The sequence below is a fragment of the Cnephaeus nilssonii genome, assembly GCF_951640355.1.
Source record: "Cnephaeus nilssonii genome assembly, chromosome: 20".
NCBI classification, from domain to species: domain Eukaryota; kingdom Metazoa; phylum Chordata; class Mammalia; order Chiroptera; family Vespertilionidae; genus Cnephaeus; species Cnephaeus nilssonii.
In genome coordinates, this window is record NC_137091.1 from 39,087,404 (window position 1) to 39,189,511 (window position 102,108).

At 57.5% G+C, this 102,108-nt stretch overlaps 6 protein-coding genes across 17 annotated transcripts; 2 read left to right on the top strand and 4 right to left on the bottom strand.

Annotated features, from left to right (window-relative positions):
• The first annotated feature begins 5,525 nt into the window (after positions 1 to 5,525).
• CNFN (cornifelin) lies at positions 5,526 to 7,719 on the top strand. The gene is made up of 5 exons (XM_079759995.1): positions 5,526 to 5,693; positions 6,303 to 6,410; positions 6,855 to 6,965; positions 7,317 to 7,453; positions 7,545 to 7,719. The coding sequence occupies exons 2-5, from the start codon at positions 6,374 to 6,376 to the stop codon at positions 7,632 to 7,634; spliced, it is 375 nt and encodes a 124-aa protein (XP_079616121.1). The 5' UTR covers positions 5,526 to 5,693; positions 6,303 to 6,373; the 3' UTR covers positions 7,635 to 7,719.
• Positions 7,720 to 11,339: 3,620 nt separating this feature from the next.
• Positions 11,340 to 53,139, bottom strand: MEGF8 (multiple EGF like domains 8). Its single transcript, XM_079800007.1, has 41 exons — positions 52,215 to 53,139; positions 46,303 to 46,466; positions 45,865 to 46,071; positions 44,884 to 45,064; positions 44,713 to 44,801; positions 43,805 to 44,220; positions 43,243 to 43,388; positions 42,999 to 43,121; positions 40,865 to 41,019; positions 40,436 to 40,555; positions 39,917 to 40,061; positions 39,680 to 39,843; positions 38,406 to 38,606; positions 37,826 to 38,026; positions 37,167 to 37,403; positions 36,282 to 36,400; positions 36,062 to 36,193; positions 35,855 to 35,968; positions 35,128 to 35,376; positions 34,427 to 34,626; positions 33,879 to 34,089; positions 33,539 to 33,788; positions 32,901 to 33,033; positions 31,177 to 31,424; positions 30,986 to 31,096; positions 30,718 to 30,836; positions 30,210 to 30,417; positions 29,616 to 29,796; positions 28,930 to 29,093; positions 27,920 to 28,064; positions 26,975 to 27,206; positions 25,760 to 25,883; positions 25,414 to 25,627; positions 25,053 to 25,267; positions 19,183 to 19,390; positions 18,865 to 19,024; positions 18,350 to 18,542; positions 17,718 to 17,888; positions 17,501 to 17,631; positions 16,959 to 17,091; positions 11,340 to 14,309 (listed from the first exon to the last, which is right to left on the bottom strand). Exons 1-41 carry the CDS (start codon positions 52,399 to 52,401, stop codon positions 13,041 to 13,043), a joined length of 8,370 nt encoding a protein of 2,789 aa, XP_079656133.1. The 5' UTR covers positions 52,402 to 53,139; the 3' UTR covers positions 11,340 to 13,040.
• A 607-nt stretch (positions 53,140 to 53,746) lies between these two features.
• Positions 53,747 to 61,929, bottom strand: TMEM145 (transmembrane protein 145). 4 transcript variants are annotated; one of them, XR_013812873.1, is made up of 16 exons: positions 61,617 to 61,929; positions 60,874 to 60,948; positions 60,682 to 60,759; positions 60,517 to 60,603; positions 60,323 to 60,424; positions 60,139 to 60,223; positions 59,956 to 60,027; positions 59,784 to 59,852; positions 59,290 to 59,370; positions 59,131 to 59,209; positions 58,884 to 58,977; positions 57,992 to 58,164; positions 57,388 to 57,508; positions 55,061 to 55,267; positions 54,179 to 54,556; positions 53,747 to 54,087 (listed from the first exon to the last, which is right to left on the bottom strand). XR_013812873.1 is itself a non-coding variant. In XM_079760036.1 (15 exons), the coding sequence occupies exons 1-15, from the start codon at positions 61,731 to 61,733 to the stop codon at positions 54,007 to 54,009; spliced, it is 1,521 nt and encodes a 506-aa protein (XP_079616162.1). In that variant the 5' UTR covers positions 61,734 to 61,929; the 3' UTR covers positions 53,747 to 54,006. The 4 variants fall into 4 exon arrangements, 3 of the variants coding, with proteins under 3 accessions (XP_079616162.1, XP_079616164.1, XP_079616163.1); XM_079760036.1 differs by lacking the exon at positions 54,179 to 54,556; XM_079760038.1 differs by having other exon boundaries at positions 53,747 to 54,556.
• Positions 61,930 to 63,772: 1,843 nt separating this feature from the next.
• Positions 63,773 to 65,186, bottom strand: PRR19 (proline rich 19; the record flags this gene model as incomplete). The annotated part of the gene is made up of 2 exons (XM_079799333.1): positions 64,318 to 65,186; positions 63,773 to 64,227 (listed from the first exon to the last, which is right to left on the bottom strand). Exons 1-2 carry the CDS (start codon positions 64,934 to 64,936, stop codon positions 63,773 to 63,775), a joined length of 1,074 nt encoding a protein of 357 aa, XP_079655459.1. The 5' UTR covers positions 64,937 to 65,186.
• Positions 65,187 to 67,792: 2,606 nt separating this feature from the next.
• Positions 67,793 to 70,545, top strand: PAFAH1B3 (platelet activating factor acetylhydrolase 1b catalytic subunit 3). The gene is made up of 5 exons (XM_079760104.1): positions 67,793 to 68,232; positions 68,408 to 68,497; positions 69,125 to 69,241; positions 69,318 to 69,440; positions 70,221 to 70,545. Exons 1-5 carry the CDS (start codon positions 68,155 to 68,157, stop codon positions 70,506 to 70,508), a joined length of 696 nt encoding a protein of 231 aa, XP_079616230.1. The 5' UTR covers positions 67,793 to 68,154; the 3' UTR covers positions 70,509 to 70,545.
• An 807-nt stretch (positions 70,546 to 71,352) lies between these two features.
• On the bottom strand, positions 71,353 to 98,328 carry CIC (capicua transcriptional repressor). 9 transcript variants are annotated; one of them, XM_079760103.1, is made up of 21 exons: positions 97,442 to 97,587; positions 92,168 to 94,954; positions 80,451 to 80,600; positions 80,133 to 80,367; positions 79,924 to 80,053; positions 79,646 to 79,828; positions 79,401 to 79,566; positions 78,208 to 78,410; positions 77,887 to 78,112; positions 77,416 to 77,519; positions 75,991 to 77,212; positions 75,721 to 75,908; positions 75,147 to 75,268; positions 74,653 to 74,819; positions 74,234 to 74,536; positions 73,818 to 74,137; positions 73,292 to 73,566; positions 73,038 to 73,189; positions 72,830 to 72,961; positions 72,438 to 72,569; positions 71,353 to 72,356 (listed from the first exon to the last, which is right to left on the bottom strand). In XM_079760103.1, the coding sequence occupies exons 2-21, from the start codon at positions 94,941 to 94,943 to the stop codon at positions 71,989 to 71,991; spliced, it is 7,554 nt and encodes a 2,517-aa protein (XP_079616229.1). In that variant the 5' UTR covers positions 94,944 to 94,954; positions 97,442 to 97,587; the 3' UTR covers positions 71,353 to 71,988. The 9 variants fall into 9 exon arrangements, with proteins under 9 accessions (XP_079616229.1, XP_079616224.1, XP_079616225.1 ...); XM_079760098.1 differs by having other exon boundaries at positions 73,038 to 73,192; positions 73,815 to 74,137; XM_079760099.1 differs by having other exon boundaries at positions 73,815 to 74,140.
• Positions 98,329 to 102,108: the final 3,780 nt, after the last annotated feature.

A 102,108-nucleotide genomic window follows, 5' to 3' on the forward strand; every position in this document is an offset into this window, starting at 1 on the left:
TGGAAACTCACGTGGAGACAAAAAGAAAAGCATAGAAAGCAATGGAGAGATTAAGATATTGAAATTAATGATAGAGCTCTTGTGTGGAGTTTGCTGTGGCCCAGGTTCTGTGCTAAGCATTTTACACAATTATCTCATATCTTCCTCATAACAGATCTAAGAGATTGGATTATAATTATTATTATAATCCCCATTTTACAAGTGAGGAAATTGACACCCAGGGAGAGAGAATCAAGATGTAAAGAGACAGGAGAGACACAAACACAGATGGTGGTAAACAAACAGATAAATACAGACCCAGGCAGAGAAGAAAAGATAAACAAGGTGGGGAAGGAGAGGGGCTGAGAGCCAGGACACTGCCGGGGCGTTGAGGGGCCAAGACTCCTGGGTCCTGGAGGAGGAAAGACCAAGATGGGGACTCTCGGGGATTTCCGACCCTGACTCCCACATGCCATGCTGTCCAGTCCTTCCTGCTCTGGGCATTGGGCCTGGTTGGGGTCAAAAATAGTGATTACAGGGAGCAGATGTGTCATTATCCTACTAGGAGGTGATAAGAAAATGATTCATGGGGGTGCCCTGGGCCTGGGAGGAGTCTTTCCCCCACAGCCTCTTTGATCTGGACAGATCAGACCTCAGAGAGGACTGGGGAGGGGCAGGGCCCTCTCTGTCCCTCTCCTTCTCTAAGTCTCCATCACCCAGAACTATTGCCAAGTCCCTCGTGGAAACAGATGAGGCACCCTGGAGCGGCAACAACTTTGCTGGTGGGTCTTCACTCTCTGGGTCTCTCTCTTTCCCCCAGACCTTGAACCAACGCCCACCAGAGGTCCTGGCTCCTTGCAGGGGCTCAGCCAATGCTGATGGAGTGGATGGACAACATCCACATCGTCCTATGCATCTCTTCTTCTGGCCCCATCCTGCCATCTCTCGTGTCCCCATCATGCTTCATTTCTCAGCCGCGCTCTGGTCTCCCTCACCTCCTCCCACCTTCCCTTTCACCTGATGTTTCTCCCAAAGCCATTGGACCCACCATCCCCAGGAGGGGGAAACTGGGGCTCACTGTGGAAGGTGCCAACCTCGCAGGGCCCAGATAAGACACATTACTAGCACCTCAGAGTCAGAAAAGCAAGAGCACGCAAAACACGTGCCCTTACAACACGTGCTTGAGGTAATCTTGCATTTACACCCACACAATCAGAGAATCACACACACACAGCACACGCAATCACCTCCAAACACAAACATAGGCACACAATCACAGAATCACTGCAGACAACACATCCAGAAATATCCTATCCCACATGCAACACAGACACCCCCACTATGCAGTTACATGCCAGCCACTGAAAGACATCCAGCCAGTTCCTACGAGGACCGTGAACTAAGACTTGGTTTCATTGACTATTGTATCCCCAGCAGCTCGAACAGATCATCATCATCATCATCATCATCATCATCATCATCACCATGAACACAAAGTATTTCCTCTGTGCCAGGCACAAGTCTAGGCACTTTACATGAATTAACTCATTTAATCCTCTCAAAAACTCTGTTTTTGTGTTTTTTTTTTAATTTTTTTAATATATTTTATTGATTTTTTACAGAGAGGAAGGGAGAGGGACAGAGAGTTGGAAACATCGATGAGAGAGAAGCATGGATCAGCTGCCTCCTGCACACCCTCCTACTGGGGATGTGCCTGCAACCAAGGTACATGCCCCTGACCGGAATCGAACCCGGGACCCTTCAGTCCCCAGGCTGACGCTCTATCCACTGAGCCAAACCAGCCAGGGCAAAAAAACTCTATTTGCGACAACCCATTTTGCAGATGGAAAATTGGAGGTCCAGGACAGGTTAGTTCTTTGCTCAACGTTTCACAACCAGTAAGAGGCGATCAGGATTTAAACTCGGGTTTTTAGTCCATTGCACAAGGCTACCACTCAATAAATAATGCCAGCTTTAACCCAGTCAGAATTACAGAACCTTGACAGCTGAGACCACACCCAAACTCCGGCGCACAGTGGGTAGTAGAATCACAGACGCCAAGAGAGACACACAAATCGGAAAAACCCCATTCACACCCCAGAACACAGGGACACACACAAAGTGACACATACAGAGACAATCCCCACACTGACACACACCACATCCGTGGTCGGCAAACTGCGGCTCGCGAGCCCCATGCGGCTCTTTGGCCCCTTGAGTGTGGCTCTTCCACAAAATACCACGGCCTGGGCGAGTCTATTTTGAAGAAGTGGCGTTAGGAGAAGTTTTAAGTTTAAAAAATGTGGCTCTCAAAAGAAATTTCAATCGTTGTCCTGTTGCTATTTGGCTCTGTTGACTAACTAGTGAGTTTGCCGACCACAGCACCACACCAAAACCTAGACACTGGGACCCACCCAGAGCCCCCTGTTCCTGCGCCGGCCCTCGAGGAAGCCGCAGGCTTAGGAAGGAAAGAGGGGCCACCTCACTTGTCCGCTCAGCCTGACTGGTTCCACCAGGCCACGGATGGCACCACCCGCCTTATGAAACCCTTGTTGGGCAACTGGACCCAGACCTGGCCTGGCCGTCTAGATTCTGGGGAGAAGGGGCTGGTGTCCCATTCATGGATCCTAAGGGCGGAGAGGAGAGGGATTGGGACCTGGGCTCTCGGGTCCTGAGGAGGGAGGGCTGGGGGCCAGAATCCTGGGTGCTGGGAAAAGAGGGGGCCGGGTACTAGGATTCCTCTGCCTTTGAAGGTAGGGTTCCACGTTTAGCGAATACAAATTCAGGATGCACAGTTAAATTTGTCAAAGGCAAAAGAGTTATGTGACCTGAAGAGAAACCAAGAGTATATATATATAGGATGACCAGTTAAATTTGAATTTCAGATTAACAACAAATATTTTGTTAGTATAAGTATATAACAAATATTGTGTGGGACATGCTTATACTAAAAACAGCATTTGCGCCGAAACCGGTTTGGCTCAGTGGATGGAGCGTCGGCCTGCGGACTGAAAGGTCCCAGGTTCGATTCCGGTCAAGGGCATGTACCTTGGTTGTGGGCACATCCCCAGTGGGGGGTGTGCAAGAGGCAGCTGATCGATGTTTCTGACTCTCTATCCCTCTCTCTTCCTTTCTGTAAAAAATCAATAAAATATATTTAAAAATTAAAAAAAAAAACAAACAAACAAAAAAAACAGCATTTGCTGTTTCTCTGAAATGCCAATTTAACTGGGCATCCTGTATTTTATCAGGCGACCCTATTTGAGGGGGAGGAGGCCAGATGCTAGAGACCTGCCTGGTCCACTCCTCAGCCCCCAGGCCTCTCCTCTTCCTGCCCCTCCCCCCACCCTCCTCCTCCCCCCCAAGCAGGCCACCTCACAACTTCCCCAGTCCCTATTTCCTCATCCACATGAGTTGCTGTATCTAATTGCTGCCCCCAGGCGGTGTAAGAGTGGGGAGAGGAAACTGGAGGACAGCTCTGGCTGTCATACTGGGGAGCCCCAGGTCCTCAGAGATGACTGACCCTGAGTCACCTGCACCCCTTGGTCTGACGGCTGGGGGAGGGGAGGGGCTTGTGCCTCCACAGAGCAGGCCTGGAGAGGGGGCGATGCTGAGATAGGAGGCCAAGCACACAGAAGGGCAAGAGACGTGGAGCTTGGAGGAGAGAGACTCCGAGGTGGGGAGACAGAGAACCAGAGAAATCTGGAAACATTGGCAGAGATGAGAAAAGAAAGAGAAGAGATTCAGAGCTGGAGACGAAGATGCAGGGATGGGGGGCCAGGGACCTAAGACAGAGGTAGAGAGATGCTCCACAGACGTTCGGATGCCCGGACTGAGTGACGGGCACACACAGGCAAGATACCGAGTCCAGAGCAAAGACGGCAAGCCACCGTGTGGTGCCGCGGACCAAGGCTTGGGACCTGCTGGGTTGAACCAGGGGTTTGGGGAAAGCTGAGATGCCCGGCGAACAGGATGCTCCACCTGCCATCACCCCATGCCCAGTGGGGTGACGACACCACCTTCTCTGCAGGTGACACCCCAATTTTCCAGTGCCTCCTACATTTTTGGGGTGACACCCGTCCTGGGAACCCCACCCGGCTCTACTGCTGCTTCCCTCACTGAGTCACCTCCAACCCCGCCAGGCTTGTTGGAGGGGAGACTCTGGTGACTCAGGTGTCCAGGCCCCCAGCTCTTTCACCCTCAGGACCCTGCCCCACTCAGGGGTGCAGCCGGCCGAACCCAAGAATCTGGACCCCAGCCCTGTCCTCCCTCAGACCCAGGAGTCCCGGCCCCCAGTCCTCTGCTCTGTTAGGACCAGGAGGCCCGGGCCACAGCCACCTCCTTGCTTCTCGGTTCCCAGCCTCCTCCCTTCCCAATTTGGAGGTGGGGTGAGGCGTGTTTATTTACTTTGGTTCCAACATGAATCGCAGCCAAAACACACTGCCCCCCCCCCTCCACGTGCCCCAGGCCCTGAATGGGAGGACAATGCCCCCTCTCCCAGGGAAATGGGGACCTCACTAAGGATGATGGGAGAGGCCTCAAAGGGAGCCCTCGCTGCACTCCCTCCCGCACTGCACGCCTTTCTTCTCTCCCCCCCCCTCCCTTCCGCCCGAGTCCAGTGGTTCCCATTGCCTCCACCTACCTGCCCCTCCACCTGCCCCTCTCTCTTCTCTGAATGGGTCTCCCCTCCTTTCGTTTCTCCCCAGATCTTTGTGCCTCTCTGTCTAGGCATCTATTTCTCCATCCCTCTGTCTTCTCACCTCCCTCCATATATCTAAAACTCCTCTCTCATCCTGACCGGTTTAGCTCAGTGGATAGAGCATTGGCCTGCGGACTGAAGGGTCCCAGGTTCGATTCCGGTCAAGGGCATGTACCTTGGTTGTGGGCACATCCCCAGTAGGAGGTGTGCAGGAGGCAGCTGATCGATGTTTCTTTCTCATCGATGTTTCTAACTCTCTGTCCCTCTCCCTTCCTCTCTGTAAAAAATCAATAAAATATATTTAAAAAAATAAAACTCCTCTCTCTCTGACCTTGTCCTCCCTTCTGTCTCTGTGTCCCCCTCCTTCGCCATCTCTGTCTCTCCCTCTCTTTTGGTCTCTGTCCTTTGACCCAGCTGTGCCCCTGGCGCCTTGGCTCCGCCTTCCCTTCCCAGCACTCGGCCCACTCCCCTTTCTTCTTCTTTTTTTTTTTTTTAAATACATTTTATTGATTTTTTACAGAGAGGAAGGAAGAGAGATAGAGAGTTAGAAACATCGATCAGCTGCCTCCTGCACACCCCCTACTGGGGATGTGCCCGCAACCAAGGTACATGCCCTTGACCGGAATCCAACCTGGGACCCTTCAGTCCGCAGGCCGACGCTCTATCCACTGAGCCAAACCGGTTTCATCGGCCCACTCCCCTTTCTCTCCCCACTCCCAGCTTCCCATCCCTGGACCCTCCCCCACAATTTCCCGGTCTTCTGAAGTACTGGAGGAGGGGAGGTGGAGGAGGGGAGGGGGAGGGTAGGGGGAGGAGGGGCAGTTCCGGTGGGGGTGGGGGGAGAGGTTCAGCCTGACCGGCTGGGCTCCCTGGGCACCTCTGTCAGAGCCCCGCCCAGGCCCTGTGGCCGCCCCAATATAAGCAGCTCCGGGCCTGACACGGAGAACTCAGTGCCCGTGTCACCCACACCTGTCTCCATCACCGCCATCGCCATCGCATCGCCGCCCTCCTGCAGGTAGGCACCTCCCGCCCCCCAGCCCTCTGCTCTGAGGTGAGGCCTCTGCTCTGCTCTCCCCCACACCACTCCGCTCACATCTCTCTGTCTGCTTGCAGATCCCTCTCTCCGGACACCCCTGTCTTTCTCAGTGCAGCCTGTGCCCTCTCAGCCTGAGCACCGCTGGGTTGAGTTTGGAAGTCCCAAGGCCTAGCACCCCCTCCACTGACCCCCTTGGCATTGGAGGTGGGACATTAATCTTCACCTTTCTCAGCCTCAGTATTCCATCTGGGAAAGGGGCTTGCGGAGGAGTGAGTGCTGGGCAGCATGAGCGTTGCTGGTGGCATCTCTGTGGGCACCGGGCGCTGATCTCTTCCTCCCCGTATCTCTGACTCAGCCTGTCTCTGTCTCTTGGTCTCTCTCTCCAGCTCTGCCTCTGGGAGGAGGGTCCTCTGGGGTCTGTCGGGCAGCTCTACAGAGATGGGCGAGTTTCTCGCCCCCACCCCATACACCCCTGTCCCCAGCCTCTTCTAGCCAGCAGGCTGAGGTGGCCTGTTTCTCCCCAGCACCTTCCCCTGAGAACCCAGTGCCCCTGCCCTTGCCCCACCCCTCAGTATCCAGTGTCCCTAGGACAGACTCCGCTGCTGTCGCCGCTGCCACTCCGCCGTCCCCAACGCCGCCGCCTCCTCAGGGCCCGCAAGATGCAGTTCGAGATGCACGACAACGTGAAAGGCAAAGGTGGGATCCCTGGATGGACCGGCAGCCCCTCCAGCCCCTGGAACCTGGCTGCTTCCCTCCCCTGGGCACCCTGGCCCCGAAGACAGACGGCGCCTGCCTGCTTGCACCCCAGAGGCCCCCGAAATGCAGGAACCCAGCACCCCTGGCCCAGACGCGGAGAAGGCGGCAGCGCGTCTCAGCCCCGCCCGCACGGGGCGCGCACCCTTTCCCCGACGTGCAGGAGCCCCACCCCCGGCTCGACCAGACGTGCAGGAGGCAGCGGCTCGGGACAGGCTGGGGAGTCGATGCCCAGATGTGGCAGAGGGAAGGGAGCGCAGGGGTGTCCCCTCCGTGGGCGGCCTGCTGGCCGCGCCCAGACTGCCCGGCAGAGGGAGGGGCGGCAGGGGGCGGGGACCCAGGAGGGCCGCGAGGCTGCCCGCTGACCCCTGACCCCCACCTCCACAGCCATGTCCTACCCAGTGACCAGCCAGCCCCAGTGTGCCAGCACCTGCTACCAGACCCAGATCAGTGACTGGCACACCGGGCTCACGGACTGCTGCAACGACATGCCCCTCTGTGAGTGCCCACCGCCCCCCCACCCCTTCCAACACCCCCCCCCCTGCGCCCTCCTCCCTCCGCTCCCCCCCGCCCTTGGACCCTGAACTCCCACTCTCCAACCCTCACGCCTTCCTCGGACCCCCAAAACTTCCCGGGATCCTGACCTCACCCCTCCAGCTTCCCCTCCTACCCTCAACCTCCCCCACCACCTTCATACCCTATTTCTCAACCACTAATCCTCCACCCCCAGCTGCCCGGACCTTCACTTCCCCGACACTCAATTCCCTCTGGGGCCTTCAACGTGGCTCCGGGGGCGGAGGGAGGCCGGGGGAACCCGGGGAGGCTCCCTGACCGCCCGCTGCCCCGCAGGTCTGTGCGGCACCTTCGCCCCCCTGTGCCTCGCCTGCCGCATCTCGGACGACTTCGGCGAGTGCTGCTGCGCGCCCTACCTGCCCGGAGGTCTGCACTCGCTGCGCACCGGCATGCGCGAGCGCTACCGCATCCAGGTGCCAGGGGGCGGCGCCAGGGGGCCAGGGGCTGGGGGCTGGTCTCCGGGACCCCGGGCAGCGCTCCTAACCGCTCTCTCCCACCCTCTAGGGCTCCATCGGGCACGACTGGGCGGCCCTCACCTTCTGTTTGCCCTGCAGCCTCTGCCAGATGGCGAGGGAACTGAAGATCCGAGAGTAAAGAAGTGCCCCCCACCCTTCCCCTCTGGTATGCTGGCCTCTGCCCCCTCCTGGGAGGGCCTGCCCCTCCGCCCCATCCTGACACCAGAAATACACCCACAATAAAAACCTGAAAACCAACTCCGCCTACATCTTTTGTCCCAGGGAAGGAATCTGGGTGGAGAAGGAGGTTTGGTGAGAAAGGTGGAGACTCGGGGAGGATGCCTAGGTGTGCAAGTTCGGGAGTCAGATCTTTGACACACACGCCTCCCTCCCACACCGGCTGTGGATGACACCAGCAAGTCTCTTCCCTCTCTAGGCCAGGGTGTCCCCAAGGACAAACTGAAACCTCTCACCCCTTAGCTGCCTGTCTGAAGCTCTGTCCAGATTGTGAAAATAAGCAAACCCAGAAGGCCATCTTGGTAGAGTCCAGGCACTCAAGTTCAAAGAGAAGTTTTAGGAGAGCCCCCTGCTCACTTACTACCTACAGGTTCTTAGCCTACACACAACTAACTGGTCAGGGACCTTTGTTTCCAAATAGAGAACTGCAGGTCTAGGGCTTTCCGGAGCAGGAAGGAGTCCAATTCGGTCCCCTCTATCACAAAAGCAACTACAGATGAGAAAACATTCTGGTCTCGAAATTGGACAGACCTGGGAGCCGATCTTGACTCTTGCCACGTGCTGTGTCCTCAGTGAACTGATAACCTTCCTGAGCCTCCTCTGAGGGCAATCCCTAATAGGCTACTGGAGGGCAAGAGATGGAACAGGTGGAAAGACCAAGAGTGAAAATAAATGATCGTTGCCCTAACCGGTTTGGCTCGGTGGATAGAGCATCGGCCTGCGAACTGAAGGGTCCCAGGTTCGATTCCGGTCAGGGGCATGTACCTTGGTTGTGGGCACATCCCCAATGGGGGGTGTGCAGGAGGCAGCTGATCGATGTTTCTGACTCTCTATCCCTCTCCCTTCCTCTCTGTGGAAAATCAATAAAACATATTTTTTAAAAAAAGAAAATAAACGATCGTTGGTAGTTGTTAATATTATTTTATGTAGAGCACAAGGTAACTATTCTAAGGTTATATGTCATTTGTTGTAATTATTCTCTATCTGTGGACCCAACCAGAGTGACACCTTCACCTGGAATACCCAATAGGCATCTCACATTTAACTCGGTTTCCCTCCCAAACCTGCTCCTCCACAGTCAGGGAACCAGCAAGCCCCAACCTTCCAGGTGCTCAGTCACTCTCTCTCTGGCCCAGCATCCAATCTGTAAGCAAATCCTGCCTCTTCTTTAAAAATAGATCCAGAATCTCACTTCTCCTCACTCCAGTGCCCCCACATTGTTCCAGCCACCCTCCTCTGCAGCCTGAATTAATGCCGGGCTCCCTGGCCCCCCGCTTCAGTCTCTTCCCCACAGAGGAGTCCTGTGAACATCTGAGTCAGATCACATCCCTCCTGCGCCCAGAACCCTCTCATGTCTCCTCCCACACAGAGTGAAAGCGAGTCCTCGCCGGGCCAGGGACCTGCTCCATCCACCTCTTGTTCCCTCTGGGACCCTGTCTTCTCCTTATTCTCGCCACTCCGACCACAGTCTCTGTTGTTTCTCTGAAATGCTAGGCATGCTTCCACCTGGGCCCTTTGCACTGGCTGTTCCTTCAACTTGGAATTCTTTTCCCTCAGACGTCCCTTCACTCCTTCACTTCTGCTCACATGTCATCTTCTGAGAGAGGCCTTCCCTTCCCACCTCACAGTGAGTGACAAGTATGAGCCTTCCCCCCCCCCCCCCCACACCCGCCTCCTTCACTGCCTTGTTTTCCTGGTCATCTCCCAACCCCATCATTTACTTAATGATCGGGCTCCCCACTGGGTTGTCAGCTCTGAGGGCAGGGACCGTTCATTTGTGTCCCCAGCACCTTGGACAGTGTGTGGGGATAAGGGGGAGTCGGCGATTTAACAAAGGGAAGTGATTTTAGAGGTGATGGGGAGTGGCAGGGGAAACTCTGATGTCAGAATCCGCGCTGGCCTGTTAATTAGCCCTGAGGTCTTAGGCCAGGGACTCGGCTTCTGCGCCCCCAAGATGAGGAAACGAGCCTTCATCTCCCAGCAGGGATGCTGGGAAGACGAGGAGTCATGCCAGGCACCAGGCACAGGGCCTGGAGTGCCCCCTTTTCCTGAGCGTTACCAATCCTCAGGGCACTGGTGGCCACACACAGGCTGGAATCAGGCCTCTGCCCTCCCACACCCGGGTCTTCTCACACCCAGAAGCCTCGGGCATTCAGGAGCGCGGCCACCAGGGAGCGGTGGCAGCTGAGGGTCTGACACGGAGGGGGGAGGGCATTTGCACAGACATCTGCAGGGCAGTGACAAGGGTTGGAGAAACGGTGGTTCTGCATCCAGAGAAAGTTCCAAGCACCGTGCAAATGCTCCCCGTGGGAAGGCAGTCCCAGGTGACAGCTAGGAAGAGGCCTTGCCGAAGGGTTCAAGCATGACCCAGATCTTAAACCTTAGCTCCCACCCAGTCATGCAGTGACCTCTCCACGGGCCCAGTTCCTGGTGAGGGCACATCCCCAGGTTGTGGATTCGATCCCTGTTCAGGACACACACGGGAGGCAATCAATCTATGTTTCTCTCTCTCTCCCCCTTCCTCTCTCTGGAATTAATAAGAAAATACAGAAGAGCCTGGTGGTCAGCCACCTGGATTTGAGAGTCAGAAGGTCTGGGTTCCGATGACAGCTATCACTCAACAGCTAAACAAAATGTTTTCTCATCTGCAGGGAGGGGATACATGGCACCTACCTCATACAGCTGTTGGAAAGATCAAATGAAACCGTAGCAGTTAACAAGCCAAGCAAACTGTCTAGCATTGGGACTCAGTAAACACAAGTTCACAGTCACATCTTGGAGGTGAGGTACTACCATCCGCTCATAAAGGCAGAGAAATCCCTGACAATCACATAAACCTCGAGAAAGTCTGAAAATACTTTCACGGGCCACACTGGGGATATGAACATTAAGTAAACAATGGGGTTGGAAGATGACCAGGAAAACAAGGCAATGAAGGAGGGGTAAGGGAGGCTCATACTTGCTACTTAATGTAAGTTGGGAAGGAAAGGCCTCTCTCATATTCACGGGCCACACTGGGAACCCGTAACGCTCCTAGGCCCCAAACACCAGCATGTCCGTGGCTGATGTCGATGCAGCAGCCTGCTTGGGGCCGCTAGGCTGATTGCCCAGAAAGGTACATACTTTAATGCCCGCAGTGAGGCTGCTGTGATGGAGGCCACCGAGGGGCCAGAGGGCCCGGCTCCCACCTCCCCAAGCCCCAGCGCTCTTGCTTGCCACGGGACTGGCAGGTAAAGCTCCCAGGATGCTTTAGGTTTGGGCTGAGAGAGTCTACTTGGATTAGAGAAAGCTGGGGCCTCATTTCAGTCTCCACGCCTGAATTCTCCTACGTCAGGGGCGAGAATTACACCTGGTCCTGGGACAAAGGCGTTGGTTTTCCCTCCTAAAACAGAGGTCTCCCTGCGACAGAGACCTGGGGAAGAGTCCGAGGCCTCACTGCCCTCATGTCCCCTTGGCTTGTCCCTTCTGGGAACCAGAGCTTCTATGGTGGCACCACTCAGACGCTTGCCCAGGAGGGCCACGGAGGAGCCGGGCCATGGGGCTCAGAGGAGGCAGCAAGGGTCCGGGTCGGAGAGCCCAGGCCGTCTCCTGCATGCAGAGCGTGGACACCGGTCTTCCCACACTCTTTATTTGTTGACCCGATCATTCCCCATTCTCTCAGCCGGCCCCTGGCAGAGGGGAAGATGCAGGGCCCAGCTCTCCAAGGTCCAAAACAGCAGCTGACGGATGAAGTCTTGGGAAAGGAGTCTCAACCTCAAGGTGGCTAGGATTGGAGGTGGGTGTCTTCAAGGGGTAGAGGCGCTCCGAAGTCCAAGGTGATGGCTGAGGGGGGAACAGCCCCTGGGAGAACCCCAAAGTCTTCAAGGCAGCACTGTCTGGTGTGTTGAGGTCTCCACCAGTCTTACCTCCAGCCTTGGTGTCCACCCCGACTCCCTCACCCCCATGCCTGGGGCATCTCAGCCAGTGGCTTGGTCTCCTAGCGCTCCCTCTGAGCCTGTGACCCTAGTCCTGGGGTCAGGCAGCACCGCCAGAGGTCTGTCCCTCCGGCCAAGGGGCAGCAGCAGCAGCTTCCTGTCCCGGGGCTGCCTCACTGTCCCGCCTCTGACTCTTCTCAGCCTTGTCCTCCACCAGCCCAGCCATCCCTGCATTCAATTCCTTCTGCTGAGACACTGAGTGGCTTCTGTTCCCATTTGGACCTGACTTGCGATGTCCAAAGGGCATCTTAGGCCCCAAACTAGGCTCCTGCTCTGCCCCCACAAGCCCCAGTCTGCCCATGTTAATAAACAACCCAGCCCTGCCTGGTGTGGCTCAGTGGTTAGAGCGTTGGCCTGTGCACCAAAGTGTCTTGGGTTCAATTCCCGGTCAAGGGCACGTACCTGGGTTGCAGGTTTCCTCCCCGCCCCTGGTTGGGGGGTGCAGGAGGCAACCAATCATTGTGTTTCTCTCTCTCCCTCCCTTCCACTCTCTCTGAAAAGCAATGGAAAAAATATCCTCAGGTGAGGATTAACAAAAATAATAATAATAAACGACTCCATCATCCATGGGCCACGAAGTTAGGGTCCTTCTGGCTCCCTCCCTCCCTCCCTCACGCTGACACTCACACTACCCATACACCCTTCTACCCACATCCTGCTCTGTCCCTGACTCCCCCTCCCACGGCCACCACCCTGATTTGCCCATCACCCTCTCTTGTCCCCCTGCTCTGTCTCTCTCAGCCCTTCCAATCCATTCTCCCTGCCACAGATGAGCGACCTCTTAAATAGGTACATCGGATCCTGTCATCCCCCTCATAAAACTGTCCAACAGCTTCCGATTGCCCTGAGAACAAAACCCCAAACCCTATCTGGGGCCCACAGGCCCTGGGTGACCCAGCCCCAGGGGCCTAACCCTGGCCCTATCCCCTCTTCACACTCAGCTGGGGTCACACTGGCCAGCTTTATGCTCTTTCCATTAAAACAGCTGGTTTACACATCAGGAACCTGTTCCCTCTGCCTGGAACACACTCCCCCAGCCTTTCCTTCTGTTTCTATCTAGCTTCTCGGATGCCCAGTTGACTTTCCACATCAGTCCCAGGAGACTAGGGACACTTCTCTGTCTCGGTTCCTCTCTGCCCGGTCCAGTGCCTTCAACAGTGCCTGGCACACAGTAGGAACTCAATAAATAATTGTTGAATGCACAACAAAGGAGGCCTTGCGTGGGGACCCCCAGGGGAAGGAAACCAGAGTCCGCTGAGGACAGTGTCCAGGGGCCCCCGTGTGGAGGGGCCCCATCAGGGCACTTGGCTGCTGTGGCTGAGGGACCCGGCCTGTCAGAGGGACATGCTGGTGAGATTGTCCTGGCTCAACAGTCCCTTCCGACCTACACCTGCGCCGTGGCCACTGCCCCCAGCACCCCCGCCGCCCCCACAGTATTCATGCAGCCTGTGCCTCAGTGTGACCAGGGCCGAGCCCAGGCAGGCACCGTTGGGCGCGTGGGGCCCGCCAGGCAGCTGGAGCAGCAGGGTGGCCACACCTGCCATGCCATCTTCCGTGGGCTCCAGGGTGATGGGCCCGGCTCGCAGGCCGGCAGTGGTGGTGGGGATGGCTGGGGGGCAGCAGCCCCCTCCCACGGGTCCCCAGGGCCCGCCAGCCCCCGTCAGCAGCAGGGGTGCCAAGAAGGGCTCAGAGCGGCGGAAGGTGGGTGGCGGGAGTCCGGCCGGCTTCCAGGCAGGAACTGGGGCAGCTGGGTCGGGCGGGAAGCAGACGGTGACCTTGGCAAAGGGGCGGCTGGCCATCTTGGTCATCTCCTGCAGGTGCCGGCGCTGCTCCTGCCGCTGGTCCAGGGCCTGCTTGGCCTTCCAGAGCAGCACACAGAGGGAGAGGAAGAGGAAGAAGCAGGAGAAGAAGACGGAGAAGAAGACAAACAGGTCAATGTGGGCCTGGTCCTGCCGGAAGAAGAGCAGGCCCTGCGAGTCCGCCGAACCGTTGGCGCCCGGCCCGCTGGGGTCTCCCACGCCCAGCAGGAGCAGGTAGAAGCGGCTGGACTTGAGGGCGTGGTGCTCGTGGGGGTAGGTGATGACCAGTCTGTCCCGCACGCTATGAACCACCAGCACGGCTGACGGCTCCGTCACGGTCACATAGGTGATCAGCCCCCGTGGCCACACCTCCCGCACCCGTGGCTCCACTGGGGTGCCTGACCCACTCCCGGCCCCTGGTCCCCCCAGATCCCCGGCCCCACGGGGCCCGCCTTCCGCAGGGGGTGGGGGCGGCGGTGGGGGCGGGGGCGGCTGGATATGCACTGTGTGGACACCCGTGTCGGGGGCCACGCGGACCACAAAGGTGTCGTAGGAGGTGGAGACGTAGAGGTCCACGGCCCCGAAGGTCACATCCAGCGTCAGGCGGATGTCCACGTTGGTGAACTTGGGCTGCACACCGAAGAGGACCGTGCGGCCCGGGCCCAGGGCCCGGCGCTTGGGCTCGTGAAAGCAGTTGGTCTGGGACGTGGGGTCCAGGCAGCACTCCTGCTCCACAGAGATGAGGCGGTAGCACTGCTGGCCGCCCAGCGGGCTCCCGTGGAATGACTCCCGGCACTTGGCGCACTGTGGGTGGGTGGAGGCAGCCATCAGGGCTCAGCTCAGTGCCCAGCACTCCTCCAAGCAAACTGGCACCCTGTTCCTATTGGTAGGTAGCAAGGCCCAGTCCCCCCAGTGGCCCAGCTACTTTCTGTGGTCCCCCTGGACCCCCTGGCACAGAGTGGGTTCCTCTCTGTGGTCCCCCTGAACCCCCTGCCAGGACCCTAAACTCCAGCACTGCTATCCCTGGTGTCACCGGGTGACCACAGAGTCCTGATGCTGAGGCCTCTGGAATTCTGAGGCACAGGATGAGGAACTCTGTTGAATCCTGGCTCCACCTCCTCACTAGCTGTGCGGCCTTGAACTAGTGATAGAACCTCACTAAACTTGAGGCTCTTCCTCTGTACGTAGGTAGTAAACATGGCTGGCTCCCAGGGTTGCTGAAATCAGTACAGGGTGGGCCCGTCTCGCTGTTCCTGGACTGGGTTGATAGGTCCTACCTCAGGGCCTTTGCGCTGGCTGATCCTCTACCTGGGTCACTCTCCACCTGCCTTGCCTTTTCGCCCATGTCTGTGTGTCTGGCATCCCGACTCCCATCAGGTTTTTACTCAAGTGTCACCGTCTCACTGAGGCCTTCCTTGGCCTCAATATCTGCCATTTTCGCTTCCCAACACTTCTCGCTCCCCTTGCTGTTTAATTCCCTCCTTACTGCTCATCACTACCACACCGGGCATCTGTCTGACTTGTTCAGGTGTTTGTGGCTGGACGCCCGTGAGAATGTAAATCCCTTGAGAACAGATCACTGTGCCCGTTTCCGTTCCGTACTGTGCCCCAGTGCCTTGCAGTGCCTGCCATCTAGTAGGTGCTCAGTCGTGTGAATGAGTGGATGGATCACAGCTATTTTGTCCAGTGGAAACCACTCAGGCTCTAGGATCGGACCAGGATCAGTCCAGGCTGCACACCCAACTGGCTGACCTGCAGCAGGACATGGCACGTCTCTGAGCCTCGTTTTCCGCTTATATCTCCACCCTGCCAAGGCCCCGCACCGCCCTGAAGAGCCTTCCGCTTCTGTGCGGTCTCCACTGTCTCCACAGCACAGCACCCCTCGGTGACGGGACTCCCCACATCCATCCTCCCTACGCCTGTCGTTACTAGAAGCTAAAGAACCGCTGCTTCATAGCTGCCCACGGAGCTGCTGGAGGAGGGCTGAATTAATCCCTGCGACTTCTTTTTGTGTGTTTTAAGGCCAATAAGCTTTGATTATGTATCAAGAAAGCAAACATTCTGGTCCAGGATGGAAATGTCAAGCGTCAGTAAAGCCTGTGAAGTTCAGTTAGCATTTTTTTTTTTGAAGATTTTTTTTTTTTAAATCCTCACCTGAAGACATTTTTCCATTGAGTTTTAGGGAGAGTGGAAGAGAGAGGGAAAGACAGAGAGAAAAATAGATGTGAGAGAAATGCATTGATTGGTTGCCTCCTGCACGTGCCCTGACCAGGGCCTGGGCCAGGGAGGAGCCTGCAACCAAGGTGCATGCCCTTGACCGGAATTGAACCTAGGACCCTTTGGTCCACAGGCTGACACTCTATCCACTGAACCAAACCAACCAGGGCTCAGTTGGCATTTTGGGTGGAGTTGCATCTTTGTAGATATGATGTTTCTGTAGATGGGTGCTGGTGACTGAGGCAAACAGGGATTTTTTTCTCCCCTCTAAACTAGAGAGAGAACCCTAGCCAGTTTGGCTCAGTGGATAGAGCGTCGGCCTGCGGACTCAAGGGTCCCGGGTTCGATTCCGGTCAAGGGCATGTACCTTGGTTGCGGGCACATCCCCAGTGGGGAGTGTGCAGGAGGCAGCTGGTCGATGTTTCTCTCCCATCGATGTTTCTAACTCTCTATCCCTCTCCCTTCCTCTCTGTAAAAAAAATCAATAAAATATATTTTTTTAAAAAATAAATAAATAAACTAGAGAGAGAAGTCAGTGGGGGGTGGGGAGAGCTGTACTCCAAGGAGGGAACATGGAATATCCATTCTGTGGGAGCGAGCTTGCAACATGGCAGCCAATCTGGTGGCTAATGCAGGGAGCCCCCCGGGCCAAAGAAAGAAAACGGACTCAAGGAATTTGAATATGGGTATCAGTAACGATATGAAGATCCCCTATCAGCTCAAGGTCATTATGTAGGAGCTGCCACTTGGAGGAAAACCTGCCTGAGAATGAAGCCAACACAGAGGAAAGCAGAGTCAATATTCAGGGAAAGGGATATTCCTGATGGCGTTGTGTGAGCACCTGGATCCAACCATTCCTGAAGGCAGACTCCAGACCTCAGTTTTGAGAGCCAATACTATTTCTTTTTTGCTTAAGCTACTACAAGATGGGTTTTCTGGCATTTGCAACATTTAAGTCATGACTATCTACAGTGGAGTCTGTCTCCTCACCAGCCCGAGTGATCTCCCTCCCCCCGCCTGCCTTCCCAAGAGGCTCATTTCTGGATTGTCCAGCATGACTGCCCGGGGCCTGAAACTGACTGGGGCTCAGAAACAGTCTGTCATGCTGACCTTGACCTCATGACCACAGAGTTCAAAACCACAATGTCGGTCCTGCCCGGGCCAGGCTGCCTCCTCCCAGCTCTGATCCCCTGGGGCTGCGGGGCCGTGGCCCGTGACTCATTTCTCCAGCCGCACCTGGTACTTGTAGCAGTCTCGGCGGTCACTGGGGGAGCTCCCCTGGCAGGTGCCCGTTTCTGTGTTGTTCTGACACGGGCAGCCTGTCCCGTCCTGCTCGTTACAGGTATCCGCATGGCCATTACACTGGCACCTGAGGGGGAGGAAGACTGGGGTCAGCGTGCTACACGACCTGCAGGGGCCCTGCTGGACGCTGCGTACGGGAGCTCTAACGCAGGCCAGAGGAGAAAACAGGCTCCCAGAGGCCCAGCCCTTCACCAAGACCACAGAGCTGGTAAGTGCAGCGTGAGGACCAGAACCCAGCTTGCACGGACCACTCAGAAGGAAGGGGTGGGCCGGGGAAGGTAAGCAGCCCTCTCTGCCCACTCGTCTCCATCAGCGCTGCCTCTGAGACTGAGGGTCTCCCATCTGAATCCAGCTCCTCCCTCACACCTGGCCTGGGGGCTCCCGGGGATTTCATCTTCTCCTGAGGACTGGGGCGGGGCCTGCCCCCCAGAGCTCGGCCCAGTGAACAGGGCAAAGGCCCCAGGCCTGCCACGTACTTGGTGCACTTCCCATCCAGGAGGAAGTAGCCGTGGAGGCAGCTCTCACACTTGTCCCCGTAGCTGTTATTCTGGCAGTTTACACACACAGCCTCGTCTTCGCTGGGGCCCTCCGGCACCCAGTTTTCAATCTGGCCCAGGAAGGACAGTATAATCACGAAAAGGCATGGCCCAGCCCCCCTCAGACCCAGGAGTTCGCCACCCCAGGCCCTTTCACCTCCTCGGGATCCAGGGAGTACTTCTCCGGCTCCCTCCTAGCCATTTCAAGCTCCTTCCTGGAGACACAGACGTGGCTGTTGCCACGACAGAAGGTGTGGCAGGGCCGGCAGGTCCCGCCCCCCACGGCAGAACCCACGAACAGCGGGAGGCACTGCTCACAGTGGCTGCCCTGGAAACCAGGGACAAGGTGGTCAGCAGGGTTGGAGAGTCGTGGGGGGCACGGCAGTGGGGAGGCCCTAGGTTCTGAGATTCCCACAGAGGGGCAGCAGGCTCGGCACTTGGCGTGGGCAATCCCAGCCTGTCTGGGTTTCACCCTGCCGCCTTCGCTCACACACCCCTCGTGGCAGGGGGTCCAGTCCTTACAACCCAGGGTGCCGAGCTCAGAAAGCCCCTTCCCTAAATTATTCCAAACCCTCCTCCCCGTACCCACCCTCCCTGGCCCAGCACCAACTCTGTCCCCTATCCCAGGGCAGCCCCTCTGTGAACCCAACCCGGGCGGTGTCCCCAAAGCCTTCCCCCACCTCTCTGGGACAGGGTCATGCCATCCCCAACCCCGTGTGAGGCTCAAGATGCGGGAACGTGGGCTGAGGGCCAGGAAGGCGGGGTCAGGGGCCAGGGCGGGGCGCCCACCTTGGTGTGGTTGCGGCAGAGCAGGCAGTGGTCGCGGGCCCCCACGCCGGCGCACTCGCTGTGGCGGTTGCAGCGACACTCCGTGGAGCAGTTGCGTCCGACAAAGCCAAAGTGGCAGCGGCAGTGGTCAGGCTCCACGCACGAGCCATTCACGCAGCCCTGGGCGCACACTGGGCGGCACAGCCCCGTGACGCTGCGGGGGCAGGGCGGGGTCAGGGCAGGGCCGCGGCCGAGCCCACCCTCACCATGCCCACCCCTGCTGTTCCATCTCTCCCCTCTGCAGGAGCCTGCCCACAGCCCCTCTTCCTGGGGTACCCCATCAAATTCATAACCTTGCCCTCCACGACCTAGTCCCCCTGGATCAATCCTACCATCATCACGCCTTGGACGGCTTGCTTTCACCCTGCTGTGGTCCATGCTCCATCCCTTACTGCTCCTGACACCCTCCTCCTCCAGGCTGTCCGGACCCTCTCCCCTGGAGCCCAGCCCAGGCCCCAGTCCGGCCGCAGCCTCACTTGTCCATGAGGTAGCCTGTCTTGCAGCTGCACTCATAACCGTGGGGCTGGTCATGGCAGTTCTGGGTCTCATTGCAGTCATGGTGCCCGTTTGCACACTCGTCCTCCGGGGGGCAGGACAGGAAGGCCCAGGAGGCCCCAGGACGCCCACACGTCAGCCCTAGCACAAGACACAGGGCGTCACTGGGGCCCCCGTATCTCCCACCAGCCACCCAGGCCCTTGCTCCTACTTCCCCTGAGCCCCACCTCTGAGACAGCCCCCAGCACCCCTCCATGCTCCGCGCCAGCCCCTCTCACCCCACCCCGAGCCCCTCTCACCATCACGGGGGCCGCTGAGTCCACCCTCCAGGCAGCGGCCACCCCCATCCTGGCCCCCCCAGGCACACCAGCCGCAGTGGGGGCGCCGCAGGCACAGGGCGCACTGGGTTGCCTGAGCACAGCCCAGGGAGCAGCTCTCGGGCCCTCGGAGCAGCCGCCCACAGCCTCCGGCCATACATCGCAGGGGCAGGTACGAGGGGCTCAGACACTGTCCAGAGGAGGAGAAATGCAGATCCACTGGGTCAGATAAACACCTCCTGGGTATCTTCCCAGCTACACCCTCTGCTCGGAGAGCTCACCCTCCCCGGCCACCCTGGGTGGACCAAAGTGGACACCACCTGGTCATCATGGCATTCTCCCTCTCAAGCATCCGTTACCGAGTCAGACTGGGGACTTCCTGGAAACTGGAAGATTATGTAACCCGGGGCTGCAGGGCCGTTTGAATGAGCAAATGACCGCAATGAAGAGGAGAGGAAGAAGCAGGGAAGAAAGCGAAGATGAACACCACACCCCCAAACACCGATGGAGCGGCAGCTTTCCAGCTCCGGCTCCCGTCCCCGGGGCACCTGGCTGCGCTCTGCACCAGGCTTCTGTGTTGGTGTAGTGAGTCCTCTCTACCCCCTGGGCTCAGGGCTCAGCTGCTTCTTACAACCATCCCAGGTGGAGAGAGAAACTAGTGTCAGGAGGACCTGGCTGCGGGGCAGCGGCTCCCATCCTAGCCTGGGAAGCTGAGAAGTCCACCAGAGATGGCAGCAGCTCACTGCCATCACTTAGCACATCCTGAGACCCAGACACGGTGCGTAATGAGGGTCAGGCCCCTGGGAACGGACCTCCGCGTATAAGACCATTTCATTTACTGCTCGGGCCTTAAGTAAAGTAGAAGAGGAAAGAGAGTCGTCTGGGCTGGTGGGCTGGCAGCACTTAGGAAAAACCAAAGCCAGCATGCAATCCTGAGACAGAAAACCCCGACTGCTGTGGCCAAAGCTTTGAGCCCACTGAGGGTTATGGCCAGCGATGAGCTGAGGGTTATGGCCAGCGATGAGCTGAGGGTTATGGCCAGCGATGAGCTTAGGGTTATGGCCAGCGATGAGCTGAGGGTTATGGCCAGCGATGAGCTGAGCCTTGCTCAACTGCCAAATTCTCTACCAGGCTAGGTCTCTGATCTAAATTTAGTGCACCCAGCGGCAGACAGCAGAGCAATCTGCAAGTTGGTGGAGAGAAGCCTGAGGCTCCAGTCTGCACAGCGCCTTCTGCTATGACCTCCCTAATGGACAAATGCGATGCCGCCCAACACCATAGCTGCATTGCCTGTAACACCATAGCTGCATTGCCTGTAACATCATAGCTGCATTGCCTGTAACACCATAGCTGCATTGCCTGTAACATCATAGCTGCATTGCCTGTAACACCATAACTGCATTGCCTGTAACACCATAGCTGCATTGCCTGTAACACCATAGCTGCATTGCCTGTAACACCATAGCTGCATTGCCTGTAACACCATAACTGCATTGCCTGTAACACCATAGCTGCATTGCCTGTAACACCATGACTGCATTGCCTGTAACACCATGACTGCATTGCCTGTAACACCATAGCTGCATTGCCTGTAACACCATAACTGCATTGCCTGTAACACCATAGCTGCATTGCCTGTAACACCATAGCTGCATTGCCTGTAACACCATGACTGCATTGCCTGTAACACCATAGCTGCATTGCCTGTAACACCATAACTGCATTGCCTGTAACACCATAGCTGCATTGCCTGTAACACCATAACTGCATTGCCTGTAACACCATAGCTGCATTGCCTGTAACACCATAACTGCATTGCCTGTAACACCATAACTGCATTGCCTGTAACACCATAACTGCATTGCCTGTAACACCATAGCTGCATTGCCTGTAACACCATGACTGCATTGCCTGTAACACCATAGCTGCATTGCCTGTAACACCATGACTGCATTGCCTGTAACACCATAGCTGCATTGCCTGTAACACCATGACTGCATTGCCTGTAACACCATAGCTGCATTGCCTGTAACACCATGACTGCATTGCCTGTAACACCATGACTGCATTGCCTGTAACACCATGACTGCATTGCCTGTAACACCATGACTGCATTACCTGTGCTCCTGGCAGAGACATATGAACGTAAGTTCCGAAAGCAGGATCCAAGCTCATCTACTGACGTGCCCACAGCCTAGCAAAGTGCCTGGGCACAAGGAAGGTGCTCAATAAAGAATTTGGTGGCCCTAGCGGGTTTGCTCAGTGGATAAAGCATTGGCCTGCAGACTGAAGGGTCCTGGGCTCAATTCCAGTCAAGGGCATGCACCTCGGTTACAGGCTCCCGGTCCATGAGGGAGGCAACCAATCAATGTGTCTCTCTCACATCGGTGTTTCTCTCTGTCTCTCCCTCTCCCTTCCACTCTAAAAATCAATGAAAAAAATGTCCTCAGGTGACAATTAAAAATAAAAATAAAAGAAACTGGTTAAAGGGGTGGGGGGAAGGGAGACATCTGTAATACTGTCAACAATAATGTATATATATTATTACTGGTGAAGGGAGAAAGGGAAGGAGGAAAGAAGTCAGCCAGCCAGGGAGGAGAGCATTATCTTGCCTGTGCCAGGCTCTGAGGCCAAAGTTATAAAGAACAATGGTGGATGGCTGAAATACAGCTGCCCGAGCCAGATCCTAACAGCCCTGGCCTGCACGCCGCTTATGCTTGGTCTGTGCTGTGGTGGTTTTTAAAAACCTGAGCCAACCCTTTAACCAGAAGATCTGGCGGAGTCCTCCCACATTCGCAGGCAGAATCAGCTTTGTGCTCTCCATCACCTGCGCCTGCCTCAGGCCTGGAGCTGCCCTGGAGCAGGCGCACAGGGGCCGGGAGCAGCACGTGCTCTTTCTGGTCCCTGGCGCACCCACAAAGACAAATGATGGCAATCTCAATATCTGGGAGGAGTTCCATCACCAGACAGACCCAGGCTGGGGGCGGAGAGGCCTCCGCTTGCTAAGGACCGACACTGCAGGGTCACACCGAGCCCCCACGGGGACATCCACTCCCCCGCCACGCAGGGATCCTCCAGGTGTGTCCCAGAAAGTGGAGATTGGGCATCTCCCCGTGGGTGGAACCTGGGGCGTTGCTGAGTTTTTACTTAATGGCAGGCTCTGCTCCATGTTCTATCAATACATCCTCCCATTTAATTTGTACAGCCTGCCTATGGGATGGTGTGGTGCAACACAAAAAATAATTTGGGTGTTTTTTTTTAATATATTTTATTGATTTTTTACAGAGAGGAAGGGAGAGGGATAGAGAGCTAGAAACATCGATGAGAGAGAAACATCGATCAGCTGCCTCCTGAACGCCTCCCACTGAGGATGTGCTCGCAACCAAGGTACATGCCCCTGACCAGAATCGAACCTGGGACCCTTCAGTCTGCAGGCCGACGCTCTATCCACTGAGCCAAAACAGTTAGGACTAATTTGGGTTTTGTCCAATTCCTGGCACAAAGCTACAATTTGCCAGGAGCCCCTTTCTCCCATGAGTTTATGAGGTAACTTAGGGAGGGTCACCAGAAAGATCAAATGATTAGAGGGGTATAACTTTTAGCCCCACCCACTGACCCGGTGATTGAGCTCTATAAAAACTCTTGAGAAAAACAAGGCTCAGAGTTGGTATACACACCCACTGGGAGGCTAGTGTGCCCAGAGAGGGCATGGAAACTCCATACACCCGCCTCATCTGGCCCTATTAACCTCCTCACGTGGCTCTTCCTAAATCACATCCTTTATAATTGTAAGGAAATGCTTCTCTGAGTTCTGTGAGCTGTTCTAGCAAATCAGCAAACCTGCAGAAGGGTTGGTGGGAACTGGATCTATGGCTGGTGGGCCAGAAGTGCAGGAGGCCTGGACTTGTGACTGACGTCTGGAGCGGGGGCAGCCTTCTGAGCTCTTTAACTTGTGGGACCTGACACTGCTCCAGGTGGAGAGTGTCAGAAGTTGGATTCCAGGTTGTATCTGGAGAACTGGTGAATTGGTCACTGGTGTTGAAACCCTCAGATGGGGCCCAGCCAGTTTGGCTCAGTGGTTGAGCGTCTACCTATGAACCAGGAGGTCACGGTTCGATTCCTGGCCAGGGCACATGCCCGGTTGTGGGCTCAATCCCCCGTGGGGGCATGCAGGAGGCAGCCGATCAATGGTTCTCTCTCATCATTGATGTTTCTCTCTCTCCCTATCCCTTCCTCTCTGAAATCAATAAAAAAAATTTTTTTTTAAAAGAAACCTTAGCCGAAACCGGTTTGGCTCAGTGGATAGAGCGTCGGTCTGCGGACTGGGGGGTCCCGGGTTCGATTCCGGTGTAGGGCATGTACATTGGTTGCGGGCACATCCCCGGTGGGGGGTGTGCAGGAGGCAGCTGGTCCATGTTTCTCTCTCATCGATGTTTCTAGATCTCTGTCCCTCTCCTTTCCTCTCTGTAAAAAATCAATAAAATATATTAAAAAAAAAAAAAAGAAAGAAACCTTAGATGGGGTCTGTTGATATCAGTCCTATTTTACCAAGGATTCGTGTAGACTCATGGGTTGAGATGGTGAGTCACACCTCGATTGGGTCTTACAACTAAAGATATGAACGGGCATGGACATCGGTGGGAACTGGAGACTCGGAACTCTGGCCCAGTGACACTGCTTCCAGATATGACAGCAGGAGGTGAATCGTGTCTCCCGCTGGGGAAGGATGGGAGGATAAATGCTTTCTATGTCTGTCACTGGGACAGCTAAAGCATGCTGGGCAGAGGCACCTTAAGAATGGGCTTTATGCCCTGGCCGGGTGGCTCAGTTGGTTGGAGCGTCATCCCATACACCAAAAGGGAGTTCAACCCCTGGTCAGAGCACACACCCAGGTTGCAGGTTTAATCCCATCGGGGCATGTGCGAGAGGCAACCAATCGATGTTTTTCCCTCCCTCTCTCCCTCCCTCCCTCTCTTATTCTCTCCCTCCCTTTACAAAATCAATAAAATTTAAAAAAAGAAAAGAAAAAAAGAATGGGCTTTATGAGAGAGCATGTTCTGGGCAGTCAAGGGGCAGACTGTCACTGGCATATAGAGTGCCTCCCCAGACCTTCCAGAATGATCTCTCCAGCCCACAGCCACAGATGAGGGACAGGTCTGAACTCTAAGTGAGAACCATGTGCTCCTGCCCCTCCCCGGCTGTCCCCTTGGACCAAGGCTGGACACCTAACTCCTAAGCTGAGCTGAAGTCCCTTTGAGAATGTCAGCGAACCAATGAACAGAGATGACTGTGGTCTCTAGAATTAGAACGTCACCTAGACTGAGGGTCAGGGCTGCCATTTGAGGCCATGTGTGTTATCACCGAGCCCAGAAACCGGAGGATGGAGACATGCAGAGAACAGCTGAGAAGCGAGACCACGTGGCCCAAGAACCACAGAGCAGCAGTATTTCCTGTCTACATTCCATCAAATACCCCCAGTTCCTTATAATAAAACTAGCTCAAGTGGGTTTCTGTTTCTTAAAAGCAAAAGTTTCAAACGCAGAGAGAGAAAAAGAAGGAGGAGGAAGCGGACGGGTTTGGTAGGAAGAGGGATGATTAAGACATGGAAGGATGGCGGGAGAGCTGAGTGCGTGAGAAAGAGCTGAGGGCGTGGGGCAAGAAGACACACCAGGGAGACTCATGAGGCAAGGAGGGAAGAAAGAGACGCTGGGAGGAGAGAAGGGAATGGGGTTAAGGGGAAGTGTGGTGAGACCAGAGCGAGGAGGTGGAGAGGAAGTAGGACAGAGAAGGAGGCAGCGGAGAGTCAGTGCCGGGCAGAGGGAAGAGCCCGGCGCCCTGGCAGAGGGCAGTACCTGTTGGAGGCTGCTGCTCCAGACACAGTGCTGCCAGCCCCCGTCCGCACCCTTCGAGTCCAGACAGGAGGTGCAGTTGGGCAGGAGGTGACAGGGCGTGGGGCAGGGCAGTGGGGGCGATGATTCCACCGGCATTGGGGACACGTTCAGCAGAGAGTGGCTGAAGCATGTCCAGTCGTAGGTGGGCTGCACGGAGAGGATGCGGCGGGTCTCCCCTAGTGTTGGGGGCATAGTGATTAGAACTGGGATGCTGGGAGCCCTCCTCCCTCAGACCAGGAGTCCAGGCTCCCAGCCCTCCTCCCTCAGACTAGGAGTCCAGGCCCCCAGCCTCTCCTTTCAGGGACCCAGCCTCGGTGTTCACCTGTCCTCTTGAACTGCCGTGTCCACATGCACTTGCCCTCCCTGGTACACTGCTCGCAGTCGGCAGCTCCACACGCAGCCTCCGAGCAGTTCCCTGCCCAGAAGACCTCTCGCTGATTGATCCGACAGTCATTCTCTGAGGTGCAGGACCCGTTGCGCCCGATGCAGGCACCCTCGGGACAATTGGTGCACCACTTACAGCGGGGGACAGATGCCTGGTGGGGGAAGACAGACTCTGTGAGGTCCTCGGGGTCCCCAGCATCCCTCCTGACCCAGCTCCTCCACCCAATCACAGCTGAAGAGGATGCTGGTTCCTGAGCCCCTCCACCTTCCCTCACGCCACTCACCTCTCCATCTCCAGGCTGCAGGGTCCGGGGATGGCGGGCAAGGCACTCACTGCAGGTCCGGAGACGTCGGCATTCCTCAGGGGAATGAGGCATTGGGGAGCAAGCGGGTGCCCCACAGCCCAGCCTGGGGAGACACAAGGCCTTGGCTCCTCACACCCAGCCAGGCTCCGCCCCTCCTCCTCCATCCCCGCCTCCAGGCCCTCTTTATGCCAAACTGCACTCAGCACAAGACTCAGTCCTGCTCCTTCCCCATCCCACCTGCTAATGGTCCCGTGTCCACCGGTCACCCAGGCCAGTGACACTGAACAACACGTCACACCCTCCTGCCCCTCCAGCACCAAGGCTTTCAGCCTCTTGGGTTTCTCTGACCGTCCCCTCCTGCCCACCTCTGCAGCCCTTTGCTCGGTTAGGCCTCTTCCCCTTGCCCTGGCCTCCTGTCTAGTTTCTACCTGCAGCCTTCCCTTGGCACTCCCTCCCTCACAACAGCCCCAGGCTCTCTTTCTGCCCAGGGCTGCCCCTGCCACCTCCTACACAAACCTTTGTGGCTCCCTGTCATTCACAGTGGAGGTCCATAATCCTTTACCCCAAATCTTTGAAAGCCCAGTGCTTCAGAACTCTCCAGATTTCAGAAAAGCAGTGGATGTACGCATTCTTACATAACACCCAATGAGTCAAACCCTCTAATGTTTCTGTAGTAAAGATGGTGGCACATTTAACGGGACAAGTGGAGCCCAATGAGTTGGTGCTAAACCTATGACAGTGAGCTCAGCTTCCCGGCGTGTTCAGCCTCCCAAACTGCAGGTGAGGGGGTCTGTGGACTGGACGGAGCCAGTGCCTCGGCCAAGCTCTGGGGAAGTGCTTTCTGAGCCCACCCCACCCCACTTTCCAGTCTCATGTTCTCCAAACTCAGGTGGTCTTTCCAATATGCCAATCACAGCCCCACCTCTGAAACTGCTGGTGCCAAGTCTCCTGGTCATTTAGGGCCCAGTTCAGACCCAGCTCCTTCAGGTGGTTCCTGAGCCCGTTTCAGGAAGCACTTTTGGATAACGCTCCAGCCCACAAGCAGGACTGCCCCTCGGAGCCCCCCAGCCCGCCCTGCCTGCGATGAGCTGCCCATATTCCCTTGTGAGCTGGCATCCAGCCTGGCCTAGCACAGAACCCCCTTCGGGGAGCACCAGCACCACCCTCCCCTGAGCTGCCAGTCAGCACCATTACCTGTGGGCCTGGTCCCCAGACAAGCAGACCCCGTGGCACCAGCTGCAGGCCCCAGACTGGTTACAAACTTCAGGTGAGGGCAGCAGGCGACAGGGGTCGGGGGGCATGGTCAAGGCCAGCAGGCGGCCCAGGGCCACTCCCCCAAAGCCTCCTGAGATGTACAGGCGGCCCCCCACTGCCGCTACAGCATGGGCCACAGACTCCTCCATCGGGGGCCCCACGGAGGCCTGGCCTGGGGAAAGAGAGAGAACAGGCAGGAGACTCCGGGAAGAGGCCCACACAAAGATACCAGTCAGAGAGGGACACCGAGCAAGCAGTGAGAGAGGCCAAGGAGAGGAAAGACAGTCGGGGCAGGACAGGGAAAGACAGAAAAGGCCAGACAGGGCCAGGGAATCAGACACAGACAGCAAAACACAGCGAGGGAGAGAGACACGGAGAGACAAAAAGGAGCAGCGAGTGGAATTAGGAGCGGAGACGAGTGCTGCAGTTCAGCCCTGACAGTTGTTGTTTTCTTTGTGTAATGCAAGTGCCTGACACTCTGACTGCCAGGCCTCCCTTCCCAAGAGGCCCCTGCTCCCAGGAAGGCTATCTGGAGTCACGCATGGCCGCCCAGGACCAGGTCGATAGAGCCAGATCTGTTTTAGAGAACTTGGCTGACTTCAAATCTGACTGTGTGAGCTACTTGTTTGTTTTCTGCTCTTAGGTTTTAAATTCACCAATAATGAGTGAGCCAGTAGAAATCCTAGGCCCCCACCACAGACCCCAATAAAAGCAGCAAAATGAACTTTTCTAAGAAAAAAAAAAAAAGGAAGGAGGGCATCCCCTTGGGTCTTTAGATACCATGGAGGCGACAGGAGCTTTGCCTGAGAGTCTGGAGGGACCCATGTGACTCCTAATGAGCAGGGGTCCCAGGCCGGGGGCTCGCAGGGACAGCAATGGACTTACGGGTGAGGTCAGGCAGCAGCCAAGAGTTGCAGTTGACCTGGTAGAGCAGCACATCGCTGCTGAACTCATCAGGGTCCGAGCGTCCCCCCAGGACCACCATGGTGTCCCCTAGCAGCGCTGAGGCGTGGAAAAGTCGGGGGCGGGGCTGTAGGGGAGACAGGTGGCCTGTCAGAGCCCACAGTCCTCTGCTCCCTCTCTCAGCCCACCGGCCACCCTGATTCTCCCTACACCCCAGCCCACCCAGTGAACCTGCCTCAGATCTCACCTCCTTCCTCAGGAAACCTCCCTCCCTCCTCAGCAGGCCCCAGAGCCACCTCCTTTTCCTGCTCCCACATCCTGTGCTCTGTGAGCTGGCAGCCCAGCCTGGCCGAGCACAGAGCCCCTTCGGAGAGAACCAGCACCGCCCTCCCCTGAGCTGTCAGTCAGTCAGCTCCGTTACCCGTGGGCCTGGCCCCTGGACAAGCAGCCCCCGGCACCAAGTGCAGGCCCCAGACTGGTTACAAGCTACTCCCCAGGAGCTAGCCCAGACTGCTGGAAGCGGGCGTCCCCTTTTCATGTAACCTCACCAGCTGGGCTGGGGGCATCTGTGAAGGACTTGGGAGTATGTGGGGTGGATGGAAAACGCAATTGTCTCTACCAGCACATCTGAGGTTGCAAGTTCTCCCACACCCCTCTCTTTGGGCCTTGAAGGCAGGAGGTGCAAGGAGCTTCAGAGCCCCAGTTCCAGATGGGGAGGCCAGGGAGGGGGAGGGGCCTGCCAGGGCTGCACCAAGAGTGGGGAGGAGCAGAACCCAGGCCTCGGAACTCCTGGTCTAGGATTCTTTCTTCCAAGCCAGGGAGGGAGCAGGGGAGACTTGGGATGCCACAGCTCAGTTCAGGGGACTGTGAAGAAGGGGGAGTAGGAGTCCAGGGGTGAACTAGTCCTGGATCATTGGGATAGGGAGGACCCCTCCGGGAGGGCCCCTCCCTGCCACCCACTACATCCATCTGTCTAGACCACCTTTTCTGACCTTTGCCCCCTGAGAAGGGGCCAGCAGGCTCCAGGTTCGGTCAGGACAGTGCAGGGAGTAGAGCTCGGGGGATGGGGCCGCCAGCTCCACGTGGAAGCGAAAACCCCCAAACACGTAGAGAGAGTCAGTGGCCTCGTGGTACACAGCAGAATGACCATAGAGACCTGGGGGGCGGCGGGGGGGCGGATAGAGTGAGAACAGAGGCTGGGGACGGCCTGGGGATCAGGAAGGCCCCCACCTTCCTGGGCTCCCCTTCTCATGACCACACCTTCCCAGGCCCTGAGGCCACCGACTCAGGAGCCCTTCCCAACCCCTCTCTCTCCCTTGAGTTCAAAGGATAACCATCAGAGGCTCTGGGGAAGGGAAGAGGGGGACCGGGGTGGCCAGAATGTCCTGGGGACAGTGACCAAAGAACAGAAGGAGAGGAGGAGAAAGGAGATTATCTGAGGGACAGTGATCTGGGGAGAGGAGATGGTGACCTGCGTTACTGGACAGGAAGAGGGCAGCTTTTCATGGAGTCAAGGGGAGGGTGTTAGAGACACTGAGCGTCTCATTCTCAAGAGATGGTACCTGAGAACCCGGGCAGGGGGCAGGGGACAACAGGGAGATAACAAGGTATGAGGGCAGTGGCCATGGAGTATGGGAGTGGATGAGAGCCTGCTGTGCTCTCCTGTCCCTAGCCCCACCTGTGGGGGGTGTCCCACTCTGAGCTCCGGATACCCAGGTGCCAGTCGCCAGCTGGTACTCGAGCAGCTGCTGGTTGAAGCCATTCTCAGGAGAGTAACCGCCCACCAGGAGCAGAGACAGGCCTCTGCGCGCAGTGAGGGTATGACCAGCGACAGCTGGAAGTTCCACAGTCTGAGGGGCCTGAGAGACAGAGGGCAGAGGTCATGGGAGCCCAGAGGTCAGGGGTCATCTTGAGGGTAGAAGTGAGACTCAAAACTCCCCCACACTCCGCTTGAACTCGCTAAGGAGATAGTGAGCTGCTGGGGCTGGTCATACCATAGGCCCTCCGACCGGCCCTGGGCCCAGCAGGAGTGCAGCAGGCCTGTTCCCACGCCGGCCTCTCACTCCATAGGCTGGCCCACCAGGGCATCAAACCCCTTGACCAGACCAGCTGGGGAACACAATGTGACCCAGACGGCCAATGAAACTCAATGCTGGGACCTGTGCTGGGGCCCAGGGAGGAAGCCGTGTCCTCTGGGGAAGAAGCCGGCAGGAGCTCCCTGGTCTCTTAGCAGAGCCCGGTTTTAGGGCTTGGGGGTGGGAGACATGCTCACCTTCTCCTGCCGCCACTGTAGGGTGGTGAGGTTGAGGACCCAGAAGTCTCGGGCGATGCCCCCAGCCGTGAGCCCCCCCATCAAGTACATGGCACCACGGCCAGCGGGCACATAGGCAGCTGCATGGAAGGAACGGGGTGAGGGGCCTGGGCCCCCGTCCTCAGCTCCTGCCAGCATCTGTGTCCACCTCCACTCACTCACTGAGTACCTGGAGCCGACACAAAAAGGCAGCCTCACTGTCCAGTCATCCCAGCACCCCTGGGTGACCCCACACTTGGCAGATATCCCAGCATCCCCTGGGGTGACCCTCCTATGACAGTCACCAGGGTAACACCACCCAAGTAAGTATCCATCCCTGAGGTGAACTTGCTGTGACAAGTGTCACAGTGTCCTTTGGAGTGTCCTTTTCTGCATCCCCCTGAGGGACTCTTATGTGACAGATATCTCAGCATCGCTGAGGTGACCTCTCTCTCATTTAGGTATCCCACCTCCCCAGGGCAGTTCTCACCTGTACAGGTTTCCCAGCAGCCCCTGGGGGAGGCCCAGGCCCCCAAACATCCACAAGGTGGCATCAGGTCCCTCCACCATGGTGTGCCCCAGGCGGTGCAGGAAGCGGCTAGCAGTGTCCTGAGGGGGGGGGGGGGGGCATGAGGGGTGGGGCTAAGGTCATGACAGTATCAGGCTGAATATCGGGTCTGGGGAGTGGTCCAGGAGCGGAGGAGGGAGAATGATCCAGGCTGTGTGGAACCTCCCCAGAAACAGCTGCCACCACTCACGGCTGAGAGGCGGCTGTCCATGAGGGTCTCCCAGACCAGCTGTCCGCCGTCCAGCTTCGTGGCGCAGTCGGGGCCCCCGAAGCCCTCGGCACAGATGCACACGCCCAGACTCTGGGGGACAGAAGAAGGAAGCTCGGCGGGAGCCCTGAGCACCACCCTGTCCCACCTAACTCACCCCATCCCACCTGTACCTGGTTACAGGTCCCTGCCCCGTTGTGGGCATTGCAGTTTTCAGGACACAGAGCCATGCGACAGTGTGGGCCAGCCCAGCCCTGGGGACAGCGGCAGAGGCCAGCACCTGCGGCCCCATCCTGGGGCACACACTCCTGGGGAACAGGGCAGCTCCCAGGGCCCCCCGACCCACAGCGGGCAGAGCCCACTGAAGCGTTGAAGCCCCAGGACGAGGAGCCGTTGGCCTCCCAGTGCAACACGAGCAGCCCTGTTGGGAGAGAGGCCAGAGGCATGGAGCAAGGCCAAGGTCCAGGCGCGGCTCCATCCCCAGGTTTTGAGAAAAACCCATGTAATTGGGCAGGGAAGCCAGCCACCCGATCATCTATAGTCACTGCACCCCTCTCCCTAGTCCAGCCCATCAAGTTCCATTGGTTTTAAAACCTAAATTTCTCTCCTGTTCACCCACTGCTTACCACTTCCTCAGTTGTCTGGCCTGGCCACCAGCACCACCCCCAACTAGCCTTCAACTCTGCCCTTCAGTCATCCCACGTGATCCTTACAAAACATGAATCTGAACCTGTCACTCGCAAGCTCCAAACCTTCCGCAACTCCCTATTGTTCTTTCATAAAACCAAGTCTCCTTAAAAAGATGTGGGGGGCGGAGGAGGAGGAAGGGGGCGGGGGACGCAGGAATTAATGATATGTAAAAAATGAGTCAAAGTTATATTGGGGAAAAAAAAAAAAAAAGGCCCTGCAAGCCCTCTGACGTCATCGCCTTCCCCTGGCCCTCTGGCTCCAGCTCCAGGCCCTGCTCCCACTCCTCAGGGCCTAGGCACCTGCTAATCCTCCCCTGAGGAGCCCTCCTTCCCCACACCGCCCCCTTCAGGCCTCAAATGAGACTTCACCTCTGCACAGAAACTCTCCAAAGACTCCCCAGACAGGCCAGGCACTCTTCCACTTCCGTCCGTCCCTCCCTATTCTGAGTGAACTTTGATGTCCTCCCCTCACACACACACACACACAGTGAACCAGGAAGGCAGCCCTGTGCCTTGTTCACTGCTGCAACCTTAACCTCTAGCTCAGGCCTGGCTCACGGCAGGTGCTCCGTAAATACTTGGTGAGTGAAACGAAATGAGGGGCCCTCAGTCCTTCGCTCACTGTGAGGGGTCTGGGTTGCCAGTACAGCTCTGCCTCTCTCTCCCAGCCTTGGAGGCCCTCTGATTTGCAGTATGAAAGGAAGCATTTCCAGACTTGGGCCCTTAACTGCCAGGGGTAACAAATTATTCCTAGTGCATTTCCATCAGCCTGAGCTGGGCTTCCCTCAGCCCTGCTGGTGAGGCCTGGCTGTGGGGCTGTCCTGTGCATTGTAGGATAGAGCAGCACCTCTGGCCTCTACCCATGAGATGCCAGTAGCACCCCCACACGTGACCACCAGCTACATGCCCCGAGGACATAATCAGCCCTGGCAGAGAATCGAGGCTGAGGAGATGCTCAGGGCCCTCACACCGCCCTTCTGTGTGCCCAAAGACACATCCGCTTGGCCCTCTCTCCAGAGGCAGCCCAGCAATACTCCATTTGCCTCTCAGCTGAAGACACGGAGACCCACAGGTGGCAAGGGGTTGCCTCATCCAGCAAGTCAGTGGCAGAGTGGGGCTGGGTCTTAAGTCCACCTTGGTCAGCAAGATGCAGGGGAGCAAGGGATACACAGCCCAGGACAGAGGCACCCCCTCCCTAGTCCCCATACCAGATAGGGCCTGTACAGTGAGGGGCCTGTCCCGCCGCTGGCCGCAGAAGGCAGCAATGAGGCTACGGTCCGACTGCACAACACCGGTGTCCAGGAAGCGTGGGAAGCCATCAAAGGCCAGCACGTAGCTCAGCTGGAGGGGTGCAGAGCCGAGGATTAGGGGATGATGAGGATGAGAAAGAGGGATGCTTGGGGTCTGGGAGGAGGAGAGGACAATCTGAGACAGGGAAGTGGGCTGTTTGAACATACTGGGCAGACTGTCAAACTGTGGCATGGAGACCACCATTCCCCCTCCTGTGTTGACAGCAGACATGGCTAATCAATCAGACACTCTCACCTGGTGCCGCTTTCTCAATACACGGCTCCTGGTGGCCACTACCAGCTGGTGAGAGCTAGCATACACCGCACATTTACCAGGCTGTACTGAGGAAGGCAGTTTGAGGATCTGGGGGTTGGAGACTTGGAGTCCAGGAAACAAGAGGTGATCTGGTAAATGGGAAGGTCTTTGGGCTGGGGGTTGAGGGACTAGAGTTTGGGGTTTGAAGGATAAAAACTGGGATGATGGGGGTCAGGGTCTGTCGAAGGAGTCCCACTGGGTGGGGAAGACAGAGGTCTGAACCCTAGAACCCTGAGCTCACCGTGCAGGGGGTGCTGCTGTCGGGGGAGAAGGTGAGGGTGAGTGGGGGACAGAGGGTCCCAGGAGCACAGGGCTGTAGCACCTCAGTGGCCGAAACAACCCACACACAATATGAAAGGCCTGGCCCGGCTCTCACTGCCCCACCACCTGGAGGCAGCAGCCCCCCAACCCGGCGTGAGCCCAGTGCCACCGAGGACACGTTGGTGAGGAGGGCGCGGCCCCCACACTCCCGGAAGCAGGAGCCACCGGCCCTGGGGAGATGGAGAAGAGCCAGTGTCAGACCAGTCCTGCCTCCCCCACAGGCCCCTCACCCTACCCCACCTGTCCGGCCCCTGGCTCACCGGGGGTCCCCATAGTAGCCGGGGATGCAGAGCTGGCAGTGAGCACCTTCGGTGTGGTCCTGGCAGAAGCAGAGCCCGCTGAGGTTGTCGCAGTGGCCACGGCGTGGGTCCCCATGCCCATTGCACTGGCACGGCCGGCAGCCGCCTGAGCCCGTGGCGTTGCCAAAGCTGCCGGGCCGGCACCGTTCGCAGTGCTCCCCCCAGGTCCAGTCTGCAGAGACCCCAGCAGGCAGGACAGAGAGTCAGGGACAAGGGTGGAAGGAGCCTGCCCAACGGGCTCACCTGACCCCTGACCTCACCACGCTGCTTCAAAGGAGGGTAACCAAGGCCCGGACTTGGGGGAATAGCAAGTCCTAAGAGTGGGGACTAAGCCCCACCAATGAGATGAGTGCCACTGAGCAGGTCAGGGGTCAGGAGCAGGTCAGGAGTCAGGAGGACCCCGAGCTGGAAGAGGGGACACTGAAGCCCACGCAGAGAAAAGAAAACTGGAACCCCGAGGAGGCTCCCTTGAGGCCAGTCCGGGGGTGTCTGGGAGGAGGGCAGCTCACCCTGGCACTCATCGCAGAAGCCAGGCCCCCGCTTTCGGCAATGGCTGTGAAAGTTGCAGCCACAGTCTCTGGAGCAGCGGGGGCCGGGGGGTCCCGGGGCAGGCGTGGGCGGGGGCAGATCCGACGTCCAGCCCAGGTCACACACGCAGGTGAAGTCAGGGGGTCCACTGCACACACCATGGCCGCAGTCCTCCAGGCACCTGAGGGGCCGTGGCAGGGGTGGGGGAAGGGCTGGGCAGGCCCAGAGTGCCCGAGGCATCCCCTGCCATCCCATTCCACCCCATCATCTCCAGAGCAACACCATCACAAGCTACTGCCCGTTCCACTGGTCCTAGACCACGTGGATGGCCTTGTCTCCAAGGTAACCCCATCACACGTGGGAACTCCTGTCTCTATAGTAACCACACATCACTACTCGTGATCTGTTCTCTATGAAAACCCCTTTTCAACTTGGTTCTCCTCCATCTCCATGGCAACTCTGAAGACTACTAGTACATGGGTGACCTGCCTCCACAGTAAGTAGTGTCACACTGGGGACCCTGCCACTCCAATGAGGACCTAGTCTGCAAGGTAAAAACCTGAGGCTCACTGGGATGCTGGTTCCACAGGAGGGATTCCGGCACCACGATCACTTCCTCCTCCCATCTCCACATGCCCCAGCCCTGGGGCAGCATCTCCATGGAAACCCATGCCCCACTCACGTGCGATTGCAGTATGTGATGCCATCACCCTGGTAACCTCGCTGGCAGTGACACTCGTAGCTGAGGGGCGTGTTCAGGCAGGTCGCCCGCAGGTGGCACCGTGCCAGGCCCAGGCGACACTCATCCACATCAGGACAGCGGGCATACGCCCAGCGGGCAGGGAGCGCCACGGACAGCCCCAGGCCCTCGCCCACCCACAGGGAGCAGTTACCCCCACCCAGGGGCCCGGAGAAGTCCCCCTGGAGGCACCTGGAGGGTGGGAGATTGAAGAAGGTGGTGGAGCGGGAGGAGATGATAAAGAAACAAGAGATGGAAACAGTTACAAGGAGAGAGAAAGCCAATCAGAGAGAGAGAGAGAAATATAAATATGGAGAGAGAGAAAGGAGAAATGGACGCAACAGAGGGAAAGCAAGAGTAGTCAAACAAAAACGATGGTGAAAGGCAGAAGCGAGACAGAGACCGGGACACAGTGAAAGGAGAGACGGAAACAGAAGGTCAAGAAGAAGGAAGGAAGGACAATGAGAGAAAACAAGTCCCAGAAGCAGGGACAGAGTGGAGAGGGAGAAGAGAGAAAAACTAAGAGAAGTGGGGAGGGAGAGAAACAGAGATGATGGTAAGGAAAAGGCAGAGAGGCAGAGAAACAGGGCAGCCGTTAGAATTAGGGCCTGGAGAGCTGCCCACCCCATCCTGCCCATCCTCCTGCCCCCCCCCCCCCGCCCAGGCTCACCGCCCCAGCGTGGGGTTGTCCTCGTTGCCGCACCAGCCACACTCGTGGCTCTGCAGACACTCGTGGCAGGTCTGGAAGCGGTCACAGCTCCGGCACCGGGGCTCTGAGTGCACGCTGCCGGGCGGCAGGGGTGGAGGGTGTCAGAGCCCAGCCACCCCCGCCTCTCCACCCTCCCCTCCAGGAGCCCACTACCCACCCTGACCGCACCTGTCATCCCAGCCTCGGCAGCCCCCGTATGGGTACCGGGCCAGGTAGGCCGCAAACAGAAAGCAGGTGTGGGTGGACTGGCACCAGGCGCACTGGCTTGAGTTGGCCAGGCAGTCGTCACAGGTCAGGCGCCTGGGGGTGAGGAGTGAGGACTGGGTCACGCCATGGCTGGTCTGTACACACACGCCCACACCTGCTCCCTGGGCCCAGTGGGGCTCACTGGCTGCAGAGCGGGGGACACTCCTCGGGGCTCTTCAGGGCACCCTGACCCCGGCCTCGCCGGCTGCATGCTGCGTCCCCTTTGCGGTTGGTGCTCTGATGCCACTCACAGAAGGGGTCCTGGGGGTTGGAGAAGTAAGAGCCCAGCTTAGCCCTCTGCTTCCCTCACCTACCCAGCCCCTAAGACCACCCCTCCAAGCCCCCTACCCTCTCCCACTGCCTGCCTCTCCAGACTTTCCCCTTCAGCCAGCAACATCCATGGCTTCTGCCTGCCCAGCACCCTCTCGTGTTTTGGGCACAAGAATCCCTTTGAATGGTCGAGTGGGGGGCGAACGCAATCCTTGGGACCCAGAGGTAGGCAAAGGGCCACCCCCACCCCTGGCCTCACTGACTGATCCTAGAGCTGGCACAAGACCCAACCAGAGGCAGTAAAATGCACTTCGGGGACCCCTGTTGACCTGGGGGTGACAGTGGGTGGGGACAGAAAGGCACTCTTTCCACTTGGCTGAGCGAGGAATGCAAGACTGGAGCCCTGGGGCTCCCTTGCCATGCCCCAGGAATGACCCTCCAGGGAAACCATGGCCTGAAGGCCTACCCTTGGACTCTGCCGCCCAAGCCGATAAATGCCCTTCTGGTGAAGAGGTGACCCGTGGGGTTTTCTGGCCCCTAAAGTCCTGACTGCCAGGAGCCCCCTCTCCAGTCCCTCTCCTCTGCTCCCCACCTGGCTCTTGTCTACAGATCAAAGACAACGGCCCCAGCTACGTCCCCATACTGCCACCGTAGGGACCCTTGGCTGCCCATGTCAGCCCTGGGGGCGCCTCTTCCCCAGTCCCCAGCTTTGGTTGCCTCCAACTGGAAACTGTCCCCTCAGTGGCCTGGCAGGAACCTGGGTGCAGGCGTGGCAGTCACGATGCTCCTCACAGAGCGGGCAGAGGGCAGGCACCAGCACCAGCAAGGACCCGCGGGCCGCACTGTCCATGCAGTGAGCCCCACTCTGGCGCAGGTGGCAGGTGGAGCTGGCCAGGCACCAGCCGCAGCCCTGGTCGGCCAGGCAGCCCAGGCAGGAGGAGTAGGAGGCGCAGGCCGTGGAGCGGTAGGGTTCCAGGAAGAAGAAGGAGATCTCCTGGGGGAGGAGGCAGAGGAAGTCAGGGGCCCATGCTCCAACCTGAGGGTCAGGAGTCAAGGTTTGAAGTAGGGATCAGAGTTTGGAGCTAAAGACTTAAGTGTGTAGAGACAATATTGAGAAGTGAGGCATGTACAAAGTCAGAATTTAGGCCACTAGCAGACAAAAGGGGATCAGTATTTGAAACATTCTAGAGATTAGAGGTCAAAGTATGAAGGGCAGAGTCAGGGGCAGTGGGGTCAGGGAAGGAAGAGGTACAGAGGTGGGCAGGGGTCAGAATATCAGGTGAGGTCAGGTCAGAGTCTGGGGGTCAGGGAGCGGAGTCTGGAGGGTGCAAGGTGAGTCCAGAGTTCAGAAGCCAAGGTTTGTGGCCTGGGGTTCAGAAATCCCAGAGGATCCGACGCCTGGGTCTGGGTACTCACACTGCCACCTGGCACTCCAGTCCGGTCCCACAGCAGCGTGAGCTCGCTGTGCCCAGGGCCCGCCGAGCCATTGAGCTGGCCCCGGATCTCCACCGCGTACTTGTGGCCCCGGCCAGGCAGTGGGAAGAGACGAGCAGATCCTGGGCGCTGTAGCCGCCTCGTCTCTTTCTCCTGCTGCGCCACCCAGCGCCCCACTTCCTCCTGCAGTAGGGAGAGGACAGACAGGGGTGAGGACAGACGGGCCTCAGGACTTGCCACAGCCCCATCTCTGAGAGCTTCAAACCCACCTCGCAGCCACCTCCTCCTGGGAAGAGGAGGGGCGCCTCAGGGCTCCTTAGATTCCGAGAACCTCCAAGTGCCTCCAAATGCACCAGGGACCCTCCTCCTCCTCAGGGGAATCTGACGTGGTAAGACACACCTTCCCCACCCTCTTCAAAATTTCCCAAACTGTGTTCACAAGTGAACACTCCATGGCCCTCCCTCCACTAAGGATACATCTCCTCCCCAGTCTTCCCTGCACCACACATCCCCTCCCCCGTATGGACCATGAACAACCCTCTGATGTCCCCGGCACCCTCACCATGTTCTCTGGGTCAGGGCCACGGGCCATCCGGGCCAGGACGTGTAGGCGCTGGGCCCGGGCCCACACAGCCACGTCCTCAGCCCCTGGCCCGCCGGGCCCTCCCGGAAGCAGTGGGTGGATGAAGCCACGATAGACTAGTGACACGTCGGTCTCTGGGCTGGGTGTCAGGGTGATGGTTGTGCTGCGGACAATCAAGACCTGTGCCAGTGGGGAAGGGTATGAATGAGTGCCTCTGTGCATGGCCCACAGTCCCCACACCCCTCAGGCCACATCAGAGCTAGAAAAGATCAGGCAATGCCCTAACCAGTTTGGCTCAGTGGATAGAGCGTTGGCCTGCGGACTCAAGGGTCCCAGGTTCGATTCTGGTCAGGGGCGTGTACCTTGGTTGCGGGCACATCCCCAGTGGGGGGTGTGCGGGAGGCAGCTGATCGATGTTTCTCTCTCATCGATGTTTGTAACTCTCTATCTCTCTCTCTTCCTCTCTGTAAAAAATCAATAAAAGCCAAAACTGGTTTGGCTCGGTGGATAGAGCGTCGGTCTGCGGACTGAAAGGTCCCAGGTTCGATTCCGGTCAAGGGCATGTACCTTGGTTGCGGGCACATCCCCGGTAGGGGGTGCGCAGGAGGCAGCTGGTCGATGTTTCTCTCTCATCGATGTTTCTAGCTCTCTATCCCTCTCCCTTCCTCTCTGTAAAAAATCAATAAAATATATTAAAGAAAAAAAAAGAAAGCAAAAAATCTACCATTGAAAAAAAAATCAATAAAAAATATATTAAGAAAAAAAGGATGTGGTAGTATAGTGTGGATAATATACTACTTTTTGTGCAAGACAGAAAAATGATTAAAAGTCACACTTATGCCCTAGCTGGAATCAAACCATGACCTCCTGGTTCATAGGTCAATGCTCTACCACTGAGCCACACTAGCTGGGCTTTTTAAAATATGTTTTTATTGATTTTAGAGAGGAAGAGAGAGGGAAAAAAACATCAATGTGAGAGTGAAACATTGATCAGCTGTCTGCCGCACCTACTCTGATGGGGATGGAGCCCACAACCTGGACCTGTTGGTGCATGGGACAATGCTCAGCCCACTGAGCCACAGGGGCCAGGGCTACCACAATTTTAAAAACATTTTTAAAATGTTTTTAACTCAGTAAGGAAAATCAGACCCTTGAAAGTAGAGACTTACAGGGTAAACACATAAGTGGTAAAGATCTATGGAAAACAAACACCCCAGGACCAGCCCTTCAACACTCCATCCCCAGCTCCCCACCTTGTCAGGCTGGGAGGCGTTGGGTGGCTGTTGGAAGGTGAGGAGGTGCAGGCCAGGCAGGAAGCTCTGGGTGACGCAGGCCTCCAGGGATGTGACGAAGACAGGTGCAGGCCCCCACCAGCCCACGGTGCCTGAGATCTGCTCTCCTCGGCAGTGGGCCTGCTCTGTAAGGACAGGAGGGGGGGGGTCAGTGTGGGGTGTAGCACTGCCCCTCCCACACTTCCACTGGTCACTCACCAGGCCGAGGGAGGCAGCTCTCATTGTGCACGCACCAGCCCAGGGCACCAGGTCCCCGGGGAGGAGCTGCAGGGCTGCTGAAGGCCAGGCAGGCCTGGCAGTCACCCAGGAGGCGCCCCAGGCCCAGGCAGCTGGCAGCCAGACACTGCAGGAAAGGAAGGGGACAGGAGTCCTTGTTCACCGGGGTTTATGAGATCTGGAAAGGGCTACGGATTGAGGAGTTTTGGAGTAGAACGGATCAGGAAATTGGAGAAGGGAACTGAAAGCCAATTAGAATGGAGAAAGTTGAAGAGGACAGGGCCTGGGGATATGGGTACAGGTAAGTTCAAAAGGATTGGGGGAAGGGTCAAAGTTTAGGGGTCAGCAATCAGGAATCAGGGATGCTGATCTTAGATGGGAAACAAGTCTCCCGTGTGTGAGTGTGTGTGTGGGGGGGGTCCTTCTTCACATGGTTTCAGCAGAGGGAGACACTGAGGGCTGGTCTCTGTGCGAGGCGGGAGTGTGAGGACAGCTACTCACAGCCCCCGAGGGGGTCCCAGGAGGCAGTGCAGCTTGGCAGGACCCTTGACACCAACTGCATTCGGGGTCTCGAGAGCAGACACTGTGGTCCGTGTACATGGAACAATAGTCCAAATGGTACTGTGGAGAGATGGGGGTGGAGGGTGGGGCGCCTCAGACAGGCCTGTTCCTATATTCCCACTCATTTTGATTATCCCAGGGAACCCCGACTGCTCAGCACCTTGAGGATCCCGATCCAATCCTCTTCCAGTGCCAGGAACCACCGCCCCTCTGCCTCCATTCCTCCTCCCCGGAACCTGGGAACCAACATCCCTCCTCTTATGGACCTAGGGACTCCCCTACTTATCCCAAGGACTCCCAACTTTCTCATCTGTGGGAACCATGCCACCTCCTCCCCAGCCACCCTCTCCCTATCACCCCAATACTCACGTCTGGGGCAGGCGCCTGGAACACAAAGGGGGGCACCTTGTAGGCCATCAAATCCCCACGGGGCCGGCCACTGTACCCACCAGCCACCAACAGGACACTGCCACCAAGCACAGCTGCCACATGTGAATACCGACCACTGGGAGGCGCTGCTCGGCCTAGAAGAATACAGACCCCCACCAAGGACATGGGATCCCCAAACCCCCTCCCTCCTGCATAGCTCCCCTGCCCAGAGGACGACACCTGGCTCTCCTTTCTCTCCTCTGGCCTCCCGTATCCTACACGAGCCACCTTTCAGACAGAGTATGATCTCTAGGGTCAGAAAACTTGGGTTCGCCCTGGCTGGTTTGGCTCAGTGGATAGAGCGTCAGCCTGCGGACTGAAGGGTCTCAGTTCAATTCCAATCAAGGGCACATGCCTGGGTTGCGGGCTTGATCCCCAGTAGGGGGCATGCAGGAGGCAGCCGACCAATGATTATCTCTCATCATTGATGTTTCTATCTTTCTCTTCCTCTCTGAAATCAATAAAAATATATTTTAAAAAAAGTAAAAGAAAACTTGGGTTCAAATCCTGGGTCTAACATTTACTTGGGTTTAAATCATGGATCAACTACTGACTAGCAGGGTAGCCTTGGGCAAGAAACTCGATGTCTCTCAGATTCTGTGTTCTCTGCCCTTAGGGAGCTGCCTGGCTCTCACCTGCTTTTTGTCTGCCTGGCAATGGCCTCCCTTGTGGTGACAGCCTCTGATTTTCCCCCAGAAAACAACCTTCTCCCTCTTCCAGTCCACAAGGTTCAAGTCAAGCCATACCTGCTTCGGGCAAAAGTGGGGCTTTAGCCCAGGCTTATCAGTGTCAGTGATTAGTTCAGGATGGAACTCAATTCCTACAATTCTTGCAGGGGAAACACTCTCTTCCCTCTGGGAATTTTTTTAAAATATGCTTTTATTAATTTTAGGAAGGAACAAGAGAGAAATATGGTTGAGAAAGATATATCGATCGGCTGCCTCCTGCATGCCCCCTACTGGGGATCTAGCCTGCAACCTGGGCATGTGCCCTGACTGGGAATCAAACCTCCACCTCTCGGCGCATGGGACAACGCTCAACAAACTTAGCCACACCGGCAGGGCCCCTCTGAGCATTTTAAAGGGGTAAAATATCATCCAAGAGCTGCTGGTGACCATCTACAAAAGGAAAGCTGGCTGGAGACTGAAGTGAACTCAGCCAAGAACTGGAGAGAGAAATGGCTAATGCCATTATGTGAGCACCTGGATCCAGCCCAACCTGAAGCTGGCCAGAGTTTTCACTCAAGTTAGCCAAGAAATTCTCCCTTTTGCTTAAGCTGGTTGGGTTAGATTTCTGTCACAACCCAGAGTCCTGATCGAAGGTAAGTGGTTAGTGATTGGTGACTCCCCCACCCTCTTACTGAACCTGAATGCTCTGTAAGCACCTGGGTCTTGGTCCAGGAAATCCCAAACTACAGAAGAGGAAGAGACTTGCAAACACCTCCCATTCTCGCCTGCCCAGTAAAGGAGCCTAAAAGAGGGAGAGGGGCAGGCAGAGGAGTCCTGGGTGGGAGATCTCAATGTCAGGCCCAGGCTTTATCCCTGATGGCTACACAAAGCTCCTTGGGGACCTTTCCCCAGTGCCCACCCTTCCTCTGTCCTTGCTCTTCTGTTCAGCGGAGTGGGGAGAACAGACAGGCCTCTGGGAAGTCTGTAGTCCCCTAAATGATATGCCCCTTTGTGAGGAAGGGACCTGATCTAATGCGTTCGAAAGGTTCCCCACACCCCCTTTAATTATGGCTTCTGTACAGGTAGTTCCTTGGGGCCAGCCATCCTGGTTTTGCCCTTGCCCACTGTGTGACCCTGGAAAAGTTACCCCTTCATGGGCATTTCCCTCTGGAAACTGGCCAACCTGAACTGGAACCTCGGTCTGATGCAGCTGTAACTGCCGCCCATCTCCATGACAACAATGCCCTGGTCCTGTCTGCAGTTGCAGGCTTGCCCCGAGCAGGCTCAAATAGCATGTCTGGCTCACCCCGACAAGGACCAAGGTGGCTCTTGCCCAAAGCCCAGACTCACTGTGGGGGGAAGTGTGACCTTCAGGAGCCCCTCAGGAAAACAGAGGCGTCACTCACCCTCAGGCGTTCCTGGCGGGGCAAGCTCAGCCCCTGACACCCACTGATGGCAGCCCAGGTGGTAGAAGAAGATGCCATCTTCATAGCACTTTTCCTCCTGGTAATGGGTGTGCACGTTGCCTCCTGGGAAAGAAGGACAGGGGCACAGCTGGCGAGGCTGGGGGAGGTGGGGCACCCGCGCAAGGAGCCGCAGCTCAGGGCTGCTTTGGACCCCGGCAGGCAGGCAGGCGGGAAGCCTCCTCACCATAGACCACCATGTAGTTGCCCAGGACACTGGCCGTGTGGAAGGCTCGCTCCCGTGGGCCCTGCAGCCCATCCCGGCCCTTCAGGGTTGTCCACACGCGCCGATCCACATGGAAGAGCTCCGTGGCGTTCACCCGCACAGAGAAGCTGTGGGGGCGGCAGAGGGAGGGCTCAGGGCAGGAGAGGCCTCTGTCCCGCCTCTGGGCTGTTAACGGTACGTCATCACTCAGGGTTGAGACCGGCGGAAACTGGGTTTATGTCCCCTCAGAACTAGAAGCTCCTATGGGCAGGACCCAGGTTGGACTTATATCTGGGTCCTGCATAATCTAGCCAGAGCTGGACACCAAGCAGGGGCTGGTGGGTTGGATGGACAGTGGGGAGTGTGTGGGGAAGCGAGTGACCAAGAGATTGAGTGGGTGCATGAATGAGTGAATAAATGAAGGAAGGAGTGACTGAATGCCTACAGGACTCCATCGGTAGGCAAAGCCCACTAAAGACGAAAGGCCCAGGTATGGGGCCAGGCCCGGCCCTGCAGAGCAGAGGTTGTGGGGCAGGTTACTCACCGGGCAGTGGAGGGCCGGTGTCCACCATGAACCAGCAGGGCTCGAGATGGGGCGTGAAACACCATGGAGTGGCCGGTGGCGGCGGGGGGCCGCCCACCTGCCGGAATCACCTGCTCCCAATAGCCCCCGCTGGTGCTGTCAAGGCGGAAACGGAAGAGGCCGGAGGAGAAGAGGTCGTGCTGGGTGCGGCCACCAGACACGTAGAGCCAGATGTTGTCCACTAAGGCAGCTGCGTGACCTGCCAGGCCTGGCGGCCCCGCGGAACTAGAAGCAGGTGGTGCCAGTTGCTCCCAGTGGCCCCCGCCCAGTGGGCTAAAGGCCCACACGTCGCTAGTGAGGGAGCCATCGGCCAGCTCACCGCCCATCAACACCAGGGAGCCGGCCCAGGCCACAGCCACATGGGAGTGACGGGCAGCCTGTGAGGAAGAGACGAGGAGACAGAGATGGAGAGGAAAACAGATGGTGACACACAGAATGACAGACACAGACACAGAGATGCAGAGACAAAGATAGACACAGAGAGAAAGACAGGTGGTGAGACAAAGAGAATGCAATGATAGAAGAGAGACAGATCCATAAAGATAGACACGTGTGAATACAAGCAGAGGAGAAACAGAGAAACACAATAAGGAAGGCAGAGCCAGGGAGACAGAAATAGGAGGAGAAATGACAGAGAAGTAGAGATACAGTCCAGAGAGAAGGAGACACAAGTCAGAGAGATGGGCCAGGAGAGAGACAAGACACACGGAAAAAAATCTGAGATAGGAAGCCGAAACAAAGGAGTAGGTGTTCCCCTATCAAGCTGCAGGCTGGGGGGACTATAGGGTGAAGAGGTGGCTCTGGGAGGCCCTTGCTGGGACTGACAGAGGGGCAGGCGCCTCCAGGCAGGGCAGAGGTGGGGTCCGTACCGGGGCAGGACTCAGGTCCCAGCGCTCCCAGGTGTTGGCAGAGAAGTTATACAGCACGAGGTCACCCAGGGCGCTGTTGAGGTCCTGGCCTATGAAAGATGGATGGTCTCAAGCCCTGGCCACAGGCCGCCAGGCCTCCAGACCCCAGACACCCCCCCCCCATTTACTCACCTCCAAAAACGGCCAACAGCCCTGGTGGGGACAGGAAGGCACCAGCTGCCCCGACACGGGCAGGGAAGGCAGGGTCCCCGGCACTCACATTGTGCCACCAGCCAGCCCCCTGGTTCTCCCACAGGTGCAGGTCACAGGCACGTCCCAGGAAGCCGGGCTCACAGCGGCACGGTCCCAGGGGCTATGGGGAAGGAGACACAAAGGCAGGGGATAGAGAGAGAGACAGGGAGACAGGGGGAAGAGAGCCAGAGCCAGAGTGAGACGTGGAGCAGAAAGGGAGAAGGAGAGAGGTGAACAGGAAAGGAGAGAATGGGGTAAAATAAAGAGTCAGGTAAGCGAAGGGAGAGAGACAGAGACAGGAAGGAGACAAATCAACAGACAGTGGGAAAAAGTGACAGAGATACCAGAGGAGGCAGAGAGGTGGAGAAAAGCAGACAGACCAAGAGAAAAAGAGAAAGACCCAGAGGGAAAAATGAGAACAGACAAAAAGAAAACAGACGGGCGAACAAAGACGGGGAGGTCAATGTCTGAGCTAGAAGAGCTCAGATCTGGGGAAGTCAAAATATGTAGGGCTCAAGGCGTGATCCAGTCCCAAAGATGGATATGCAAGTCTTGGGCCAAAGTCAGTGGTTGAAAGTCAAAGTCATGGCTGGGGGAACAAAGCCAGGTTGAGTGGCTGGGTGGGTGGATGGAGTCAGGCCTGGCAAGAGGAAGCAAAGTGAGAGGTGAGTTGTAGATGAGAACAGCAGTGGGCTTGGGCAGACGAGGGGCCCCAGGTGAAGGTGGGGTGGGGTTGGAGTAGCAGGGAGGGTGAAATCCGGAATGAGAGGACAGTACTGTGGATGAGAGCAGGGTCGCTGGTGTGGGGTCAGGGTCACGGCAGAGGGTGGAGGGGCAATGGGAGTCAGACAAGGGCAGTCGGATCAGGAGAGGGGAGCAGCAGGTATGGTCACAGGTCAGGGCCCGGGGGGGCAGGCTCACCGAGGCACAGGTGCCATGGCTGCCACAGTAGGCTGAACACTCCTGCAGGCCACAGTCAGGGCCCCCCCAACCTGGCTCGCAGGCACACATCCCCGGGGACCGGCACTGCCCATGGCTGCGGCAGCCCCCAGGGCAAAGGGAGAAGCGGAAGGAGGCATTGAAGCCCAGCAGGTTGTAGTTGGCATCGCTGAAGAGGTGCAGCAGCATCTGTAGGCACAAGGGGGCAGGGTTCAGGGACCTGACTGGGAGGTGGTCCACTCCTGCCCCCTGGAGGTCCCCACCTCCTTTCTTTGTCTCTCTGCACCTTTCTCTGTCCCTCTGTCCTTCGGCCTGATGCCCCTTCCGCCGTCTCTCTGTCCCTCCCGGTGTGCCTCTACCCACTTGCCCCACACTGCACTGAGATCCTCCAGCCACAGCCCACGGCCCAGCCCCACCAACCTTGCCAGAGGAAGCCTCGATGGGTGGGGGTCGGGTGCTCCCACTCAGACTGGCAAGCAGGGGCCCTCGGGGGGAGTCACCGTCATACACGAACAGGTAGTCATACGTGCACTCCGTGTCAAGGAAAAGGAAGTCCAGCAGGATCCGGTGCTGGGGACTCGGTGCTGGGCGGTGAAACAGAGGGGCCGGGCTCAGATGTGAACCCTCTCCCCACACCTCCCTGCAGACCACCCACAAACACCAAACCCTGCTCTGCATAATGAGATGACCCAAAGATGAGTCTGATCTGGGCTCTGTCTTTGAGGGGCTCCTGGTCTCATAGCCCAGGGAGGTCAGAGCTCAGATAAGGAACTGCAGTATCAGCCCTGGAAAGGACTCCTGAGGTGGGGCTGACCACCCTCACTGTTCAGATGGGCAATGGACCTGCTGAGAGAGGGAGCCCATTTACTCTTCTTTTTTTTTAATATATATTTCAGACAGGAAGTGCAGAGGGAAAGAGAGAGAGAGACATCAACGATGAGAGAGAATCATTGATCAGCTGCCTCCTGCACACCCTACACAGGGGATGGAACCCACAACCCGGGCATGTTCCCTGACCGGGAATCAAACTGTGACCTCTGGTTCATAGGTCGACACTCTACCACTGAGCCATGCCGGCGGGGCTTTTATAGATGTTTTTATTGATTTTAGAGAGGAAGGGTGAGAGAGAAAAACGTCAATGTGAGAGTGAAACATTGATCGGCTGCCTCCCACACCCACTCTGATGGGGACGGAGCCCGCAACCCAGGCATGTGCCCGGACCGGGAATCGAACTGTGATCTGGTTCATAGGTCTCGATGCCTAACCACTGAGCCATGCAGGCTGGGCTCCTTTTTTTTTTAACTTGTTGAAAGTGTTACATATGTCCTCTTTTCCCCGCCACTGATCCCTTCTAGCCTGTCCCAACCCCTGACCCCAGGCCTTCACCACCCTATTGTCTGTGTCCATGGGCTATGCATAAATGCATAAAAGTTCTTTGGTTGCTCTCTTCCTACCCACCCACACTCCCCACCTTCCCTCTGAGATCCCGCAGTCTGTTTATGCTTCTATTTCTCTGGATCAGTTTATTTTGTTCATTAGATTCCACACTCATTTACTCTTGAACGTTGGACACCCCCCCCCCCCCCGCCTGGGGGATGGGGCCCAGGCCCAAGCAGAGAGGCACACTCCCAGATGGAAAGGGACCTCTGTGAACGTCCCAGTTCCAAGCCGAATAGAGTTCCTAGGGAAGAGGCTGATTCCTTCCCCTTGGACACAGGCTGAACCTTAGACACCACAGCTCTTCTCCGCCCCACCCAGGGTCTCGCCTCTCTGTTACTGTGGTACCTGAGGGCACAGACTCGAACCAGATTGCCGGGACTCAAATCTTGGCTCTGCCACTTATGAGTTACTAGCTATGTGACCTTGAGCACGCCACCGAACCTCTCTGGATAGGTTTCTTCATCTGTAAAGTGAGGACATAACGGTACTGTGGTGGATTCACGCCTCCTGGCCACTCCTCCCATGGAGAGGTGAAGGCGAGGTCTGCCCTTTCTATCTGGGGAGAGCCTCAGAGACGAGTTTGACCAACAAAGCAGCAAAAGTGGCATTCTGGGGCTTCCGAGGCTAGAGCAGAGGAAACTCTGCAGCTTCTGCCTGAGCAGTATGGAATGCTCCTGCTCAGAACAGAGCTGTCACACTTTAAAAAGCCAAAGCCAGCCGAGACCGGTTTGGCTCAGTGGATAGAGCGTCGGCCTGCGGACTGAAAGGTCCCAGGTTCGATTCCGGTCAAGGGCATGTACCTTGGTTGCGGGCACATCCCCAGTAGGGGGTGTGCAAGAGGCAGCTCGTCGATGTTTCTCTCTCATCGATGTTTCTAACTCTCTATCCCTCCTCTCTCTTCCTCACTGTAATAAATCAATAAAATATATATTAAAAAAAAATTAAAAAGCAAAAGCCACATGAAGCGGCCACCTGTAGGCATCCCAGCTGACTTTCAGCTGACAGCCAGCATCAACTCTCAGCCCTGAGCCGGATTCCTGGATGCCCAGCCCAGGTGAGTGAGTGCTCAGATGACCGCAGCCCCAGCTGACACATGGCTGTGCCTGCGTGAGGGGCGATAATGCACAGAAAGGGCTCAATGGGGCCTAGCGCTCCTCAGTGCTGCTGCTTCTAGTACTGCCAAGATTCTTGCTCTGCCAGGTCCTGGTTCCAGAAGGCTCTCATCCCACCTCTCACACTAAGAGCTCATGGAAGTCTTCTGAGCTAGGGAAACTAGACTTGGGTTCCAGCTCTGTGCCTGACCTGCTGGAAGACCCTGGCCAGCCCCTTCCACCATGCCTGCGGGAAGAGCCAGCTGCATACTGGAGATGTTCACAGAGTACTCACTGGCTGTGTGATCTTGGGCCAGTGCCATGGGCTCTCTGAGCCTCAGTTTCCTGCATGTAAAATGGGGATGTTTCCCCACCCACTAAGGCCAGAGTGGAGATTCGAAATGGTGACTCTAATGTGCCAGCCCAGGGCTTGTGCTCTCACCGGAACCACTGATCAGTCTCCTTCCTAGCCTCTCAGCCTTCCATCTTGCCCTGACATGGATCTCTGAGTGATCTTCCCAACTCAACATCTGGCCCTGGCCCTTCCCTGCTCAAAAGCACTCCATGGCTCCCACCATTCTCAGGAGAAAATCCAGCTCTCTAACCTGACATCTGAAGTCTCACCTGGCCTCACATCACCCCACCGCTTGCAGCTCCACCAGGTGTTGGGCCTTTGCACATGCTTCTCCCTCTGTCTGAAGCACATTCTCCCTGCCTGCCTGCAGTCTCCCCATCTCCTCCAGAAAGCCTTCCCTGATACCCCCTGGCTGGATTAGGTACCCCTCTTAAGGGTTCTCACTTCCCATTATAACCTTCATTCTCCTGGGCCAGGACCATCTGTAGCTAGGTCTGTCTCCCCTGCAGCCGAGGAGGCCCACAGGGCAGGGCCTGGATCTAACTCATCTTGGGTTCCCTCCCTGACAGTGCCCAGCACAGAGCAAGGGCTTGGGAAATGCTGGATGAAAGAATGAGGAAATGCACAAAAGACAAAATAATGACGTTGGCAGCTCTCCTCAGGCTATGACCAGAGCCCCGGACAACATCACAACAGACCCCGAGCCATGGTCTGGGAACGCAGACCGTTCAGCCAGACCAGACAAGAACTCCCAGTCTTACCAGCCTCAACCAAACTATAAAGCTCAAAACAAGTACATCTTTGTTAAGTGCCTGCCAGGGGCAGGCTCACCATCTGCCTTCCCCAAGTTCCTCCCTAAGTTCAAGGTCTCCTGTTTCCACCCAACATGGGCCCAACACCCATGCCATCTAGAAGAGACCCAACCACAAAACCCCCTGCTTTTCAAAAGCAAAAGCCTCTTATTCATGAGGACGGCACAATAAAATGTGGCTTATTTCTTTAACAGCTAGGAGGTTTCAGAGGTGATAGGCCTTGGGAAGAATGGGAGATCAAAGGGGATCTGGAAGTCTCCCAGACTCCTCCCTACCCCAACATCCAGCCAGTTGGTCCCCAAGTCTCATTGGTGAAACTTCACAAACATCTCTCAGTGCTCTCCTCACTTCTCCACCTCCTTAGTTTCCTACCCAAGTCAGAACTCATCCTCTCCTGCAAGACTAGCACACCAGGTTCCCAGTTTGCCCCCACCTGGCTTGAGAGCCAAGTCCCACTCCTACTCAAAATCCTTCTATAGCTCCCCTGCCATCCCAAGAGCAAAGCCAAGCTGGTCTGAGTGCCACTCAGGGCCCTTCTTCCCCTGCTTCTGGTGCCCTCCTCACCTTTCAGCTAACAGGCCAGCCAGACCAGAAACACCTACATGTGGCTCCTAAGACACCAGCCTCTTCTTTGTCTTCATAGAGGCTGCTCCCTTTTCTTATCCAGTAAACTCCTATGCATGCTTCAGAACCCTGCTCCAGTGGCTTCTCCTCTCTGATCCCCAGCAGTGTCCTCTCACTCCCTTACAGGCTCCTCTACCCAACCCTGTACCTCCTTCTGTCTCGGATCTGGGCTCACCGTGTCCCCAAACAGGCTGGGGCTCTTCAAGGCCAGAGGTTGTCATATACCCCCAAAACATACACACACTTCCCATTCTGTTCTCATACACACACACACACACACCCCCGAGACAGAAATAGCCCCCAAAGCTAGGGACAGACACACATGCCCAAGAAACATGCTTCATCCATACCCCACACAGCAGCCATAGATAAATAACATATCAAACATAAATTAGATCATGTCCTTCCCCTGTTGAAAACCACTGCATGGACCTAGCAGGTTTGGCTCAGTGGATAGGCGTAGGCTATAGACTAAAGAGTCCCAGGTTCCATTCCGGTCAAGGGCACATGCCCAGGTTGTAAGCTCGATCCCCAGTAGTGGACGTGCAGAAGGCAGCCTATAAATGATTCTCTCTCATCATTGATATTTCTCTCTCCCTCTCCCTTCCTCTCTGAAATCAATATATATTTTTTTAAAAAGAAAAGAAAACCCCTCCATGGCTCCCCAGTGCTTCAGGGTAAAGACCAAGCTCCACAGCCCACAAACAGAGGCCCTACACGACCCAGGCCCTGTTGCACCTCTGGCCTTCCCCAGGACCTCCTCTGGGGGATCCCCACCTCTCCTGGGAGGCCAGCTCCTACATCCACGCCAAGGTAAGCCTCCCTGGACTTCTCTTCCACCTCCCTACTGCCCTAAGGACACAGTTCAAAATCACAAGGTCCTATACCCTCTGCCTCCCCTCAATCCTCAGCTTCTGGCTCATGGTTTGTCTTGTATTCTGCATTCTACACACTGCATTTCTACCTCCTCAAAAGCAGCATAGCCTCCTGCATCCAGGCCTTTGTATGGGCTGTTCTCCTTGCCGGGAATGCCCTTATGCTTCCCTCCTACACATGCCTCTGGTCTCAGCTATTGCCCAAACTAAGTCAGACATTTTCTCTGGGCTTCTCTCTCCTTGAGGGTAAGTTTGTTTCCCCCACTGGACTGGAAGCCCATGAGGATAGGGCTGGGGCCCTTGCGCAGGCTGTTCCCTCTTCCTCCTCCTCCTGATTCCTGTTGGTCCTTTAGTTCTCAGCTCAGACACCTCCTCTAGGAAGCCCTCTGTTCTCCCTGGTCCCCAGGCCAGGCACCTCCTCTAGGACCCCCCATACCTGTGGGGTTCCTCCATCACAGTACCAACTGCTCTGGACTGACTAGTAATGTGTCTGTCTCCCCCCTCCCCCGCCCCCCCCCCTGAATCCCAAGCCTCAAGTCATCAGGGACTTCTGGGACTGCCTTGGTCTCTGCTATGTCTCAGTAGCAAATATCATATCTGGCACATGAATGATTGAAAGAAATGCTTTTTACTGATGCTTTAAAAATGACAACAGTAATAAATCCTAGTATCACGTACTGAGCATTTACTCCTTGCCAGGCATGTTAAAAACCTGTTCTCATTTCATTCCAACAACCCTATGAGGGAGCGGAGCAGCACGAAGCACTATTATTATCCCCACTTGGGGGAGGGGACGCTGAATCTCAGAAAAAGAAACAACCTTCCCAAATTTACAAAACTCGTTACCAGTGGAACCCAAATTTGAAGCAAGATGGTTGGGCTCAGAGCCTGGGTTTCTAACAATTACTCAGAATACCCATATTGATGCCCCTAGCTTGTAACTGTCCATCTGAGTCTGGGTACAGCTCCCCCGCCAGATTCAAGGCCTTGCAGGGCCGGGCACAGGTGGGCTGCTTTTCAGAGCAAAGGACCTGGCACAGCAAAGGACTCTCGGGATGTGGTGAATGGATGAATGAGTTCGCAAATGAATGAATTAGCAAATGACTGGGTGTGTGACCCGCACTGCCCCACTCACCCTCGATGAGCCACTCGCAATTGCCATTGACGCTGTAGTTGCCCGCACCGTCCGTCACGAAGCCTGGGGCCTCCCGCAGCACTTGCCGCTGCCCCTTGCAGTCCCCCGCCCGGGCCCCAGGGGACAGCGGCCCCAGCATGGCCAAACACAGAGCCAGCACGGCGGCCAGAGCCCGGCCCAGGGCCATCGCCGCCTCCAGCGCTGACCCTTACAGATGGCACGGACCCTCCACCGATGCGAGGCCCGGAAAATGCGACCCCTATGGACGGGACATGGCCTGGCAGACCGGGGAGGCCCAGGAGTCGCAGTTCCCGTGAAGGGAACTGCCTCTGTGGACGGGCTCTGGGAGTCGAAAGGTGGACCCTATAGACCCATGATAGGCCCGGTAAATGGGGTTGCTATGGACAGGGCCGACCCCTAGGGACCGTGGGAGTCCCTTATAGACACAGGCCCCCATAGGCTGGCTGGCCCCATACACGATGTCCGGCAATTACAGACGCGGACCGCTGCAGGCCAAAACGGACCTTAGAAATGGGTGGGTCCCCCTGAGGCGAGGGGCCCTACAGCCGGACGAGGGCCTCCACAGAGGGTGCGGGCCGGGCCGGGCCGGGCCGGTCCGGGAGAGACTCCAGGCGGGGGCGGAGCCCGTCCTCACGGGCTCGGGCCTGGAACGCAAGACTCACGCCCTGGCTCACCCACCCGCGCCTCCCTCCGGAGCCGGATAGGCCCGATCACAGAGACGAGGGGACTCCCGAGCCAGAGCGGCCCCGGGAAGGTCGCTGGGTGGGCGAGGGGGCGGGGCCGAGCGGCCGCCGGGGGAGGACCGGGGGTTGGGAGAGGAGGCGAGAAGTCGCGGAGCCTAAGGTCAGAGCGGCCGTGGGAGGACTGCGGAACACCAAACCCTACCCTCCACAAAAGCGACTTCCGGAAACTTCCCCGCCCATTCGTACCCGGACGCATGCGCAGCATAGAACGTCCTGGCCTGTGAAAAAAGAGAGAATTGCACATGCGCAATGCTAAAATTGTAACCCAAACTCGGGGTGTAGATGCCTGAGCAAAGTATCTGCCACTGGAGGGCGCCTCTACCTCTGCCTGGGGAAGAGAAGGCAAAAATAAGAGAGGCCCTGGCCGGTTTGGCTCAGTGGATAAAGCGTCGGCCTGCAGACTGAGGGGTCCCGGGTTAGATTCAGGTCAAGGGCATGTACCTTGGTTGCGGGCACGTCCCCAGTGGGGGTGCGGGGGGTGCGGGAGGCAGCTGATGGATGTTTCTGACTCTCCCTCTCCCTTCCTCTATGTAAAAAAATAAAAAAAATAATCAATAAAGTATATATTTTTTAAAAAATAAGAGAGGTGCAGTACGACGACTAAATGATTCGTATTTTCGGGTGCTGGGTCAACATAAAGGTCAGGTTATGCAGGCCTCTCCCAAAAGGCCGTTTCACAGATGGACACACTAAGGTCCCGAGCCTGGAACGGTTCTTGCTCAGCCGCGTCTCTGAGCATCATCAATGTAAAAGAGGCCATCTTATAGGTACAAACTCAACGAATCCTCTTTATTTTGGCAAGAAGGGAAAAAAGTCTTTCCACCGGGGACCTGAGGGAGGTCCCCCCGGGATAGAGATGGGGTGACGGAGCACGGGTCCGAAGTCACAGATCCAAGGGAAGTTTTCAGAGTCACGACCAGCTTCACAGTATCCGTCCCAGGAGCAGTGGCTCGGGTTGCGGAGTCCTCCTGGAGCGTCCACGGGCAGGGTCCGGGCGATCCTCACTGGCGTTCCGGGTTCCGGCGGGGTCAAAGGTCTCGGAGGGGGCCAGGGGGCCGGAGGTCACGGAACAGCGGGAGCCCAGAATCCGGCGCCGCTCGGGGCAGGGGCTGAGGGAGGGGACGGGGAGAGCGGCTCCCGCGGGACCGTTTGGCACAAGAGTCAGGGGGCGGGGAGGAGCGGGACAGTGCGCACCCCTACCTGGGCGCGCGGGGTGGGGCGGGTTGGGAAGGCCTGGGATGGCTGAGCCCTGGGGCTGGGAGAGAGCGGGGGGTCCGGGACCCAGCGCGCGGCCCATGGGGCAGGGGCGTGCTGGGTGGGGTGTCAGACTGGGGGTGCGGTGCCCCCGGCCGTGCGCATGCTGAAGTATTCGGTGAAGCCGGTGTGCGGCGACGCCGTCTGGGGCACAAGAGGCTGGTAGGGCGGCGTCGGGCCATCCCAGCTCGGGTCGGCCACTTTGGGGAACCGAGAGGGTGGGGGCGGGGAGGCCGCGCCGGGCTCGGCCGTGGTCACCACGCGGCCCCTCGGGGCCGCCGCCGCCGCCACCGCCACCGCCGTCTCCTCCACCTGCTTCCCGGCCTGGGAGGGGGGTCAGGGTCAGAGGCCGTCCGGGACCCACGGGGGGCAGATGCGGCCCCGAAGGCCCGTCCCCCTCCCCCAGAGAATCCCCCTCCCGAGGTGTGGGCGCCCGTGTCAGTCGGGGAAGGAGCGGGTGATGGGGCGCCTGGGCAGCGGGGCCAGATACTCGAGGGGTGGCGTCGGGGCGCGCGGGGCGAACTCCAGCGGCGGCGGGGGAGGCGGGGGAGAGCTGCGGAAGGCGAGCGGCGGGGGCACGGCGAGCGGCGGGGGCACGGCGCGCGGCGTCTGCGGGGGCGTGCGCAACAGCGCCAGGACCCAGTCTGGCAGGGTGGGCGCGGGCGCCGGGGGGCGGTCGCGACGCGGCATCGGGGCGCGGGGGGTGCGAAAGGCAGGGGGTGGGCTCAGGCGCCTGGGCGCGGGGGGCGGTGGCGGGGCCGGGAGCGGGGTTAGGTACTCCAGGGGCGGCGCCAGCAGCTCCTCGGGCGCCGGGGGCGCGGGGCTTACGGAGGAGGCGGGCGGGGGGATGGAGAAGAGCTCCGTGAAGTTGGGCACCGAGTCGCTGATGAACGTCACGTTCCCATAGACGTGCTGCGGGAAGGCCTTGTCTGCCGACTCGCTACCTCCGGGCCCCGGGGCACCGGCCGAAGCGATCTGCGACGTGCGCACGTGGTAGGGGAAGTTCTTGTTGGCCGCCGAGGGGCGTGTCATGATCTGGGCGGGGGGGGGGGGGGCGCCAGGGGCGGGTTGAAGACGCATTCACTGTCCAGGCCTCAGGTTGTCTCCATGAACATGGGAGTCCTAAGGATTCCCTTGCACTTGGAAACCCCCACGCTTCCCTGCAGCCCTTCAAACGGGATTAGGCGCCTCCTGTGGGCCCTCACAGCGTCCTGGGCTGTGACCTTTCTCCTCCACCACAACTCATTCCTCGCCAGTGCTTCCCTCAGAGCCCTGATCGCTGGGTTAGTTATCACTGACTAGCTAAGCTTCAGCGTCTTGCGCTGTGCAGTACGATGGCCACTAGCCACATGTGGCTATTTAAATTTGTTAATAAAAATTAAACTAAAATTTTAGTTTCTCAGTCACACTAGCCATATGTAAGTGCCCCATGGCCACATATGGATAGTAGCTATCATATGGAACGTCAAAAGTCATAGAATATTTTCATAAACACAGAAAATTCAGTTGAACTAGCAGCTTCTAGAATGTTAGCTCCATGAGGGCAGGAACTTGACTGTTCTGTTCCCTGCCGCGTCCCCAATACCTTCAACAACAGTAGCTGGCACATACAAGCTCTCAGTAAATATTGGTTGAAGGTAGAGCTGTCTCCCCAGTTAGTCTAGTAGAAAGGCAGTGCCTGGGTATGACTCTAGGACTGCACCCAAGAAGCCCAGCACGGCCCCTCTAAGGTGGTGCGGAATACATTAATGAGCTGAAGCCAATCAGCAGTGGAATGTCTGCAGTGGAGCTGTGCTGAGCTACGTGAGCATTTTTAGGACTGAAACTGGCTGAAGGTGAAATATAGAAGGAAGGGCGCAGTGTTGGGTGTTTTGCACCTGCACCGCCCCTCTCAGCCCCACAGCTCACTAAGTGTAGGAAGGATCTGGGGCATGTTGATTAAACTCTCCACACCTCACGGGGGAGAGGGATTGCGGTGCCTACTAAGAAAGATGAGAAAAGGGTGGAAATGGAAACTGGTGCAGAGCCTGGCCCTTGGTGGGTTCTCATCACCTCTCTCTCTGCCCCTTTCTGACTTCCTGCAGAGCCTAAAGATGGACCATCCCAGGAAGGGGAGTCTGTACCTGAGTCAGGCTTTGGAGCAGCAACTAGGGGACCTGGCCCCCTCCTTCGGCTGAGTGCCTTTCCTACACAGAGCACATGGTAGACCCGTGGGGTCAGGCGCTGGGGCCCTCAGTGGTGCCTATTTCCCTCTCATGCCAGCTTTTGTGGTCTGCCGGAGAAGGACCAGGTTCCAAGTCCCTGCCCTGCCACCAAAGGCCTGGGAGCCCTGGCCGGTCATCTGCCTTCTCTGGGACTTAGCTTCCCTTCCCTGTATATTGGGTTCAATGACGATTATCCCTTCTATCCTGGGGCTGCTCCGACACTTAGAAAAAGAGGGTAGGAGTAAATGCATAGGGGTGTGCCTAGCATGAGACAAAGGCTGTCTTCAGCCAGAAAGGTGTCTCTCTCAGCCTCAGTTTTCTCCTCTGTGAAGTGGGGTGATCATGAGGCTGAGAGGGATACCTTTAGAGATAGGTGTCCACTGAATGGTGGATGGGTGGACAGTGGCTGGATTGATGAATTAATATAAGAACTGTCACCCAGAAGTCTGGATAGGATATAAAACAGAGGAAAGAAGAGGTTTGCTGCTGGTATCCTCTTGATGTCATTCTGATCTGGGCCCCTGGAGCCCAAGCCTGGCCCACCCCAGCTGCTTCTTTCCCAACAATGGCCGGTGGTAGAGTGACAGAGATCAGAGAATGTGTGGGTGAAGGGTGGAGTTGAGACCAAGAGGATTGGGAGAGGCAGTGGGGATACAGAAGGGAAATTCGAGTCTGGGGACACAAGATCAGGAATGGGAATGGGGAGGGGGTCAAAAAAAGGGTGGGTTGGGGGAAGAGCCCAGACACAAGGTGGGAGAGAGGAGCAGAAGAGAGTAGAGTCTGGGGGACACAGTCGAGTAGCCTGCAGGAACCTAGCAGACTCCCAATCAGTGTCTATTAAATGAATGACTGAAGGAATGAAGTGAAAGAAATGGACCAAGAGTTCAGGCAGATCGGGGTGGGAGTCTCACCACCTATTGGCTTCCCACCCCACCAGATGCTCATCCTCACCAGGAACACGCCATGAGCATACAAATGGATTCCCAGCTGGATGCCGTTGACAATCTTCTCCCGAGCCCACTTGGGGATCCCAAAGTTGGCGATCAGGGCCATGACAGGAACTGCAAAGAACCTGAAAAGGAGGAATTGGATTGGTAGAGACACTGCCACACGCCCTCCACCCACCCCTACCCCCAACTCCCCTTCCAGACACACACACAGGCCCCAGGTGGGTCCCAAACTAGAGGGAAGTTGTGTGACCTTCAAAAGCCAGAGGTTAAAAGGGGCAAGATTTCCACTGGCCTGGGAAATTCTGGGGGGCAAGGACTAGGTTGAATTGAACTCAGTTCCACCCCACCCCACATCCCAGCACCCGGCTGAAAAATCAATAGAGATTTGATGAATGAATTAACATATGGTAATAACAACTAAGGACCTACTGCATGCCAGATCTGTTTCTAAGCATTTTACGTCTATGAATTCATTGAACTCTCACAGTGACTCTATGAGGCAGTACAATTTCCACCTCCATTAAACAAATTAGGAAAAGGAGGCAGAAGTTAATTGACTTGTGTGAGGTTACACAGGGACATAGCGAAGGCCCAGCACATCTCACCAGAGGGTGTAGGCAGCAAAGAAGGGCACATAAAAGGGCTGCTTCTCCGGGAAATGGCGCAAAGAGACAAGCACGGCGTAGCAGAACCACACGTAAGCCACCACCTGCAGCCCGATGAGCCCGTAGCCTGCCGGCGACTCATACGTGTACAGTACCTGGCCCGGGTCAAAGAACTGACCCAAGGGAGAGGGTTTGTCATAGCCCTGGCCTCCACATAGGGACCCCAGACCACACCCCTGGGCACCCAGGGGACAGAGTGACGTGGTCAGGACGGAAGCAGCAGAACAAGGGATGGAGACAGAGCAGACAGAGGTAGAGAGAGGGTGACAGAGATAGGAAGAGAATACATCTACCGTGGGCCCAACGGGTAAACACTGCCATGTGGAAGCTTTCCATTTATCAACTCTGTGAGGTAGGTCTTACGATCACCCCACTTCACAGAGGGGGAAACTGAGGCTGAGAGAGACACCTTTTGGCTGAAGCCAAAGCCAAGGTACTATAAAGCCTTAGAGGAACTCGGGGGTGTGTAAGATCTTCCTAATTTAACAGAGAAGAAAACGGGCCCAAAGAGGGGGCCATCGCCTAAGGTCCTACTGGAGGGGGCGGAGCCAGCATGGAATCCAGGTCTGTGTGATTCCTGAACTCTTGGTCATGGCATTGAACACAAATGTGTGAGAGACAGAGGGAAGAGGGAGAAGCTATTCAGAGACAGTGAAGAGGCGAGGAATGCACGTAGAAAGACAGATGGGAAGGTGGGAAATCACAGAGTGGGAGAGAGATAGCCAGGAGTGCAATATGGAGGGCTAGCAGACAGGTAGAGGAAGCCATGAAAGCTGGGGGCGGGGGGGGGGGGGGGGGGGGCAGGGCCTGGACAGTGGTGAGTGGGACTCACCTTAGCCTCATAGATGAGCAGCACCACGTGGGTAAGAGTATACAGGGTCATGTAGACAGACAACTTCACAGAGCCTGAGTGGCTGATGCGGCCCCTGGCAGCAGGCCATGAGGGGAGATGGCAGGAGTGGGGTTGTCAGGGAATAGGGGGTGGCCACCCCCCCCAGCCCAGCCCCTCTGCCCCCACCCCACCCCCCAGCCCAGCCACTCCCCATTCCCAGCACTCCATCCCAACCCAGCCTGGGCACCGTGTCACTGTGAATCCCTTCCCCAGAAGGATGAGCATCAGCAGGAAGATGAGGAAGCTGGAGGAGAAGAGCAGCTTGGCTGGGAGAAGGGAGGAAAGGGCGGCTCAGACAGGGTGGCAGCGGAGCCCGAGGGCCTGCCCTGGTCCCCACCATTCTCACCCAAGATCTTCAGACTCTCGTTGCCGATGCCATCAGTGGCATACTGGCCCCAGTAGATGCAGAAAAACAGGAGACTCAGAACTGAGGGGAGGATGGGCAGATAAAGGAAAGGACAGAAACTGGCTTTGGGGCATCACTGACCCCTAATACTGTGATCCAGGTGACCAGAACCCTCCTCCGCCCCCATCAGGATTCTAGACCTAGGAGACCCAGGAGTCCAGCCCCCAGCCTCCTCCTCCCTCAGACCCGGAAGTCCAGCCCCCAGCCTGCTCCTCCCTCAGACCCAGGAGTCCAGCCCCCAGCCTGCTCCTCCCTCAGACCCAGGAGTCCAGCCCCCAGCCTCCTCCTCCCTCAGACCCGGAAGTCCAGCCCCCCATCCCCTCCCACCTCAGACTCAGGAGTCCAGGTTTCCAGCCCCTCCTCCCTCAGGCCCTGATGTCTGGGCCTCAGGTCCCTCTCACAGAACTCAAAAGTTGAGATACTCTAAACCTCACCCTCCACTCCAGCTGCAGCCATAAACATTTTATAAGTCGTGTGGAGCAACTGACGACCTTTCAGCAAATCTAGAGGGGGGCGGGGGGCGGGGTAGGGGAAGACTGTTCACAGACAGGAAGGGAGAACAGCTCATCTCCCCCCAACCTTGCCCCAACCATGTGCTGGACTCACATCCAAAGTAACAGGAGAGGAAGAAGATGAGGATGAAGATGAGGAGGAAAGTCACATCTGTCTCCAGGATCCCTGCCAAGTTGGTGGAAGGAGAACATGGCTCAGTCAGGCTGCCGTCCCGCAGCAGGCACCCAACTCTGGGATCCCTCAAGGATCCTGGCTTTCGGGTCTCCACATGCTCACCAAACTCATCCGCAGAGAAGTGCTGCGTCCAGAAGGACTTGCCATTGGTGAGGACCATCTCATACTCCAGCTGCAGCCCATCTCCCTGTGGGGAGTGAGGAGGCCTCAGGAGGGCCCGGGGCAGGTAGGGGATGGGCAGGGAGGTAAGGAGGAAAAGACCCGGGTGGCCAGGACAGCCCCTTACCCCACACTTGCTGAGCGCGATATACCACCACCTTTCACGCACTGAGCGGAAGCTTCGGCCACTGGAGCAGCTCAGGTAGCGGGTTCCCTCCTCTGACACCACCTGGGGAGGAGCGGGGAGGCTGAGGCCTGTCTGCACTGTCCTCGGGCCCTTGACCTTCAGCACCTGCCCACTCCCCCAGGCGGGGCCCATACCTGACAGCCTGACCAGGCATACTGGGTAGTGAGGTTGATGACCTGGTTGTTCTCAGGCCTGATCACTGACTCCTTAGCCAGGCAATCCTGAGGAAGATAGGGACATGGTCACTCCCTGGCCAGCCTTGACCTCCCCCTCCCATCCATCCTCCTCTCAGCCCTCACCTTGTCCGCTGCCTTGTACACAGCTGGCCACTGGGATGGGTCGTCAAAATAGAGGAGGATGTTCTGACAGCATTTGGCCTGCAGGCCCAGAGATGTTCAGGTTTGGGGGAGTGTGGGAGCCGGGGTAGCCCTTGCCTCGGAAGGCCAAGGGAACATCCAGCCTCAGTGTGGGAATGGGTGGGGAAGGCTCACCTCAGGGTATCGGAAACGGAAGTCCAGTCGTCCGTAATCCGAGAGGAAGCAAAATCTTGTCAAGAACACCCAGTCCTGGGAAAGGGCCCCCGTCAGACCCTCTTCCCAGGGCTTTGAGAACTCTCCTCTACTCTATATAGACCCTCAACTTTGTTTCCCTAACCTCAGTACCTGGTTTCCCAAGAAGCCTTAAGGGGATCAAAATTCGGAAATTCTTCCGTGATCCCTTCACCTTGGTTCCAGGATTCCTGTCTCAGATGCCCCTGCCCTAAGCACGTCCCCCATTTCCCAGGTGCCCTGAGAAAGACCCCGGAGGGCCAGGTCCCCATCCTGGCCACCTCCTGTCCCAGATGCCATCGGACTGACATGGGCCCGGTTATCCACGCCGCCCCTGGTTCCAGAGACACCCTGTGCTTGGCAATGTTCTAAAGGGCCCTTCCGGGTCCTGAGCCCCAGCGTGAACTCGAGGCTCTCGGAGGAGTAAAAAGTGCTGTCCCTTCAGCACCACCTCGCTGGCCTCCCGCCCCCACCCCAAACTCCGACTCTCCCTCCCCGCCCAGCTCTGACCTCAGTGTCCCTCCTACAACCGCTGAGTCTCAATCCCACCGCCCCGCTCAGCCTCACCCCCGACCCCCTCCCCTCGGGTCCCTCCGAGAGGGGCGGCAGGGGCGGGGCAGCCCCTTCCCCGCCCCCCCCCTCTCTCCCCCGCCCGGCGGGTGGCAGGGGAGGCCCCGCACGCTCACCTCTTTGGAGCTGAGGTTGCCCCGCACGTACTTGGCCCCGGCGCGGGGGGGCAGTGGCAGCAGCAAGAGCAGCAGCGGCAGCAGGCGGCGCAGAGCGGGCACGCGCGGGGCCTCCATTCCGCCCGCTCCGGCCCCAGCCCGGGCTCCACTCCGGCTCCCGCTCCAGCCCGGCGACGGCGGCGGGAACGAGCAGGCCGGCTGGCGCGCGCCCCCGTTTAAAGGGGCCGCAGGGCACTGCGGTCCCCACGCCCTCCGTCGGGATGGCCCGCTAGGGCCCCTTTCCAAACCACAAGGCAGGGGACGCCCCTTTCCCATCCTCTCTACCCCGACCCAGCCCCAGTGCACCGGTGACAGACCTCTTGGCTCCCCGTGTCCTGAACTGAACTCCCATTCCCACAAGCCCTGCCTCCTCCAGACTTCCATCTCCAAACGGCCAACTCCCCTACCCCAGCTCAGTCCTGATCTCCCCTCAATTTGGTTTTCAAACTGCTCTTTGAGCCCTAGCCAGTTGGGCTCAGGGTATAGAGCGTCGGCCTGCGGACTGAAGGGTCCTGAGTTTGATTCCGGCCACATGCGGGGGGGGGGGGGGGGGGGTTTGCAGGCTCGATCTCCAGTGGGGGGCGTGCAGGAGGCAGCTGATCATTGATTATCTCTCATCATTGATGTTTCTATCTCTATCCCTCTCCCTTACTCTCTGAAATCAATTAACAACTGCTCTTTGATTGCTCATCCCCATGCCAGCCATCCCCCCCTGGGTCCAGCCAGATGCCAGCGTTCCACACCTCGTACTCTGGGAAGTGCGCACAGAGAGGGCAAACCACTTGTTCTGGGCCACACAACACGGAGGTGGCCGAGAGCCCTCAACCTCAACCGCGATCTCCCTCTTCCTGACCCTGTCCCGTGGCAGCTACCCGTGTGTGCAACGGGGCTGCTGTGAAGCTGAAGTGTTGTAAGTCTAGCAGACTGAAATAAGTCGCCTGGGTTCAAATTACAGTACGGCCACTTTCTCCCCATAAGACCTCAGCCCGGTCACAGCTGTGTGATCTCCTGGTGCAGTCCCCTCCATGCTGGTACCAACCCTAGTTTCCCAGTGTCAACGGGGAAACCTGGAAAAGCTTTACAGAGTAGCATCCAAGCCCCTCAGCTAAATTTTCCTGATCCGATTCCAAAACTTTTCCAGTTTCATCCCTCCCCCTCCACTTCAAAAAATGTGCACTCCACAAAATACCATTTTAAAAAACTTTCTAAACCAAGGGACCCACAAGAAGCGTAAGTGCGTGAAGCACTTCCAAGGGAGAGTGTGGGTCCCACAAAAAGCGGGCTCTGCTATTCCATCTGAGGCAGTGGTTGCCAGGAGGAGTGACAGGTGGGATGCCAGATCATTTTCCATTTTTCTTTTTTTTAGAAGCCAGAAATGGAATTTTTTAAAGCAAACCGTACGATTTATAACAGTAGGCAGTTGATTCAAAAGTTTAAAACATATCACAGACCAAAGAAAAGTCCGGGCCAGATTCAGGCCTCATCTGCCTTTTCTGCGCACACACTGTTCTATGCCCAGCCAGCCAAGGGCCCCTCTATTGCAGGGACTCATTCTAGGTCTCTAGGTCTCGGCACGGCACACAGATATGGGCTGAATGAAAATGGTCCCATATCTCCTATTCACCCGCTCCAGGCCTTGTACATTCTGTTCCCTTTGCCTCAAATGTTCTCTCCCTCCTCCACGAGTAAGTTTCTACTCATCGTGAGATATACAACGGTCTGTGTCAGCTCCACTTTGAAGACCTCCCTCATCACTGAGGCAGTCATCACTCCCTCCTCAGACTCCCCCAGCCCCTCCCCACCACTGGAGTCTCCTGGAGACAGAGCCTATCACTCACTCTGAGGCCCCAGCATCGCCAGAGCTCAGAGTCTGGCACACAGTTGGCCTCAGTGGATGGATGCGTTGAACCGACTAAAGCCCCAGGTTTTCTCCCTTCTCCTGGTCCCGTCCCTTAGGCCCTAGAAAGGTGACAAGTGATAGTACCTTCCCCTCCATTTCAAGAGTTAAGGGAAGCTGCTCTCCTGAGTCAAGCACTCAGTGAAAATTAAGAGGACCGTGAAGAAGGTATTTTATTGAGGTGATTGGGAGTGCTGCCCCTAGTCCAGCATTAGTCCCCTTAGTACAGCCTCATGGGTGGAAAGGACCAGGCCTCTGGGCTGCTCTGGGCCACTGTATAGGAGACGCTGGGCAGTGGGGCAGGGGGACAGGGACTCCAGTCAAGGGCAGAGGTTCGGGGAAACAAGGGGGATGGTAGCTGAGGCAGGGACTGTGGTGTGCTGACCCCACAGGGCCAGGAAGGACTTGGTGTGGCTACTAGCCAGATGCTTTTCAGCAGGTCAAAGGCTGTTGGGGGGCCCCAGGCCACCGGAGATGTCGAAGGCAATGTGGGGGGCCAAGGACCTTTTGGTGGAGCCAGGCTCGCTCTGTGTGTAGTGAGGGTGCTGGAGGTGTGAGGCACAGCAAAGGTGAATTCCTTTGTCCCCTGTCCTCCTCTCCTCCTCTGCCTTCCATCCCCTGGGACCTGCTCAGGGCTGTTGATCCTTCGTCTCTCAGAGTCCCCAGGCTTAGTCCCTGGCATAGAAGAAAGAAGCATGGGGGGGGGGTCAGCTGAGCTAAACAGACAAGGGGAAGGGGAGCACAGGGGGCAGGAGGTGAGCTCACCTGACAAGGATGGCTGGCCGCCTCGGAGCACCAGGGTAAGGTCGGGCACACAACCATGGCATACCTGTAAGGTACCCAGGATGGCATCTCGGGCCTCTTGTACTAGGTTCCTCCTGGGGAAGGCGTGTGGCAGAATCAGCTGGCCCTGCAGCTCCCCTAGCAGCTGCCCCACGCCAGGCAGCTCGAGGGGACTAGGTGGGCCTGGGCCAGAGTCTCCAGGCACCTGGTTCTCCTTGCCCCTTGACTGTGGGCCTGGTTCTTGGGCCCTGACTGGGCTTGGGGAAGGCTTGGTGGGTAATGTGGGGGTGTCTGGCTCCAGTGACCCACTGCTCAGCAGCCGTGCCACGTCCAGAGATTTCACCTCATGGTTGAAGAGACCCCGGTGCTCCCGGCTTAGCCGGCCCTGGGTTATGACCACTAGCTTGGGGGCAGTAGGGGCCACATGGTCCTGGAGGTCCATGGGTGGATTCCGACTAGCCACAGGAGGCTCCTGATGAGCCAATGGCCGGCGGCTGCCCACCAGGGCCTCATTACGCTCCCGTCTGGTCTTCCGACGGCGGACCCGACCAGGTTTCTCAGCTCTCCGGAAAGACTGTGGGGCTGGCCCCCGGGGGTCCATGGAGTCCTGGAAAATAAAGATAGGGTGGTCATCGGTATACAAATCAGGGACCTAAAAGAGTGAGTCGTGAGAAGGAGATAGTTTGGGGTGAGGTGGGAGACGATGTGAGAGAGGGAGTGGGCAGAAAGGGATTGGAAAAGGCTTGGGTGCTCGCTTTGGCAGCATACATACTAAAAATGGAAAACGCTTGTTCTGGGAAGGAGTCAGAGGTATAGGGTGGGATCAAGGGCGACCTGGTGAATGGGAAGACTTGTCAGGGAACACCAGAAGAGTTACGGGGAATAGGGGCATGAGGAAATAGCTAAAAGATGGAGGATGGGGAAAGGATCATGGGTCCCTGGAGAACACAGGAAGTAGAGAGAGATGGTAGAAAAGGAAAAGCAGAAGAAACGGCAGAAGAGAAGTTGTACAGAGAAAACTTTGAAGACACAGAAAGGGCGACAGCGGACCTCTGGGGGAGGGGGCCTGGGGCTTGGTTGCGGGAGGGCGGGTTGGGAGAGTTGGGTTGGAGAGGTGCGAGGGTGGGGCAGTTGAAGTAGGAAAGGGGAATATGGTTGGTGAGGTAAGGACGGGGGAGGGGCACCTTACCGTCTCCTGCCCCGATGAACCTGGCCCCTTCCCCCCAGTCCACCCTACCCCACCACGCTGTGGGGTGCAATGGCTTCTGTTTTCCGAGGTGACCCCAGTTCACTACGCGCCTAGCGCTCTTCCGGCCTCGGGCCTCCTGCGCATGCGCGTGCACCTTCCTTGCCCTTTGACTTCTCTGCGTCTTAGAGGTTTGTGGCTCAGAGGCACGTGCCAGGCGCTCCGAAAGCCTGGAGTAGTCCCGCCCATCTCAGGTGTTCCCAGCCACCAATTGGCTGTGAAGTCCACTAGGCCCGCCCCCTTCCTGAATCTGATTGGTTTAGAGGTCTATGAGTGGACTTTCAGTCTGGAGCGCTCGAAATCAGGCGAGGCACATGGGGCATAAGGGCCAGCCAGCCCCTGGTCGGTCACAGACATCATCCCTAGACAGTCAGTATAGTGTCACCATTCAGAGCTGGTCTCTGGGACTAGGTTCAAACGTCCAGACTGACACATTTGCGTTGTGTGAACTTGGAGAATTGTGCAACCACTCAGAGTCTCAGGTTCCTAATCTGTAACATTGGGTTCATAATAGTATCTCCTTCATACAGTTAGTGTAAGTACGAGATGAGCCAACATCTAACTTAAAATAGCACTTGATGAATTAATGCCTCAAAGCTTTGTTTCTCACTAAGCTTTGCTTCAGGAACTGCCTCGCTACCTCTCCAACTTATTTACTTACACTTGTCCCATCAGACTTTAAAATCAAACTATGCCAGGGTATTACCCATGTCCCAATGAGCTGTAAGATCTGTGTAATATTGCTTGGCTAACCTTCATGATCTTTCAAATCCTAACTCAGATACTATTCGATTTAGGACACCTACCCACCATCACAGTACTCCTCTGCCTCATCTCCAGAGGTCCCCAGTTCCTCCCTTAATCACAACCTTGATCCTCTCCTCAGCTCTGTGTTTGGATCTGTCTCTCCCACCCACTGGGACAAGGCCAGGATAAGATCCATTCATTTAATATTCATTCAGCAAGTACTTGTGAGCAGCCACAGTACTTGGTACTATGAGTCAGATCCTGGTCCAGGCAAGAGAACTGAGGCAAAACATAAACAGGAGACTCATCTCTGTATCTCAGTATCAACCTGCCTAGAGAATGAATGAATAGATAGGAAGATCCCATTTGGGATTATGGCCAGGAGGTTTAGGGGGTGTGGATCCCCCCACAAACAGCTGGTCCCCAAGAACTGGGAGATCTGGGAAGACTTGAGATCTGAGATTAAGTTGGGGTGGGGGAAGATAGACCTTAGGTGGCCTTGGCTGTGGATGTAGGTTTCAGAGCCCAGACACACCCAGCTGAAGTTACTGGTTGGCAGTAGGTTTAGGGAGGGGAGCAGAGGCCACAGATCTGCAAGATGAGCAGCTGTGGGAGGTTTGCCAGGCTGGACCTGGGCCTTGCAGCGTCTCTAATTTCCTTTCTCGTTCTGCACTTCCTTTCTAACCTCCTTGCAGGACCTGTGATGTCTGTAATGACACGTAACTTTGTTTTTATGCCACTAAACTGGTGTTTTTGAGTAGGGGAGGCCCATGAGCAGATAGGCTCAGTAAAGTCCTGGCTCGGCTTTAGAGTGTGTCCTTACAAATGAGCCTCTAATTTTTTTAAATGTTTTTATTGACTTTAGAGAAAGGAAGGGAGAGAAACACTGATGTGAGAAACATCATTCGGCTGCCTCCTGCACGCCCCCTACTGGGGATGGAGCCTGCAACCCCAGCATGTGCCCGGACTGGGAATCAAACCGGGATCTTTTGCTATCTAGGACACGCCCAACCAACTGAGCAACACGGGCCAGCGGCGGGCTGGCTGGCTGGGCGGGCTGAGCCTGTCCTGTTTGCCATTTTCCTTTCCTGTCCCCCACATCAGTAGGAAATGGGAGCGTCTCCTCCTAGCCAGGTGTATGAACCACCCCTTCATGAATGGACTCGTCCACTCACCCCCCTCCCCCACCGCCGCGTGAATGGGACGCACTAAGGGAGTAAGACGGGGCGGGGGACGGAGAGATGGGGAGAGAAAGGGATGGAGGGAGGGAGAGAGGGAGGGAGGGGGAGGGAGAGAGAGAGAAGGGAGTCCCTTCCGCACATTTCTCGCCCTCCAGCAAATGGTTTCTTCCCGCGAGGCCAGGCGCTAGATTTTCCCCGCCCACTCTCGGCCTCTCAGTACTTCACCCCTCCTCCTGGCGCCGCTCGGGTGGTTTCTCCCTCTCGTCACCGCCCCCCCCCGCCCCCCGCCCACGGGTGCTGGCTGGTCTCACCCTCCCCGGCCCCAGGTGCTGCAGGATGGTAGCCGCCGCCGCGGCCGCCGCCGCAGAGGCCCGGGAGTGGAAAGCGCCGGACGAGCTCACTGCGCGGCCGCCGTGGGGGAAGCACTGGTTCCCAATCCACCTCCCCTCCTAAGTGGAGGTTTCCGCCCCGGAGAGGAGGCGGCGCCCGGGATCCGCCTCCGTCCACCGGTGGCGTGCGGGCGTCCGGACAGTCCATTGTTGCCTGGAGGGGTAGGAGTGGGTGTGGCGGACTACCTCCTCCGGGAACGTTCTGGGCCGACCTCGCTCGCTCGCTCGCTCGTCCTGCAGAAGCTGTGACGCCAAGATGAGTGGCGAGGAGAACCCAGCCAGCAAGCCCACGCCGGTGCAGGACATTCAGGGCGATGGACGCTGGATGTCCCTGGTGAGCGACCCGGCCCGCGATCATCAGGAGTCGGGGGTGGGGGCCGGGGCTCGGGAGTTCAGCTGGCTCGCGCGGCTTTCACGACGGGATTGGGAAACGGAGGGCAGTGGGGCGGTGCTGTCGGACGGCCCCAGGGAGCGAGCGTGCCGTAACTCCCCCGTGTTTGTCCCCGAAGCACCATAGGTTCGTGGCTGACAGCAAAGATAAAGAACCCGAAGTCGTCTTCATCGGGGACTCCTTGGTCCAGCTAATGCATCAGTGCGAGGTGAGGCCGATCTCCCTCCTCCTAACCCCACCCAGGCCTGCCCTCACTGACTCACCTGGACCAGACCTCGGGCCAGGCGGAATATGGGGTACCCGAAATAACCTCAGGTAGCGCCCAGCACCCAGATTTTCAGTGTAAGGTACAATATAATACTAAGAAGGAAGTGTGTGCCCTGGCTTTAACAGGCTGTTATTATATATAAATGAGACTTAAAATGAGGCTTCCCTGCAAGATTGACTAAAGTGAGGCTCTTTATTGTTTGCTTTAATGGATTGCCACAAAGCTATAGTTCTTTCCACAATGTGAAGGTCAACTGCAATAGCTCTCCATAAAGGGGGCTGGGGTTTAATATCTTTCCACTAAGCAAGGTTAATGGTTTTCCTCAGAGAGGTTTATTGTTTCAACACATAGCTCAAGCAGAATGGTTTCCATAAAGTGAGTCTTGCTTCTATGGGTTCCAAAGACTGTAATAGGTTTGCATAACGTGAGGTGTGACCATACTGGGGTTTGCTCAGGATGAGATGGCTTCCATGGAGAGGTTCTTCCGCAATGACATCTGGTTAACGTTTGGACCCAGAGTAGTGCATGCTGACAGTGCCCCTGTGCCCACACCATTCTTGCCCACAGATCTGGCGGGAGCTTTTCTCTCCTCTGCATGCACTTAACTTTGGCATTGGCGGTGATGGCACCCAGCATGTGCTATGGCGGCTGGAGAATGGGGAGCTTGAACACATCCGGCCCAAGGTAAGTAGGGCTTGGGTGGGCAGCTAAAGCCCTCTTAGCCTGCCCCCTCACCACTGCTTCATGCCTCTCTTTCCAGATTGTGGTGGTCTGGGTGGGTACAAACAACCATGGGCACACAGCAGAACAGGTGGCTGGCGGCATCAAGGCCATCGTACAACTGGTGAATCAGCGGCAGCCCCAGGCCCGGGTCGTGGTGCTGGTGAGAGAGTGGGAAGGCGGGGAGAATGGATGGCAGTGTTCTGGGACCCCCTCATGTGTAGCCATAGTTGGCATGGTTCTGGGTAGCTTGGCACAGAGCAATGGCTTTCAGGCAAAATTTCACATTGACACTTGCTACATCCATCAGAGCAGCTGTGAATAAGGACATGTTCAATGACCAATTAGGCCCTTTTGCCCAGGGGAGCACTAGAGATTTTGGGGTGTTAAAACTCAAAATATTTTTTTTTCTCCAAATTTTAAAAAAATATATATTTCATTGATTCTCTACAGAGAGGAAGGGAGAGGAAGAGGGATAGTTAGAAACATTGATGAGAGAGAAACACTGATTCAGCTGCCTCCTGCACACTCCCCACTGGGGATGTGCCCGCAACCAAGGTACATGCCCTTGACCGGAATTGAATCTGGGACCCCTCAGTCCGCAGGCCAACGCTCTATCCACTGAGCCAAACCGGTCTCGGCAAAACTCAAAATATTTAAATAGCCAGGAGTTGTCAGGCATTCCCAAGGTGAGACATTTCCTCCTCCGAAAGAGGGATTAACCCCTTGCCATTTCGTCAACATTTTTATAAGGCTGTTGTTGCTGAATGGGGTCTCAGAGCAGGCATCAGGATCTACCCTTCCAATTCCCGTTTCCGTCCCTCGTGTATTCTGCAGCTGGGGACTTCATAGTGGGGGGTTGGAGAACAGTTTGGCACAGAAATGCTAGTAGGACCCAGATTTTGATAGGATATCTTCTCACAACTCTTGGTACCCTCCTCAGGGCCTGCTTCCGAGGGGCCAGCACCCTAACCCACTTCGTGAGAAAAACCGGCAGGTGAACGAGCTGGTACGGGCGGCATTGGCTGGCTACCCACGGGCCCATTTCCTGGATGCTGATCCTGGTTTCGTGCACTCAGATGGTACCATCAGCCACCATGACATGTATGATTACCTGCACCTGAGCCGCCTAGGCTATACACCTGTCTGCCGGACCCTGCATTCCTTGCTTCTGCGCCTGCTGGCCCAAGACCAGGGTCAGGGTGTCCCTCTGCCAGAGCCCACACTCTAACATCTGCTTTCCTACAATATTAAATTCTTATTCTTCAGTCTCCCTCCCATTTTCTGTTTTATGGCCAAGCCCATCTGGGTACCTCAGCCTCAGCCCTGATCTCTGCAGGGTGTTCTTTCTGCCCAAAGAAGGCATCGTCCATCTATGAAGGCATTCTGGTTCTTGGAGAGTATGGCACATTTGTACTATCACAATAGTGCTCCAGGCAGGCACTTACCAACCAGTAACACTAGGTGAAACCAGTTTGCTAACACTACCCTAAAGGATCGGGGTCAAGAAAGAATTCTGGGAACATAGTGGCCTAACACAGCCCTCCAATCTTTGCACATGCTGTTCTCCTGGCTGGTGCTCTGGGAGCTTCCCGACTCTCCCACTCTGAGCGGTCATCCCTCCACACAGGGTACAGGCATCTCTCAGCTGGGCACTATCCACGAATCCAGGAGAGGCTCCTGGCTGCAGTGCTGGCTTACACCACGTGGGGGCAACAGAGGTCACTGAGGACAGCCCAGTATTTGGGAGTGTCACCTTGGCTCAGACCTCAGGTCCAGCTGGAACTTGCACATCTAGGCCTTCCCCAAGCCCATGCATATTGGATGCCTGCGAAAAAGGCAGAGATGTCACCAGTCCCTGAGCACCAGACTTAGAAGGGAGCCACCCAGCCTTCAGTGGTCAGGGACCTTAGGTCATGGGGTCCTTCTGATGTGGGGGGGGGGGGGGGGGGGGCGGGGAGTATCCTGGCATTGCTATCCTCATCTCACTGGGGGGAAAGTATACAGCTCCATGGCCATTTGGCGACAAGACTGGTGCAACCAACATCCCTCCTTTTCAAGTTGGCAGTCACACAGGTGTGTTAAACAGCTTTAATTGCGGTCATTGTGGCTTTTCGGCACAGTAAGAAATATTGCACATGATCAACATGTTTTGTTCTGGGGTTGGGGACAAGAGTAGAGGGAATCACCTTCTTAGAAAGTACAACCCAAGTTGGGAGGGCAGAGAGGTGGGGAGAGAACCCTCCCCATGCCTGTGGCAAAGTGCAGGAGCCCCTACCCCCAAACTAACCTGAGTCCAGCCCCTCTGGGGAAAAAAGGGGTGCGTGAACCCCTTACTCCACAGGCGCCTCCCTGTGGCCCAAGGCCCTCACTTCTCTCTGATTGCAGCCCTCACGAGCCATTTTGCATAAAGTACAAGTGAAAAGATCTGAAGGTCACACACTTCAGGTTATTATGTACAGGGGCTCGATGGAGGGAGACTGTGCCCCTGCTTCCCCTCAGCTACCCCCATCACTGGGAGGGAGCTGTGGGGGATGGGGATACACAGAGGGGCAGGCCTCATTCCGCCCCAAAATTGAAAGGACGAAATGGCTTTATTGGGGAGGAAGTAACCATCTTGCCCCGCCCCCCACACACCATTCCTCCCACCTACATATTGTCCATGTCCTGAGGGGGGGTACTATGGGTCCTGGGATCTTCTCAGGGGCCCCTCACCTGCCTGTGGCAGCTGTGGAGGGACCAGGAGGTGGGGGGGATGGTTGGGGGGCCCCCTCCCAAGCAGGCTGTCCGGGCCCCGGCTCTGGGGGTGGAGGCAGTGGTGGGGCAGCCTGGGCTGTGCCAGAGTCCGAGCAGGGTGAGGTGGGATCAGGGCCTCCAGCAGGGCTAGGAGTGGGAACAGAGGCAGCAGCAGTGCCAGTCGGGGGCGGTCCAGGGAGGGGGGACTCAGCTCCGGGAGGCTGCTCCGTGGGAGTGGCTGCCTGCATGATTTTCTGGCGCACCTCACGGATCTTCAACTGCAGACACACCTTGGAGGGGAAGATGTCTGCGTAGCGGGCCTGGAAGGCTGCCGTGGCCTGGGCTAGGGACAGAAGGATTGGGGGGATGAGATGAGCAGGCAGATCCCCTCCAAGTGCTCCCCAAGACTCCAAGACATGCTCACCTGATGGGAAGAAGCCATGGTCCTGGAAGAGCTGCATGACCAGGGCCCGGCGCTGGTCCAGGGTGCGCCGCAGTGACGAGTATGGCACTTTCTCATATTCCAGCTCCCCAAGCACATCCTCGGCTTCTGTACCTGGAACAAAGGCAGGGAGAATGATCAAGGCCACCCCACCTTCACACCAGTGTCTAACTGTCCACCGAGCCTTCACTGAATTCTCTTTCACAGCAGAGTTCAAAGAGGGGACATGCCCAAGGTCACATGGCAGTGGACTCTGGAACCCACGCTTAACCTGCTGTCCTTCCTCTCAGCGACACCCACCCCACCTCTCCCATTTCTAACCCAGTTCATGAGACCCCACCCCTTTGCAGGCCCTGGGTCCCTCACAGCTTCACCTGTGCGGTCAAAGGTGAAGATGTCTCCCTCGCACTTAGCACTCTTGGGGGTATTAGGCTCTGAGCTACAGCTGGAGCGTCTCCTCATCTTGCGCTTGGGTGAGGTGGGGTCCTCGGGGGCGGAGTCCAGGTCTGGTCAAAAGAAGCAGGCTCAGGGGAGGTGGCCCCAGCCTGTCCCCCACCAACCCCAGAAGTCCCCCTTGCCTACCGGTGGAGTTCTTCCTTTTCTTGCGATAGGAGCCCAGGATGGCCCGGGGCGAGGTGGCCAGAGACTGCAGGGTGGGAGAGGGCAATACCTCTTCAGGCCGAAACTCGGGCAGCTCAGCAAAGCGTTCTTCGAAGTCTACTTCTGACAGGACCCTGCTGGAGAGTGGGCAGGGTCACCTCCCCTGCTTGGCCTGTAGCTGCTCACTCTCCCACCAACCCCACAGGCTCCACCAGAGCCCCCCAGCCCATACTCACTTGTCCACAGAGTCAAAGGTCTTCTTCAGAGGCGGGGGCCGCACCTTCACCTTCTTGCTGGTACCAGCTGCCTCCTTGCGCTCGGGGTTGTCCCCGGCTGCTCTGCCACTACTGCCCTCACTGCTGCTGCTGCTGCTGCTGCTGCTGCTGCTGCTGCTAGCAGGGGCTGGAGCTGGAGTTGGGGCCGGGCTAGAAGGGGTGGGAGGCTCCCCACGACTATCCAGGCCCAGCCCAGGGACGCGCCAGTCTGAAGATGAGCTGGGGAATTTGCTGGCCTGGGGTGGGGATGGCAGAGAGATGAAGGACACGGGTTCAGACTTGCCGGGGTAAAACCCAGAAACACAGAGAGACAGGTGCTGATTGCCCGAGACAATCTTGGAGAAAGCCCAGTGACAGTCAGGCAGGAGGGACAAGGGCACGTCTCAGATATATGCAGGGAAGAGGGGTGGGTCAGGGAGCAGACAGTGGGCCAAGGGACAGAACCCAGTAGCAGCCGGAGCCCCCAGGACTGCTGGACACTCACCATAGTCTCAGGGCCCTTGGTATTGGTCCGCTCCTCAGCAGGCAGGGGTGGTGGGGGGCTACTCCGGGGAGTGGGAGCCCAGGTCTCTGGGGTAGGTGGAGGGACCGGCGTTGTAGGCTGCCCCTCAAGCTCGGACTCAGGGGCAGCAGGCTCACGAGCTGAGCCAGGCTCCAAGGGCTGCCGGGGTGCAGGGCCAGGCCGCCCAGGGGCACCCGCCTCAAAGGAGCCCACAGGAATGCTGGCGATGGCTGCCTTCACTTTCTGGGGGGCCTTGGGGGTGGGCCTCTGGGCCTTGGGGGCCACTAAGCTGTAAGTCATGGAGCCTGCTGATGGGGAGAAGAGCATTTGCTGAGCTAGGCCTGACTGGATCCCATTCCCTGGATCCAACTCACCCCACCCTGGGTTGGCCCAACACCCACCTGTGGCACTAGGAAAAGGGCTGGTAGGGGCTGGGGTGGCAGTGGCAGTGGCAGTAGGAGGGGCCGATGGGCCCTTGGGCAGGATTGTAGCAGTAGGGGGGGTGGTGCTAGTGGCCACAGTGTAGACCAGGCCTGCAGGGGCCTGGGATGGCTGGGCCAGGGGCGCTGACGAGGTGGGTACGGGGCTGCCAGGGTAAAATGCCGTGATGACGGGAGCTCCAGGGGCTGCACAGGTGGGAGGCAGCTGGGGGCTGGGCACAGGTGACACGCCCACCTGGCCAGGAGCCAGCAGCGGGGCCTGGCCTGCAGAGAGGGAAATAGAAGAGAGGCAGGGGCCCGTGTTAGGCCGGGACTGCCTCAGCTGGACTGCCTCAGACCCACCGTGGGTTCCCAGCACTGCCTGCCAGGTCATCCCTCACCTGAAAGCAGGGGCTGTACGAAGGCAGGGCCACTGGGCCCCAGCGAGGTGAAGCCTAGGGCTACGGAGCTCGTGGGCCCATAGGAGGTGACTGTTCCAGCCTGGCTGGATGCTGAGCTGGTGACCAGAGGCAGCGTGTGCCCGCCTGCTGACTGCACATAGGTGATTCTGTCGCAAGGAGAGAAAAGGGGGGAAAGGGTAAAAATGGGGGAAGAGCCTGGCTGGTGTGGCTCAGTGGTTGAGCACCAACTCATGAACCAGGAGGTCAATGATTCGATTCCCAGTCAGGGCACATGCCTGAGTTGCAGGCTCAATCCCCAGTAGGGGGTCGTGCAGGAGGCAGCCAATTGATGTGTCTATCTCTCTATCCTTCTCCCTTCTTTCTCTAAATCAACAAAAACGTATTAAAAAATAAATAGGGGAAGAGTGAAGCGATCTGGCCCCACCACCCCCTTCCCTGGGCTTGCCTCCAGGTGAGGGCTCAACTGTCATTACCTGGTGGAGGAGGGCAGCAGGACCTTCTGAGGCTGGGAAGTGGGACCAGGGATCGTGGCTGGGCTGAGGGGCGGCACCAGGCCGCTGGGTGTGCTCACAGGCACTGGAGTCAACTGGATGATCTGTGGGCAAGAGCACCCATAGGCTGCAGTGAGTGGAGGACCCAGCATGGGGAAGAGGAAAACCAAAACCTAGGAGGGTGGTGGGTCTCAGCCAAAACAGGGAACACAAAATTTGGAATTGGAACAAAGGGAAAGAAGACAGCAAGAGGTGGGAAAGAGATAAAAATAAAAAAATTAAAAACCAACAGAAATTTTTAAAAACAAAATTTTTTTAAATGTTCTAAAAAATTTTTCAAAAGGTGGGGAACACAGACAAGGAACAAGTTGCAGACACTGAGGCCAGAATCAAGATGCACAGAGACACTGAGAAGACAGCAAGGCATTTCCAGAGACAGACAAAAGGGGGAAAAGTGAGACCGAAGGAAAGGCAGACAGAAACTCTAGGCTATGGAGACCAAACCCAGCAGGAGAGGAATGAGGAACAGGTGGGGCCACAGCCAGGATGCCCTTACCTTGCTAGGTGGCTGGGCGCCGTTCTGCACAGGTACTGAGAAGGGTGGGCTAACCAGGGGCAGCGGCTGGCTGGCTCCTCCACCACGCACTGACATGCTAGGGGTGGCCAGGGGCACTAGTACCTTCCCAGGTAACAGCTGGGCTGAACCACTGGGGGCTGGGGCCTGCACAGGAGAAACCGACTGGGCTGCAAGAGGCAAGAAAGGAGGTTAAAGGGAGCCGAACAGGGCTGCGGCCCCTCTACTTGTGCTGCCCAGCCCAGGCCTCACCTTTGGGGGGCGGGACAGAGGGTACAGACTGCAGGATGGGTATGCCAGGAGTGGGCGCAGTGGCAGCCAGGACTTTGCCGTTGGTAGAAGTGCCCGGTGGAAGGGTGAAACGAATGCTGGTGGTTGATGCAGGGCCGCCAGGAGCCACTGCCTTGGTCCCAGGGGCTGGTGCTGGAGCAGGTGCCACTTGAAGCTGCTGGGGCAGTGTGGGCAGGATGTACTGCACCTGGGTGATGCCCCCAGCCTTTCCCAGGGCACCTGGCTGCAGAATACCCAGGGGCACTGGCCCATTGGGGCCAGTACCAGCACCTGCTCCTGAGCCCGTAGTGGCCCCACTACCAGGGGTCCCCTGGGCAATAAACTGGACAGCAGGGGGTGCAGGGGCCCCATAGCCTGGGGTGCCCACCAGCAGGTTGGTGACAGTGGCAGGCGCCTTCCCCACAGCACCTAGTAGGGGCCCAGCCACCAGATGTGGGGCTGGTGAGGTGGCTGTTGCCGACTTCTTGTCCGAATACACTAAACTGACGCCCAGTGGAGAGCCCCCAGGTGCCCGGGACCCAGTGATCGTTTCAGTCCTGGCACCCGCTGCGTCATTTGGAGATGCTTCCACCCGACCAGAGGTGGAGAAGGGCTTGGAGGCGATGGGCACAGGAGTGCTGCTGACAGGCCGCACTACGTTGGTGACCATGGTGGCAGCTGGGCGGGACAGGGGAGCCGGTGGGGTCCCATAGGCCAGTGATGGGGCTGGGGCTGAGGACATGCGGGCTCCGCTGCCTTCCCGTTCCTCCTTGTTTGGAGGCAGGACTAGTGTCTGCAAGACACCTCCTCCCCCCCCAGGAGGTGCTGCAATAACTGAGGGGCTAGGTGGTTCCAGGCCCCCTACACTTTCAGGCCTCTTGCGCCGGAAGGTGGTAGGATCCGTTGGGAGAAAGCGGGTGGCCTTGGCAGGTGTTGCTGGGCCCCCAGGGGGTGGGGGCCGTAGTGGGCCTGCTGTGCTGCCCTGACCTGACTCTTGGGCCTTGAAAGTCCCTGAGCCCAATGAGAAGGTGGCTGCTGAGGCTGAGGAGGATGCAGGTGGGGACGAGGAGGATGAGGTGGGCCCGTAGCCTTTGCTGAAGGCTGCAGGTGGATCCGGGGGCCCTGGGGGCTCAGGGTCCAGCGATGGACGGCAGTGGGTAAAGGAGGAACGAATCACAGGTGAGAACACTTTCCGGCCATAGCTCTGGTGGAAGGAGAAGAGACACAATCGTATCAGGGAGCCTGAACACCCACACCCAGGCCACCTGAAGGCCTTGATTCATCCAGCCTGTGACACAATTCCCCATGGGGCAAATAACTTCCCTCTCGGGCTCTCTGTCAACACACAAGATAGCCCCACTCCTGGAGTTCAGTGAGACCAGACAGCACCAAGTCCCGAGCACTCACCTTGCCGCTCTCTGGGTCTTCCCCAGAGCTATCTCCACTCTCACTGTCAGTTACCCGCTCCTTGCACTTGAGGTCAATGTCAGTGGTGCTGAAGCTATCGTCAGCTGTGGGAGTAGAGGGAACGGTGTTGGCAAAAGGGCCAGAGGACAGTCTGGAACCTGGGCTCTGGCCTCAGCTCTGCCCCAAACCAGCAGTGAGTATTGTCCAGGAATGCTGTTCCTCAGCCCAGGGTGTGTCCACCTACACAAGCACGCATCTAACGCTGTGCCCAATGGCCTGGCCATGCCCAGGTCCTCCTGGTTGCCTATCTAACCAGGGGCTTTCTAAGAGTAGGGGTAGGCTTGCACAGTAGGGCCTGAACTGAACATATGTGAAAGGGAAGGGGGGGAAAAAGGGCTTGAGGGTCTGGATCCAATCTCTGCCCACCATCCAAACCCCTGGACAGGATTCTGGGTCCCTGCCACTGCTCACCAATGACATCATCATCCCCTTCCTCCTCACAGATAACCATGCGTTCCTCATCACTGGTCATGTCCTCACTGGCTGCACGCTGGGAACGGGAGGCTCGGGTAGGCAGCAGTGGAGGCCGCCCACTGGCCGCTAGGGCACCGCCCTCGCCAGGGGCTGCAAAGGGGCCCGGAGCCCCATATTGTGTGGAAGGCTTCGGGCCAGCGTAGGATGAGGGGCCAGACACCATCTGCAGGGCAGTTGCAGGGAGAGATCAGTCGAGGCTGTCACCTTGGGCAGCCCTCCCTGCCCATCTCCCCGACTCCCGTGGCCTGTACCCCAGACCTGAGTCAATTCCTGTAGTGCCTGGCCGTCTACTTCTCCGCCATCCAGGCTGTGGACCCCACTGTGGGAGAAGGCTCGGGGCCGGGCCGAACCAGGTCCCCCAACTGTGTGCAGACGTTCTGCCCCACAGGAGCCGCTCCCCGAAGCCTTGGGGTCCGAGCTCAAAAGTGTCTGGGCTGCGACAGAGAGAAGCTCAGAGGACACTGTAGAGTGGAAGGGGGGGAAGTGCTGCAGAGTCAGGAAGCCTCTTACCAGCACCTGGACTGGTTGAGCCACCCGCCGTATTTCTAGGTACTGGGCAAAAGCACGCTGGAATTCCTGGGCCACCAAGCGGAAAAGATATGCCCCCACCAGCCCAGCATCTCCTTCCCAATGGTTCCTGCCCTCTGCTCCCCAGGAGGCAGCCCTCCTGAGAGTAAGAAAGCCTGCAGACAGGTTCGTGTGGCGCTGGCTAGCTAATAACCACTGGCCTGTTCCCACACTGCATCCCTGCCCTGAGTTGTGAGCCCAGACCCACAGGATTGCTCCAGAAAAGCACCTCAGCACAGTGCCAGGCACCCTGACAACTGCAGTCAGGAAGCATCAATGAGGGGCTTCCAACTGTGGTTCTGGGCGTCAGCCAAGCTGGGCTTTAATTTCTGGCACTTCCAGTTACTGTTTTCTGTGACTTCAAGCAAGTGGTTTTGCCTCACCTGGAAAATGGGGTATGGTTCTAAGTGCTAGAGATTACACCCCACTTGGTGCCTGGTATATAGTAAATGCTCAGTAAGTGGCAGCTGATGAGATTGCTATTTGGAAATTTTATCTGTCTGGACCTTCCTGGATCCTTCACATGAGAGAAGTGCTGGTTCCTTTATAAATAAAGGTCCTCAAATAAAAATGACAGGGCAGCCCTGGTCATTGTGGCTCAGCTGGTTGAGCGTCATCCCATGCACCAAAAGGTCACCAGTTCAATTCCTGGTCAGGGCACATACCCCAGGGTGCAGGCTCAATCCCCAACAGAGGGCATGCAGGAGGCAGCCAATCAATGTTTCTCTCTCTCCCTCCCCCTTCCTTTCTCTAAAATCAGTAAAAAACCTATTTTAAAAAAGTGACAGGGAGGAGCTTCTGTGGCAGGGGGCGAGCAAGCAAGTGGGCAGCAGAGGCTCTCAGGGACGGGATAGTGGGGCAGGAGAGCCAAGGAGCTGACTGACCTCCAGGGGCAGCAGCGGTTCCCGTCTCCGACATGCTTCGCTCCCGCGTCTCCTTGTGCCCTCCTGCCAGCCCCAGGCTTGTGGGCTTGGCCTCTGAACTAGACTTCTTTCGGTCCTTGTTGCACCACTTCCAGTCTGGGTGGGCCTTAAAATGGGCCTCTTTCACCTGGCAGGAGATGGCAGGACCCTTCACTCACCCACCCACCAGAGGGAGCTGGGGAGGAGCCACGAGGAGGAGGTGTTACCTGGAAGGCCAGGTCGTGGTACTTCTGCTTCTCCTTGGGCCCCAGGGCATACCACCACTCGCCCAAGATCTTGCTGACGGTCCTGTTGTCCTGGTTGGGGTGACGCTGGTGGACAAGGGCCCGGTGCCGCTTGCTGAAGATCATGAAGGCGTTCATAGGCCGCCGGATATGGTCCTTCTCCCGCTACAGCAGACACAGGTCCAAGGGGAATAGTTAGAATCAAGGAGACAGGCTTGGGTGGCCACAGGCTGAGCTGGAGACAGGTGGGGATAGGGCACCTTATTGGGGCTACGTCCATCCTTCTCCGAAGATGAGTCTCGTTCCTTGGGCAGGGCACTAAGGGACTGGGTCCGGCGTTTCCCAGGTGGCAGAGGCAACTGGATCTCAGGAGACATGATGGAGAGGAAGCTGTAGTGAGAGCAGCAAGTACAGTGAGGTCCACGTCCCTGGCCATCCCACCCCCAGTCCCAGGTCTCGGGGCACTCACGCATCATCATGGTCACTCTCCGTCTCACTGTCTAGCCGGGGTTCTCCTGGAGGGCCAGGGGGCTCCTCCTCAGTGGTGGGAGGGGGCCCCTTTCCAGGTTCCACTCCCCCCAAAGTGTGGGGGGGTCCAGGCCCTGGGCTCTCAGGGCATGTGGCTCCAGGGGGCCGCCCAGGGTCAGCATTCCCTGTCCCGCTTGGTGGCTGCTCGTGAGCAACAGCCGCCGACTCAGCAGGCTCTGGGGACAGAGAGGCAGATCAGAGGGCTCCTGAACCACCTCAACACTATCCCCATGCCTTTCCACAGCCCCCCATCCCTCACCTTTGCTCTGGTTGGAAGCCACTGGATGGCTGGCAGGTTGCTGGGCCTCACTTGGCTGCACGGAGGGGTCTGGTTGGCTGGGGGCCAGGAAGGGGACTAAGGAGTGCCAAGGGAACACGGCGACAGAGCGAGGTTCGACGTTCGTCCACACTGTGGGAAGGAGCCAGCTGAGCTGTGCAGTAGATCTTGGCCTTGACCCTCAACCCAAGGTTTTTCCACCCGGAACAAGGTAGCTCCACCTCTGTTTTACACCCCCTTCTCCTAGCCCTGAACCTCTCGACATGCATGCAACATCACTCAAAGAAAACTCCTGCTTGACAGGTTTCTAGGTTTATAAAAATGAAAACAGAAGCAGGGATGGAAAGAGAATCTGCTGCCCCACTCCCTCCCCCCACCTCCACTAGCCCTGCCACCAGGGACCAGGCCAGAGGAATGACTGGCTCCTGTCACAAACCAGGCCATGTTTGACTGCCATCCTACACTCCCAAGGCCCAAGACCTCAGAAGGCCTGAAGACCCTTCCCCAGCCGAGCCATGTTGCCAGCACCGATGTTGCCAGCTGACATAGCCCCTTACCTCGGCCTCACACTCCTTTTCTCTTTCCCAAGGCAGATGGCCCTGTCTTTCCTCTCCTTTTCCCTCCATTACCCACAGCGTCTTGAGTCTGTCTCTTTGCCTCCCTCCCACTACCAAAGGCACCAGGGAGCCAGACCTGCCCTTCCTGGGCTGGGCACAGGTGGCTATAGCATCCCTCCCCTTACCACCAAAGAGAATCTACTGCCTGTGGAGAGGCCTCCTAGCCTCTGTCCCTCTAAAACTCCACGCTCATCTTTAGGGCATGGCCCAACCCCAAGCCCAGAAAGAGGGGAGGGTACAGTAAACTCCTTGGAAGAGAAGGCACAGACAATGGGACAAATAAAAGAACTGTTACAAGTCTCTGCCCAGGGAAGGCAAGAGTGCCAGGTGTTTCCTTGAGGATATACACAGGAAGGCACTTCCCTCATCAGGAGCTGGTCCCAGAGAACCCCCTCAGCTCCAGGAGCTGGGTGACTGGCTGGACTCCTGGAGCAGGCGGAGACCAGGAGTGGGCTTCCCTCTCACTGCTGGCTCCCTGGGGGAAGTGGAACCAGCAGCAGAGGCCCCTGGTAGGGGAAGACTATAAAGGGAGGAGGGGAACGCCCTAGCCCTGGTCTCCATCATTCCAGGCCTTCCCCTGACCCAGACCACTCTGTCCTGGAGTTACCACCCTCCTGCCTTCAAAAGCCTGGACTAGGGGAGCCCTTTGTGAGCACCTGATTCTATAAAGGGCTGACAAAAGAAAAGATAAAAAGCAGACATCAAGGCAAATGGAGAGGAACAAGGAGGCCAGCACTGGAAGCGACTCAAGACTCCACTTAAGACACAATATGACGACCCTACCCCCTAACACTGGGGCCCTGAGGACACAAAAGCCTTCTTGGCCCTCCAACCACTTCACAACCCCCAGGGACCTGAACCTGTCCCTCTCTTCACAAAGACCTTTCTCACCAGTGCCTCCTCATCTGCTGGGTGGAGAAGAAGGGGCCCAGCAGACAATGAGGGAACAGTCCTTTGGTCCTGCCCCTCCTGAACTGCTCCCAAGTGCCCTACCATCCAGGATCTTTGGGTCTCTCCCTCTCCGCAAAGCTCAACACAAACACTCAGCCCAACACTGTTCTAAGCAAACAGTGCCTCCCTCACTTCCCAAATCCTGCCCTGGCCCCGCTGCTCAACCGCAGCCCCTTCCCTCTGTCTAGTCCACACCTCGGGCCAGTAGGTCTCAGGCTGCTCCGAATCCAATCCATGCTCCCAAGCCAGTTACACTGCACCGCTCACCTCCAATGACAACGGACCTCTTTCGCCCCATCACCTAACACCAGGCTGCTTGCTCCAGCTACTCCCCACGCCCATCACTCCGCTACACTCCCACCTGCCGTCACTAACCACTTGACCTGCCGTCACTAACCACTACAGCTTGTAACTTTCCCTTTACTCTACCTCTACCATTCTCCCGCTACATCCCCATCACACATTCTCCGCAGTTAGCACCCCAACATCTTGACCCCTACAGTCCCAGGGCCCAGGAACTACTGACCGAACATTCCGAGGCCACGGGAAGCCGCGCCGGACGCGGGCACCAGGGGCCTGTGGGCTGAGTACATGGTCCGGCGCGAGGGGGCCTGGCCGGGGCTCGCGCCTCCTCAGTGGCCGCCGCTCGGGCCCGGGGGCAGCTGGAGGCCGTCGACGCATGCCCCCCCCCGCGCCCGACAGCCCCCCTCCGGCCGCCCCACAAGGGGGTCTCTGCCGGACGCGCCTGCGTACAACGCCGCCTGCCCCCCGCCGCCCAGGGGGCGGGGGAGTTCAGAGCGCTCCGGACCCGCCCCGCCCCCCGGCGCCCGCGGGGGCCGTCACGGGGCGCGCGGCACAGGGGCCATCGGCACCGCCCCCTCCCCCTCCCTCCTCCCGCACCAAGCCCGACGGGCGGGGCGGGGCGCGGGTGCGCGTGCGCGGCCCCCTCCCTTCACCGCTCCCTCGCTCGCTCGCTCCCTCCCTCGCAGCTCCAGCGGGTAACGGCTGTGGCCCCGCGCGCCCCGGCTGCTGGCGCCGCCGCCCCGCCTTTCTGGACCCCCGACTCAGCACCCTGTCGACCTCCGGACCCCGGCGGACAGACGGCCCAGCGTGCATGCGCCCGTGCGCTCCGAGCAAGCCCCGCGCCGAACCACCGCCGCCTCCCCGCCCCGCCACTACTACGCGCTCCCCTCCCCCCGCCGCGCCTCCCCCCGCCCTTTCCCCGCTTCCCCCACGGCCTTCCGCGCAAGCCCGGCCCCCAGTGCGTAATCCCATTGGCTGCCGACACCGCGCGCGGGTCAGGCCCCGCCGCGCCCGCCCCCATTGGCTGCCCCGGGGGAACGTCAGTCATATGCAAATGAGGACAGGGATGGGCGGGCTCCGTTTGGCCCCAAGCCGTCCGGGGGCGGGACCGCGGGAGGAAAGAGGCAGGACGGGCGCACTGCAGTAAAGGCACCGAGCCAGGGGGGCGGGTCGTGGCGCCGCGCTGCGGAGGCCCCTGGGTTGTGTGTGGTTGTGTGTGTCCAGTCCTTGCAAGGAACACGCTCACGCGCACTTGGCCCACCTGGGCGCGCACGGCTCCGCGGGGCAGACGAATTGCTCGTAGGTTGAGGGAGTCATCCCCGAACTCTCACCAACTCTCACACCAGCACACAGACACATCCCTCATAGACAGACTTTCCTACCACACCCATTATTTCATATACACCCCACGGTCACATGTACCTTCGGTCTTACACTCACTGTCACACACGAAGTCACAAACCTCTAACACCTGCTCACATATGTGTACTACTTTCCACACTCAAGGTCCATCACTTCCCACCCATCATCCTCTTCATGTGACCCATTTCATACATGTCCTGTCATACATGTTTCACCAATGCATATCTTCACACATTCACTGGCCCACGTTAATCATTATACAAACACAACATATCAGATAGGCAGAATGATCATGCACACCTCATCACAGCCACTGCTTCTCCATCACACACAACCCACATCCCTCCCACTCAATCGCACATGCTCTTCTATCTTCACACACTCACACTGCCTTCTAGGTACTTCCATCCCCAACACAGGCTAATTCTTACAGACACCATAGTGACCACTCACACTATAGAAACTTACCCTGGTAAGCACTAACTACACCTCAGTGCCCTGGCATAGCAGGTATACAGAGTGCCATGGCCATTCATAGTCATTCAGCTACCCTGCCTGAAGCTGCCCAGGACCCTCTACCTCACAGACCACCACTGTGCGATGGCCTGCCACCCTAGGCTGTGAGCCACTCCTTCCAAGAAAGGGCCAGGAGGAAGAAAGGAAACTAACAAACACTAAAGCTGCTGTGTGCTGGGAGCATGTATGTATGATCTGTTCACTGAATCCTCACAGCCACTAAGGAGGTACACTTTCTGATGTCCATTGTTCAAATGAGAATATGAGGCTCAGAGAAACAATGCATTGTGCAAGATCATGCAGCCAGACGTAACAGCCTAGTGCTCCAACTTAAATGCACTTCCCACTATGAAAATTTAACCTCAGGGTGGACACAGGCAACAGACTCCCAAACAAAAGTCCAGGAATACGGTTAGGCTATGATATAGAGACTGGTTAACTACAGAAAGGTCAGAGGTCACACACAGAGACACAGGCAGGGGTCTGGGACCCACCAGACAGAGATCAGAAGCCTTGGATCACCCAAGGGAGACCCTGGGGCCACACCTGAGCTGGTAAAGGTTGCACAGGCTCAGATGGACCAATACCGGGCTCTTTCACAGGTGGGGTGGGGACAATGATAGACAAACCCTTTTCCCAGCCTGCCCCATCCACCAACAGAGCTGAAGGCTCGGAGAGGGAGCAAAACCAGAGCCCAGAGGGGAAGGGGACATCTGTAGCCCTGTGACCTCCAGAGACTGCAGGACCAGACACTTGGCTGTGAGCCTGGAGGGGCCACCAGAGGGACTATTAGTGACTGCCCCCTCCTCCACAGGCAGCCCCAGACTCAGACCCTCCATTACCTCACTGCCCCAGGGACTGCAATGTGAGGCAGAAACCAAGGTTGAAATCAATGTGGCCACTATCTCCTCACCGCTGCCCCCTCCTCTCCCCAGCAGTGAGTCACCTATTGGCAAGTTAACCCCTTCCCCACTGCAGTGGAGTCCAGGGACAGAGCGCAGAGGAACCTTGCCCCCAGATCCCCCACTTCTGTTGGGTGAGAAAAGGAGGGAAAATGGGCCCCACACATCTGGGCGAATTGTACATCTGGTAGAAGACACAGTGCCTCCACAGGAGGGATGGGAAGAGGCCCTTTACAGGGTACAGTACAGCTAAGTAGGGGCCCAGCCTGGCAGGGAGGGGCCGGAATCTAGGCAGGAAGGGCCCCCCTGCCCTGGGCACCGGGCCAGCCCTATACTTAGCTCCCATTGTTCAGAGTGGAGGAACCCTGGGTGGGGGTGATTAGGAGTGGAGAAGAGGGAGCAGGTTCTGTACCCACACAGCTCCATCTCTCCAGCCAGCCTCGACCCTAACTAGGGCCCTCCTGGTTGGAAAATGCTGAGGAAGTTCTCCAAACTAGGGCCCCAGCCCCATCTGAAGGGGGGTGGAAAGCCATCCTTCACTCCAGACAGGTATTGGGGCAGAACCACAGTACAGCCACCCCCTGTACCACCCATGAACTCACTCCACAAAAGGTTTGGCCCTAAACAGCCCCACAGCACCACCCAACTCCACCCTAGCCTGGGGTCACAAAGCCCAGACAGAGACACCAATTGCCACCCAGGGTGGCACAAGCCAAGGCCTGCCCAGAGGCCTGGGGCGTAAAGCCAGGGATGCTGACAGACTGAGGGACAGCAGACACGCTCTGAACTCACGGGCCCTATTTATTGAGCCCGAGAGGCACCCCACCCCTGCCACCCACTGCTCCCTACCCTGCCTGGGACCCCGCCTCAGCTCACCAACCCGGTGTCCCCAGATCCCCTCACCCCCTTCCCACATACACACCCACCCACCCACTCCGGGAGGCGACGGCCAGGGTTGCCTGGGGAACGGGCCCAGGATTGGGCTGGTGCGGCTGTGGAAGGATGGGGGCCTAAAAATAGCACCAGGGTGAGTCAGTGTGAGTGGGGCTGGGGTATGCAGGGGGACCAGGAGGGAAAGAAAGGCAGGCGAGAGGTGTGGGGGAGGGTCCCCAAGGATTGGGAGATGGGCGGGATAAAGACTGAGGGTGGGGAGTGGGTTTGGGGGTGGGGCGGGGGTAGTGTTCAGGCGCCGGGGCTGGGAGGGCTGGTTGGCGCGGGCTGAGGGAGGCGCCACGGCCCGGGCGGAGGAGGGGGCGCCGCCCTGTGTTCTCCTCCCCTCCCCGAGCTCACGAGATTTTCCACTCGCCGCCTGGCCCCTGGCCAGTCCCCGGCGGGCCCCACAAAGCCGCTTTGTGTTAGGAGGGCGGGCGGGCGCCCGGCCGGCCTGACACCCACGCGGGCCGCGGCGGGGTGCGGGCCAGCTGGCACCCGAGCTGTCTGCGGGGGGAAGTGGTGGGGGGGGGGCAGGGGAGGGCACCAGCACCAGTCCGAGGGCGCGGCTGCTCAGGGGTTAATGGCACAGAGGCAGTCTCCGCCAATCGGCGTCGTCGGGCTCGCCGGCGGCCAATAGGAAGGACGGAGGCCCGACGGGGGGCCTACCCCCTGGGGCGCGGGAACCTGTGCCCCTTGGTACCCGCGGAGGCTGGGCGCGGCCGCCCTCAAGGGGTGAACGTCCGGATCCACAAAGCCCCGGGTACACGGTCTCCCCGCCGTTTCGCAAGAAACAGGCCTAGAGGATAGGACCTTGCAGTCAGGAGGAGGTGTGGGCACGGTCGGGATTTGAACCCTGGTCTGCCTGGCTTCACAATCTGCTTTCCTGCGGACGTGGGGAGACGGGAGTTCCCTGGCCCAGGCTCCCGTGGGGAGCGGGAATAGGGGATGGGGTGCGGGCGAAGGAGGCGGCGCGACGGGCTAGGGTCCAGCCGCCTGCGGTGCAGTCGCTGCCGCCGGTGGTAATGGGAGCCAGACGCCGTCGCCGCCGCTAATGCGCCTCCCTCCCGGCCACTAATGGAGCTATTAATGCCGGGGGCTGCGACACCCCCGCCGCCGCCGCCGCCGCTGCTGCGCATGCGCGCGCGGCCGCCCCGCGGTCCTGCCGCCAGCCACCGCCAGGAGGCAGCCTGACCTCTCACAGCTCTTGGGGCGGGGAGGGGGGCCTCTTCCAGGAAATCTCCCAGAATCTCTCCTGCTACCTCACAAACTCCTCTCCCCGCAAGTCATCCTCTTCTTTCCAGCCTAGGCCTCTTTTCTCTCCAGTGCAGTCTCCCGGGATCCAGTGCAGACACCCAGGTGCAACCTTTTCCCTCCCCTGCTCCAAACCCTTTCTTGGCTCTTCAGGGGCTGGCATTCAACCCTGGCCTCATTGGAGCTGTCCTCCATGGCACCCTTCTGCCAAGCCTAGGCTCTAGTGTCAGCTTCAGCCTCAACTCACCACTCAGAGGTCATGCACTTTCACCCTCCTGGCCTTTGCTCCCGTGCTGCCTTGGCCTGGATCGCCCTTCCCTTTCTTTCAACTACCCAGAAATCCACTCATTCCTCCTGCTTCAGCTCAAATTCCCTCCAATGAGAAGCCTTCCTGAACCTCCCTCATCACCTGGCATTCAGCGAGAGTTGTCTCTACCCTCTGGATTCCCCAGACTCTGTACCTCCCTCTGTCATCCTTGCCTGTGCCTGCAGCCATATCTGCCTTCCCCATCCACTTACCCCAGGACTGTTTAGCCTGGGCCTGGTGGAAGGATGAGGAGGGACTTCTGGTGGTAGGGATAGGATTCACTGTTTGAGACAAAACAAATTATGGTGGGCAGAATTTGGATCTGGTTTTGGGGAGTCAGAAGACCCTCAGCCCCTTTTTGGGCCTCATTTTCCCTACCTACCCAAGCATAGTTTGTGGGCGCTGCTTGATCTGAGGTCCTACTTGTTGGGGTGGACTACATGTGGGGCTCAGTTAAACAGAGCTGACACCATGTGTCTCCTGAAAGGTGGTGGTGGAGAGGGAGGGGATACAGGGTGATCTGGGTCATGCCCTCTAGCAGTGAGTGGGCACAGGAGCTGCTTTCCTACTGCTCCCCCACAGCCGGATCTCCTAGCTTGGCCTGCACAGCCCCCGCCTTCCTGCCTGTCTTGGGAACAGGTGCTTGGGTGTAGACAGGTCTGCAGATGGCTCCTAACACCTCTCCGCAGGGTTCAGGGACAGTGTTGGGAAGTTAATTTGTCCCAGGCCTGGACCACCTCCCAACACACTCCAAGAAGGAAGTAGAGGACCTGATGTTTAGCACCTGTCCACTGACTTCAAGGAACAAAGCACCTCATGTGCACAAGGTGGCAGTGGGGGCTAGAATGGAGGCCGAAAGTCAGTCTAAAGAGTGGGAGAAGGGAGGTCAGGAGATAGGCTGAGGCTGGTGCAGAGATACAGGGGGCCAAAACAGAAAGAGGGTGGGATGAAAACTCAGACAAGGACTGATGTCTAGGGAGAAACAAACCAAGAAAGGTAGAGAGAGCCAGACTCAGAGAAAAACAGACAGACTGAACTCCAGAAGAGAGAGAGATTCAGGCCCAGAAATGGAAACCTCGACGCAGACATAGGAACCCAAGGGAGAGACAGACAGGCGGACAAACCCAGGAGAAGGGGCACTGCCTGTCAGTATGGGTCGCCAGGCTGACCCTGAGAGCTGGAAGGAAGGCTGTGCCAGGAACTGGGCTGAGACATCTGGCCTCCTGGGATGGGGCTACAGGCCCTGGGGCGGCTTCCTTTCCTGGGGAGCAGGGGGAGGGTCACAGGGAGGTGGCCATGGCAGCTGGCTGGCCTGGCCATGCGCAGAATGTGGAGAATGCCTCCGCCTGCCCCGGCATGTCCCCCAGCGGAAGCAAATGCCTGGCGGGGGGCAGGAGCAGGCAGGCTGCCCAGCGGCCCCCTCACACCTGCTGCCCTGAGTGAGGGTCAGGCTCTGGCATGGGCAGGCAGAAGGGGCCAGGACTACACCTTCATCATGCCACTGGGCACCATCTGCCCTATCTGGACCTCTGAGAGAGAAAGCCCCAAGGTGCCACCTCCCAAGGGTTTAGGGAGGCCTCTGGGGGAAGAACAAAAGGGCCTGCTGGCTGGGAACATGAGGGCAACCTGGATACCTCAGCATGGGTGTTGTCAGAAAGGTGCGGCTCCGAACCGACAGGACAGGCACTGGACAAGTTCTGACGACCAGGTGGCCTCCAGCAAGGGGCCTCCTCCTTAACTGAACCTCAGATTTCCCCAACGCCGGGGCTGGTAATTCCTACTTCACAGCATGGGGTGAATTCGATTAAGATTACCCCACACCTGAGGCTGGGCACATGGTAAATGCTCAATGACGGTTACAGCCCTGGCCAGTTGCTCAGTGGTTACAGCGCCGGCCTGTGGACTAGAGGGGTCACAGGTTCAATTCCAGTCACATAGAGCTTGGTTGCAGGCTCAATCCTGGCCCTCCCTGGTCAGGATGTGTGTGGGAGGCAACCAGTCACTGTGTCTCTCTCACATCGGCGTTTCTCTCTATCCCTCCCCCTCCTTTAATATCTCTCTCTCTCTCTCTCTCTCTCTCTCTCTCTCTCTCAAAATCAATGGAAAAAATATCCTCATGTGAGGATTAGCAAAAAATAAACAAGAAGAAGAAAAGGATGCTTACAATGACTTCTTCATCATTGTTATTGAGAGTGCTTAAGAGCTGGGTTTAAAGCCTGCATCTTATCCTACTGGCTGACCTTGGACACATCTCGGGCTGCAGTTTCCTCCTCTGTATGCTGGAAATAATAAAGTGTCCTCACCTCCTGTGAGGTTATGAGGATTCAGTGAGTAAATATTCAGTCAGCACTTACTGAGGAGCGAGCCAGGCACATGCATGGGTAGTGCTCAATAAATTATTATTACTGTACCTTCTGATAGGAAGAGTCCTGTGATCTGGAGATCAGGACACTGGGTTCAAGGCCCAGTCCTGCTCCTCCCTGGCTGGATGAACTCAATCAGGACTCTTTTCTGCCGGGGCCTCATTTTTCCTATCTGGAAAATGATGGCAGGAACCCTTGCGGGCCTGCCCTTGAAGATCTCAGGTCACTTGCATTAGTGCCATCCCTCCCAAGGCAGTAGATGTGAGATGATGCTATGAGAGCAATGTCTGGGGTTGTAGGCATGTAAGTAGGGGGTGCCGGGGGTGGGGGGGGGGGGGGTTAGAGTCCTGCTTCATTTTCTTCATCTGCTTAAAGACAGAAATCCCTGCTGTGCCCACTTCTGTGGAATTTTGCTCATATTAACTACAATAACAAATGTGAAAGCTGTAGGGAGTGGGGCAAAAAACACAGCACACAACCTCAGTATATGAGCATGGGAGTAAGCAGAGCCCCTGTGTCCCTGTGCCCTGGCTCTGGGCTGAAGCTCTATGAGGGCAGGGCCTGAGCTCCTTCCTACATTGGCCTCTGCCCCAGCCCATGCCACAGCAGCTCTGTCCTTCCTGTCTCCCTGCCTTTAAAATAGCCAAGGTCAGATTGGCTCAAAACCTCCCATGGCTCCCTAGTGCCCTCAGGATCAAGTTCACAAGTCTCATAAGGGCCCTCTATTATCTGACCCTTGCTCTCCAATATAGTTGCACATCCCAACACTCACCCACCATCGACAGCGAGTCTTTGCATATTCACCTTTCAAATACTTGCTTGTGCCTCAAAGTCTTTGCTTCTGCATGTTCCCTTTGCCTGCAGGTTCTCCTGCTGGCCTTGGCAGGCTCACTTCTGCACACCCTTCAGGTCTCCCTTTAGAAGGTTTTGGCCCCTCCTCCAAGAAGTCCTCCCAGCTTTCCACATCCCTGCCCTGACTTCTCTGGACAGTCACTGTCTGGGCAGTCCGTCTACACCAGGGATGGTGAGCCCTCTGAGGGCAAGGCTGTGTCCTCGGCACCAACCAGCACAGGACTAGGCACAGAGGGGGCCCTCAGTCAACAGTGGACTCATAAGTAAACAAGAAAAAGATGCCAGAGAAGGAGCTGGTGATGGGTCTGTCACCCTCCCTGAGTTGCTCTGACAAGGCCCAGCCTGGCCTGGGCCCCCGTCTCTCCAGCACCGTTGCAGAAATGCTCCTCTCTCCAACCTTGGCCTCAGCCCTCCAGCCACAATGGCTTTCCTCAGCTGTGCTCCTACCGGCCGTGGAGCCTCCTTCCCACTGGCCACCTAGGAAGCTCTTTCGTCCTATGGTTGCTGATTTCAACTCATCCTTCAACTCTTGCCTTACACACCCTGTCCTGAGGGCAGCCAGACCAGATTCATACCTGGATTCAAACCAGGGCACAATGCCCAACACAGCCCCAGCTCCCCTCCGGGGCACCGACAGCACCTGTGATGTTTACTGGGCACCGTGGTGAAGATGCGGCCTCCGGTCCTGGTCTGGCCGCCTCCCGGCGCAAGGACCTATTGGAGCCTCAGTCTTCCCATCTGTAACCAGCACTACGGCCCAGTGGTCACAAGCCAGCCTCAGTTTGAAGGCCGACTCCAGGATTTACTAGCCACGTGAACCTGTGCAAGTTACTAACCTGACCTTAGTTCCCACTACAGGAGCACAGTCATAGCACCCGCCTGTTAGGGCTGTTATGAAGACTAAAGGAGCTAATATTTGAAAAGGGCTTAGAGCAGGGCCCTTATGTTGTTAAGTGCTGCATCATGGAGTGGGTGTGAGGGCTCAGCAAGATAACCCAGGCGAAGTTCTTATCACGGCGATGCCCCCCGCCAGTCCTCCAAACATGAGAAGTGTCATCGTGATTATCATCTCCACCAGCTCCCCCGACGGCTCTACTCAGGAGTGGCTCCATGGACCCCCTCGACATTCTTTTCCCAACGAGGCCTCTGGAAGCACTGCACTGGGCCTCCCAAGCCCGGTCCCTTGCCTGACACCTGAATTCCCACTGGAACAGCTGTAAGGAGAGGCCAGCCTCCCCTGGCACCCCCTCCCAAGGTAGGAGCTCCTCCTGAGAGCTAGTCTGAAAGGAGCCCTGTTTAAAATGACCTATTGGAGCCTCAGTCCGTCCACTGCACCTCTTACCTGTCCCAGGCCGGCCCATGATGACTTCCTTCTTAGGGGCAGGATGGCTGGTGTAGCCGCTGGGCACCAGGACGGGCAACAGGGCAGCAGGTGAGGGATGGAAGGCCACTGGCTGGAAGGGCGAGGAAGCCAGGCCAAAGGTGGGCATCGGCTGGGCCACAGCAGTCGGCGCAGCTGGAGGCACAGTTATGGGTACAGGAGCCGGCAGAGGTGGGGGCAGGCCAGGCTTCCCACTGGCCACCCCAGGGGGCACCGGGGTCTCTCGGCAGCCCCGCCCAGGCCCTACAGCCCGAGCCTCCCCGGCAGCGCCCACCTCCCCAGGGAATTTGGAAGGCAGCGGCACATCAGGGTTTCGGACAATAACAGGTGAGTCCCGTTGCACAGCAGGCACCCTGCGCACAGAGGGTCCGGGATCTGAAGTCAGGCCAGCAGGTGGGGGCAACAGCAGCAACGGTGAGGGCTGGCGGGAGCGGGAGAAGGGCACAGCAGGTGACACGGCCCGGAAGCCGGCCGGTGTGGAGGATGTAGGTGTATGGGACACGGAGTCCACCCCGGAGTCTAGGCTGTCACTCTTGGGGAAGTCTGAGGCAGCTCCTCCACCCCCTGTACCAGGGGCTCCCAACGGCCCCGGGTGAGGCAGCAGCTCTGTCTTCCTCCGCCCAGGGCTGATGGGCACGGTGAAGGTCAGGTTGGTCTGAAAGGTGGGTAGGATGCCGGAGGAATGGCGCTCGCGGGGGGCAGGCGGCGGTGGGTGGGAGCCCAGGTCTGGTGGTGTCAGCACGCCTGCCTTAGGGGTGCTGGCGCTCAGGTGGCGACTGCGAACAGCAGTGCGTTGGATGACTGGGGACGCGTTGATGGGGCTGAAGTTGGCGGGACGAAAGCCGAAGAGGGGTGAGGGTGAGGGTGAGGGTGCTGGCGAGAAGGGCGACTGCGTCGAGACTGGGGAGAAGGAGGGCGTGCCTGAGCGGGAACTGCCCAAGGACACCAGCATCACTGCTGCCTCACACTCATCAAACTCAAAGCGTGACAGGTCAGCAGGGGCCACGAGGCGTGGGCGGGAGTCTCCACGAGCTGCCACGCTGCTGGCCTCGCTGTCCCTCGATGTCTCATCGCCCCAGTCGAACTCGGTGCTGCCCTCACGAGCTGCCGCGCCGGCTGGCCGCCCGGCCCCACCGGCGTCCGCCAGGCCCTCCATCTCCTTGGTTCGCATGGACAGGTGGCGGGAGCAGTAGCCCCGCCGCTGAGACTCCTTCATGCAGCCATCTCGCGAGCACAGCCGCCGCCACTGCTTGCCGTTGAATTTCTTCCGGATTCCGTTAGGTGTGCAGACCACATCACCCTTCTTGTACTTCTGCTGGGCGGCTGTCAGTGGTGTGCGGGCACGGGCGGCCGGAGCAGCCCCCTTCTCCAAAGAGGCCACGCTACTGCTGCGGCTGCCGCCCTGGCTCCCCTCCTGGCAGGGTGAGGGCTGCTCTCCGGGGCGGCCCGGGCCTGCAAAGGCTGGGGATTTGGGTGGCGGCGACAGGAGCTGGGGTGGGGGCAGTGGGAGCAGGGCCGGAGTGCCCTGGGCTGGCGGGTGCTTCTCCGCGCCTTCCTCACAAGGCCCCAGATTGCCACCAAAGCTGATCTTGGAGACCTCGGCATCCTCAGGCTGCTTGGGGTCCAGGGCAGCAGGGCAGGATGGCAGGGAGGCCCCCGGCTCGGCCTGCTCCTCCTCGGGGCCCATGGGGGGCTTCTTCAGCAGGGCCTCGAGTTCCCAAGGCGGCCTAAGCAGGCGGAGGCTGGAGCGGGCCACCCATATGGCCTCCTCGGGCTCATGACGCGACGGCTGCTGGAGGGCGGCTGGTGGGCCCAGCTGGGAGCCGAGACCAGGGCTGAGGCGGACCTTGTAGGCAGCCGGCTTCGTAGTCACCTCCACCACCACACCCTCACGGTAGGCAGCCACGCCGGGCTCCACACAGGTGCAGACGGCCGTGCCCACCACCAGCGCACCTGGTGGTGGCATGGCATCCAAAACCACATGCACACCACCACCGCTGGGTGCGCCCTCGTAGAAAGTCAGGGCCCGGTCCCCAGGGAACTGCACACCCAAGTCCTGGCTTCGGCGCACCTGGCGTACGACAGCTGGCAGGAAGAGGCCATCCTCACGTCGAGCCAGCACCCGCTGGGATCGCAGCTGCCGCAGGTCATAGCTGCCACTGTTGCCACCCGGGGGCCACAGGCCTGGCCCACAACCTTCGGCTGGCTCGTCCTCCAGGTCAGCTGAGTGCTCACTGGCTGTGTCGGTGGAGGAAGAGCGGGCAGAGGTGGGGGGCTGTGGAGGAACGCCCAGGGCGCCAGTTTCCTCAGGGGTCCCTGCCCGCTCCTCAGGGGCCCCAGCTGCCCCACAGCTGCCACCGCCAGCACCATGCTCCTCCACGTACTTCTTCTTGGGTGCTCGTGACTTGAACGTGGCTGTCTTTCGGCTAAGTGGAGGTTCCCAGCGGCCTGCCTCACCCTCTGCCTTGGGGTCCTCAGCTGGGCCTGGGGCCGGGTCATCAGGGCGTAGCTCTAGGGGGAGCCCCTCAGCCCCTGAGGCCTGCTGGGCCTCCTCCTCCTCACCCTCCTCAGCCTCTTCTGGGCCCGGCTGCTGCTGTCCCTCGTAGTCCTCTTCCTCTGGCCTGTCACCCTCCCCGGCCCCTCGCCGCCTCAGGGCCTTGGCCCTGGTGGCCGGTGGGGACTTGCCTCCACTGATAGGACCTGGGAGGCCAGCACACGCCTTCTTCATTGGCTTCATCTTTTGTCCACCTGCAGAGTGGACGGGCAGACAGGGGTCATCTTCATCTTTTGTCCACCTGCAGAGTGGACGGGCAGACAGGGGTCATCGGGAGCAATTCAGGAATCCCCCAGACCCAGCGTCCCCCAAGAGTTCCCACTTGCTGAGGTTCCCGCCTCAACTCCACGATCCCCGAGGCCTCCTTCCTGGCTGTCCTCAACTCATTATGGGCCCCTGGCCAGCAACCAGACACAGAGTGGCACCCATGTTCCATGGGCTATTCCCTCTGGCTCCTCAGGGACACTCCCATACACCTGCTCCCTCTGCAGAAGACACAGCAGGCACACGCACACACTCTGCCTGCCCTCCGGCCACATAAGAAGCACTAATGGTTCACACCTATGGAGCCTCTCTCTGTGCCACCCCCGGGCTAAACTTGCCTTTATGAACCCATTTCATCCTCAAACAGCCCTGAGACAAGGGCTACCAACAGCCCATTTCACCCTTGAGGAAGCTGAGGCACAGAGAGATCAAGCAACTTGTCCAAATTAATCTAGCTATGAAACAGAGAGCTAGGGTCTGCACCCAGGCATTCTGGCTCCAGAGTCTGTCCTCCTAACCATCTCAGTGTGCTGCCTGTCACATGACTCAGAGGGCACACTTCCTGACACTGTCACCATCCACAGAGCACACGCACTCACACATGCACACGCACAGTCACGGAGAGGGAGGTGACTGGGCTGTGATGTGAGCTTCTCTCCATCTCCCCCCGCCCCACCTCACTGAGTGGCACGGCCTGGCACTGTGGGAAGGAGTGGGCAGTTGAGAGACCTGAGGAGCGGCTGCCCACTCTGCTCTGCACCCTGGGCCTGCCGGGTAGAGCCATCTTCCCAGATCCTGGCAGGGAGCAGGCAGGGGCATGTCTGAGGCAAGAGCTCATACCCAGCGCTGCCACGGGGCTGCGCATGAGCACACACACGCACACAAACACACACACACACACACAGGCACACACACACAGGCGCACACACAGGCACACACATACACGTCATCACACAGTGGGACATGGATCTGCACCCCAGGGTTTCCCTGTCCCACTGGATGGGAGCCTGCCCTGCCCCCCTAGCACCCAGGGTGATATCCACAAGCCCAGCTCCCCTCTTCTGGCCTGTACGAATCCCCACCCTGGTTGGGCTGGCTGGGCTAGCCCTGGCAAGGTGGCTGAGCCGGCCAGGCCCCCCTAACCTCCAAATGTGCCCCCTGACTCCAGGTGGGTGTAAGTGGGAGAAGGTCAAAGAAAGCAGGACAAGCGCAGCTGGCCAACCTCACCCACTTCCTGAACAGTCATTACTGCCCGCCCCCTTTCAAGCTACCCTGAGAAAAGAAAAGGGAAAAAACTTTACTCTGAAGTGACTAAAAGAGCCTGAGGAGCTGAAAGGGGGCCTCAGCGGTGGGGTGAGGGTGGGGATGTTGAAGGAGCCCAGGACCATAAACCAAACGTAATCAGAGGCACCCCTGATTCACGTCTTCAGGGACCCCTGACCTCCTGCTCTCCTGCTTGAGGCCTGCTGCCCCCGTGGACCCTGTAGTCCCGGGCTGCCCCTTCCCTCAGCCAATCCCGTGGTCCTCACAGGCAGAGCCTGGAGGGGCCGGGGTTTCTCAAGCGGAGGAAGGCACCCCAGTGCCCCAGCGCTGGACAGCCACCACCACCTTCTCCCCACTGACCCGCTAGGCCACCAACCTGGGAACAGAAATCCAGCCCCAGTCCTGCCCCAAAACAAACCTCGCATATTCCACCAGGGCCTACATCAGCACTGCCTGGCACCCCTGGACTACTGCCTGGCCCAGCCTCCACCCCAGAGCCAAGCCTCTTTCTTTCCCCGGGGGCCTACTCTCTTCCTGTCCACCCTTCTCTGGAGAACTCCCACTCGGTGCCCAGTGGACCCTCACCCCGACAGAATCTGAGCAGTAACTCCTGAAGCCCAGGGCAGCCCAGGCCCTGGCCCCTCAGGGTCTCATGCCCTCTGCTCCCATCAGCCCTGCGGGCACCACCTTCTCTGCCACTCTCTCTCCCATCCTGTCACCACTCTACCTCTACCTCTCTTCTCACAGGCCCTAAGCCCCCTCCTTAGTCACCCACCCTTGCCATTCTCATCTACCTTCGTCACCTCTTCCTCCCAGTCACCTCCTATCAGCCATCTCCGGACCTGCCACCTTCTCTCCCCATCACCTCTCCTTGTCATCCCCTCCAACTCTGTCCCCTCCCTCTCCCTGTCACCCTGATCTAGTACTGTCACCCCTCCATTCCTGTTACCCATTCTCTGCACACTACCCTCTCCTAATTACCCCTCTTCTGTCCCGCCTCCTACCTACCACTTCTTCCACTCTGTCTACCCTTCCCACCATCCCACCCACCCTTTTTCCCCTGTACCCCCTCCCCGTCCCTGCCACCTGTCCCCTCTCAGCCCCCAGCACCCCAAATCTCCCCTGCCCGTGTCAGCCCTGGACCCGCCCCTCACCTCCGGCTCGGCGGGTTTCGGGGCGGGGGGCCGTGGCCCCGGCTCGGTCCGGTCCGGTCCCTCCCCGCCCCCCCTCCGGCTCTCCCTCTCGATTCTCCCTTTTTTTTTACTCCAACACACAAAATGGTGAATGGACCTGCAACAGCTGGAGCAGCCAGCCAATCAGCGGCCACAACCCCGCTGACCGGCGCAGTCCTATACCAATAGATATTCGCTGCCTGGTCAGCTCCGCCTCTCGACGACGAGCGACGCTCCTCACGACCAATCGCGCCCACACGGCAGCGCCAGGGGGCGGAGCCAAAGTCTAAGACAGGCCTCCCTCTGGGACCGACACCAACCAGAGCCTACGACTGCCTGATATGCCTAGGACCCTGCCCCACAACAAGTGATTGACATCAGTATTAACCAATTAAAAGCCGTCTTAGTGCGGAATGACGAATACAGTACCCAGTCGCTTTGCACTCTAAGCCGGAACCCGGCTCGGTGAGGGACAGTAACCAATGAAATGCATGAAGGAGGGGCTAAGGGACGGGCTCTCCAATGAGCAGGCTTAGGAGGCGTGGCCTGAGAGTTTGTTGACCGGCTAGTCGCAATTCCTGCTGGGGATGGTAGTCTTCTTAAGTCTCTGGCCCATAGTCGACAGTACAAGACAGACTACAACTCCCATGTGACAGAGTGCCTGGAGCACCAAAGAACCCCGGGGAAGAGAAAAAGTCGGAAAGGGCAGTTTCTCATGAGTCTCACTGGACACCCGGAGCACCTTAAACCCAGGGCCCCGACTCACCCGGATTCCGGGCTCTAGTATCGCCGGCGGCTCCTCTCAGCAGCGGCGGTAGCGGCACCAGGGGGAGGTGCGAAGAACAGCCAACCGCCACCCTCAAGCCCCGCGGCCAATCAGCAGTGTCCAGGGCGGTGCAATGACCTCACTGGGTTCTACTCTCTCGCCCCTCCCCCACGTGGTTTTTGCTGCTGGTAGTCCGGAGTAGGAAAGTTTGGGGTGGGGGGAGGGGAAGAGAAAGAGTGATGTCACCTTTCCCTCGCTTGATTGGCTGTCGGGTGGTCAGGACTACGACCAATCAGCCACCTCAGAAAGTCTGGCGCGGCCCCGCGGAAAGCCCTGTTGCCACCGGGAGGGGAGAGAATGTGCGTGTGTGGGTTGGCGCGCGCTGCAGTGTAGTCAACCGACAGAACCTGGGGTTTGGGGGCCCTGAGGACAAGTTCCCTTTCCAAGACTTTTGACATGTAATGGCGGTGCAATTTTCTGACAGCACTCCCAGGCATGGGCCGGGGGGGAGGGGGGCACGAAATGGGAAATGCGGTATTTCCTGGCGCTTCACACCGCATTCTGTGGAGAGCTCCACTTTCTGGGGTTCACATCTTGCGAGAGCGAGATTTTTTAAGTGTGTGTGGGGGGGGGGAGCGGTCACACTGGGGAGGAGAGGGGTATGCCCTGTCAGTAGTAGATTCTTGCTGCCCAGATACGGGGTTTACACCAGGTGTTAGCCTGTCTAGTGCATCCATACTCTGTCCATGTTGGATTTGCCCTGGATAAAGAGGGTAATGGGAGCGATAAACACTGGCCCCGGGGAACGCTTCTGCTGCCTGGGTTGGATTCCCAGTCTGAGCTCGGGATTCACACCAGGGGTGGAGAAAATGCACCCAGCCTATTGCAGACCCATAGTGTCTACCGTTGGCACTGCCTACCACGAGAGAGGGTACAGTGCACACTGGGGAGGGTTGAGTCTGAGGGAAATGACACTCATCAGAGAGTTCCCACTGCCCACTCGTGCAGACCCTTGCAAAGAGTGGTTCCTGCTTTCACAGAAGGGCTTCACAGCAGCCACAGAAAGTTGCCCATGCGTGGTGGCACGCACTGCCCGTGTTGACTTTATCATGGGGATGAAAGAGATTATACCGTGCAGGGGAGACACATACTGGACGAGGGTTCACATTGCCTGTGGGGGCTTATGCTATGTTGGGGAGAGATTTCTGTTGTTTAGGATGGTGTTTCTTGTTACCCAGTCCGTTTGCATCAGGTTTGAGAGAGATTGTCAGTGGCGGGGGGGGGGGGGGGGGGGGGGGTCTGTACTCTCCATGGAGGAACTTACCCTGCCCTGAGGAGCACTCTGCTGGAATGAAAGGGGTTTCTTGCTGTCTGTTCTGGATTGTCTCTGGCTGTGGTGTGTTTATGATGTTCACAGAGGGCTGGCTCCCCACTGCTTTTTACTATGTATATATATATTTTATTGATTTTAGAGAGCCAGAGGGATAGATAGAAACATCATTGATGAGATAGAATCATTGATACGCTGCCTCCTGCATAGCCCCTACTGGGGATCTAGCCTGCAGGGCATGTGCCCTGACCTGGAATCCAAACGTGACCTCCTGGTTCATAGGTCAAGGCTCAACCACCGAGCCACACTGGCAGAGCAAGGATAATTTTTTTTTAACCCTATGGCATATGGTTGTTATGAAGATGTAATGAAGTAACATGTGCAAAACATTTAGGGTAGTGTCTCTAGCAGAATAAATCCTTAAAAATGTTAGCTATTGTTGTGATTACTGTTATTCATGAGGAGCTTATTTCTACCTACAGAGCATATGCTGTCACAGTCTTACTCATAACCTTGTCCTAGTTTGTGCTATGATAATCGTGGTGGGTTTTTTTGGGAAGGATTCTAGAGTTCAGCATATCTGTGGGGCATTTATTAATCCATCAGGAAGCATTATGGTCTAGCGCTTGATGTCCCAGCTATAAAGATTTTTGCCTGTGTAACCTTGGACCTGTAACCTCTCTTGGTCTCACTCTGCTCATCAGAAAAATGGGCAACATTAGAGTACCTTCCTCATAAAGTTGAGGCAAGGATGATGTGAGATGTTGAATCCGGGGCCTTGCATACAGTAAGTGCTTAACAACTGGAGTGGTGATTTGTATGGGCCCTGGGGAATCCCTGCCATTCAGAAAGTCACCATTTCTTCGCCTTCATTCAGGGCCGCATTGTCCGAAACAGGTTACACCACCTTTCAGGGAGTCATCTGTCCTAATACATGAGTGTTGAAAGGGAATTGGGTAACTTTTTATGAGAGCATTAAGATTCTTTGTGGGGGATCATATAATATTATGAAGGTTACAAAGGCCCAGAGGGTTTCAGTGGAAGGTGGGGTTTCTCCCTGTCTATGGGAAAGGGCTACATTATCCATGACTTAATAAAACGGACATAGTGATATTAGGGTTTATTGCGCCCATGGGTGAGTCCACATGCTCACAGAGTGGTCCACCCAAGCAGGGGGCACAACATCCATGGGTTATGCTGTATGAGGCCGCATTGACTATGGGGATCCCCTGTTCACACGAAGAGTCACACGGCTGATGGAAGTGACCCTGTTTATATGGCTTGGGGGGGGGCCATACCCAGGTTACTGGAGTTGACCTTGTTAACAGAGGAATTCACACAGTGTTAAAGAAGTTATGCTGTCTGTGTGGTAGAGCACACTAACAAGGGGATACGCCTTGAGGGGGTACACATTGTTTATTGCTGTCTCCCCACCTATCTGGGGCTCATGCTGTTTATGAGGGCCACACTACCTACACTACCGAGTGGCCAGATTATTATGATCTCTGAATGCATAATAACCTGGCCACTTTTATTATATCCTATATAATAAAAGGCTAATATGCAAATTGTCCCCTTGACCAGAAGTTCGACCAGCAGGCAGGCCGGCCAACCGCCCATGTCCCCTCCCCCTGGCCAGCCTGGCCGGACCCCACCCATGTATGAATTCATGCACCGGGCCTCTAATACACACACACACACACACACACACACACACACACACACACTGAGTGGCCAGATTATTATGCGTTCAGAGATCATAATAATCTGGCCACTCAGTGTATCTGCAGTTCACAACATTTATGTGGTTGGCCTGTTACATGGGGTTCACACAGTTTATGAAGTGTGCACTGTTTGCATGGGGCTCATATCATTTACGTCTGTATGAGCTTTCTGTTGGTCACACATGAGCACTGTCTATATGGGATTTATACTGTTCATACGAGAGTCACACTGTATATGGAGGTTTATATCAGTTATGGACACACTACTGTCTGTATGGGTTTTTACTGTGGGGTCATACCAGCCGTGTGTCTACTCAGCTCACACCGGTAAATAAGTCTCACCAGCCTGTTCTATGCCAGACCAGGATCTAGGCACCAGCGATAAAGCAGCTAAGAAAACAGTCCAGCCCTGACCGGTTTGGCTCAGTGGATAGAGCGTCGGCCTGTGGACTGAAGGGTCCCGGGTTCGATTCTAGTCAAGGGCATGTACCTTGGTTGCGGGCACATGCCCAGTGGGGGGCGTGCAGGAGGCAGCTGATCGATGTTTCTAACTCTCTATCCCTCTCCCTTCCTCTCTGCAAAAATTCAATAAAATGTATTTTAAAAAAAGAAAAAAAAAAAGAAAACAGTCCAAACCCCTGCTTTGTGGAGCTGACATTCAGTAGGACAAGCAAACCCTTTAAGGATTTTTCCTGTTTATGTGATTCATACCCGGTTTCAGATGTTTTAGGGGGTATGAGAGTGTCTCTATGTGTCTGGGGCTACATTTATTGTTATTACATTGGGTATAGGGAGTTCACTGTTCAAAGATGAGTTTATTCTCTCATAG

Bases quoted from the DNA above. Each gene is read 5' to 3' on its own strand.
- CNFN (XM_079759995.1), top strand. From the start codon at position 6,374: ATGCAGTTCGAGATGCACGACAACGTGAAAGGCAAAG. The intron at 6,411-6,854 runs GTGGGATCCCTG...CCACCTCCACAG, and splicing joins CGACAACGTGAAAGGCAAAG to CCATGTCCTACCCAGTGACC. The intron at 6,966-7,316 runs GTGAGTGCCCAC...GCTGCCCCGCAG, and splicing joins CTGCAACGACATGCCCCTCT to GTCTGTGCGGCACCTTCGCC.
- CIC (XM_079760096.1), bottom strand. From the start codon at position 94,943: ATGAAGCCAATGAAGAAGGCGTGTGCTGGCCTCCCAGGTCCTATCAGT. The intron at 80,368-80,450 runs GTGAGGGATGGG...CTCTGTCCCCAG, and splicing joins GGCTTCCAACCAGAGCAAAG to AGCCTGCTGAGTCGGCGGCT. The intron at 77,520-77,886 runs GTGAGCAGTGGC...CTACTCCCACAG, and splicing joins AGGGGATGATGATGTCATTG to CTGACGATAGCTTCAGCACC.
- TMEM145 (XM_079760037.1), bottom strand. From the start codon at position 61,733: ATGGAGGCCCCGCGCGTGCCCGCTCTGCGCCGCCTGCTGCCGCTGCTG. The intron at 60,760-60,873 runs GTGAGCCTTCCC...CTGGGCCTGCAG, and splicing joins TCCGTTTCCGATACCCTGAG to GCCAAATGCTGTCAGAACAT. The intron at 60,604-60,681 runs GTGAGGGCTGAG...TATCTTCCTCAG, and splicing joins TGTACAAGGCAGCGGACAAG to GATTGCCTGGCTAAGGAGTC.
- PAFAH1B3 (XM_079760104.1), top strand. From the start codon at position 68,155: ATGAGTGGCGAGGAGAACCCAGCCAGCAAGCCCACGCCGGTGCAGGAC. The intron at 68,233-68,407 runs GTGAGCGACCCG...TTGTCCCCGAAG, and splicing joins ATGGACGCTGGATGTCCCTG to CACCATAGGTTCGTGGCTGA. The intron at 69,242-69,317 runs GTAAGTAGGGCT...CTCTCTTTCCAG, and splicing joins TTGAACACATCCGGCCCAAG to ATTGTGGTGGTCTGGGTGGG.
- MEGF8 (XM_079800007.1), bottom strand. From the start codon at position 52,401: ATGGCCCTGGGCCGGGCTCTGGCCGCCGTGCTGGCTCTGTGTTTGGCC. The intron at 34,090-34,426 runs GTGAGCTGCCCT...GGGTCTCTGCAG, and splicing joins CTTCTGCGATGAGTGCCAGG to ACTGGACCTGGGGGGAGCAC. The intron at 17,632-17,717 runs GTGAAAGGGCCT...TTCCTGGGCCAG, and splicing joins ACTCCCTGGATCCCGAGGAG to ATTGAAAACTGGGTGCCGGA.